The 121896-nt window shown below is 47.1% G+C and overlaps 1 protein-coding gene and 1 long non-coding RNA gene across 2 annotated transcripts; one reads left to right on the forward strand and one right to left on the reverse strand.

The window, feature by feature from the left end:
- Positions 1 to 15624: 15624 nt before the first annotated feature.
- On the reverse strand, positions 15625 to 97068 carry NID1 (nidogen 1). The gene is made up of 20 exons (XM_082720739.1): positions 96713 to 97068; positions 70622 to 70921; positions 69159 to 69385; positions 66396 to 66769; positions 63637 to 63786; positions 58489 to 58740; positions 56107 to 56307; positions 53548 to 53793; positions 52561 to 52704; positions 47432 to 47557; positions 42498 to 42647; positions 41366 to 41488; positions 31773 to 31991; positions 29774 to 29946; positions 25610 to 25736; positions 21866 to 22037; positions 20812 to 20969; positions 19584 to 19707; positions 18795 to 18907; positions 15625 to 17660 (listed from the first exon to the last, which is right to left on the reverse strand). Exons 1-20 carry the CDS (start codon positions 96923 to 96925, stop codon positions 17539 to 17541), a joined length of 3714 nt encoding a protein of 1237 aa, XP_082576865.1. The 5' UTR covers positions 96926 to 97068; the 3' UTR covers positions 15625 to 17538.
- A 31-nt stretch (positions 97069 to 97099) lies between these two features.
- On the forward strand, positions 97100 to 98420 carry LOC309859718. The gene is made up of 2 exons (XR_014308859.1): positions 97100 to 97579; positions 98166 to 98420. It is a non-coding gene; the product is annotated as an uncharacterized lncRNA (long non-coding RNA).
- The last annotated feature ends 23476 nt before the right edge of the window (positions 98421 to 121896 follow it).

Genomic DNA, 121896 nt, shown 5'->3' on the forward strand with positions numbered 1-121896 from the left:
GTGAGGAACAAATGCTCTGAGCCTCAGGACTCTTACCTCTAAAATCAGTAACGTCGGCTACCGCAGTGTTTCTGAGTGTGGTCCCCGAACCAAGAGCATCAGGATCACCTGGGACTTATTAGAAACGCACATTCTCAGGCTCTACCCAGACATACTGAATCAGAACCTCTGTGGGATAGAGCCCAGAAATGTACATGTTAATGTGTCTTTGGGTAGTTCTGATCCAAGTTTGAGAACCACTGGACTGGATGATCTCTAAGATTTCTGCGAGGGAATAAACCTCCCAGACTCATTGTACGCATGTATGATAACTAAGATGGGTGTTATTTATGGAATGCCTCTCATGTGCCCATTCCCTTCCAGACGTTATCTCTACCATCCCCTAAAAGAGGCATCATTAGAAGTGATTCCCAGATGAGTGAAATGAGGCCCAGAGAGGCTAAGTAACTCACGAGGGGACACACAGCTGGAGACGAACAGGAGGAGGACTGACATGGGGCCTCCTCACCATGCGATCCCTGCACCCCCCACGGGTTACCACTGTGACGAATGCCTGACCTCTTCTTGGCACTCAAGGAACGTCATTTTCTGGTGGTCCTGTGACCCTTGGGTCCCTGCTCTTCCCACCTTACCTGGCCTGGCTCGCATCCAGCTCCTCCCACCCCACTAGATCCACCTTCTTCTGATTTCCCCCGGGGCATCCCTGCCACTGCTCTGGTGCCACATGTCTGGAGTCAGTTCCAGACTGTCGAGGCCTGGAAAGAAACGCATCTTCTCTCCTCCCAACCTCTCCTTAAAAGAGAGCAGCCTGCAAGCAGATGTGGAGACTCTCGGAGATCCTCACAGCGTTCAGACCCTGGTGGGAGGAACAACACTTTCCTAAGGTTTCCCTAGATGAAGCCGGAGGCCTGCGGGCACTGAGCGCAAGGTGAGCCCTGCCCAGGATGGGTGTGCGTGGCTGGGTCAGCTGGAGACCCGCTTCGCCTTCTTCTGGTGTTAGCGGCGTGGCCCTGCCTGGTCCTGTCACCTCAAAACCCTGCTCCTCTCAGCAGTGGCTGCCGGGCCGTCCCCCACCAGGCCGTCCCCCACCGGAAAGACAGGGATTTTGTTTTCTCACTGCTCTGGCCCTGGGCCATGCACACGGAAGTTCCTAATCAATGTTTGTTGACTGACTGACTGGATGTTGTCCCATCTACCGGCTTCTGCCTCATGGGGGAATGTCACACACACACACATACACAGATACACACACACACACACGCATGCACGCACGCACGCATGCACGCATACTCTCTGGGGCTGCGGGAGGACAAGGAGGCTTGACAAGGAGGGTGGTGAGGGGCCTGGGCCAAAGCCTGAGGGCATTGGGGGTGAGAACAGGTCTTTCACAATTGAGGTCTGGAAAAAGAAGCTACACTGAGCCTAGAGGAAAAATTCCAGAAATTGAAAATTAGGCCTGAGACCCGAGAATGATGTTTTTCAAATGACGGGTGAGATCTGCTTACAAAAATTAGGATTTGCGTCGAGGGCAGAAAGGTCACTCACAGGGGCGAAGAGGGCCCCAGGCCGGCGCACTTCCCTGGGAGTCTGGGTCACAGCCGCTGTGGGGTGGCCCCGCGGCCAGGGCTGATTTGGTGACATGCAGAGGCACGCCGAGGGGGGTGGCTCGTGGGCTGGACTTTCACCCGCAGGGACGGAGCTTCGGTTCCGTTTTCTGCCCGCAGAGAATTCCCGCCCGCCTGGCCCTTCAGGGAAGCGTCACTTTGCATCAGGGCACTCACGGCCGGCCTTGCCCAAGATCGCATTGCAACAGGGCTGGGCGGAGACTCCAGGCCTTCTGTGACCCGATGAAGACCCAGTCCTCCCAGTCCTCCCAATCCTCCTACCCCAGCTCCTCCTCTCTGCCGGCGCTTGTCCCCTCAGATTCAGTGGGTCATCCAGAAATTCCGGCAATTCCGTGACCCGGGCCGGGGATCCACAGCCTGGGCTGGGCTCACCTTCCCTCGTGATGCTGCCCATGGCCCTGTTCTTGGACCTGCTCAGGCTGGAACTCGTGTGTCGCTGCTGCCCTCTAGATGCAGGTCATGGTCGCTGAGAGAGAGGAGGATTGTGGACAAAACACCAGTGAAGGCCGGTGGCCCAAGACAGCGAAGGCTGGTGGCCCGAGAGAGCGATACATCAGCTGTTTCGCAGAGATAAGCCTGTGCGTGAGGTTAACAAGTTAACATTCACTGGGGGCACACACAGGTCCCGCCCTCCACCGGCTGCCCTCCTGCGGGCATTTCCCTCGTGATAAAGAAGGACACACGGCTGCGGGACAGACTGGCTCCCTGGAGTGCGATCGCAGAGAAGCGGAATTGTCCCCGTGATGGACGTACTCAGTCCCGGCAGAGACCTCACGACCCGTATGGTCCAGCTTTGAGAACAGCCTCCCCAGTCCTGTGATGCTCCCGGCTTAGGGGTGCGCTGGATGTCAGCCGAGGCTCTCCAGCACCAGCACCCCGCACGGAGAGTAAGCACCGGCACGTGCTAGGTTCCTCCAGCCCAGCCCTGCCGGGAGTGTGGATGCCTCCTAACAACAGTTTTGTAGAGCAAACAATACATGTTTTTGGGAATTTAAATAACTGTGAAGGAGGCCAAAAGATGCAACCTTCCACTTACTAAATGAAAAAAATAAATCCCGGGCTTGTCGTGGATACCTTGCTGACTATGTCGTCAACGATACCATATTGCATGTTTGAAAGTTGATAAGAGTTGATGCAAGTTTTCATCACAAGGAAGAGAACATGCAACTCTGTATGGTGATGACTGTTCTCTAGATTTACTGTGGTGATCGCTTTGCCATGTGTGCAGACGTCAAATCCTGATGGGGGACACCTGCAACTAATATCATGTTATCTGTCAATTATAGTTTGAAAAAAAAGGAATTTTTAAAAATAGCCATGAGGTTTTGTAAGCAACACATAAGCACGGCGTGGGTCTTTGAGTAGTGAATGAGTAATACAAAAAGAATATGGCAGAGGAGCTCTAATCGCTAGCTAACCCCACGCTAAAATCCCAATTTTCCTACGTGTTCAAAGTGCTTGTTAATAATGAGCACGTGATACACTGTCCCAGGGAGAGGAGATTTTGTCTTTGCTTCAACTCCAGATGCACAAGAAAATACTATTAAAAAAAAAAATGAAATGGGTGACCATCAAATTCTAGCTTTTCAAAATAGAGGAATGATTCCTCCGTAGTATCACCAGGGTATATCAAAGGCAGGAAGATCGAAGGAAATGAAAATATTAAAGGAGTCACCGAGCTCAGGGCTGGGATGATCATAACATCCCAGTGAAATGAACAGATACAGCTTCTCCACCCGGTGGCCAGTTTCTGGCCTCTGAAGAGAGCAGTTCAGTGAGGTGACCCACCCCCCAGGACCGTAGGACCCGCTGAGGAGGGACTCCCATAGCGGCCAGTTGTTTCCTCCCCAGCTCCTTGGGCACACCCTATTCCGCCTGACACAGTTTGCTTGGCTCAAGGCTGCTTTACTCCCCACTGTCCCCTGTGACCCTGTGACTCAAGCCAGGGTCACAGGAATCTCACATACAAATGGCCACAAAGCCGTTGAGCAAAGCCTGAAGCCTTCCAGAACACAGAACTTCCTAACATACCAAAACCCACTTCCCTGAAGATGTGGGCAGCTGTCTCGATTCTTTTTGGCAAGAGGAGAAGCACAAAATATTCATATTCATTAAATAGAATCATTTGTCTAAAATAACATGTCCGTTTACCTCTGGGCAGAAAGCGTCATCTGCTTATGCTTAGGGCCCCGGTGCCCAGCTTCTGGGGGAAGTCTTCAAAAAGATGTGACCACCAGTTGACCCAAGCCAGGCCCAGGCAATCAAAGCTTCTCGGCGCCTCCCCCATCCTCGGAATGGGGGTCTTGCTTGTCTCTCCTGTTCTTAGAGGCGGCTCCAAGGACGCAGCCTTGAGATAATGACGTGGTGTCGAGAACACCTGCCCCGTCTACTTAACTGGCCCCAGTTAAGGCCTCTCCCTGTAGAAACTGTTAAGATCTGGTGAGCAGCTGTACGGATCCGTTTGCCTTGCTGCTGCCCAAGATGAGACTTGTATGCAAGTTCCCTTTGTACATTAGACCTGACACCAGGGGCGCCTGGCTGGCTCAGTCGACAAAGCATCTGCCTTTGACTCAGGGAATGATCTCAAGATCCTGGGATCAAGTCCTGCATTGGGCTCCTTGCTCATCGAGGAGTCTGCTTCTCTCGCTCCTGCTTGTGCTCTCTCTCTTTCAAATAAATAAATAAAATCTTAAAAAACAAAACAAAAACAAAAACCACCTCTCACCCACCAACCCGGAGTAGCCTGCCTCTTCCTTCGGCCTCCCCCTGACCTCCGTGTATGGGGCAGTTTCAGATTATACTGGGGAGGCTCCCACGAGTGTCAAATCACCCCCTAGGTGAACAGGCGGCGGCTGCGCTGTTCCCTCACTGGGCTCGGTCACCAAAGCCGGGTTCTCGACTCCAGAGGCTCACCCCAGACCGTGTTTCAGGACTCGAGTTGCGCTCAGTCTATGTAGCTCTGCTCTGCGGTGACGCAGGTGTGACTCGGGAGCCGGCCAGCACCACGGCAGACTCCCTGGCCCTGGGCTGCACAGCCTGCATCTGTCCCACATCTGTTTCCCACTTAGTGACCCCCCATAAGTAGTGGCCAGCAGTGCTCACGGCCGACCTGTGCCACCTGGGGCTCTGCAAACCAGCTTTCATAAGGCTGTTCTCTTCTTGGACACCCGGGAGCACCAGTGAGGACAGACACCCAGTGTCTCTGGGGTGTGTTGTGTGTGCAGAGCAAGACACACCTCTCTGGCCCACACTCACGGGGCAGCGGGCTGGTGTGTGCGGGGCCACATCTAGGCAACAAGAGAGAGTTTGAGCTGGAGGCACGTTCATTTTGGTAGGAATATGTCAGCTTCCCCTGCATTAGCCCCTTCTGTGCCTCCGTCCCTCCCTCCAAAACTTAGGGTACGCCTGTTATGTCCCTGCTGTTTGCCTGCAGGATTCCAGGCACCGGGAAAGCAAAGAGGAGCAAGACAGAGTTCTTGCCTTCAGAACACTCGCAGGCCAGTGTGGGATATGGACACTGAAATAGGCCATTTCAGTGCTGTGTGAAAAGTGCCCTGGGGAGGGCAAGTTGTTGGGTGCAGTTGGCTGCGGGCAATGGCACAAGAGAGAGCCAGAGTGAAGACTTTATCCACTCCTGGGTCTCCAGGGACCCCTGAAGCTGCACTGGGGGCATGGCCCATTCTGCTGAGCCTTTTGCAGGAGACCTTCATCCCCAAAGGGCAGGAGCAGGCGGCACTCCCCAGAGCCACTGGCTGATACAGCCACAACTTCCTCTTTGTCACTTCCACATGGTGCCCTCGTCCGTGGACAGGAACTGCTGCAAGCCCTCACGAGCCACGGCTGAGTGGCCCTGGAGATGGGGTCAGCGGTCTGTGCACACCCCAGGGACAGCCCACAGCCTCATCCTGCAGGCAGTGGCTACAGCGACACACCCAGCCTGCCCCCGGGGGGAGCACGGGGCACGACAGGGACAGGTCTGTTCCCACAGGTATATATACCTGCCTCCCCCGCCCCCGCCCCTGCCAGCCGCAGCCCGTACCCGTGACCTTCAGAAGGATGGAGTTACTCCACAGTCACCACAGTGGGGAAGGGGAACCGAGGAGCTTCTCATTTTCAAGATTCTGCAATTGGCAACATGGGGACCTTCTTCCCCATCTCTCACAACTAGAAATTCTTTTAATTGTAAAGGTAACTCATGCTTATAATAAAGCACTCTGAAGACAGCAGAGGATAGTCTACAATGGAAAGTTAAAATCCTTCTCACTAACCCCGCTAACCCCACCAGCACCCAACCATCCCCCCACCTTGAGCCACTGTGAGGAATTTCTCGTGTCCCCTCCAGGCCTTCCCTACGTGCAAACACACGTGCCTGGTTGTTCCAGAATGGGTAGTAGGATACACAGTGTTCTGTGTCTTCCTTATTCACTTAGCTTGGCATTTTGGACATATTTCCATGTTACTCTAGATAACCTGATTTCTCTTTCGTTTTTATCAATCCCTCATCTCTCTTTAAAGGCAATTGATTATACCAATAAAATGCCCTAAACCAGAACTGGCTGGGGGCTGTCTGCCTCCTTACTAGTGAGAAGAGGCAGCAGATTGAAGGAGAAAGAGCACTAGACAGATCAAGCTCGGAATTCTGGCACGTTCGCTGTGTGGTCTTTGGAGGTGTCTTAACCTCTCTGGGCCTGGATGACACATCAGTAAAAATATGATTATATACATGATTTAGGCTAAGGACCAGAGTGTCCTAATAGCTCAGGAATTGTAGTTCTTCTTAAATAAATGGAGAGACTTTCCATATTGGTGGATTGGAAGCCTCAGTGTTATCAAGACGTTGATTCTCACTCTGCCTGGGTGGCTCAGTGCATTGAGCATCTGACTCTTGGTTTTGGCTCAGGTCGTGATCTCGGGTTGGTTCGTGCAAGCCAGCCCCACATGGGCTCCACGCTCAGTGGGGAGTCTGCTGGAGTTTCTCCCTTTCCCCCCCACCAACGCTCTCTTGCAAATAAATCTTTAAAGGAAAAAAAAAGATAATGATTCTTCCCCAATTTATCTATGGATGCAACCAGTTCCCTATCAACATCTCATAAGGTTCTTTTTTCCCCCAGAAACTTTTTCAGTGATTCTCACCTTGCCGCGCACCAGAGTCACTCGTGCAGAGCTCAAAAGAATACTGAGCCTGCTCCCAGCCTCCAAGGCTCTGATTTAAAACGGGGCTGGCCCGGGCAACACAGGGCTGACTAGGGTCACCGGACTGTGGCCATGCGGTTGCTGTTAGCAGCGTGGGCTGGAGTCACCTGGGAGGTCTCCTCACCTGAATGTCTGGTGGTCGATGCCTGCTCTAGGCGGGGCCTCAGCGGGGCCTCCAGGCCAGACACGTCCACGTGGCCTCCCCATGCGGCCTGAGCCCCCTCACATTGTGGAGGCCGGGATGCAAGAGAAAGAATCCATTGCCACCAGGAAACTCTTCTATCTCGCACAGTCTAGCCCAGGCACGACAAGGTAGCCCCTCTCTAGTCATGGGCCCCCTTAGATTCAAAGGAAGGAATGGAAGTATTCTTCTTGATGAGAGGAATGTCAACATCACATCAAGACAAAACTGTAAGAATATGTGGGATGCAGGGCGCATGGGTGGCCCAGTCGGCTAAGCCTCTGTCTTTGGCTCAGGTCACGGTCCCAGGGTCCTGGGATCGAGCCCCATGTTGGACTCTCTGCTCAGCAGGGAGCCTGCTTCTCCCTCTCCCACTACATATAGATTAAAGCCCCCTGTAAGGTAGAGAAATCCCGAACCCCAAAATCCCTGGGATGTATTATTTGCAATATATGAGACAAAGGCTAATTAACTTAAGAATAGGGTGTTTGTAAGTCAATAAGATTGTTCCAATTAAAAAACAAAACAAAACAAAACCCAACAAACTTGTACAGGCAATTGATAGAAGAATGTACAATGACAAATATACATTTAAAAAGTTGAACTCAACTAAGAGAATGTAAGCTTTACTAAACAACCAGCCCTCGATGTTCCTGTGTCTGACTGGCAGAGATGAAAAGAAAAAAGAACTCTTCGAGAATAAAAACGCAGGGAGCAGGTGCTCTCAGACACTCTTGCTGGTGGGAGTATAAGTTGGTACAAACTTCTGGACAGTATATATCAAAAGCTTTACCATTTTGAATAATATTGAGTCTTATTCTAGAGAAGTGAATAAGGACATTTTGATAGAGGTACAATGTTGTTTATTAAGTGTTATTTACCATAGCACAGAGAGAGAGAGAGAGAGTGAGAGAGAGAAAAGAAATATTCTAAATGTTTGTCTATAAGAGAGTTTGTGAGAGTTGATTGTCCATTCATAGAATATAATACCATTACGGGCATTAAAAGTGATGTTCATATGCACATTTATTTAAATGGAAAACAAAATACCTAAAAGTATATTAAGCAGGATCCCATTTTTTGTTATATATGTTTTACAATATACACATAAGATGATTGTGTGTGTCTGTGTGTGTTTACATTTCTGGGATAAGAGATCAATGTATTAATGGGATTATTGCTAAATAGTGAGCTTTCTGGTGATTTCTTTTTCTTGAACTTAACCTTGACTTTCCAGTTTTCTTAATGTAAATGTGTTAAGCACAAAGAAATAAAAGTAAAATTCCATAAAATTTTTAAAAAAATTAAAAAATACAGTAAAAATAAACCTCTAATTTCTACTTAAAATGTTCTCTAAAAAGGGAGGTGGGAAGGATGTGTTGAGTATGGCCCGTAGAGCAAACCAGATCCAGAAGCACCTTCTGCTCTGATAGTTACTGACTGACTGGCCTTTGGGGAGTTACATCACTTTGGGCCTCAACTTCCTGACTCGTGCAATGGGCACAATAAATTCTACTTCACAAGATTATTGTGAGGAAGGCATCCCCTTTCGCATTTACATTCATCAAATGAAAGCTTCTTCCTGGAGGGTCACTACGTAATATTTGAGCCAATCGTTTTGCACCACCAGGCATTAATATCTCCTAAGCAACTAGATACACACTCGCTGGGTCTCCCTGACATAGCGCCCGCATTTTCTGGAATTCCGTGGCAGCCTGCAGTTAGATGCACTGGGAACCTGGTCTCCAGAGGGGTGAGTATACATGTCCGTGTACACGCGAGCACACTTAGGAAGGCTTCCTCCTAAACGGACCATGCTGCTGTGGCAGGGGCGCCATGGACATCTGCAAACGTTGACTGAGGAAGACAGGACGATGGGAGGAAGCGCGCTGGGTTCTGTGGGGGAATCTGCCATTGAGAGGCTTGAAGAGGGCGCCTGGGTGGCTCAGTGGGTTAAGCCGCTGCCTTCGGCTCAGGTCATGATCTCAGGGTCCTGGGATCGAGTCCCGCATCGGGCTCTCTGTTCAGCAGGGAGCCTGCTTTCCTCTCTCTCTCTTTGCCTGCCTCTCTGTCTACTTGTGATTTCTCTGTCAAATAAATAAGATCTTTTAAAAAAAAAACTGATAATAGAAAATTATTATTGATTTTGTTATGTGTGATAGTGGTAGGCTGGTTATATAGAGAAATGCTTATTATTTTAGGACTGCCTACTAAAACATTCAGCGATATAAATCAAGAAGACTGTAATTTTCCTTGGTACACCAGCAAAGGGAAATTAATGAAACAAATATGGAAACTGCAAGCAACCGCTATTAGGTTAATGTGCCTGTGGGTGCCCATGGAATTATTTTCTCCCTTTTATGTGTGTGTTCGAAACATTTATAATTAAAAACTAAATGGAAGAAAAAAATTTACTTGAGGACAAAAGCAGTTATGAAACCTCCTCCCGAGGGGCTAAGAACCAGCTTCCCTCACACGCAATGTGGAGGTGAGCGGGGGTCATGTCATGGGGAGGAGCTGGATGCACGGGTGGGTCCTCTCGTGCACTCGTGAGCCGTGGATGCATGCGTGACCTTCAGAGACCATTGCACAATGCCCCGCAGCACTGCGGCCCCACAGTCTGTACAGAACCGGGGCTCTTAAGATACCGTCAAGTAAACAGATGAATGGAAAGGAAAAGAACAAAGTGTTATCCAATGTGGCACAGTATAAAGACCACAGAACTGGCAGGCAGAGGATCAGAGTTCGAGCTCCAGCCCATACTCGGTAAGTGAATTCCGACAAGTGCCTTAGCTGTGCAGGTCACTTTGCTGCTCCACAATAGGACGCTCATCCCATGACCCACCTGAGCTACCTCGCAGGGCTGCTGGGTGTCTCAGATGGGATAACACGCGAGCAAGACCCCTCGCTCCCACCTTCCAGAGAGGTCTGGAACCTACCACCGCCACCACCTCTCATCTGGAGGTCTCTCTTCCTCCTCCACCCTGTCCCCGCAAATCCTCCGCCTGGGAGACGGCATCAATTTCTAAAACTTTTTATAACCAGACGACTCACACTGGAAAATTGCGACACACAAAGGAGACCAGCAGCCGCACACCGGGACACTCACCCATTAGCTCCTGCGATCAGCAACAGCCTCCCATTCCCGATTCACCCATCCCTCCCACATGTGTGCATGTTTACTTTTTCTTTTTTGAAGTATTCTAGATTTTATTTAAAAACTAAATTTTATTTTATTTATTTAATAAAATCTCGGACATCAAATCACTTCACTTGTCAATCTTTTCCTAGGCATCTCTTCTAGAAAAGCAGTGGGTCTCAAAGATGTCCTTCATGGTTACTTAGTTTCAATCGGGATCCAACAAGGGCCACTTGGTTAACATGTCTCTCATATCTCTTTGAATCTATAAGGGTCCTCCCTCCTTTTTCTCCCATGCCATTTTTTTTGTTGAAGAAAGTGGGATGGGCGCCTGGGTGGCTCAGCGGGTTAAAGCCTCTGTCTTCGGCTTGGGTCATGATCCCAGGTTCTTGGGATCAAGCCCCGCATTGGGCTCTCTGCTCAGCAGGGAGCCTGCTTCCTCCTCTCTCTCGCTCTGCCTGCCTCTATGCCTAATTGTGATCTCTCTCTGTCAAATAAATCTTAAAAAAAAAATTATACCTATCATTTGATAGTTTAAAAAAAAAAAGAGGCTTGAAGAAGCTGAGAAATTGTGACATTTCGACTTCCTTTGGTAGCAGGTGAGGCAACTAACCAGTATTAGGAAAGTTCTAGAGCAGGACGATGGGAAAGCAAAGTCTTTTGGGGAAGTTATCTGGGCCTTCAGGCCTGGAAGCCTCAACCCCCACCCCATAGCCCCATCCTCCCCCCAAGCAGGCATCGGGAGGCTTTCCCTGCCCTCTAGTGGTCTCCTGTGGCATCACCTGTGACAAGACCGGCGGAGGGAAACCTTGGATGTCTCTCAGGCTGTCACCGGGACACATCTAGTCCCAGCTCGCTTCAAACCACCGCGAAGCCAGCCCGGGAGGTGGTTCTTGAAGATCCTGTGGTTCTTCCATCCCTTAACCCTGGCTATTGTTGTTTAACAAAGGCCCCTGCGGTCCTTCCGCACGGTATGGTGCTTGGCCTGCGGCGGGACCTCCTGACCCCGGAGGAGCCACGGCCAGCGCCAGTGCAGACTAGGGGGCCACAGCCGGGGCAGAGACAGCGCTGCGGGGGTCCCGGCGCCTCCTCCTTGCGGACCGGTGGTCCCCGAGCCGCTTGCTCCGGCTCCCACTGAAGGAATTTTTCAAGACCACGTTCCCCCTCAACATAACCATTATCTTTTTTTTTAATTTATTTTTTATTTTCAGCATAACAGTATTCATTATTTTTGCACCACACCCAGTGCTCCATGCAATCCGTACCCTCCATAATACCCACCACCTGGTACCCCGAGCTCCCACCCCCGCCCCATATCCATTATCTTTGCAACATCTTTGTCACAGGTTTTCTTAGTTCTGCAGGGACCAAAGCTCCAGCGTGTGGTCTGTGTTGGCAATTAGGAAATCAAACCCTTAGGGCGCCGCGCAGGTGTGTCCGGCGGGACCCCGACGTGAGTGATTACAGCCCTTCCCGAGAAATCCTAGTGAGTCGGTTTGTGCTTGTCATTCCCATTCCCCCATCAAATGTTGTTGTGATGTGATGTGCTTCTGTCCTTCGAAATCTTTCAGGGGCCACCCTGGAATGCATCACCCAGACTGGAGGGCAAGGAAGGGACTGTGGAGGGAGGCGCCCGGCTGGGAAGGTCAGGGCGGCCGGTCAGGCGGTTTGCACTGGGTGGGGGCACGTGCAGGGCCACCTTCCCTGTGGGAAGTGGCCTGAGCGTTTACTGTTCTGACCTCCCCCGCTCGCTTCAGGAGGCTCTGCTGTGACAGGAAGTGGGGGTCTCAGGGGATGATGGCAGCCGGGCCCGCAGGGCCCGCGTGGACATCAGCATGGGGGTCATGGAGGCCCCCGCGTAGCCGCTGGGACCACAGACCCACGTGATCAGCCGCGGGTGGACAACCGGGCACCGACGTCTGATGCCATCCCTTCCCCAGGCAGAAGTGTCAAGGGGCTTGCTCCAGCCCTTTCCCTGCATCTGCTGAGCTAATGTGAGGGAGTGGCCCCTGCCTGCTTGTCGGGTCTGAAAGGAGCACTGACTGCAGAGTCTGGAGCAGCCCTTCTGCTCTTCCGCCCTTCAGTAGCACCTGCCGCCCGTTACCCATTGGTCCGCAGCACTGATGTGTCCCGACGGTACACACACCCTCTCATCCCTAGGGGGCGGGAAGAGAGACTCCGCTTTGTACCTCTTTCAGTGTCTAACATTCTAAATTTACCGTTTGTTTTTTGAGTCAGGAGAACCAATGCATGGAGGGTTTTGTTTTTGTTTAAGATTTATTTATTTTAGGGGCGCCTGGGTGGCTCAGTGGGTTAAACCTCTGCCTTCGGCTTGGGTCATGATCCCAGGGTCCTGGGATGGAGCCCCACATCCGGCTCTCTGCTAGGCGGGGAGCCTGCTTCCTCCTCTTTCTCTCTGCCTGCCTCTCTGCCTACTTGTGATCTCTGTCTGTCAAATAAATAAATAAAATCTTTTAAAAAAAAGATTTATTTATTTTAGAGTGTGAGGGAGCAGGGGAGGGGCAGAGGGAGAGGAAGAGAATCTCATGCAGGCTCCATGCTGAGCAAGGAGCCCCAATGTAGGGGTTTGGGGAGGACTCAATCCCCACCCCCGACCCTGAGATCAGGACCTGAGCTGAAACCAAGAGTCAGACACTTACCCCACTGAGCCACTCAGGCACCCGTGGTGATGGTTCTTTAAATCCATGAGTGGATGAACAAAACAGAAGCTGTGCTGGGATTACTAGGCAGACACCCCACTCCCCCCCCAAAAAAAAACTTCAGTTCCTCAGTTAAGAAGCCCCAGTTGCCATGAGTACTGACATGAAATGGCCAAGGTCGCAGGTGAGATTCAGTTCGCTTTAGGACTACGGCCGAAACGATGGCATTTACATGGCCTGCCTTTCAAGACCCAGCATCTGTTCCCTCTGAGAAGCCTTTTTAGATCAGTTATGCCCTTATTATTTATTTATTTATTTTCAGGTGGACAACGTAGTGATTCGACGATCATACACATCACACAATACTCATCACAATAGGCGTAGCTGCCATCTGTCACCGTGTGTCAACGCGGCTATCACATGATCACTTTATCGCTTTTCATCTCCGTGATGCTTTTCTTTCTTTCTCGGATTCTTGAATTATGCATGTGTATGTGTTAGGTAAACTGATCATCTGAGGCAACGTCCTCTGAGATGTCCTTTCTCTCTCCATCCCGCCGTGAGAGACTGGCCACGGAGGCTCCGCACATTTCCAGGAGGGATGTCCTTGGGGTGCTGGTGAACAAGGGATAAGCAGGAAGAGAAGTGCAAGGCCACGCCTGTGTGTGGAGGAGCCCATGGGGGGCTCAGAGCCGAGGGAGAGGGTGGGGTGAAAGGAAGAAGGGGGCAGCCCATTGACTGCCCTGTCCCCCTTGGGGCATGGAGGGGCAGCTGCACCTTACCCCTCTGCACTAGTGGCGAGGGAAACACCGTAGCCCCTGTCGGCCAAGGGGCGGGGATAAGGAGGCTGCAGAGTGACCCATGAGGACCACAGGATCAAACACCCCAAGACGCACAGAGAGAGACGCTGTAAAATGAGCCGCCAAACACAGCCACCGCCACTGAGGCTTGAAGTCCAGCCTGAGACTGGGGGTGGGGGGACGTTGGCCTGGGGGCGTCCTAAGCAGCAGGTCCGCAAGCTGTAGACAGTCTAGATAGGGGTCTGGGGAGAACCCTGAGGAAGGAGGGGGTTCAATAGGACTCCTGGATATGACTGAGTTTGAACCCACAGTGACTAAGAAATGACTGCATGGAAGTCGAATCCCCCTAGAGTGAGTTTTCTGCCAACGCAGGGCTCCGAGTCTGCAAGCCAAAATGAGCTGTGGAACAAACAAGGCTTTTTGAGTACATTTTGTGTACACCTATACAAGCCCCACCTACCAGTTATGCTGTAACATTTTATCCTAACTGGATGCAAATATATGTGAGATGATTATGAGGTAGCTTTTTTTTTTTTTAAACAAAACTACAGACAACACACTCAAAAGTAGAGATCGCCAGATCTGCAGGGCCTCGCCCTTTCCTGGAGGCTCTGGGGAAGAACCCGCTCCCAGGCCCATTCAGGTGGTAGCAGGACCTGTTCCTTGTGGTTGTAGGACTGAAGTCTGTTTGCTGACTGTGTGCCAGGACTTGTTCTAGCCGGTAGAGGTAACCTTGCTCCTGGCTCGTAACTGCCTTGCTCCACTCTGAAGACACCCGATGGCCAGTGGCGTCCTTCAGCCTCATCTTGCCTGCTTTGTGTTTTTGCCTTGATTCTTCTACCTTCCTCTTCTGGCTGTCAGGGCCCACCTGCATTGTGCAGGATAAAAATCTCCGTTTTTAGGTCACTAATAACTATAGGTAACTAATAACTATAACTACTTCTATCGGCAAAGTCCTTTCACGGAAGTATCCAGACCAGAATCTTGGAATCTTTTGAATGTAGCCAACTACCACGTGATCAGCACTTGGCCAATTTCGGTCACAAGTTTTTTTTTCTTTCTTTAATTACAGTGATTAAAAAAAAAAAAAACTATACTGAGGTATACCTCACATGCCATACAATTGACTTATTTAAAGTGCACATTTAGGGGTGCCTGGGTGGCTCAGTGGGTTAGGCCTCTGCCTTCAGCTCGGGTCATGACTCAGGATTGTGGGATCGAGTCCCGCATCGGGCTCTCTGCTCAGCAGGGAGCCTGCCTCCACCTCTCTCTCTGCCTGCCTCTCTGACTACTTGTGATCTCTATCAAATAAATAGAATCTTAAAAAAAAAAAGATAAAGTGCACATTTAACAGTTCTTGGTATATTATTTTATATTAAGAATATATATTATATTCTTAATTTTTTAAAGTTGTGGTAGAATATATATATATGGGACATGTGATAAAATTTGCCATTTTAACCATTTTTGAGTGTGCGTTTCAGTGGCATTGAGTATCACAATGCTGTTTATATCCCAAACTCTTCCAATGACCCTAAATAAAAACTCTGAAACCATTAAGTGATTTCTCTCCCTTCTCCTGCCCCCAGCCCCGGTGACATCGAGTCTACCTTTGGTTTCCGTGAACTTGCCTAATCGAGGGACCTCACATACACGAAATCGGGTAATAGTTGCTCCTGGTGATGGCGTATCTCACTCAGCACAGTGACTTTGGATTACATCCATGCTGCAACGTGCTGGGACTTCCTTCCTTTTCATGGCCGAATGTTGCATCACAGGAGTACGACACTTACTTATTCTTTCGTCTATCAGTGGCACCTGGGCTGTTTCTACCTTCGGTTATGAGAAAATGCTGCTGTGAACACTGGTGGACAAGTAGCTGTTTGAGCCCGACTTCAATTCCCTTGGCTGTAGACTTAGAAGTGGAATTGCTGGATACGGTAATTCTATATTCAGATTATTAAACAGCTATCATCTCATCACAAATCACCCAACAGTAAGTCCTTTCATTCAAACAAGATAAAGATTTTTTTAACAAAAAAAAATTGTTTAATTTTCTGTACTGATATTTGTACAACTGTAAACTTAAGGAATCATCCAATACTTGTATAAATCTGGGGGAACAGTTAATAAGCACCTTCAGTGGGTTCCACAGTTTAAGAATTGACCATTTGAAGCTTTTAGAATGAATCTAGTAAAATGAATAAAAGTTATAAACACTATACAAAATCATGACAAACATTTGATATAGAGGGCTTGATATGGAATGATAAATACATAAAAAAAAAAAAGCAAAACTAATTCAGGGAGCTGGGCTGGATAAAAGACCCATGTATTCCCCAAATCATGTGATTCGGGGGGATAGATTTGGCTCTCACAACAAACTCCATTTATTCAGGAAAAGGCTCTTTCCCCGTCCAGGCGCCACTGCATTGCTGAAGCAGATGAGGACAATGTGGGGAGGGGTGGGCGGGGAGGAATGAGCTCTCTGAGCTTTGCAGATAAGGGCAAGGATCTCTGCCCCAAGGGGAAAAACAAGCAAATTCTTCCATGTCCTCAAGTGTTAAGTGTTCTTTGGCAAAAGGTACCATTTTTTCTTTGGGATTATTAAGGAGCTTTTCTCGTTGCTGTTGTTAAATAGCCCTCTCTACTCTTTCCTCTTGACCAATCTCTGTGAGACTTTCCGCTGTGCCTTCGCTACTCCCTTACCCTAACCTTTCCTGACTCTGACATCTGATGTCCAGCTTTCAATTAAAAATTCCTGTTATTTTGCAACTCTGGGATACAGCTGATAAAAGGTAACATTAGCTACTCATCTGGCCTAGAGATGTTTTTAAACACATCAGCATGACAGAGGGCAGCGGTCCCTTTAATGACACCGAGGAGCAATTGAGGGTCTGGGTCAGGGGTATAAATACATGATCTGATCTTCTTCGATGAGAAGACTGCCAGCAAGACCATGAGCAGAGGGAGAGACAGAGGAGAAGTGAGCTCTTGGTGACTGGCGGTCAGCTCTCACCGGCGGGGGAGGGTGGGGAAGGTCTAGAGGGAGGCCATCAACTTGGAGGAGGCCTACCAGCCCCCAGCTATGCCTAAAGTGAGGGAGGGGGGATCGGTGCCAGCCACGGGGCCAGGCCACTCAAGAGACCAGATGCTGGGATCCAAGTGCTTTGCACAAAGAGGAATACGCTTGTCACCATTGGTGTAACTCAAGGAAGCACTTCCAAACAATCCTTACCCTCAAGCACCTGACTCCACACCTTGAAATTCCTACCACCAGATACTCTTGACTGAAGGCTTTGCTTATCAGAGGCTACTGCTGAAATGCCAGTCACTTTTCTGGGAGGGGCTGCTCCTCACGGCCCACAAGTGTCCACGCAGCCCTAAGACAGGGTGGGTTTTGATCGAGGGGCAAGGTTTGCTCACTGTGATGGGGGTCTTGGGCAGGATTCAGGTGGGACATAACTCAGGGAAAAGCCAGGGGTGTGGGGAGGGAAATCAGAGCACCAAGGGCAAAGAGGGGGAGGGGTAACGCCCTCCTTCATTCACAGGCTCGCCTTGGTGGCCCTGGCTGGTGTGTCAGGGAGATAACAGGATGGCAGGTGTGTCAGAGTGAGGCTGAGCTCATAAGGCCACAGAGAGGACAGTTCAGGCCTGGGGAGGCTCCCCTCACCACTGGGGTGCGAAGTTGGGGAAAGGTTCCAGAGCACTGGTACGGGCATATAGTCCTCCCTCAGGAGGGTTTTCTGTGTGCAGGGGAAGAGGCTTTCCCATTCTAGAAGCCCAGGGCATATGTTTCGGGGGACAGTGAGGGGGACACTGTTGGGGCTCAGGCTGGGTAGGACCTGGGCGTGGTGGCCACCAGGTCAGATAGTTTTCAGTCTGGACCCTTTCAAGCAGGGTGTTGAATATGTCCAGAGGGAATAAGGCACTCTCGTCTTCATTTCCGCTCGATACAGTCGACCCCCAGCGTGTTGTCGGGGCAACGGCAGGTCCTGCTTCCAGGGGTGGCCAAGCAAAGGTGGGTGCAGCCACCATTGTTCACTGAGCAGTAGTTGTGACCTGGAAAAGGCAGAAATCAGCTCAACTTCCCCGAGAGAGCAGCCCCCTATGAGCCCCCTTTTTGGTTTCCAGGGGGCCGAGCACATGGCTGCTGCAGGAACAGGGAATCCTCACTAGGATTTGCCAGGTGGGCAAGACTACCATTTAGAGGTTCCTGAGCCGGGGACCGTGCAGATTTACCACCAAAGCTGCTGAACGGGACCTGGGAAGGTTTCTCTGGTTTAGATCGTAACGCGCAACTGGGGGCTGGATTTCCAAGCACAAAGTGTGCAGTGTCTCTCTTGTCCCCTCGGCTTTGCACTGGGCCAGGGGAAGGGGGTGTGGAGGTGGGAGCCGGGGAGGATGAGCTCAGGGAGAGCAGGTTCTGGAGCCGGGCTGCCCAGCTCAGCCCCCACCGTCCCTCTGTGAGCCGCGCACCTCTGGCCCATGGCTTCGGCTTTCCCTATGCATGGAATGGGCACAAGCCTGGTGCCCACCTCGCGGGGCTGCTACAAGGACAAGGGAACGAAGGAGCACCCAGCCTGAGCATGCAGGGCTGCCGTGTGCGAGGCAACCGGCTCTGGCACGAAGCTTCCTGGGTGCGTTTGGGACTGTTAGGAGCAGCGATGAGTACCGTGGCTGGGGGGCCACATGGACGGACTTTTTTTTTTTTTTTTAATTTGACAGACAGAGATCACAAGTAGGCAGAGAGGCAGGCAGGGGCAGGGGGAAGAAGCAGGCTCCCTGCTGAGCAGAGAGCCCTATGCGGGACTCGATCCCAGGACTCTGGGATCATGACCTGAGCTGAAGGCAGAGGCTCTAACCCACTGAGCCACCCAGGCGCCCCACGGACAGACTTTTTAAAGCAGGAGAGATGGTAACACGGATGTTCCTGTTTGGAACCCGAAGACCACTTACTTCTAGACCAGCCCGAGATGTGCGCTTTCCCTACCCCGGTCCACTGTCCCTGCCTCGTCCCCTAGCGTTTTCCACTTGGCTCAGCCACTAAATAATGAAGACCCATGATGGAAGGGACGGGGTCTCTCCTGCCCCGTGGTCAGGGCTGCGAGGGGCCAGACAGGTAGCGGCCGGGGCTGTGGGCTTGCAGGCCAGGGCCCTCCCAGCCCCTGAACAGGAAGAGCCCACGTGGGTTACCTTGAGGACACTGAGACAGGGCCGTGGTGACTCCATAGAGCCGGGTCTGCTTGAGGGGCTGGAAGATATCGGTCTCTTTGGAAATCGCAAGATCTATGGTGACCACGGAATTCCTGCGGAACACCAAAAGGCGGAAGTTAAAGGCACATCAGCTGGCTCGCACCTTCTGTCTTCTGTGGTTTGGGGGTCAAACCGGAGGCCACACAGGGACACACTGGCCTGAGCTCCTCCCAGCCATCCCCCCCTCCTCCTCTTGCGGAGGGACAAGCCTGCGTCTCTCTGACTGCTTAAAATGGGACAAAGGTTAGCAAAGCTCTCCCCTCCGCTCTAAATTCCAAGCTGGGGAAATGGCTTTCTCTCCAGATGGCCCTGGCTGCAGCCGCTGGCGTGGTCTGACCCCTCCTTTGTGCAGGAAAGGGTGGGAGCACGGGCTGTGGGAACACTGCAGCCTTAGAAGCAAAAGGAAGTAGAGGCACAGCAGGGGCATGGAGCCCACCCGCCGGGGGTCCCTGGGCAAGCTCACTAGGACAGAACAGACATGCTCCAGAAGTCTGAGGAGGTGCCCATCCAGGAGCAAACAGACGAATAAACGGTACCTCCTGCCCCCAAGGCGCCCTCAGCCCCCGAACTCCTTCACCCTCCTCTCCTGACAACTGGAAGGGCGAGGCAGAGGGCAGGCATCTCTGGACGCTGGAAGGTCATGCTAAGAGTCCCCCCCCCCCCTCAGGGAGGGCTTGGCCTCGCAGAGACAGGGTGGCAGGGCCACCTCCCCGGCCCCCGCTGACATACGTCTTCCAGTCCGTGTAATAGAGATGCTTCCCGTAGCTGGTGACTGCAAAAGGGTACTGGAGCCCTTCGAGGACCTTGCGTCGGCCCGACTGGCCGGGCTTCAGACACTCCATCCGACTAGTGCCTGCGTGGGGCGAAAACAAGGCGTTCATTGTGAATACGAGACACGGCCCCTTTGTGTCACGATGAGTAAGGAGGGCAAGGGTGAGAGGAGTCAGCACGACGATGACAGATCCTAGAGAACACACGTGACCTGCTCTTCTTGACAGTGGAAAGCTTTCTCTCTGCCTGGTCAATCCCCACCTCTACGGGGGTCGGGGGGGAGCACCCAGATCTGGTCCTGACGTGGGCTGGAGCCGAGGGGCCCTTCCTTGCTCCCACCCACTCCCGGAGTGCCTGGGGACATAGTAGGACTGATGACACTCCCCAGATCTTGCTCAATCCCTGCCCCCCTGAAGCCTCCCAGGCCTTCCCCCCTCGCCCTCAGAGCCCCTGCTCCAGTCACAAGATTGCCCTCCTCGCAGCCCCCCACCCTCCATGGCAGCTGACAGCTGCGAACAGCGCAGGGGCTCCACAGACACGTGGGGGACGGCTGACCTTGCTTCCCTATGCAGCACCCACCCACATCCCTTGCCTGAGGGATACCCCAAGGCCGGAGCGGAAAGCAGGACCGCATGCTTTTCTCTTCCACGGCTCCAAGTCCTGCCTGTGCCCCGAGGGACAGATGCAAGCGAGAGGAATGTAAGTCATGAATTGCGTAACGGATAACATTAGGATGAGGACAGGCTGTAGGGGTCAGCACACTTTTTCTCCAAGGGCCAGATGGTAATTAAGTTAGGTTTTGTGGGCCAAGAGGCAAAACTGAGGACACGGCAGAAGCATTTATGTAACCTCTTAAAATGTAACATTGAAAAATGTAAAATCCATTTATAAGAACCGGGTGGTACCAAAGCAGGTGGCGGGCTGGACCCGGCCTGCAGCCTAGAGGAGCTAACCCCCGACGGAGAAGACTGAGAACTTGCCCTAGACAGTGAGCATCAAGCCTAGAGAAACCATACGTTGCAGAGCAAAGACGGGAAGCAATTCTTGGGGGGGCGGGGAACAAAAGAGCTCTCTCATACTGTCTTCCCCATTACAGACACCAGCCCACCGTGGGTAGGAATAAAAGTTTAAAGAAAAATAAAGCACTGTTCCAACCCCAGGAGTCAGGCCTGGGGCTTTGGGTCACCTGCGTCCACCCAGCAGAGCTGAGACGAGTAGGCATCGAACGTCAGCCCGTTAGGCAAACCCAGGTCCTCCTGCACGAGAACCCTCCGGTTCGTCCCATCCATGTACGAGGTTTCAATTTTGGGGCTATCTCTGTTCCAGTCCGTCCAGTAAAGATTCCTAGAAGAGGAAAAGGAAGGGAAAGAGGCAGGGGAGTAACGACGGTGGGTGAGACGTCTACGGAAGCAGGTTTAAAAGAAACCACAACGAAGACATCAGCAGACGTTCAAACACGGGATGGCGAAAACGGTCTGGAGGCGCTAAGACAGGTCCTTTGCAAGACTTGGAGTTGGCTCTTTGTTTGGATTTGGATACTCTGTTACTGGTGACTTCCCTTCCCTTCAACACAACTGACATGTTCCATCTCATGTTAATCCGCTGAAAGCAGTTCAAAAATAGAGCCCAAGACAGAACACCACAACCGAGACAAACACGTGGGAGGTCCTGTCTGCTGTCCCTATACAGGGTGGCACAGCACCGGCCACGAGGGAGGTGGGCATGGGGCCACAGAACTAGGGATGTGGCCTCGCAGGGAAGGGGTCAAAGTGTGAAGGCACGGAGGGGCCTTGTGTGTAAGATTCAAGATTGCTGTAGGGAGCAAGAGAGAAAGCATCGATGGGATGACAAAACCCGGGAAGGGGTCTTCTGGGGGCCCATGGTGTGTCAGCCTGAGCCCCAGGGAAATCGATGCTGCTTGATACCCTTCCAGGGTTGGTACAACTCAGGTACTCATCCACATTCAACTCAAAGGGAAATAACCAAGAGCTGCCGACTTACAGAGCCCCTTCCTAAAAGTCTTAGAGGGGCAGCAGGGGATCAAGTCCACAGTCGCGGGGAACAGGGATCAACGTCCTGGCGTTTCCCTGTGCATATCTCTAAGCCACCTACTGGGACTTGTTCATCCTACGAGGCCCTCATGTCAGGAGAGTAGTGCCAGAGTTAGAGACTGACGCTTGAGACTATATTAAAGAGCAGCAGCAAACAGACTGGACACGCCCAGATGGACACCAGGTTACCCCTGCACGGAGTCGGTCACGATGCCTCTGGGGTTCACCAGGTCGGTGTCAAACAGCACCCGGCGCTGAGTACCATCCAGCTTTGCAACTTCTATTCTGTCCAAGTGAGAATCCGTCCAGAAAATGTTGCGGCCAAGATGGTCAAGGGCGATGCCTTCTGGACTTCCAAGATCTAGAACCAAACACAGGACATTTCTGGTTTTTTTCAGCAGGTGAGATTCGGTTTTTCTGATTACTCGGTGTTATTTCACACAGTGTTCAATCCTTGGACTTTGGGAAAACAAAAGAGAATGTGGAATGCTCGTTGTGATAAGTTAACCAACATTCAAAGTGATGAATTAAAAAATGTCGTTCATTGACTTGGCAGACACCTACCCTGGGTACCACGTTGGGAACCAAGCCCACTATCACACCTCAGCTGTGGCCCTGGCTTCTGGGAGCTTGTAAGCTCTCGTAATTCAGACGGAGTTCTGATTTTATGGGAACGTGGAGGCAGACACCGGACTCAGCCTGGGGAGACCCAGGAAGGATTTCTAGGGGAGGTGACACGTGAAACTGGCTCCCAAAGGACCAGTAGGAGCTTGCCCAGCAAAGATCCTAGTTGAGGGCTGCCAGACAGAGGGACCAGCACATGAGTATAAAGGAAGACTGGACACGGCTTGAAGTGGACTATATGTACTTGTGGGTGGCTGGAGTCCATGGGGGTAGGAGAACTGCCAGAGATGGAAGAAAACAAATTTGCCTTAGTCATTAGTTATTGGGGGAAAAGGGTCACCTCAGAGAAGTAATAGCAAGAAATCATAGCTGTTATTTCTTTTCTGCAAGTATTAGAAGTACAAAGAAGGGGTGATCACAAGTAACACTCCCAGAGTCCTTACTAGCTTGTCAGTGACTGACTTTGCAGCCAGGGTTGCCACACGGCAAGCCCGCTGCAGTACGAGCCTTCAGTGCCCGTCTAACCTCACCACAAGTTCCAGGCTGCACTGATTCCCTGACGATGTATAAAAGCAAATTAAACATTAGATCCCAATCCAGGGTTTTACTTGTCACTTAGGATTCTGTTCTCTTACTGATTTGAGAGATGAAGGTCACTTAGTACGGCTGGAAGCCAACAGGGGAAGTGGTCCAGGATAGAGCTACCCTAACCCAAGGAATCCGGTTGGAGGAAATCCTCCCTCAGCATCTGAGGAATCATGTGCTCCTTTGTCAATGGGTAAGTGGTTCAGACCCTCAGCTCTCTCACAGCAGCCTTCCCTCAGCGCCTAACATGACCTTGACTGGACGTTGGAAACACCAAAGCCCCACCCCCCGGAAAGGACCCTTGCCAGGGCAAGTTTATTAAGAATGAGGAATAGTCCTTGAACAAGGTTTTTATTATTCAAACCAGAAGTAGAGATCTGTGAGGTATTACAATATTTCCCATATCCCTAGAGGAGAAGGGGCAGCGAGACTGACCTCTGCAGACCTCTTGTGTCTTTCAGACAAAAACCAGAATAAATCATTCTGGGGTATATCTGGGATGAGCACGTCCTCTGCCAGTGACACTGGTGCACTCAGACACACAGAAGAGTCAGGGGGAAAGAAAGGCTGTTCAATGGCACTATTTCACAAGACACCCAGGGGCACCCAGAAACCCTGTGTCATTTTGTCTCCTTATGAACAGCTCTGGTCCCGACTTCGAACCCAAGAGCAATCAAACTTCCTTCTCCAACCAGGAAAATATTTCTTCTTCTTCTTCTTCTTTTTTATATTTTATTTATTTATTTGACAGAAAGATACAGTGAGAGACAGAACACAAGCAGGGGGAGCAGGAGAGAGAGAAGCGGGCTCCCCACTGAGCAGGGAGCCCGACATGGGGCTTGATCCCAGGACCCTGGGACCCAGTCCAGAGCCAAAGGCAGTCATTTAACCAACTGAGCCACCCAGATATACCCAGGAAAATACTTCCTCTTGAACTATCATGCCAAAGAAGGATCTAGAAAACCTCACCCTTTACTGTGCAGTCAGGGCAAGAAGGCAAGACAGCAAGGCAGTATTTTCCGGACTGCTTACATCATGAGGGAACAGATTATGAGACTTATTAAAGATATTTGGTTAGTTTAACTCAAGGAAGGAGAGAGATGCTTAGCATTCGGACAGCATGAAATAAAGAAGAGCTCCTCACTCTACCTTCACTCACTAGCAAGGCACCAACCTGTACTGACGTGGAAATTTCTTTCTCTCTTTTTAAATAAAAGAAAATTTATCCCCAGTGATCTTTCCTCTACAAAGGTCGCATTCTAGTTTCATTCTTTATTTTCCCAGTGGACTTCTGCCTGGAATGTTTCTTACTGAGTTTAAAGCTTTCTTGGATGATTATTAGTTCCAGAAGCAACAGGAAATAGCAGTGATGACCTATTCCCCTCTTCCACTGGGTTCGCAAGTCAAACCAAAGAAAACAGCAACATTTTTAACACACACAGAGAGAGAAGACACAAAAAGTCATTTTCAAAATTCTGCTCATTACGCCAAACCATGAAAACTGGCAGACATTAGTTAAGCAGCACCTTGACTTCTAGAAAAGGATGTGGGATCTATGTCCGAAGCTAGACGTGTTTAACTCAACCTCATATTGATTCCTGCTCCTGCTGCATCAGCTTTTATGAAGGAGCCAAGGAAGGGAAAAAACAAAACAGAACAAAACAAAAGAAACTGCCGCACAGGCTGTTCCACACACATAGGGACCCTTCCAGAATATCAATTTTTACGGAGATATTAAATTGGAAATTGGGAAAGCAACATTCAGCCCTAAGTTGAAAGAAATACCAAATGAGGCTCAAACATTTTGAAGGTGTATCGATTGGAGAGCTCGCAGAGGAAGCAAGATGATGTTATACAAGACCTGTCACTGGCATGACAGACAGCATCTTTTGATTGAAAATACCTGCAAGGCAGCGGATGAGTTACTGACTTAGCAATATGTAACATTTGACCTTTTCAGTAAAGGGGAATCTGTGCAGGTCCTTGGGTCTTTATAATCTTGATAAAACATATCCACATAAAATAGTCATGACTTGTTGAAAGTAGACATTACAACAACGCATAGAGTCCTTGACTTAAATTGATCTCTATAAGTTAAGGAATCGAGGTTAAATGTCAAGGGGTGGACTGTGCCAAAGTGTTATGCGCTGTGTTATCAGTGATGCAACTAAAACTGGAAGGATACCTGTGAAAGCTCAGCCTGCTCTGCTGTACTCGGTCACAGGCGGTCTGAGCAAGTGCCATGCGGGTAAGGGAGAAATGAGCGAGTGCCATGCGGGTAAGGGAGAAAAGGCCCCCCCACCGTGATGTCACAGGTTTAAGTGATAGCTTCTGACTTGAAAACTGTCTTGGGAAGAGACAACCATCAGGGATAATGTTTGCCAATATGCTTGTAATCCTCCTGACTTTATGATGCAGCTGCCTAATGGAGCATATACCATAAGGCAGACATTCTGAGAATCAATTCTAGGCTCAACAGCCAGTTTTAATTTTATTCTTCTTAGGCTAGCAATAAATCCTAGATAAGGTGTTCACGATTTCATGATGAGTCCTTGGAGGACTTTTTAGAGAAGGCTGGAAAGGGTGGTGTTGAGGCCAAGAACCCAGCCCCACTCAAATCCCTATATCCTGTATGCAACCACACACCCCTTCTGCTCTTCCCCAAGAGCCACCTGGGCTGCCAGAAGCCAAACCAAGAAGGAAGAGTGGTGTTTGCTTGCCCACCTTGTCGAATGATGGTGGTTGGCTCTCCACCATGCAGACTGGCTCTCCCAATGGAAGGCTCACTGATGTCGGTCCAGTAAACCATCTTGTCCACACAGTCGAAGGCCAGTCCAATGATGACTTTATCCTGGAAGTACAGACAGCATAAGAATGGCCACTCACTAGCATCTGAGTCACCAACGATGGTGGGAATCTTTCATGTGCTTACAGGCATCTGGACAACTTTTTTTTTTTTTTTTTTTTAAGATTTTATTTATTTGACAGACAGTGAAAGAGAGACAGGGAGGGAGAGAATGAGCACAAGCAGGAGGTGGGGCAGAAGGAGAGGGAGAAGCAGACTCTACACTGAAAAGAGAGCCCAACGTGTAGATTGATCCCAGGACCCTGGGATCATGACCTGAGCTGAAGGCAGGCGCCCAACTGACTGAGCCACCCAGGTGCCCCATGGACACCTTTTTTAATGAAGTGTCTTTAAGTCTTTAGTCTACTTAAAAATGTTTATTATTGAGGTGTAGGAGTTCTTTATGTAGTTCGGATGAAAATCTTTTGCATTATACATATATATGTATGTGTGTGTAGGTGTATATATATTTCCACTCATTATATAGTTTGTTTTCTCACTTTCTTGTTTTTGTTTTGTTTTATTTTCATTTTCTTAATGGCGTTCTTCAAAAAAACAAAAGTTTAAAATATTTATTTAGATTTATTATTGTTTCTCTTATGACTAATGCTTTTTATACATCTAAGAAATTTTTACTTACCTAAAGATCTTTTAAAAAAAAAGACACAAATAGGGCACCTGGGTGGCCCTGTCGGCTAAGTGTTTGCCTTCAGCTCAGATCATGATCTCCAGGTCCTTGAATTGAGCCCTGAGGTAGGTTCCCTGCTCATCGGGGAGTCTGCTTCCCCCTGTGCCCCCCTCCCCTGCTCATGCATTCACTCTTTCTCTCTCTCTCTCTTTTGTGCACATGTGCATACACACTCCCTCTCTCTCTGAATTAAATAAATAAAATCTTTTTTAAAAATACAGAAATATTTGAAAGGAAGAGGTGAAACCACTCTAAGACAATTTGATGGTTTATGTAGAAAATCCTGGGGAATCTATAAAACTATTGTAACTACCAACTGAATTCAGTCCAAGGTTGCAGGGCACAAGGTCAATACATAATGGTATTTCTACATAGTAGCAAAAATTAAGTAACGTTTATAATAGCACCAAAAAAATAGCATGGAAATATTTAAGAACAAATATTTTTAAATATGTAAGATACTATACTCAGTATTATAAAACATCACAGACTGAAAATAAGGAGACTCAAATAAATGAAGAGAAAAATTAGTCTAATGGATTGTAAGGTTTAATATCACTAAGATATCATTTTTTTCCTAAACAGAGTTAGAGATTCAGTGCCATCGAGATCAAAATCCCAGTAGGCTTTTTTCCCCCTTTGGTAGAAACAAGCTTACTCTAAAATATCTATAGAAACGCAAAATGAATATATAAAGAAATCCTACCACTCTGTAACAACAAGCCAGCCAGCTACGAAATGGGCAAAGGATACGAGTAGACATTTTACCAAAGAAGACACACGGATGGCCCATAAGTACATGAGAACATGAGACTATCCCTCATTAGGGAAACGCAAATCAAAACTACAATAAGATCCCGCTTCACTCATATTAGGATGGCTACTATTAAAAACCAGAAGATAGTAAGTGTTGACAAGAAGGTTGAGAAATTGGAATCTTTGTACTCTGCCGGCAGAAATGTAAAATGGTGCAGCTACTAAGGAAAACAGTATGGCAGTTCCTCAAAAAATTTTTTAAAAATCTGCAGAATTACCATATGATTTGGAAATTCCAGGCCTGGTTTATGGTCAAAAAGAGAGACAGCAGGGACTTGAACAGAAATGTGTACACCCATGTTCACACCAGCATTGCTCAAGACAGCCAACGGCTGGAAGTGGCCCAAGTGTCCATCGATGAAAAATGCATGAACCAAGAGTGCTCAGTCTGTGCCACAAATATTATTCAGCTTAAGAAGGAAGGAAATTCGGGGCGCCTGGGTGGCTCTGTGGGTTAAACTTCTGTCTTCAGCTCAGGTCATGATCCCAGGGTCCTGGGATCGAGCTCCTCATCGGGCTCTCTGCTCAGCAGGGAGCCTGCCTCCCCCCCTTTCTGCGTGCCTCTCTGCCTCCTTGTGATCTCTGTCTGTCAAATAAATAAATAAAATGTTTAAAAAAAAAAGGGAAGGAAATTCCAACACCTGCCACACCACGGACGGATAGATAAATACCATAGGGGACGGATAGATAAATACCATAGGATTCCTATGAATATGAATGAGTCAAATCCATAGAGACAACACGTAGACTCATGGTTGCCAAAGGCTGGTGAAAGATGGGGCTATTATTTAATGGGGACAGTGTTTCTGTGGGATGAAGGGTGGATGGGGGTGCCGGTTGCGTCATCGCGTTCAAGTGGTGAAAACGGTAAAACTACACCAAAGACACACACATTAAAAGAACTCAGTGAACGTTGATCCCGCTGTTTCAGGGTCCTCCCCCTCCACTCGTCCTACTTCAGTGTTTTGCTTTTCACAGCCTCACTTGACATTGGGGTTCTGCCTTTGACTTGGGCGATCATGACTGTCACAGGGGGCTCAACTCCCTCCCGCACCCTGAGCGCATGCGCCAGAGGACACGAAGGAAGAATGATGATTGCCCCCGAAGAGATTTATGCTTCCGAGAGGCAGCGGAAGAACACAACGCTCACTTAATTCTGCAAACAGTCTTCGCGTGCCAAGCACTGTTTTGGCTCTAGTACCCAGCACTGGGAAACAGGCATGTCCGTGACAGAGACAGCGGTTGCTGGTCTCAGGAGCTTACTTCCTAGTGGGAACAGATTCATCAGATACAGACATGTATGTTGTTATATAACGTATCCAGCAGTGCTAAGGTAAAGACAAAGCAGGACAGGAAGACAGCAGTGTGGACACGGCCAGAACAGCTTCCCAGAGAGGTGCCGTGCCAACAGAAGTGGGATGAGGTGAGGAACGGCACTGCACAAGTGCTGGGGAGGGTGAGGACTCCAGGCACGGGGACGGTAAGTGCAAAGGCTCAAAGACCGGGATGTGTGTGGCGTGTCTCGGACCAGACAGAAGGCTGGACGGCTGAAGCTGGTGGGGGCCAGGGGTGCACAGTGACAGGGAATGGGGTGCGAGAAGTGGCTGGGGGCCATGGAAAGAACTGGGTTTTATTCTGGGTGAAGGGAGAACCCATCAGGTTTTGTGTAGGGCAGGAATATGATTGGAATAGTCCGATCAAGGCTAATGACAACAGGTTGTGAAAAGCTTCTTCACTCCTTATGGGACTTGAGGGTCTCCCTCAGCCCTGGCAACCCTGAGCGAGTTGTGCTGGAAGCCCCCAGGTCTCAGGCCAGGTTTCTTGCCGAGGGGGTGGTCAGGATGGCAGATGAAACTAAATGGCTTTTCAGAAGCGTCCAACCCTAGAGAGGCTGGGGGTGCTCAGTGGATTGAGCATCTGCCTTTGGCTCATGTCATGATCCCAGGGTCCTGGGATCGAGCCCCACACTGAGCTCCCAGCTCAGCGGCGAGCCTGCTTCTCCCTCTACATACACCACCCCATCTGGTGTGTGCTTGTTCTCTCTCTCTTGCAAAAATAGATAAATAAAATCTTAAAAAAAAAAAAAAAAAGAAGTGTTCAACCTCGAACAGACAAAAGTCCCCCGCTCACAAAATGCATCTTTGATGCTTTGAAAAGCTCAAAGCTGAAGGCTGTTTTTGTCTCAGGGCAGATACGAGGCTCTAGGACCAATGTGCCAAACCTGAGCCACCGCGCTAACTCGGTACGGCAAGGTGGGACCTGGGAGAGGCACCCAGATGAGACACCAACTCTGCGATGCCCCACGCACGGGGTCAGACGCCACGGTGGTCTCCGAAAGGCCTTCCTGCTTCTGCCTCATCCCCTCCTGATGGGAGGGCAGCTCAAGTGGCCCCATTCAGAGATGACAGCTGGGGCCCCATGGAAATCCCGAGGCTTCCGAGTCCAGGGGTCAAGGCCTGGGGCTGGTCTAACGACCCCGGGCTTGATTTTCCAGGTCCCTGAAGCCGACTGTCGCGCAGGGCAGTTAGCCAGCACTCACCGGGGCGTGCAGCAGCGTCCTGGCTTCTGTCTTCTGCAAGCTGCTTCCTTCCAGGGGGAGGCGCTCAATCTTCCCTGTCTGAGCGAAGAGTAAGTGGGTCCCAGGCGGCAGGGGGATCACAGCGGTAGGAACGGAGGGTCTTTGGTGAATCGGGGGAGCCACTGTACTCAAACCTGGGTGTCAGGAGAGGTCAGTGAGCAAGGCCTGCGTGCAGCAGGAACACACACACCAATGCACGCGCGTGGGCGCACACACACACTCGCCCGGGGTCAAGCCACCTTCATGGCACCACAAACAGCACAACCACACAATGCTCACTGTACCTCTAAAAACACAAGGAGCGGAAAGACCACAAAGGGCGTTTGTGAAGGTGATAAGGCAAAGCCTGAGGTTCATATTAAAGGTCACGTGGAAAGCGAAAACAAGGCAAGGGCTTAGCCTTCCCTTAGGAACAGAAATACTGTAACCACTCCTGCCCTGCTTTGGACACATGAACCAAAAGGACAGCAAGAACAGACCCCCACCCCAACCCCTGCACCCAGGGAGCTCACACCCCAGGGGAAGACGCTGGGCTTCCCCAGGCTGGAGGGGCTCTCAGAGCAAGCTGGCCCTGCTTGCCCCCACGGACCCAGCCCCGTGAGCAGACACACAGCCTGCCCCGCCTTTCAGGAACAGAACGCGGGTCAGGGGCCCGTTTTCCCCGAGAGTCAGCCTCGCCTCCTAAGTGCTGCCCCTGAAGCTGGCATGACTCCCGGCTCCCCCCAGGACAAGAGAATGTCCTGAGGAGGGACAGGCTGCCTCGGCTACAGGGGGAGGGGCCTGGATGTGGCCCTTCCACGGCTCGGGCTCTGGCTCCGGTTCTCCGACCAGAGAGAGCCGGACGGTCCTAACTGGGGCCATTTCCCCTTCTCTCCCCTGCCCGCCTATCCTGCCCACTGCAACCAGTCAGTGACATGAACAGGCGGGCTGACCTCTTCTCTCTCTGGAACCCATCCCGCCTCTCCAAACTCCCTGCCGGCCTGCTGGCTGGTCATTCGCTTGCCTGTTAGGCACCTGCCGGGGCGACTCACTCCAGCTCAGCTTCTACCCGTTAGCCACTGTATTTCTAAATCCCAAACCTGGCTGCATCAATGTCATAAGCCTCTGGGTTTCTCGGTGAGCTCCTCTCCCTGCCCTGCCCCTGTTCACCTGTCCTGCCAGGTTCTGGGGGCCGGCGCTGTGACTTACCCCTCTGGACCCCGAGGCACTGATCCCAGCATTGGAAGCTCAGTTAATGCTGGCTGCATGAATTAAGACCACTTCCTACTCACTTGGCCTCTTAGCGGCTTTGCGAAAATAGCTGGTCACTAGCTGAATTGAGAAAATGGAGATTCAAGGACTGATTGTGTTTGATTTTGATTACTTGCAACAATGACCATCTCCTACATCTGAGACAGAAGCAGTATTGTAGAGCTGGGATCCATCCTAGAGAGAGGCTGAGAGGTCCCAAGCAGCACAGACCCACTGACCTCAGTCTCCCCGACCCTGCTTCCGGCCCCACACCTCCCAGGGAAGGCCTTCGGGGGGCCTCTTCCAAGCCTGCCACAAAGCACGCAGCCGGAAGGCCAGGAGGCCACTGCAGGGAGTGTGCCCAGAGGACCCACAGCATACATACCCTGTGCTACCCATGCAGGATGGCTGCAGTGGGTCCCACCAGCATTTGTACACGACAGGTGTGCAGAGAGGAAGAGAACAGGTATGGGGGGTAGAGAATAGGTGGGGATAGAGAGATGGAGGGGGTGGGTGCATGACCAGGGAGACAGAGAAGAGAGGTGCAGAGGGCAGAAAGGGAGGGGGGGAGCGGGGTCTGGGCTGGCGGAGCAGTGCTTGATTTAGGGTAGACAGAACGTGCCACCAGTGCCCTGGGCAAGACCCCCAGGGATGCTCAAAGGCACTGGGACTCTGGTCCCTGAGGCCCTTCTCAGACCCAAGCCCAGTACAGTGTTGCCCTCCGACTTACATGGGGGCCTCATCCCGGGCCTGGTCCTTGTGCCCTCCAGCTCCCGACCATCACGATCCACGCACCAGCACTGGCCCGTGCTGCCGTGGCACTGGGTGGGCATGTAGTACCCATGCTCGTCACACTCAGGGACAAACAAGCCGGGCCGCTCTGGGATCATCACCCCCGCTGTCCCGAGGATGTGTTCTCTCTCCAGTTGGCATCGGGTTTTCTCCATTTCTGCAACAGAGACAAGCACGGGGGAGGCGGTCAGCTGGGTCGCTGGGCAGGAGCCCCATGGCGGACGCAGACCCATGAAAACTGATCGTTGGGTTTTGTGTTGTTCATTTTCTAAAATTTAAAATATCATGTTATTTAATGGATGTCACTGTCAAGAAGATGATATTTACATTTTCTTTTCTCTCCTATGTGATTTGTTTTCAGTTTGTAAACATTGAGGCAAAACGGACAGAACATAACATTCATTGTTTCGAAGTGAGCCCATCAGTGCCATTTAGTACAGTTATGATACAACATCAAACCACTACCTCTATGGGATTCTGATCCACCATCCTTGGCTCCACACCTAGAAGCAGCATGCTCTCCACTCCCACCTCCTCCCCACCCCTGGCAGCCAGCAACCTGCATTCTGTCTCCATGGATTGCTTCTTCTGGACATTTCCTATAAATGTGACACGTACAGTCACGCGTACGGCGCATGACCTGTTGTGCCTGGCCGCTCTCACTCAGCACGTTTTCGAGGTTCATTCACAGTGTAGGATCCAACAGTGTATCATTTCCTTTTATGGCTGAACAGTGTTCCACGGGTTGGCTAGACCACATCTTGTTTATCCATTCATCACTAGGTGGGCATCACAGAAATTTGTTTTAAGAGACTTCATTTCTCTGAAATTCGCCCTTTGTATCATCTCAAGCTTCTTGATTATCCACGCTGAGTCGAGATCAAAGATTTGGAAGACCAAACACCCCAGGGCACATTTTCCAAATCTGTGTTTCCTTTCAAAGATGACCTTGTGTTTGGCATGAGACATGGCCTTTTAACCATGCAACTAGGACCCCCAGGTTAGGAAATCCTTCTCTATCTGTGGGAAATGGCCTGGAATCAACGATCCCCCAGTACGCAGAGCTGTAGCTGGTTCCACACTGGCTGGAGGGCGGCCACACCTCTGCAGCTGTGGCATGGAAGCAACCCAAATTTAATACGTAAATAATGAGAGTTCCAATAAAACTTTATTTATAAAAACAAACAGTGGGCCAGATTTGGCCTGTGGAGATGGTAGCTATCAACCTGTACTCTAGGGTATTACTAGTTATGTTAGGGAGAAATTTTATATAAATATGCTCATTTACATATTAATACATGTTAACTAATATAATGTATCAGTAATAAGATACATTGTAACATAATAATCTATTTCACAGAACTTTGTGTCTGAAAAGTGTTTTCGACTCTCGGTTCCACCATTTTTGGTGTTATCTTGGGCGCATCCACAATGCTGGATGTGTCACACTCCTCACCATAGGACCACGATGGCACCAGTAACTAATCTCATGCATTATTGTGAGGAGTAAGGGAAATATGATGGGACAACATGTACAGACGGAATTTGAAATTCCACACTCAAATGTTCATTTGTCACTGCAACATGGCCTCCATGGTGACATTGTGTGCATGTTGCCAGCAAATATTTAAAGTACCTTCTGTCTATGCTGCCAGTTCTCACGCTAGCCTGCTTCATGGGGTTGCTGCCACGATCAGAAGCAGTAAGTGAGGCCAGGAAAGTGTGTGTTGAACCTGGCAAGGGAAAGAGTGGGCATGCTTTCCTTTTTGTTCTAGGAGCTAATACTAAAAAACAAATAAACAAACAAACAACATATTTGATGTAGGAAGAGCCAAATGAAGATACAAATAAGCCATCTGCTTGAGAATAAGATATTGGGTTTTGTTGGCTCTTGGATGTAGAATTTGTTCCTTCCTCAATATCTTGCACGTACGCAGGGTTTGCAAGTTTCCCGTATCAACTGTCTCCATTCACACGTGTTTCATTTAATTCTCTACCAGAACAGTATGCAACAGGCAACTCCATTTTTATACCACATGAAAGAGCCAAGGCTCAGGCTGGTGAGGGAGTTCCCAGGCCACAGCACTAGGAAAGAGCTCAGTGCAAGCTAGAACCTGGGTCTTTGGATTCTTGGCTCAGCCCCTCTGTATCCACAAGCCCAGAGCCCAGAACAGCTCATGGACACCAGACATGTTATGTCATCGGTGATATATACAAGCAAGCTTAACGCACGCACTGAAATTATCTGTGGCCCACAGACTCAGTTTCCTTTTTTTTTTTTTAATAAAGATTTTATCTATTTATTAGACAGATCACAGATAGGCAGAGAGGCAGGCAGAGAGAGAGAGAGAGAGGAGGAAGCAGGCTCCCCGCTGAGCAGAGAGACAGATGTGGGCTCGATCCTAGACCCTGGGATCATGACCTGAGTGAAAGGCAGAGGCTTTAACCCACTGAGCCACCCAGGTGCCTCCAGACTCAGTTTCCTTCCACCGGCGTCTGTATACCATGCTGCCTTTCCAACTAGAGAACAGGCCTGGTATTGCGTGTGCTGTCAACAACGCCTAGCTTTTAAGGAAGTAGGGGTGACTCCATTTTATGTGGCTGACAGTTTTGTGTTGACGTGTTTGGCCAACATACAGAGTCTCAAGTGATCTACAACTTATAGAGGAATTTTTAAGTTGCTGTATCTTGAACTTACAAAGAGGAGGAGAAAACTACCAATTGGGACTCAGGATATGGAATTTCAAGTGTGTTTACGGAAAGCTGCGATGTCACTGGGTTTCCTGGGATGGCTTCCCAGCCCGGCTAGCAGGAGCAGCCCCAGTGGGAGCCGCCTGCTGAGGGTCTCAGCCCTCCATGGGGAATTTTCCATTGCAGGCAGGGATGGGAGGGGTAATAAAGACACATTTCCTGGCCCTGTTCCTGCCTGATAAAATGAAAACTCAGGCAAGATTCTTTTTACTCATCTGCTCTGAGCAAGCAGTCAAGACCTGATATTTATCCAGGGACGAGCAGGAAGTCTGGGATGAATTTCTCAAGGTTGGGGACAAAGAAAATGAGAGAAAAATGATAAAGAGAAATAAGAAAAAAAAAAGCACCTTTAAAATCTCTTCACTTGTATCTCATTTCCTTGCCTGATTAAATTTCTTTCTCCATGTTAATCCAAAATAAGTAACTAGTGTAGCCTCTGATATTCTCAGGGTGGAGGGACTCGTTTTGGGGGAGCCTTCCTTATGTAGCCTCTTCCTGTCTACTCTGCCCCCTCCAGGGGCCAGCTTCCCCGCACATGGATTTATCTATAATAAAAATAATCCAGCAGCAGAGACCATAGGAATTTTTTTTAAAGGTCTTACTCAATTTTGAGAAAAACTGCCATAGAAAATTCTCTTACATAAGGAGTTCAAGGAACTTTTTGTAAACCAAAAAATTATTCAGACCTCATGTTCTTTGTTTATAAAACAAAGGAGATGAATTATAGAATTTCTAGAGCCCTTCTAGCTCTCACTGGGAAATTCAAGTTTTCTAACACTGGGTTTGTTTGAAGCAAAGTGCACAGGGAAACAGAAACGATATGATACAAACAAAAAGTGTCCATTAAATTGTTTCTCAGTTTTCCTTAAGTTGTATTATCTAAATGTTTTCATCTTTCCTTGAAGCCTGCTCTCTGATCTCCTGAATTCCTTTGTGTCTAAAGATGTATACTGTGTCTGCTTGTGCAACATGCTGGTAAGCGTGACGGGTGCCGAGCATGAAGAGATGCAATCCAACATCGGCAGGTGTGGTATGTGCCCTTAAGGACTGAGCTTTACGACTCTAGCCAGGACTTTGTAGATGCCTCTTTGATCTGCTACTAATCCAGTCTCTTACTTTCCAACACTCTAGACAATTACATTCCCCCAGACAAGGCTAGCAGCCGTGGTGAGCAGCCTCCAAGATGGCCCCAGTCTCCTGCCCCCTGGCATTCTCATATTTAGGCAGTTCCCCTCCACAACGTCCGAGGGTTGCCCTGTGACTAATATTATCACCAGAAGTGACAGCCTGTCACTTCCCAGATGAGGTTACAAAAGACTCTGGCTTCCATCTTGGATGTACTCGTTCTTTCTCTTACCACCTGCTCTGGAGGAAGCCAGCTGCCAGGTCTTGAAGTCACTGAGGCAACCATGTGAGAGATCCAGGCCGTGAGGACCTGCAGTCCTCAGTCCAGCGGCCTGTGAGGCGCAAGGGCTTGCCAGCAACCACATGGATCCCTCAGGCCCTGGTGAACCTCAGAGAAGACCAGAGTCCCAGCGAATGCCTTGACGACAATCCAATGAGAGACCCTAAAGCAAGACCACCCAGCTAAGCTGCCCCTGAGTTCCTGACCCTCAGAGCTGTGAGATAGTATTTATGTCTTCGGCTGCTAAATCTGGGGATCCTTTATTACAATACAATAGATAACTACCATGAACCCTTGAGCAACACAGGTCTGAACTGTGGATTTTTTTTTTTTTAAGATTTATTTATTGAGAGAGAGAGAGAGTAGGGGAGGGACTGGAAGAGAGAGAAAATGCACGAGTGGTGGAGAGGGGCAGAGGGAAAGGGGAAAGCTCAAGCAGACTCAGCTAAGCGTGGAGATCAACTCAGGGATCGACCCTGCGACCTTGAGATCATGACCTGACCTGAAACCAAGAGTCAGACACTTAACCAACTGAGTCATGCTGGCACCCTGAACTGTGGATTTTTTTTTAACTGTATTTTCTCTTTCTTATGATTTTCTTAATAACATTTTCTCTCCTCTAGCTTACTTTATAGTTGGAATATAGTATACAAGACATATATGACATACCAACTATATGTTCATCGACTGTTTATATTATTAGTAAGGCTTCTGGTCAACAGTAGGCTATGAGTAGTGAAGTTTTGGGGCAGTCAAAAGTTATACACAGATTTTCAACTGTCCCTGTCTGCAGGGTGGAGGGGGGGTCAGGGCCCCAACCCCACATTGTTCAAGAATCAATGTAATATGGCAGCCCTCAAACTTTCTGCCCATGACCCACAGAAATACACTTCACTCAGCAACTACACACACACACACACACACACACACACACACACACTCATCCACACATAGAGACAAGCATCATTTCACCCAACGGCACTTTCTCCTACTATGCACACTCCACCTACTCGGTTGTTTTCCTGATTGTTTTCTGTTCTATTCTGTTGAAAAGGAAAGATGATAGCAGTCGGCTGAACTGATTCCACAGTCCACACACGGGTTGTGGGCAAGAGTGCAGAGGCGCAGGGGGCACAAATCCGAGTTTCTTGTCTTGCCTGTCATTAGGTTGACACTGCTATAGCCGGGACCTTAACTGGCTGACTCACCCTCAAAGCCAGTTTAGTTTGAATTTTTTAAAAACTTGTCCCCTACTGTATACAGTAGGACCAAGCTAAGTGCTGACTGATTCCCCGTACCTCACTGTGCTTGGCAATAGCAGTTGGGATGACACACATATTATTTTTCTCCCTGTTAATATTTCACAGAATAATTTAGTCAAAGTTTAGAAAAATATGATGAAAACCTCTGTGTTCATTTTCCAGCTGAAAAAAAAATTGGAAATACAAAGGGTGGCTCAGTGGGTTAAAGCCTCTGCCTTCCGCTCAGGTCATGATCCCAGGGTCCTGGGATCGAGCCCCGAATCGGGCTCTCTGCTCAGCCAGGAGCCTGCTTTCTCCTCTCTCTCTGCTTGCCTCTCTGCCTACTTGTGATCTCTGTCTGTCACATAAATAAAATCTTTAAAAAAAAGAAGAAAGAAAGAAAAAAAAAGAAATCCAAAGGCAGCCCCTGTGTAGCCCTCCTCAATCCCATCTTCCTCTCTCTCACTGCTCAGGTAACCTTGAGCCCCGAATTTTTGTTTTTCATTCCTATCTATGCATTTTGTAGCTTTCTTACCTATGTATACACACGTGGCTTTATTTTCATAGTGTTATATTTTACATAAACGGCCTCATGCTGTATATATCCTTCTGTCACTTTTTTCCTGCTTACCATGTTTTTGAGAATTATCCATTGATTCTGGCTCACACATTTTAACTGCTGTACATGATTTCATTGTAGGAATTGTACCAAAACCCACTGGTGCAGCCCTCCTGTTGACAACCATTTAGTTTGTTGCTATCGTTGTTACCAGCGATACTCAACGAACACTCACGTACACTTCTAGCACACTCCTCTCTTGACGATGTAACTAGATGCTAAATTTCTTAAGAGAATGGGGTTGAGTCCATCAGCAATCCTAGCAGACAGCTCTGATTGGTTTTGTCCTTGTCCCATCTTCCTATTCCAGTCTGCAGGTCTGAATTTGTTTCTGTTTTGTTAACAGAGCCTTAGGGAAGGGGCAAGGAGTAAGGTTAAAAATAAAAAACGGGCGCTTCGGTGGTTCAGTAGGTTAAAGCCTCTGCCTTCGGCTCAGGTCATGATCCCAGGGGTCCTGGGATCGAGCCCCACATCGGGCTCTCTGCTCAGTGGGGAGCCTGCTTCCCCCTCTCTCTCTGCCTGCCTCTCTGCCTACTTGTGATCTCTGTCTGTCAAATAAATAAATAAAACCTTTTAAAAATAAATAAATAACAAAAACCAAAAAATGAAGCAATATGAAGCAAGCCTAAAGAAATAACGAGCGTCAGTCATTTTTAGTAGCTGCTGGAATGTTTGATTGAGATTATCACGAATTCTTCCCTGCTTATCAGAATCTATGGGCAGCGAGATGGTTTTTATCCACAACTTCAAGAATAAAAGATTAGCTCTGCCTCAGTTCATCTTGGCTGGGGGTTGGGAAACATTTCCTGTCAAGGGCCGAGTGGTAGAGATTTCAGGCTTTGTATGCCTCTTAGTCTTGGCCACAACTACTGAACTCAGCCTGTGTCAAATGAAAGAAGCCATTGGCTCTACATAAGCTAACGAGCATGGCTGTTCTCCAATAAAACTTCATTTACAAAAACAAGAGCTGGGCTAATTTTGACGTGCAAATGACAGGACACAGATCCTTGTTCTAACCAGAAGAAAACAATGTAGATGAGAAATATATAGTGTTATATGTTCAAATTTTAACCTTAAATCTATTATTTTTCTTTTTGATGGGTGACTATCCTAAAAACTGGTCACACCTAGCCCTGGTGAGAGGGTGGAAAATAAATACTTTCCTACACTGCTAGTAGGAGAGGAAACTGGTGCAGTCACCTGTTTCTTCAACAACTATAAATTGGGGTCGGGGGGAGCACAATCATGGGCCACGTCCTCCACCGGATATTGGGGACATAGGAATAAAATGCATATGCAGGGCGCCTGGATGGCTCTGTGGGTTAACCCTTTGCCTTTGGCTCCGGTCATGATCTCAGGGTCCTGGGATCGAGCCCCACATCGGGCTCTCAGCTCAGCAGGGAGCCTGCCTCCCCCGACTCTCTCTGCCTGCCTCTCTGCCTACTTGTGATCTCTGTCTGTCAAATAAATAAATAAAATCTTGAAAAAAAAATAAGTAAAACTCATATGCAGCCTACACTCACAGGTTAGTGTAGACAGGCATTGAAATAGTTACTAATTGCTTAACAAGGTGGTGGTAAAATGGATATTTTGTTGAAACATTATGTAATTGTGCATATACAGGACATATTTACAGTGGCATAAATACACCTGGCAGTAACAGTGGCAATAATTAATATGTAAATGTTAATTAATTATATATTGTATATTAATTATATATTTATTAATAATATATAATATATACTATAAATATAATTAATATTTATTAATTAATAAATATCAGTTCATACTAAATAAATAAATAACAAATAAGTAACCACATGACGCCAGACTGAGGCATCTGGCATATTCTTGATCTCATGACAGAACAGCATATGGTTCCGGGGACTGAATCCGGGCTAGAGTCCATCTGACAGAACCGGGTTTGGATCTTGGTTCCAGCACTTACTACCAATGGGTACTTGATTACACCTTTATCTTTTTCAGCATCAGGATCCTCGGTGTAATTGGAGATTGTAATTGTGTTCATTTTAAATTTTTAAAATTAAAAAAAAATTTTTTTTAAGATTTTATTTATTTATCTGACAGAGAGAGATCACAAGCAGGCAGAGAGGCAGGCAGAGAGAGAGGAGGAAGCAGGTTCCCCGCTTAGCTGAGAGCCCAATGCGGGACTCAATCCCAGGACTACTGAGATCATGACCTGAGCTGAAGGCGGTGGCTTAACCCACTGAGCCACCCAGGTGCCTCTTGTGTCCATTTTAAAAAGATGATTATGAGGCACCATCAGTTCAGCATTGGATTCTTGATTTCGGATCCGTCGTGATCTCAGGGTCATGAGCTCGAGCCTCTTGTCAGGCTCCAGCTGGGCATGGAGTCCGCTTGGGATTCTCTCTCTCCTTTGCCCCTTCCCTCGCCTCTCCCCCATTTGCTCTCTCTCTCTCGGAAAAAGAAAAGAAGATTATGAACATCACGTGAAACAGTACAGGTGAAGCACCTACACAAACGGCCACCCATTACGTGTATTCATTCGGCTGCATCTACGGAGTGCCTCCTATGTTCCCAGATCAGCTCCAGATATGGACCTAGGACTATCATTATCTTTATTGTCTAATGAGACACCACGCAAGCCTCGGGTCACCAGGTCACTTCAGAAACCACACAGTCAGGTGTCATAGTTAGCAATGTGGACAGTTCTGTAGGGTCTTTAGCCAGCATCTTCCCCCAGTGGTGGCCCTTCACCCCTGCTCCCCTGCCCCGCCCGAGCTCCATTCCCTACGACTCCCAGGAAGCTGGGATGGCTTAATTTTATGTGTGAACTTGGCTGGACCACAGGGTAAAGATATGCTAGATATCTGGTCAAACACTGTAGGTCTTTCCGTGAAGACGTTTTGGATAAGATCGCCCTTTAACTTCATGGACTGAGTAAAGCAGATGGGCCTCATCTAATCAGTGGAAGGCTAGACTAGAACACAAAGGCTGGCCTTTCCCTGAGTAAGAGAGAATCCATCCTTCCCAACGATCAATGACCTGGGACACCAGCTTTTCTCTGCTTTCACACTCAGATGGAAACATGGGCTGTCTTGGGCCCCCAGTTTGCTAACTGCAGATCTTGGACTCGCAAGCCTTTACAATTGGGAAAACCAATTCCTTATAATCTCTTTATAATACACACACACGTGCATGCACACACACACACACACACATCTATTAGCTCTGTTTCTCTGGAGAACCCTGACTAATACAGAGTATTCTTACCCTGAACTGCTTGCTCAAGTTACAAGGATGCCCAGACTCGAGGTTGCCAATATAGTTATGGTCTGCGTGGTACCCCCTAGCGTTGTGTAGTGCACAACCGGTTGTACACTGCAGCTGTGCTCTCATCTCCCACCTTAACATCCCTTGAGACTCTCCATACAGACTCCAACTTCCCCACCTTAGTGCCTCTCCCAGGGCCATGTGCTCAGCATCAGAAACATGGCAAGGCCTACCAGCTCCAAACGTCTCCGACACCTTACCTCCGGGCACACAATGGAAGCCGTCTCCGTGATAACCAGGTTTGCACTGGCACTTGAAGGAGCCTGGAGTGTTGTAGCAGAAGGCGTCGGGGTGACATCGGGTTGACTGACACTCATCCACATCTGCAAAACAGCCACCAAGCCCAGGGGACAGTGAAATTTCTTCTGGAATTCATAGATGACACAGTAATTTAAACCACTTTCTCAACCCTGGGGGACTCTGTTTCTGATCTGGGAATAGCAATTCAAAATTTACAAAACGTGACTCATCAAAACACGAGCTCTCCAAATTCTATCCAGTGTATTTATAAATGTGTTTCACTCCAAGCATGCAGAAGGAAAAGAGAGAAGATTGGTTTGCATTATAAAATGAGCCTTCTCATCACAAGAGAGGGCTTCAAAAACCTGGGAGAGTTTGGAGACATCATTAAGGGCGGAGAGGAAAACCTCAGAGATAAGAGAAAATTCACGTGTTCAGTAATGAAAGTATCTCAGAATTTATAATCCTAGAAAAGCTTGGACTTTTCAGGAACACTGTTGGCTGTACTTTTAAGCAATTTTTCAAATCAGGGGGTGGGGGTAATTATCTCATAGTTCTCTCTCCTGAAATAATCTTTAAAGAACATCTTGGGAGCCATGAAGGACTGACCACAGGTCTAAAAGAATTCTGGGTAATCATTTATTCTTTGACGGTAGTCATTTATTCAATAAGGGCACTGGGCTTGTTTCGGAGCACAAGGTGAGAGCAGGTCAGATGAATTATATATACACATTTATATATCTCTTACTGAACAAAAACCTAGACCTCAAGCCCCATGTATCCAAGAGTTGTTTGCCTTTTCCCAAAAGAAAATCTCCTCAGTTCCTAGTAGACAACAGGAGTCTAATTGTTGCCTGAGTGAGCAAGTCACAGAGAACAAAGTAGTAGGGGGAGGCTAAGCATTTTCTCCAATGACAACAGCCCCCAAAGGAAAACACAGGGTTCACACTATGCAGAGAGACAAAACGCAGCCCATATGCTCAAAAGAGTTGAAAGAGTAATTCTCTTAATTTCAGGGTGAGTCGGTAATTGGCAGATGGGATTTTTTTTCTTTCAGGTTCCATGGAGAGAAAAATCAGAGCAAGCACGCACCTTGGCAGGCTCGGCCGTCCCCAGAGAAGCCCGGCAGACAGGAACAGGTGTAGGAGGACCCTCCCACGTAGACACACTGAGCCCGCTGGGGTATGTCGCAGTCATGGAGGCCAGTCTCGCAGTAGTTGATAGGGCGCTGGTCCACGACAGCTTCAAACAAAAGGTTGACACACAGTGTTTGGAGAGAGGCCCCAAATGGTCTCGGTAGCCTTCTAAGCAAGTTCCCTCTACATCAATGGTTTAGTCCACTGAGGGGACTGTGCCTAGACCCCGGACCTCCAGACATCCTGTCAGGCTTCCTCCTCTGCCCCCCCAGTGGGTTAGTACCCCTGAATTTTCTGTTTTCTGCCACCTGCCTCCAATCAGTCTTCAGAGACGGACACCATGGCTGTTCAGCCCACCTGGTACTCAACCTTGACAAAACCTCTCTCTATATTGGCTCCCTCAAACCCAACTTTCCGTTCACTGAGACATGGAGGTGGGCATGTGTGGATGTATGTACACACTTGCTGCAGCGACCCTGCTGGGGCACCTGGATGGAGCCAAGGACCTGAGACTTCTGCATGGTGGCTTGACCCCTGGCCCACCAAGCAGGTCAAGCACTGACTACAAACGCTGAAGGCATTTCCCGTGATGGGAGGAGAAGTTAATGTTTCCAGGGTGGTGAGACAGGTGTAGAGATACTGTGGATTCTGGGGTGTAAGCATCCCCGAGTGTCTACCAAGTACACATGTGTCTGCCGCATGGCTTTTATACCTCACTTCTCAGAGTCTCACATTTTTCCTCTGTGGGGAGGCCGGTGGATGAGCTGTCATTCTTTACAGGGTCCCAAAGATAGAACCCACAGAACGAGGGCTTGGGAAGCGGGTAAGTGACTAAGGGGGTGGCCGGTAATAACGTCTTGTGCTCTTGCCTCAAGATGGAAGTCAAGGGCTGAGGTCTCGGGGGTAATTTCAGTGGCAGTGCAGGATCTCTGGGGTTCCCAAGGCACCATTTAGCTTCTGGTTTTAAAGCTCTAAGACCCACGACAGAATTCTGTCCTTCAGAACTGATGTTCCTTTCCTTCCCTTCAAGGAGGCCCTTGGTGGCTGGACTATCCCAAGCAAGGAGGGCTTCTCTTCCTTCTCCTCCTCACTGAGTCTTTCCAAGACTGATTCCAGTTTTTCTTGTCTTTGAGAGAAAGAGAGAGAGAGCTCTAAGCACGGTCAGGGGACACGTCAAGGAGAGGGTATTCCTCAAGGTTCCAAATTTCTGGAAAACAGTCACCCAGATGATACCTAACAAGTGCAAGAACACACTCGGCTTCCTTGGGCCCTTCTTTCTTCTCTCCCGTCCCCTCATCTCTAAGTCTCTTCTCTTCTCTAGGGTCCCCTTGCTCCCCGCCCCCACTCCTTCAGCTTAGCTGCCCGACTTTCAAGAAATTAGGGTCCCTCAAAGGTCGGGAATGTACCCGCAGACAAAACCACCAGGAAACGAGTCTCACTCAGCTTTCTTTTCTCTATCTCTTCCGACACATATTTGTGTCATTTATACCTCATAGGTGGCCATTTTACAAGTGACATCTGCTCACGGCTTCGTTTGCTCCACCCTAATTAACAGAGACCCTCCGTAAGGGACACGCCGGGTAGGTCTCGACATTCCCTCCCAGCCATTGCGGTCGCACGTGCATTTCTATAATCCTCAAATCATTTCTAGAAAAAAGGCAATTTAGAGCTGCGTTTTTTTTTTTATCACTTTTTTTTAATGGAAGATCACTTTTCCATGCCAAAGCCATTTGCTCCTTAAAGAAGTTTTAAAAGCCAGCCCTATCATTCCAAACTGTTTCGTTCGAACGGTTTCATTTTCAAAAATACGTGAGGCATTTTTTAGGGAGGTTTCATGTCAGTTAAGAGGGAAAGTCTCTTCGACATTTCTTGACCATGAGCACACAGCCCACAGCCCTGGCAGTGTGTCTCAGTTCTCACACAACTGGAATTTCTAGATGGCTTTGCTGACAACATTCATTCAGAGGGGTCAGGACGGTCACGGCGGACAGCGGCTGCCCGGAGAACCTAAGCCACTGGAGGGGACACTGGGGCACCACGCAGTGCTCTCCTCAAAGGCTCCTGACCTTGCTGAGCTGGCAAGTTCTCTACAACTCTGATCCCACCCCTTTTACGAATGGGAAACGACATGCTGGGAGGAAGGGGGTGCATTCCGGAAAGGAGAGAAAACCAGGCTCAAATGAGAATTAAAATTTAACTAGAATCCCAAGCAGACTGTAAGCTGGGGTTGTGCTTTCCTAGCGCCACCTTTTCTGAGGAGAAGCATGGAGAAGGACCCTTCCCTGACCTGGAAGGAGTAAAGCGGGCTGCTGGTCCTGAGCCGCTGCCGCCCCCCGGCAGCAGTCCCCCAGAACCACCTGCAGGCTGGTTGGGCTGGAAATGAGACAGGAGAGAAGGGGGAGATGCCAAGAAGGAAAGACAACCGAGGGTAAGAAGTCACCGGTTAGAAGGAAGGAAAGGTATACAGGGTGTAAACAGCTCTAAGGAGGGTGGTTTCCCTCGTTACTTTGAAGTTCTGAAAATAAGGTCACAAAAGTGAATGTTTTACATTAATTTTTCCCAACAATACAATAGGCAGGGAAGGGAGAACACTGGGTGAAGCAAGTCCTCTTCCTGGCCTGTGGGATGGGCAGGTACATGGTTTTGTGCACTGCACGAAGACACCCACGTAAGGGGGTCAATGGAACCTCAAATCTCCCCACATTCCACACACAGAGCAGCGTATCCTAGGGCTATGGCCACGCAGAGGGGGATTGTCTGTGTCTTTACATAAAGGTGATTTATGGGCTGTTTTCGTACTTTGCACATTCTAATTAACTGTAAAAGTTGGCATGCAGTGGCAAAGAGAAAGGTCGCAGGTTTACAGGAAATGCCAAACACAGAAGTCCACGAGGCAGTTCCCCACAGGAAACCGAACCTCACAGAAAGAGGCAATGACCCCAGCCAGCCCACAGCCCCTGCACGAGCCCCAGCCCTTCACCGTCGGCAGCCACTGCACTGGCCTCCGCAACTAGCCCAACTGTCTTCTCTCCCTTCTCTGCTGCGACCTGGGATAAATCTTTCCAACCCGGGCTTTCCGTGCAGCATACAGTTGTGACAGAGAATTTCGGCAGAGGTGACCCGGCGACAAGCCAGAGCGACTGGCTGGAACGCATTTAGGCCGACGTGGTTTTCCCCGTGAGCTGCCTCTCCATGCAGTGGCTCTCGAAGGAGCTGGGCAATGGGGGATGGTGGCCAGGCCTGTGGGCAGGGGGGACTCGGGAGGCCTGGTGGCACAGCTCCGGGTGACTGTCACATGTGTTCCTGAGCAGTGGGATCCCTGGTTCAGACAAAATCTCACCCAGAGTGTGACATGCAGAGAAACGAAAGGCTGGAGGTCATGGTGGGGGACAGACGGGCCCCGGCTCCCACAGCTCCTCCCCGGCAGCTCCCGAGGGGCCTCCAAGGGCTCTGGGCGACCCCGTGAGCCCATGATCCAGCCTGAGGAACCGAGGTCCAGACATGTGAGGTGTCCTCCTCAAAGTCCAATGCCTCGGAGCGGACATCTGTTCCCCCCTGCCCTGCGGTGAGTGCGCTCGGCAGGAGGACGTCGCGCCTCCCGGCCACCCACCCCGGAGCCGCGTCCCCCCACCCGCCAGGGCTGAGTCCAGACGTAATGGAAATGGGGCCGTCATGAAAAATAAACGTTCAAGTCACCTCCATCTCCAAAAAGCAGGGAAGGAGCTTGGGCCAAACACACAGAAATGGTTGTTCTCTACCAAGAGAGAAAAAAGTGACCTTAGCAGGGCCGGGATCTGCACTCTGTGCAAGGGGACCGGCTTCCCAAAACGTGCAGATGTTTGGGTCACGTTCAAAACCCGAGAACGGCCTGTTCCTTTCCGCCCCCGGGCTGCCACCTCACCCTGGGACCTCAGCAGCCCTGCCTGAGCGTCCGGGTGGAGCGAACGGAGCGCGTCCGGCTGCAGGGAGCAGCCAGGCAGCAAAAAGGGGGCGGCTCCGTGATGAGACACAAGAATCTGTTTTAAAACTGGGACCACAAGGCACCTGGGTGACTCTGTCGATTAAACCTCTGCCTTCGGCTTAGGTCATGGTCTCTGGGCCATTGGATGAAGCCCCACATCAGGCTCTCTGCTCAGCGGGATGCCTATTCCCTCACCCCACCGCCTGCCTCTCTGCCTACTTGTCTGTCAAATAAATAAATAAAATCTTTAAAAAATAAATAAATAAAATTAGGAGGACAAGTTGAGCTTGGAGGCCCATTTAGCATGCTGCCCACCAGAACGGACATCTCCAAGAATCTTTGAACTTAAACTTCTTGGCCCCCGTCAGGTCCAAGTGCAGCAGCAGGAAATAAGTGGAAACGTCTGAACAGTCAAGCCCTTGGGGCAGGCCCACGAGCACCAGTCCCCACAGCACCGGCCTGCAGTGCGGTGAGCCCCACGAAGAGCTTCTCACCTCCTCTGACAGGGCCAAGAAGCTCTGCTACAGCTCGTGGCTTATTCTAGCACTGCTTCTGCCTTAGGTGTGGGACCCTCCGGTATGTGGAGGGAAGGGATGAAGTCTGGTTCGTCTTTGTAAACGGCTTCCCCGAACAACAGAAGGCGGCGCCCCCATGTCAGCAAGATGACGACAGGGCGGCGCCTGCACTCAGACTGCAGGCAACACACCCCGCATGCATGAGCGGTGTGACAAGTCACCCGCAGAACTTACTGGATTTGACAAGTCACCTGCAGAACTTACCAGATTTGACAAGTCACCCACAGAACTTACCCGATTTGACAAGTCACCCGCAGAACTTACCGGATTTGACAAGTCACCCGCAGAACTTACCCGATTTGACAAGTCACCCACAGAACTTGCCCGATTTGACAAGTCGCCCGCAGAACTTACCCACACAGGCTCCCGCCTCTGAGAACCGATAGCCGTCCACACACTCGCAGCGGAAGGTTCCAGGCTGATTATTGCAGACGGCGTGGCTCCCACACACCGAGGGCTGTTCTGAACATTCATCGATATCTACAACAAATTTTTTTTAAAATCCACACTTAAAAAAAAAAACCACTTCAAATATGGGTAAATACAATGAAATAGTATTTTGGACCACACAATTGGATCGATTCTAAGACAAACTCTTCTATGGTCCAAAAGTTACATGAATACGATTTTTTTCCTATTTATTTTTTTATTTCATCATCAGCAGGAGAGCAGAGGGAGAGAGAACCTCAAGCAGACACCACGCAGGACGCAAAGCTCAGTCTCACGACGCAAAGCTTAGTCTCACGACCCTCAGATCGTAAGCTGACCTGAAACGAAGGGTCGGACGCTTCATTGACGGAGCCACCCGGACACCCCAGTAAGAGTTTTCTTCCTGCGTGCCACTTTCGAGAGTGACCCCAAGGCCCTCCTACGTAACCGCGTGCTTCCCCTGCCTGTCCTGGAGGCAGCCGCTGAGCCTGGGGCTCGCTAACACCAGACTGGCCCGTGCACGTCAGAAAGCCAGGTGCGCAAGCGTCCAGACTGTAAACACGGCTCCTGAGGCCACGGAGCATATTTAAATGTGCTACTCAAAAATATTACTTAACCCACTTACAGGTACAAAGCAAAGCTGAACAATGTCAGGCCTAATTGTGAATTTTTGAATGTTGTCTAGAGCTTAATGCACTAAAAGGAAGCTTGTCAGTGAACCGGCAGGGTGATGTCCTCTCATGACAATACCAAAGCTATCACAAAAAACCATATGCTTTGGAACTGGACATAGCTAGGCTCCAATCTGCTTCTTTAGTTACCAGCTTGTGTGGTCTTGGGCAAGCTACTAACTACTCAGCCTCAGTTTCCCCGTTGGTAAGTGAAGCACAGTATGACTGACCTTGAGGGATTCTTCTGAGGACTACAGGAGTTGGATGTAAGCCAGAGGAACACCCAGTATGCTCAAGAAACGTAGCTATTATTGTAATTTTTAGGGGTTCATCCTATAGCCGTGGGGATGGATTGGGCTGATCTAGGGCCACGGCCCTCAGATTGCCACCAGGCATCAGGGTCCAATCTGCATGCAGCTAACCCCACAGCAAGGCTGGTTGGCCCAGACGAGAAGCTGAGCTAACTTGTCATCGCCCTGATTACCTGCCCACTAATGGACTGAAATAAACACAACCACATGAGGTTCTTCCTATGCCAGCCTCATCCTCAGAGTATGCTGAGTATGAGTAGTCTAGAAATGCTGGCATTTCTAGAACCTTGAGACATGGGGACGTCATTTCATGAGATCATGAGATCTCATGATCATACAAGTTCCCTCCTCTTCTTACCCTCCTCCAACGCCTTCACGGGAACTTTCACATTTGGAAGACAAAGCCTCATGCGTCTATCTCCAATGGCCAGCCTCGCCCATCTCCTCCCTGGTGAGACATATCCCTGCTGGCCTATCGGACCATGTTGCCAAGAGAGGCACTTCTGCCACATCTGCCCCAGAGCCTGACCTCTACCCGTGCAAACACCCAAACCAAATGGTATTCAGCTTTTTAAATATGTACCGCCAATGTCACGTTCCCGTGCAATGTTTAAGATACAAGATCTCACACTAGAGGACCGCTCCGGGCACAGGTGGGAGGTCACAGCACACAGCCCCTCCCAAAGTAGCCCCTTCCACGAACTGGAGCTGGAGTGCGGCTGCGGGATACTCAGCACGGCCCCATCCGCCAGCTGCTGCTCCGACAACACAGGAAGAAAAAAAAAATCGGTCCGGCTTCCACGGTCTCTGTGCCCTAACTCTCAGAGGACACTCCCTGCACAGATGTCTGCACGCCCTGTTCAGACTGCAGGGCTCCAGAGCTCGGACTCCACTGCCAAAGCCCAAGAGCCCAGAGCAAGAGTTTTCAGTCAAAGGGACAGAGCGAAATCACCCGGGTAAGTGTTCCAAGTTCCAGTCCTCCCCCAGCAGTTTGTGGACAGGGATGCTGTGTGTTTCTAAAAGCTACTTGGGTGATTAAGAGGGTTAGCACTCCCTTAGCCCCCACCTACTGCTGCCCAGTAGGACCTGCGGGCCCGTGGGATGAGGGAGGGTATGGCCCCTTGGCACGCGAAGGTCCCTCTCTCTATACACCCAAGCACGGTGACACCTTTTCTGTAGGGCAAGACTCTAGGAGTTTCGTCCTTATAGTGAAATTCTTCTGAATGTCTAATCTAAAACCTCCCTTCTGTAAACCAAGGGTGGGACTTTAAACCTTCCGTTAGTCGAAACAGTAAGCTGGTGCTAACTGCCCCCTCGTAAAATATCACAAAATCTCCTTCAAGTTTGTTTTTTACTCTCTGGGAAGAGATCTTGCACATAGATCAGTCTCTAGCCCAACAGGAAAGTCCTAGATAATTTGTGTAATCATTGCTTCCTAACTTTTTTCAGAGTGGCTACTTTTCATGTATTTTCAGCCAATCTTAATTTGCCCCTTTTCTGAGGGCCAGGCTCTCTGAGGAAAGCCTCATGACTGATCTGTTACGTGCCTGTGTGTGCCCAACATTACCCGAAGAGAGGTCATCCAAAACGATCTCTACAGACTCCCGGCTGAGCAATGGATGGGAGTCATCCTGGCAGCAGATCTCTGCGATTTGTCTGGAAACCTTCTCCAAGCTATGCTGGAGGGACACCATGCAACATGTCGCCAACACCAGGCTTGCTGGGGATGTCATCTATCATCACATCAGTGTTACACAACAGAGTTGCAAAGGCTCATTCTCATTCTCTTCTAAGTCACTTTCCAGGTCAAAATAACACACGATGTGATTTGCCTAATGCAATTTCCTACCAACAGCCTCACGTCTCGATGCTTTAACACTCCGAGGCATGTTCTAGTGACTCTGAACAAAACAGTAGCCTGACCGGGAATATACTCACATTCCATCGTGCTAATCCCCCAGAACAAGGACTAACCAGAGAACAAAAGCAAGTCCACACACGACCACTTGTCTTCCTGAGCGAGCACAGAGAGGGTTCTCTGTGACAGCAACAGAGTAGGGAAGGTACGGCCGGGTCGTGTGCTGGGAGGTGAAGCAAGCGTTCCCACTACGGTCTGCTCAGGTGCTGGGAGTGGATGAAACAGCCGGAGGTCATGGCTCAGCAGCAGTGGGTTGGGGTGTCTCCAAGCTTTACTCACATGTGTTCGTCTTACGAAGTTGAGGTAGGGCCATGTAAAGACCAAGAAGGTATACGCTTCCAGCAGAGAAGTGAGGGAGCTCCCTCACTGCACGGTGTCCAAAACCATCTTCCTGGCCCTGGGAGGGCTCTGCCCCCCACTCCCCAGCTACCATGCTGCTTCAGACTGGCCTGAGCCAGCTCAGCCATGTAGGATTGCTGGGCCATGTGGGGGAAATTCTGGAACACTCTGATGATTACAGGCACGTAGGAACTCTGTCCCCTTCCCAGTCGTCTGTTACAAGGAAGGAGAGCATTGAACTGGATTCTACCACCTGTACAAAGCCATCAGCAGGCTAAACTGTTACACGGTCTGTTCCTACAAGCACATGTCCCTGCTCCCCATTATTTCAGATGCCCCAGTGAGCACCTTACTCTGAGCCAAATACAGGAACATAGTGACAGTAGGACCTGCCAACCTTTATGTTAAATCAGCACACGAAATCTGCCACTTGTCAGAGGGCTGGATGCCAGACCCCAGGCATCACCCCACGATTTCATGGCTCACCGGGTTGTCAGACCCCAATCCCTCAAGAGGACTGGTCATCTTTCTGGCCAAACATACAGGTGCATGCCACTCTTTCACTGGGGGGACATCCTTCTAGCATCTGCGACACCTGCTAGCGAACCCTCGGCTGCAGACTTAGGCTGCTCTGATTTAAGTGCTTGACACTCCTGCACTGCTTGCTTCTGCTGGATGGACTCGTCACTGAGTTAGGAGTCAGCTAACTGACCCTCGGTAGTGTCCTAAAACTTAGTCACAAACACATGGGTAAGTATGCAAAATTATATTATAATCAGGAGCGCCTAAGGGGCTCAGTCAGTTAAGTGTCTGCCTTCGGCTCAGGTCATGATCCCAGGGTCTTGGAATCGAGTCCCGCACCGGACTCCCTGTTCAGCGAAGATCCTGCTTCTCTCTCTGTCTGCTGCTCCCACTCTCTGACAAATAATAAATAAATAAATAATGAAATCTTTTTAAAAAAATCTTAAAAAAAGAACATATTAGTATGCAGCTGTCACGGGTAAGTATTCAAAGTTAAACTACAATCAAGTAAGTCTGGCGAGAAGGCAGTGAGTGTAACGTTCGTGCGTGAGTCAGACCCCCGGTCAGACGTTCCGGTGTCACCGGCTCGCTCAGATGAGCCACAGCATTTCTCAGCTACAGAAAAAGGAACGAATCTGCCACCGGTGGAACAGCCACGATCAAAGTAAATATGTAAATAAACCGCATTAGCAAGTGTTGGCCGGGATGTGACGGAGGGGGCGGAGGGCAGCCCCCCCCCCCTCCCGTGCGCTGCTGCCGGGAATGTGAAATGGGACCCCCGCTGAGCGGAGAAGTGTGAAGGCGCTGGAAGAGCCAAACCGGTATTTCATACACTCGGGTTCACAGCGGCATCACCCACACCAGCCAAAAAATCGAAGCAACCCAGGAGTCCACAGACAGACGGCAGTGTGTGCAGGCCACGGAATCGATTCCCGCCTTCAGCAGGAAGTGATTCGGGCCCAGGCTACCACGTGCTAAGCCCTGAGGACACTATGCTCAGAGAAGTGAGCCAGTCACGGAAGGACAGGACTGTGTAAGGCCACTCTATGAGATATGTAAAGAGTCATATTCATGGAAAGTAGGGCCGGGGGGACAAGGGAATGGGGAGTTGTTTAATGGGGACAGTGTTTCAGTTCTGCAAGACAACCAGAAGAACCCCAGGTGTGGGGCCTGGCACACGCCCTGGTGCTCCCCTCGCCCCTCCCTCTCTTCACCCAGCTCTGGTCTGCAGACTTCGGACACCTCCTCCTGGCCTCTTCCCCAGCCCCCACAAGTCAGAAGGGATGGTTGTACCAGAGCAGATCCTTCCGTCCCCTCGGAAGCCTATGGAACACTCGCAGGTGAACTGAACCCCAGGGCCAGGGCGACAGGCGGCGTTGGTGTCACACCCGTGAGTGCCGATGTAGCAAGGGTTCTGCAGGGCATCCGGGGAGCCATCTGTGAAGGAGAGACACGGAAGCCGAGTGAGTGATCCAGGGATGCCTGCGGGTTTCCTCCTTCCACAGAGAGCAAGGCCCAGCTGATGACCCAGAAGGTCCTGGCCTAGAAACCACCTGATTCCCATGTCACCCTCGGGCGGGATCGGCAAAGCATGTCCCTCCAGATCCATGCCTGTTTTTGTAAATAAAGTTTTATTGGAAACCAGCCGCATCCATTCACTTGCAAATAGTCTATGGCTGCTTCCGTGCCACAATGGCAGAACTGAGATCTTCAGACACTACAGGGCTGGCAAAGCCTAGAATGTTTAATGCGGAGCCTTTTAAGAAAAAAAAAAAAGTACCACCACCAATGCCCAGGACCCAGCTGTCACAGGAGGGAGAAAGACACCTGTCCTCCTCCTGCTTTATAGAGCTAAGCAAGGATGAACACGGCCGGCTGGGGAGGTGGCCTGGGTATGCAGGGAGCACCAAAAAGAATTAAAAAGAGAAAAGCCTAATGCTGGACCCCAAGCATATAGAGCCCGTAGGGCTGGAAGATTTGGGTGATACGCAGACAGCATGCAAGCTCTCCGAATGCCAGCTTCCCCGCATGCAGCCCAGAGCAACCCCAGACCGGACCTCGGAGCCAGTGACGTGCTGCCCCTGGGCAGGGGTGCGGAGGCTCCATGCCGGACCTGCACTGGCTTTGCCTAGAGCCTCAGACCCTGAGCACACGCTCCTTTCACGGCCAAGCACGAGTACGCTCAAATGCCCTGCCAAAGCCGGCTGTGGCCTTGAACAGTCCGCTCCGCCCCACATGGAAGGATGAGGAGAGAAGTTATGTCCGGGCTGCCACTCCTACCCCTCACAGGACCGATGGAGTTGCTCAGTGCATAGCGCAAGATCTTCTCCTCGCGGTTGTACAGGACAAACACACTGTCCACGGACAGCTGCTGGGTGCTGGGCAGGTCCGGCCGGGAGGGGTCGTGGGCGCACTCCTGGAAGGTGATGGTCTGGCGCCACTGGTAAGCGTGGATGTCAGAGGGGGTGGCGCCGTCCTGCTCCGGGCCCGTCACGGTGTACTCCCGGGACGAGGACGACGTGATCACTGCGATGTGGCGGCCGGAGAAGGGAGACAAGGCAGGGTGACAAATGGGGCAAGAGGTTTAGTCGAGGGCTTTCAAACAGCGAGCAGAAGTCTCTGCCCAGATGAGCTATTGGATGGAATAGTACCTAAGACCATTTACTTCTGTGTTGGGACTCCTTGTGCTACCTCGGTCTCCCATACTGTTATGGTCTTGCTGGCACTGGTAATATTTCCTGCTTTCTCGCCTCAAGGGCTCTCTGTAGCTTCTGAAGCCACCCAGAATCAACCGAGAGATCGAGTCTGGTGGAAAGGGCACACACGGAAAAGCAGGTTCACCTGAACCTACACCGGCGCGCGCAAGCTGTGCAATCATGGGCCACTTACAACCTCTTTAGCTCCCATTTCTTTTACAAGTGGGTAGGGGTGAGAATGAGATAATGTGTGTCAAATTTCTGGACCCACACAGGCTAACGCTACTATGATATACTACCACTGATGTGGCATGGACATCGTGACTAGCAGAGAGCTGGCAGCTTTCTAGAGGTTATCGCATCTGGGATTCAACAAATAGTGGCTGCTATGTATCACTCTAGATGAAGCAGTTCTCTGATACAAAAAATAAAAAGAAGACACTAAGTGGGTTTCATGTAGCCAATTTCTGGAAAATTACTAAAATGCTTTGAGCAAACCTCAAGAGAGAAGAAGAGAGACAGCCTTCGCGCTCAGGAGAGAGCCTGATTTTCAACCATATGATGAAACTCTCAACTTCCTATTTAAAAAAAAAAAAAAGAAAGAATAAAAGGCTCTTTATATTTGTGTGCTCTGCTGTAGTTCATAACAAAAGTCAGAGGATAAATAAAAGATTAGTATAAGCTGTCTCTTATCCAGCTCCCACGTGCTACGCTGCCAGAAACACCATCTGGTCACAGGCTGACTGCAGCCGGGGTCCCACTGCTCATTCCAGCTCCCATTTACCAAGCCACGTGGTCTCCAGGGGAGCCTGATCAGGCCACAAGCCGTGGTAATTAGTACAACCTCGCTGGATGGCAATTTAATGAGAGACTTCAAAAAGTTTCTATTGTTTGGCTCAGCAACTCTACTTCTAGGAATTGAATCTTAGGAAAGAATCGGAAATTTGGTCAAGATTTATGATGAAGATGGTCCTTGGAACTCATTATAGGATGGGAAAATTGGAAATAACGTAAGCTTTAGAGAAGAGAATGGTTTAAATTACTGGCCATATAAAAGAGTAGTGCCGATTCATTAAAAAGGATGTTCAAAGCCTATTGAATGAACTATAAAGTATTCAGGATTTCAAATTAACTGGAAAATGAAGATATAATAATGGGGTACCACTGCAATTCTATTTAAATGAAAAACTATATACCCAACTGTAGAGAACATGATAATACTGCATCAATGTCAAGTTTCCTGACACTGATCATTGTGCTGTGTCCACATAACAGAATATTTTTGTTCTTAAGAAAAACGGGGGACTTATTCAGAGGGTGGACAATCACAAGGACTACAACTTATTTTCCAAAAATGTATTATTTGCAAATATATATATATATATATATATATATATATCTAGGTAAGAGAATGATAAAATAAATATGGCAAAATCTTAACAATTGGTGAAACTGGGTAAATGGCAGGTCGAAATTGTGTTACTTTCAACTCTAATGTAAGTGGGAAATTATGTGAAATACTAAATTAAAATATAGGTATATACATATATACAAATGCACATATATTTACATACAGATACAATAGCCATGCTGTAGGTTATATCCCTAGGACTTACAAGATCTATACTGATATATATTATATATATATATATATATATATATATATATTTATTTATTTGTAATGGGTATTTTTCAAGATTTTTATTTTTAAATAATCTTTAAAAATCCTTCAAATCCTCCAGTCCACCCCCCCACCTACCACCCAGACAGCCAGGAGCCTCTGCTGGGGTATTTTATATGTAAATGGAGAAAAGGCTGAAAGGAAATAATTTAAACCTAATAATAATTATGCCCCAGTTTTACCATTATGCGTAATTTCTTTTTTGGGGCACTATTTTTCTATGTCTGTATTATGTCTGTAATTAGAGGAAAAGGTGATTTTAATAAGCTAGCGCCCATCTGTTTCCTGCCAGGAAGCCCAGGAGACCACCCTGGCGTAGTAGGGCCGCTGGAGCAGTGGGTGGGTCTGGAGTCAGTGGGGAGCTAGGGTTGTCCCCACAACCCTCCCCGCTACCCCCGGCCCCTCCCTCCCATCTCCTTACCTCCCATCCCCCCTGCCCCCCATGCAGCGCTGGCGGCTCACCCCCACGGGAGTAGTGGTAGAGCTCTGTGTAGGGCTCGATGTGCACAGAGGAGCCGAACGGGATGTGGGGCACGTGGCCCTCCAGCTCTGTGTCGATGGTCAAGTGTCCGTGCTCGTCAATGCCGCTGAACTGCTGCTTGATGATCAGCTTGCCCGGGGACCCCACAAAGGTCACCTCAGCCTGGCGGGTGAACTCGCCTCCTGGAAAGCAAGGCCCGTCATTCTACCATCTGGGAAGTCCCCCATTCTACCGTCTGGGAAGTCCCCCTCAGGCCAGCCCCAGGCGTGGGGGTGCTGCCCGAGGAGACTCGCACCTCCTCCATGAGCGCTTTAGTTGGGTCGGGAGACACAGAGCTGGTGACACTGAGGGCAGAGCCGGGACCTCCACGCAGCCCCGCTGAACACACACAGAGGAGAGAAGCTGCTTTCCAGCCCCACACCAGCCTCTGGGACGTGGTGGGCTCAGGGACAGAGCTGGGAGATGCCAAGGACAGGAGTCTGACTCCCAGCTGTGCCAGGTACTGACTGAGCGAACGAGAACAAGTTACCCAACCGCCGAGCCTCCGTGTCTTGATGGATGCCAAGTGGTGGTGACAACTGTTGGAACAGCTCAGTGCACTGCACACCATCACCGGTCCCCAAAACCGCTCAGGGAGCACTCACGACGGGGGTTGGCGCAACAACTCCCCTCAGCCTGTGCAGCCACAGACAGCGGCAGAAACCCTTGCTCTACTACCAGCTTCTTCCCTTTTCCACATGTGCAGACCCCCAGGACGGTGAGGATGCTGGCAAACTACGGCCCCGGGGCGAACTCTGGCCGGTAGCCCTGGGGCCAAGAATGATGTTTATGTTTTTAAATGGTTTATTAAGAAGCCAAAAGAATAACATTTCCTATTATGTATATTATCATACATATTTCACATATATAATATGTGAAAATTATATGAATATTAAGTTTTAGTGCCCACTAGCAAAGTTGCATCAGAACACTGCCACACTGACTCATTTACATACGAGCTACGGTGCTTTTGCTCCCGAGTTGCAAGGGAGACGTATAGACAAAAATATTTAGGCAAAGCAAATATTTACGATCTGCCCCTTGGCAGAGAATGGGACAACCCCTGCTTTATAATAAGGACTCCAGTCCCAGGCAGATATCCAAGTGCTAATCCAGGTCCCAGGGCAGTTAAGAACCACTGTCAAAACGAAACACAGATTTGCTGTGGCAGGGGATTTGTCAAGTCTCCCTCGGCTGGGCTGACGATAGTTGTTACGAAATATGGCCAGTTTAAATGAACCCACAGACAAAGCAACACCACGTTGAAAAGCTGTGCAGGAAGGAGCAGCATCTGTGGTCTGACTGCAAAGCTCCACTGTGTGTGCAAAGGAAGGAGCATGTTTGCATGAGAACATGAACTCAGTAATAATACTCGGGATATATGTGCCTGGGGGAGAGAGGGAAAAAATATTATGCCATGCATTTGATATCTTATGGGTAGGTGCCCCCCTTTCCAAATATATATCCTCTCCTTTCTTAAAATGGTCACATTTACAGAAGCCTCTGTAGCTGTTGGAGGGTTACCCATGCAAAGCCTAGGGACCCTGCCTCACGGTGTCTCTGCGATAAAGTCTGGCTGAGGCTCCAGCCAGGCGAGGCAGTGGGGAGATAACAGACTGAGGGGTTCAGAGGCAGCGATGAGTACTGTGACCCAGAACAGGCTCCAGGTCCTGGGAGTGGCCAGAGAGGAAGGACACAATCTCTCGTATCCAAGCTGTTCCAGGAAAGGGCCTCCAGGACGCACAGGGGAGCTGGCCTCAGCAGGACGTGGGAGGCGTCACGGCCACACTATGAAAATGCTCCCCCCACCTGACCATCTGTCCATGTGTCTACTAAAGATTGAACTGTCCCTGACAGGGCAAAGCCTCTAAAAAGCTCCAAGGAAAGTCAGGTTTTCTAAGACTTGAGAGGATTGTGTCTCTCAGGTTTAATTTTCCAGCTAGAAATGAAAAGTTTCTGTTCTCCAAGCAGATACTGAAGCAAATATCAGGTCAGGTTGGCTGGGAATTTGGAGGCTTGAGAAACAGAATGAGGCATGGGAGGCTCGAGAAACACTTCGGTGTGGGAGGCTGGATGAGGTCACCTCATGGGCCCCAACCTCCACCACGAAATCACTCCCTGATCAAAATGCAATTCTAGATGGCCTTAGTGAGTACATACCAATGACAAAATTAATGATGGTTTTACCCCAACATCTTCTTTCTGGAGCCCCCAAACGCTCATCAGTAAATTGTCTGCAGACCTGGAATTCCCCTTCCATTCACGCCCAGGCTCCCCAGGCACCCCCGGGCGGCCCACTGACTGGAATGTCTGAGACAGTTTACCTGTGATGCTGAACCCATTCTTGAATCCATCCTGTTCCACTGCAAACATCCATCCAATGATGCCTCCGACCGGGGCCAGGGGAAGCAGAGAGTAGCCAACGGTCTCGGGAATGGTGCTGATGGCCGTGTAGGAGCGCCCGTGGTTCATCACCACGTAAGAGTGGAGGTCAGTGTTCTCAAAGACGATGGGGACCGGGCTGTTCCCCACAAAGATCCTTCCTTTCACCTTGCCGTTAACTCGCTGGGGGGAGCCTGAGCAGGAAACAAAAAGGCCAGCCTTTTCAAAAAGAAGAACGTGCCTGGTAGGACCTATACCTATATTTTTAAAAAAAAAAAATTTTTTTAAGATTTTATTTATTAATTTTTTAAAAGATTTTATTTATTTATCTGTCACAGAGAGAGAGTGAAAGAGAGAGAGAGAGCACCAGCAGGTAGAGTGGCAGGTAGAGGAGGAGGAAGCAGCAGGCTCCCCACTGAGCAAGGAGCCCGATGCGGGAGTCAATCCCAGGATCCTGGGATCATGACCCGAGCTGAAGGCAGACGCTTAGCTGACTGAGTCCCCCAGGCATCCTGGACCTGTACCTATAAAGCAAAGAGGCAGAACAGCATTGGGGTAAAGGGCTTTGGGTTAAGTCAAAGTAGTTGTCCTCAAGAGGACAGTACATACAACCATCTGTGAGCCTTAGAAATTCCAGCATCCCGCCTCCCTCCCATGCTGATGGATAACAGCACGGAAGGAGCTCCGACGGGAGTCACATGTGATGGAGGAACTTCAGGGACAAATGAGATAATCTCAGGAGAAGAACAGTGTCACGGGTGATGCAGAACTAGGTGATCCCATCACTGATCACTTTTGAGCATCTAATGGACAGAATGAGTAATCTGGGTGGGAAAGAGGGCCGGAACGGATGGTCCTGGGAGTCTGGGACATTTGGCGGCCTGATCTATCACACATCTTAACACACAGCTTAGGCTCAATTACGGTCCTCTTGCCAAGCGTGAGGACTGTCCGTCAGCCCAAGAGGCAACAGCCACAGGCACCACAGATGTCACGCACCACACAATGTGGCCAATGGCCCCGACCAGCTTGTAGGCTGGGGCGTAGTCACAGCTGACTGTTCCATTCAGACAACTGGGAAAGATACACAGCGTACTATGGAAATTTAAAAGCTTTTGCCATAAATTACCTAATAATATATAAATAATATTTTTGTTTTAAAAAACACATTAATAATAAGTGTCAGCATATAACTGGGGGAAAATACCAAAAGAGATATACACAAAATTGCCAACAGGGATTAACTCAGGGCAATACAGTAAACTTTCATTTGCTGTAACATATGCCTCTAGGAGGTGCATATGTTCCTGTTTAATCAGGAAAATGTCAGATCTAAAGAAATGAAGAAATGAAGTTGTTCTTGCATTCAAATAAGAAAAGTTGGGGTACCTGGGGGCTCAGTGGGTTAAGCCTCTGCCTTCGGCTCAGGTCATGATCTCAGGGTCCTGGGATCAAGCCCCGCATCGGGCTCTCTGCTCAGCAGGGAGCCTGCTTCCTCCTCTCTCTCTGCCTGCCTCTCTGACTACTTGTGATCTCTGTCTGTGTCAAATAAATAAATAAAATCTTCCTAAAAAATCTTTTAAAAATAAGAAAACTGAAGGTTACCATATGATCCAGAAATTCCAACTCCTAAATATATTCCCCAAAGAACAGGAAAGCTAGGTCCACACAAGAACTTGTACACAAATGTTGTTAGTAGCCTTGTTCATCACGGCCAGAATGCCCATCGTTGGTATAACTGTGCAACAGAACACATAGCTAGAAGAAAGGAACCAAATACTGACAGATGCCAACACACGGACGGACCCCAGAAACACCTGCTAAGTGAAAGAAGTCAGACTTGGACGGTTCCATATTGTATGATTCCGTGGAATGAGATGGAAAGATTTCTGAAGAAGACAACCCATCAGGAGAGGGCATGGATTAGTTGCGGACAGGGACAGGGGACCCCGGGGGAAGTGGGGAAGACGGTTAGTAGGTACAGCGTTTCTTTCTGGACTGATAAAAGTGTTCTACAACCAAACAGAGGTGATAGTTGCCCAAATGAGTGAAGAGCCGAAAACCCACCAAACTCTATGCTTTAAACAAGGGTATTAATTATAGCTTTAAGAAAACTGAAGGACCATACAGTTGAGGGTCTATTTCTGGGCTCTCTATTCTGTTCCATTGATTTGTGTCTGTTTTTGTGATGTCCACAGTAGCCAAACTATGGAAAGAACCTAGATGTCCATCAACAGATGAATGGATAAAGAAGATGTGGTATATATACACAATGGAATACTATGAAGCCATTAAAAGAAATGAAATCCTGCCATTTGCAATGACATGGATGGAACTAGAGGGTATTATGCTGAGCAAAGTAAGTTAATCAGAGAAAGACAATTATCATATAATCTCCCTGATATGAGGAATTTGAGAGGCAAAGTTGGGGGTTGAGAGGGTAGGGAAGAGAAAAAATGAAACAAGATGGGATCGGGAGGGAAACAAACCATAAGAGACTCTTAATCTCATCAAACAAACTGGGGGTCACGGGGGGAGGTGCGGCAGGAGAGGGTGGTTGGGTTATGGACATTGGGGAGGGCATGTGCTATAGTGAGTGCTGGGAAGTGTGTAAGCCTGATTCACAGACCTGTACCCTGGGGCTAATAATACATTATATGTTAGTTTAAAAAAAAGGTAATAAAAAAAAAGAAAACTGAAGGAAGAGGTCAACAAGTCACCTTGGGCTGTTCAGGTTTGATGCACAATTAAATTCGATCAGTTATCGATTGCACATACATTGGTTCTCTTCCTAGATTACCAGGGACAGGATGTTCATGCCCAGCTCCTTCCCTTGGGACTCAGCACAGTTTTCGGAATGCAGTAAGTTCCCAGTAAAGTCTGTTGAGTAATCCTGACAGACGGGCTCACCCTTGAGCACGTGCAACAGAACACATAGCTAGAAGAAAGGAACCAAATACTGACAGATGCCAACACACGGACGGACCCTTGTGCAGATCTTTTGCTGTGTTCAGTACACCCAAGCCATTATGCAGGGTCACTGACCAGACAAGGCATGCTCGATAAACACAGTGCTTCTACACACAGATTGTGTCATTACACCAGGGAGTGCTATGCAGTTGGAAGACTAATAGTGAAAAAATGCATCCCCCAAACAATTACAGAAACAAGCAGGAAAGCCAAGCGAAGGAAACCAAACAAATTTTTTCCACCAAACCTTGAGCCAGAAAATAGTTTTATAAGTAGCAGGAATCCAACAAATATTTAAACCACAGAACTATTATGGGGTATGTATATAATGTCAAAATATGCAGCTGGACAGTCTGTTATAGCTGAGCTTGCCTCCAAACAAACTGCTCAGCATTTCCAGCTCTGATACTGGTGTGGGAAGAGCTAAGAGGTTGCTCTTTGAGAATGAGCTCTCCTTGCAGATTCTGGAAGCTTCTCTCAGGGCGAGAGAAGTACAAAAGCCAAGCCAGAAACAAAGAAGCAAAGGCACGTCATACCTGGGGTGGTGGGATTTCAAAGAAAACAGAACATATTTACAGTTCAGAACATCCCCCCGAATTTACATGAGACGTAGACATAATTTTCTTTCATTTATTCAGATGGTATTTAGCAAAACTCACTTTATCTCACTGTGACCCAGAGGAAACTTTTTTTAGCAAATTGAAATAACTGATTTAACTACAGCTATGGCTGGCGATGTGAAAAACAGAAACCAACTGAGTTTAATTCCTCCAACGGAGTTTAATTTAGTCAAAATTTTTAAAAATATTTTATTTATTTATTTGACAGACAGAGATCACAAGTAGTCAGAGAGGCAGGCAGAGAGAGAGGAAGGGAAGCAGGTTCCCTGTCGAGCAGAGAGCCCGATGTGGGACTCGATCCCAGGACCCTGGGATCATGACCCCAGCCGAAGGCAGAGGCTTTAACCCACTGAGCCACCCAGGCGCCTTAATTTAGTCAAATTTTGCAGAACAGTTGAGGTTCCTCATTCAACACGAGGAAAATGACCAGTGAGTGACAGGTGAGGTAACTTGGTGTCTGAGGGGACAAAGGTTCAGTAGGGTCGGGTTTCTGTTGCTCTTGTTTTAATTTTAGTTTATAGCCCCAGGCTCCCAGAGGTCTCACTCTCTGAGTATCATTATCCTGACCATCTAGGCTTTCACCCAGATTCTCCTGCTCACCCGAGAGCATCAACACCGGTTGGTCCTCTTGGGGGCAAAGCAAGGAATGATGCTGACCTACAGCTTAACGGGTTTTGGCGTCAGCCCCACAATGGGTCTTGTGCTCCAGAATTAAGTGGCGTACTTCTCATGTCCCGCCATCATCATGCTGGGACTTCAGGGGCACAACGAGAGGACAGCCTGAGGGGAAGGGTGCTGGAACACACTTTCCCCACTACAAACTTTGGTCCACGCCTGCCCACTGTGGCCCCGCTGGGGTTTCACAAGCTCTCAGGTCTTTGAACAACACCACGGAGGAGGTTGGAAAGGAACAGAGGAAAACGAGAGGCATTCACCATGCCGGGTCCGGGCTGCACTCTTTCAACACTTCAGCCTTTGTCCCACACGAGGGGCAGCTGTGAAGCTGGGCTCCCACGGGCAGTCATTTCCAAGACGGTGAAGGACAGAGCACAGGAAAGAAAGAGACCTCACCACAGTGCTAAAGTGGGCATTCCCTGAGAAACGGGCGTTAGAAATGGATGAGAAAGAATGGTAACGAGATTAAATATCACTTAAAGTCTAGTATCTACAAAAAACACTACTCCCCCTTCGCAGAGCTGGGTAGAGGCCAACATTTCAAAACAAACCTCAAAACAAAAACTCCACTCCCTCCTTCTCCCTGCACAAATGGAACACATAAAAGCCAAATGCCTTCTTTCCTTTCCTGAGAGAGAGAGAGAGCGAGCGAGAGAGCCCGCAAGCAGAGGGAGAAGAAGAGAGGGAATCCAAAGCAGGCTCCACGCCCAGTGTGGAACCCAACCCTGGGCCTAATTTCACAACCTGAGATCATGACCCTGAGTCGAAACCAGGAATGGGACTGTTAATGGACTGAGCCCCCCACGCACCCCCAAAGCCAATTACCTTCCGCAACACACTGCCGGCCGTTGCCAGTGTAGCCGGCCACGCAGCTGCAGCAGAAGCCAGTGGCGAAGTCCCTGCACTCGGCGTGCACAGAGCACTGGTGTCTGTTGTTGGCGCACGTCTGGCGGAAGTCCGTGTTGTAGCTGAACACTGTTCGAAGAAAACACAGCGTGCCGTCAGCACTTTGCACGGTGGGGGGCCAGGCTTCCCTGTCCCGTGCGTGCCCAAGCCTTGCAGGAATTCCCATCTGCGGGGGCATTCTGGGCCGGCGCTCACCGCCGATAGCCACCTAGGTCCTGCGGTGGCTCCTGCAGTCCAACCACCAAGGCAAGTGGATCTAGAAGGAGTCTGAGAAATCACAGAGTTATTATTTAAGAATGCTATAATCCAATGGGTTGGATCACTGAATCCGTATTATCACTGTATCAATACTAGGTCACCGCCACCCAATACCAACCTTAATATGGTACCTGTGTAATGGGGTCAGATTAGCTTCACATTTTGGGACAGAACTCAAATTTTTTTTTTGTACTATCTTTTAATTGTGGTTAAAAATAATTATATATGTATATACATATATCTTAAAATTTGTCATTTTGATGACCTGAAAATATTTTAAAACTTTTTCTTTTTTCTCCCCCAGGGGAAAATTCAGAAGCTCTTATACGCAGAAGCTGATTAGAAATAATTCCCTGGTCACACTTGGTCTAAAGCTCTTTGACCCAAGAACAAAAAGTATTTCTATTTCAAATTCCTACCTCCTGGCTTCATTTTGTGAGAATTATGAATCATCTCATTAAATTTTATAATCCAAAGCAAATTAACTTAGAATGAAGTTCAAAAGCTCAAGGAGCCGGAGGAGGGATGGGCTTTTCGAGGGGATAATGATCCAATTTATAATTGAGTGTTATGAGGGAAGAAGAAAGTAAAGTTTAACCTAGGTAGATGGGATTTGTCTACACAGGCGGGAATTCGTCTACACAAGCGGGAATTTCCAGTGCGTATAAAGGAGGCGTTTGGCGCTGGGAACACTTGGGCCCTAAGCTGAGCACAGGACGTGACTGACGGCTTCGGCTCCAGCTGTGGCCCGGCTCCCAGTGTGTCTCTGACGGCCTGTGAATCTGCAGGCGACGTTTCAAATAACACCAGGAATGTACGGCTGCCTACAGAAAACTGGCCTTTCTCATAAAAACAGTGAAAGAAAGCCATGGGACAGAGGAACAGAAAAACATCTGTTTTAGACACATTGGGGGTTCAAATCTAGGCTTTGATCAGGACCAAGTACTATCTATATACCTCCCTAAGTCAATAGTGCTAGCTCTGATCTCATGTCACAGTGATGGCTTCATAGATAAGAATCCCACAGACACCTAGATAGGGGAAAAGCAGAGTAAGACTCCAGACTCCACACGGGCGAGTCAACATACTCCCCATATCTGGGGGAATTAGTCTGGAACCAGCTATTTAAGGGCAGAGAACTGTGTGCTGAGGGCTGTTAATGTCGCCCCAGGAAATCCAGGATGTGGAGGGGAGCTCTGAGCCATGAACCCACATCCTCCTCATGCCATAATGGGTAACTTCGTCATGTCTGTGCCTTGGAAGCTGAGCAAGCACAGTTCCCAGGGCCACCAGATCCTGTCCGAGCTTTGGGATACTCAAAGAAGAACAGACATTTAGAACGACTGCTGTGAAGCAAATCGGAAGTAAAGAGAAATAAAAATTGAGTGAATCTTGTGGCTGGAGTTGATTTCTCTGGGGGCCTTATAACCTCATACTAGAATCAAAGCATCATGTGGAGGCTTGGACCATCTCACGAATGTGGATGTCAGAGGTTACAGGTCAGCCTGAAGCCGAATCAGTCCTTCAGCTCAGTTGGAACATCTGTTATAAGACAAATCAAAGCACGCTGGCGCGCCAATGGTTTTTCTATCAGAAATGTAACAAAAATCCGAAAGAATATGGTTGACAAGAAAAGATTGTGTTTTAAAACTCTCTTTCAAAAAAAGACATCTCTAAAAGGGTAACTCCAGGGGCGCCTGGGTGGCTCAGTGGGTTAAAGCCTCTGTCTTCAGCTCAGGTCATGATCTCAGGGTCCTGGAATCAAGCCCCGCATCGGGCTCTCTGCTCCGCGGGGAGCCTGCTTCCTCCTCTCTCTCTCTGCCTGCCTCTCTGCCTACTTGTGGTCTCTGTCTGTCAAATAAATAAATAAAATCTTTAAAAAATAAATAAATAAAAGGGTAACTCCATTGGTTTTGTATTTTTACATCTTCACAAACCAACTCTGAAGCTGACAGGACCTGGGAGGAAAAAATAATCAACCACCCTCATTCCAAAACCAAGAGGAAACAAACATCAAAGATAAACGGGGTAAATAGCCAAAGAAATTTCTAAACTGTTTTTTCAGGTGGGTGAATCTATTTCTGATCCCAGAAGTCACAAACAAGAAAATCTGACTTTCAAAATAACTCCAAAGCAATCTTCTCTTTAAAACAGGACCAAAAAGGAGGCAGGAGACACTTGAAAGAGCGCCGACTCAGCAGCCTCATAGCCACAGCCCTGATCCCCAAAGATCCCTCGGGGTCTTTGAAGCCATCAGGCCCGTCCAGCAAAGCCCCACAGCCGCGAGGGCCGCCTCCCTGTCCCCGGCTCTCATCCTCCCCCCAAACCATCACGTAAGGCGACAGACACCCTCCAGCAGAACTCCCATCGGGAGATCCAACTGCCCCTGGACAGACCCGCTGGGTGGCAAATGGCCTCACCCACTCCCGTCTCCTCGACTTCGTCCACGTCTATGACCTGCACAGGCTGCCGGGGAAATGTCTCCGCGGGTGGCTGGAACGACCTGGTCCTCTCCGTGGGAGGCCTGGGGAGTCTCTCGGTGGGCAGGCGGCGGGGGGCGAGGACACGGGGCCCACTGTGCGTGTCTGGGTCTCCCCTCCCCTGGGCCTCGTGGGGGAAAGGTGTCGTGCTCGCGTCTTCCAGGTCCAGCTGTGTCACCGGCTCATAGTCCTCGTCATCGTACTCCGCTCCATCGTCCAGTCCGAGGCTCACGTCGGATGGCACCACGCCGCTGGCTGTGGCGGGGCTCCCGATCTCAAACACCCAGACGCCCTGCTGCCCCGAGTTGCTGCTCCTGGAGAAAGGACAGGTTTCTTAGAAACGGGCCAGCAACCCACAAACCGCCCCCACTATGCAAGTTGGAGGAGTCCCGGGGATCTGGGGGTCAGCCTGAAACCCACTGCCTACTCTGTCTTGGTCTCTGGTTCTGGCAGATAAGTTCCTAAAATCCTCGTAATCTCCGTCCCTCGCATGCTCATGAGAAGACAGGTGACTGGGACCCTAGGGAGCTGCAGGATGGAGACGGGATGGACGCTTCCATCCAGCGGGGCACGATGAGAGGGTTGGAACTTTCAGCCCCAGGACCTGACTTCCAGAGACGGGAGAGGGGTTGGAGACGGAGTTAACGGCCAATGGCCAAGGAGCCCATCAAACATGTTTATGTAATAAAATCCCCTAAACGATGAGGTTAGGAGAGCTCTGGGATTGGTGAGCATAGGAGGATGGTGTGCCCAGAGCCGGCACGGAAGATTGAAGCCCCCTCTCCCTCCAATATCTTGTCATATACATTCTTTCTATTTGCCTGTTCCTGAGTTGCACCCTTTAAAATAAACCGGTGTAGTAAGAAAAGTGCTTTCCTGAGTTCTGTGAGCCATGCCAGCAAAGTTATGGAACCTGGGGTGGGGGGTGTTCCAGAAACCCCGGACTTATAGCTGGCAGACCAGATGTGCAGGGAGTATAGCACCTGGAGCTTAGGGCTGGCTTCCAAAGCGGGGGCAGTCTCTCGGGGTCTGTGCTCAGCCGGGGCTGTCTGCATCAGAACCCAGCTGAACTGTAGGACAGTGAAGAGATGCCCGGAGAGTGAGAGAATCGGTAGGTATTGGGAAAAAAAAAACCCATCCATGTGGTGTCAGAAGTGTTGTGAGTGAACATAGTACAGACTTGGATTATCAGAAATGCCAGCTCTATCAGCTGTGGAATCTCGGACAAGTCTCAGTTTACCTTTTCCTGTCCCATTAGTGAAGTGCAAAGGACATTCAGGTCCGAAAGGCCTTGTGTAATTAAAAACCACAGTAGAATGACCCTAATCTCTCTTCCTTCTCCACCATTTTTACTGTGCGTCTGTGTCTATGACTGGAAGCTCTCCTCCCGCAAACTATGGAAAATGACCAGCTTCTACATGGGAAAAGAGGGGACAGACATTACCCAGTGGAGAACCCAACATCGGGGGTGGGATAGGGGATGAGGAATCGAGAAAGCCTTCAGAAGGAGAGGGGTGTGTGCTCAGTCTGCCTGTCCAAGGACTCCGGGAGAGGCAGTGGTATGCAGGGACCCGCCAGCCAGCTCAAGAGATCCAACGGCTACGTTTTAGTAATTTTGCAAGCCAGTTATTAAACAGAGCCACTGCAAAAAATTAAAATCACAGAAACTTACAATCCCATAAATGATTATAAAAACAAAGGCCATAAACACTTGAAACTCATCACACTGAATTATTTTACTATTATCTGTGTTCCGGAAGTTAGTTAAGTCTACTGCATCTGTGTGGTGTGAAGAACGGTTCTCTTCTCAGCTTCCTGTGGAGCAAGACAACGTGTGAAGCTGGCACCCAGCCAGGCGAGGAGTGATCACACCAGTGAAACACGCAAGCAGCAGAGACGAGGGGTCTCTCCACCACACAGAGCCCCTTGCTAAGCACACCATTAAGCCAAGGGCAGGGGGGTTTTAGACTTAGCTGGACTACATGAAAATGGGAGGGAGGCTGTTCTCTCTTCACTTTTTAAGGCCCAATGGGAGGGGAAAGATTCTAGTTTTAGAAGAAAGCAGTCTGAGCTTTCCCCACTTTTCCCAGATTCTGCAAAATAGCCCCCGAGAACCCTAATTCTTTTTTTTTTTTTTTTTAAGATTTTATTTATTTGACAGAGATCACAAGTAGGCAGAGAGGCAGGCGGGGGTGGGGGGGAGGAAGCAGGCTCCCCGCTGAGCAGAGAGCCTGATGCAGGGCTCGATCCCAGGACCCTGGGATCATGACCTGAGCTGAAGGCAGAGGCTTAACACACTGAGCCACCCAGGCACCCCGAGAACCCTAAATCTGTTGTAAGAATTTCTCCCCTAGTCCATGTGGGGGGAGAAGGTTTTTCTCAGCTTGGGTTCAGGAGACAGGGTTTGAATAGCATTTATTTCTAATTGTAGACTCACAGAGGAGCTGGTAGAAACTTCCAGATGAGCATGGTATCTGAAAAAGGGGATGTCTATTCGTTCTGAGAGTATATTACTTTGAGTTCATCAGGAAAAAAGAACTACATAATATAAAAACTATATACAACATTTAAATCTCTGGGAACAATTTTAGGTAATGTTCTTTAGGGCCCATTATATCATCCTTAATAAAATAATAAAATGATCATCTTAACAATAAAATGATCATTAAGGGGAGAATCTACTGGAGAACAAAGAAAGCATACTTGGCCAAATTTCCAATTGATTCTCTGTCGTTAGCAAATATGTTATAAGCTCCTTCGCTCTTCCAGAATAATCCCTGTGCACCTTGACTGAATGCAACCACAGCGGGAACTTGGCTCTCGTCTTTCTTCGAGAACGTCGTATAGAACTGCAGACCGTCTTCAGGATAGAGGAAGATGGCATAGGAGCTGGAGTCAGAGGAGGCCAGAACAGCCTGGAATGTATTTCTCTGTGAAGATGAGTTGAGATTCAGTTACTCGGGAATATACTGATACATTTAAATCGTTCGATTCACCAGACTATACAGAGAAAGCCCAGAGGTGGCCGTCGTCTTACCTCATTCTAGAAGTATTTTTGTAGCAAGAACCAGGTACTCCAGGACGGCTCCACTTAAATATCTCTAAGGCTTTGTCAACATGAAATTTTCCAGTCATTTAATGAATCACCCTCTGCATGAAGGGTAGTCAAAAATTCTAGAGATGCTACCTCTGGACAGTGACCTAAATCTCATGCCACGTAGCAAATCCTTACCCTTAGAATTTGTTTCCATGGCCATTAAACATATTAACCACACTCACCATTCGTCATACATTTATTGAGCCCAAGCAACATACAGTAAGTGCCCGAAGCTGGGGGGTGGGAGCAGACGCGGCTGTGTGAGCCTAGAGCATCAAGTATGGGTTGGACACCAGTAGTGGGGGGTCAGGGAGGAGACGCAGCAAGCAGAGAGGGCAGCTATGTCAAAGGGTGTGCAGAAAAGGAAGGGGGTAAGGGAAGATGAGGCCCAAGAGGGGGGCAAGGGCTCTGTCCACGGGGCTGGGTCCTCACTACTCAAATAGAAGGGACACACAGTTGGGAAACTGCAGTTTTTAGGCAGTTTTCAAATAGAGCATCAGACAGATAAAAAAGCAAGATGTGTCCTGCAGGCCCATAGCAGGCTTTCCCAAAGGGTGTTCTGCAGGACATAATGTATTTTATTTGGGAGGGAAAAAAGAGTATGGTCAAAAGGTTTGGGGACGGCTAAATTTTTTTTTTCTTTAAAATTAAGCAGGTTTCTTTATTGCAGGGCTTTTCAGAGTGAGTCATCAAGGGGGAGATCAAGTTTTGCATTTCCCGAACTTATCTGAGCATGGGGGGGCTTTTTCCCAAGGACTATCTTGTAGAACTGGTGATCTGTGGTACCCACTTTGGGACATCCCCTGTCCCAAACCTGGAACATCCTCTGTTTAAATGGAGTGCTTTTGGCCCTTTCCAGTTTCTCTCTACTCTGTAATATTATAAAAATTAAATAATGGTGGAGTGAAATTGTTTTTTCTAAGGAAAAAGAGAAGCATGTCCTGGAAAGTTACCTTAGACCTAGAGATGACTTTTTAACCTACTCCAGTGTCTCCCTTCCTTCAAGGTAGACCAAAGTGTGCAAAACCAACCTGTTGACTATTTGCCCTTGTACCTGGGAGGTCCTTACCTTGCCTTCCTGGTCGGGGTCCTTGCTGGGTCCCTGGTAGGGGGCCACAGATTCCCAAGTGACAACCACCACGCTACTGGGCTGGAAAGGGACTTCTGGGAACCCTCTCTGGACACACTCTGCAGCCAGCTGAGTGACGGACGGGGATAAGTCCTCCCGATAATAAACCTTCCCGAGGCCATCTGTCGTGTCCAAGTCCGCCAGGAAGGGTGCGACCGCTCCGAATGTTGGTGGGAAGAAGCCCGGAGAGATCTCTTTGGCTGGGGGTTCACTCATGGCAATGATGCCATTTGTGGTGACCTGTACAAAACAAAGCAGAGTTAAGAGGAAAGTAGGAAAAAACGTCTTTCTTGGGGACTCTGATCTCCCACGCACAGAATGCTGTCTCAGGAGGACATGATCCCGAATTATGAAATGCAGCTCCTCTCTCCTACACAGGATGGGCTGGTGGAGGGGGTGTGGGGCAACAGTCACAGGACCTGACCCTGGCACATACATAGCCATCACTGGACCTTGGATATGTATCTTGAACTTCAAGTCTTGGGTTTCCCATGTGTGCCTGCTTGACATGCAAAGTAGCACTCAAACCTAAGCCATTACTGAAGCCTTCACTAGGAGCACCTGGGTGGCTCAGTTGTTAAGCCTCTGCCTTCGGCTCGGATCATGATCCCAGGTCCTGGGATCAAGCCCTGCGTCGGGTTCCCCACTCAGCTGGAAGCCTGCTTCCTCCCTCTCCCACTCCCTATGCTTGTGTTCCCCCTCTCGCTGTCTCTCTGTCAAATAAATAAATAAAATCTTTTAAAAAATACATAGAGTGTTCACTAATTTACCCAACAAACTGATAACCGTTACAAACCAGAGCTGTGCTAAGTGGTGTGGGTCCCACAATGGACAGTACACGTCTCTCACTTCAAGGAACCCACAATCCGAAAGACTATGGGAAAAAACTGACACACACAGATGATGATATAATGAGTCATGGGGTCAAGAAGTCATTTTGGGGGCACCTGGCTGACTCTGTTGGTATAGCATGAGACTCTTGATCTCAGTCATGAATTCAAACCCCACTTTGGGTGTAGATCTTACTTAAAATAATAACAATAAATAAGTAAATAAATTGAAAGGGCATCTGTTAAAAGGAGGAAGTAAATTTGAATGGGGCCTTAGGGTATCATTTTATTGTGAATAGTTTAATGCGTCAGAATAAGAGCTAACACTGAACGTTTACCAAGATGCAGGCATCTTATTAGCAATTAATTCTCAGAAGAACTCCATAAGACTAGAAAATATTATCCACATTTTCCTGATGGAGAAAATTAAGTAAGTTAAATTTATCCAAAGTTACCAGTAACTGTCGGCACTGGGATTCAAACCCAGGGAGCCGGACTCCACAGCTGGCCTCTTAATCACTGCACACAACCTTCTTGAAATCAGTTCTAACTGCGTATAAAAGAGACTGGTGTTCTTACCCAGCTAACCCCCACACTGCGGAAAAAAAGGAAAAGGGACAAAGACCCCCTTGACTGTTGGAGGGTACTCGGGGTGGGGGTACTTGGGTTCCCTACAAAGCCATGGTAAGAATGAGGCTTTGAGCACCCCCCTTCCTTTTTAGTGCACATCCCGCTGATGACATAGAACACCACTTCAGTGCCCCTTTTACTTCGAGAATCTGTGAATTTAAAAAAAAAAAAAAAGCCCAAATCAAATGGGAGAGACTTTACAAAAGGCCCCTGGTCTGCACTTTTAAGAGGCAGGGGATCAGAAGAACATGAAAGCAGAAAAGGGGCTCATTCCTGTGCAGGGGTTGGTTGCAAGACCTATGGGTTTTCCAAGTTACTTACCTCCCTCCCCGCTCCTCCCACACAGCCTTCTCCCCTCCTTCCTCCAGACCTCATCCTTAGAGGAGGGGGTGGGGTGGACACAAAGAGGAGGAACTTCAAAGCAAACCCTGCAACAGGCCAAGAACTGAGTGACAAGGTTCTGACAAGGTTCGAGGGCGTGGTGTGGATCTGGGCCCAGGGAAGGGAAAGGAAGGAGAGTCCGAGTCCCGGGGGTTGCGGAGGTGGTGTGGGGACTTAGCAGAAGCCCTGCTCCCTTTTCACCCGTCTGCGGCGATTTTCTGGAGTCAGAAGGAGCTCGGCCTGCTCTTCCCCATCCCACCCCTGGTCCCCATCCCGCCAGCCCATCCGCCCTCTCCCTGCTGCGGGGACATCCCAGTGGGGCTGCCATGCGGGGGGCGTGGGAAATAGCTCATTTCCCAAACTGGCAGGAGCTGGCCAACCCGTCGCTGATGGGAAGCGAGCACGCAGAGGCCACAGATGGAAAACTCGGTTTTAAAAAAGCTGTTTTCCAGTGAGATTTAAGTCAGTTCAACAGTTCTGAAAACACGGGTGTCTTTTACTATTTCGAATCTGAGTACAGGACTGTGTCTCTTCTCGCAAGGAATGCTTTGGGAATCGAGTTTTGAGACAAGTATCGAGAAGCAAATGCTTTGGACACAGACCACATAACCCTCATTATTATTAGTGCTGTTAAATTATTTTTCAGCCTTTTTTTATGGCATTTGCAACCCAGCTGTTGGTGATAAAGAAAGACGAGGGCAGAGACCGATGGCAGAGACAGAACACCCGGAAAGTTCATTTGAGTCTGAGCTTTAAACTTTCCCCCGGTCAGTGTTCATTTGTCTGTTTGAGATCGACCAAAGCCCAGCTGACTGGAATAATACTCTTACACTTGGGGGCCAATCCCACCGCACACATCTGTCGAGCGTGTGAGGCTCCTGTCCTCTTGCTCCTTTTCTTCATCTTCTCAAAGTTGAGCAAATCGACAGAAGCACGGGGAGCACGAAGGGAAGGGCCTAGTAAGTACTTAGGAGGCCAGGAGGACGGACTCCCTTTCTCCCCCATGTCCTGTGTGTCCCACCTCTGAGGTCCCTGGCACTTGCTCCATCCCCACGGCCAGCGGCACCTGCTCCCCAGGGCCTCACGAGGCCCTTCTGTCTACCCAGCGTGGCTACTCCTGCTCACCCCGCCTCCCTTCCCTCACTCCTGGAGCCCCCATTTCTGTCTCCACTTCCTCTTTGTTTCCCTCCAGGCGCGGACCACCAAGTGTAATGACCTTATCGACTCCTCTGCTGGCTACTTGCCCCCCCAGGCGGTATGTCTCATCAAAAGCTGGGACCGTGGCCACCTTAGTCACTGCTGGAGCTGCGAAGCCTCTACACCACCCGGTGTGTGTCAGTCCCCTCCCTTCCCAACCTCCTCCAGAAGATGGGGGTGGGGAGGTTCAGACAGAATAAGGCCCAAATACCAAGGCTGTGTGAGAAATAGTGCCTGAAAATGTGTGAGTTCCACTCATGAGCCCATGAAAGATCCCGCATGATGTATCACGGCTCCTTCCCAATGGAGCCCCACGCCGGTCACTACAACAGAGTCTGCACAATGGCCCGATGACTCAAATCCAAGCAAGTCTCCAGATCTAACTCCCAGTTTTCAGGAAATAGAGGGGACAGGAGGACATGTTCAGTGATACTACAGGGACATGACCAGCCAAACCCAGAACACGGGACACGGTGAAGGACAAATACACAGTTTCTTCAATAAATAGATTTCCAGAAAAAAAAAGGTGGTAGGGGGACCTGTAGATTTAGTCCTAAGTCCTAAGAAAACTATCTGCCAGATCTGGGTCCAGGGTCAGACTGGATCCGACTGAGGCTGGACTGGGTCCAGTACGAGGCTTTGAGTGAATAAAATTTCGTTTTAAGGCTGAGCAAACGGGTTAACCCTACCAAAGATAATCTTGAAATAAAGGCCACAGTGGAGACCTTTAAACCTAGATAAGCTTAGCCATTTATGAGATATCCTAGAGAAAAAGGGGCCCCAGCCAAGCACTCACCATAAAAAGTAGAGAGAAAATTCTTTCTCCTGCCCTCCCGCCTCTGGTGACTGGGATATGACCTGCCAGGACACCCTACTCGCTCCAGAGCATGCAGATGGGATCCTGGGAAAACTGGCAAAAGCCGGCAAAGGGTGAGAATTCTTGCCAAAGTCAGCTCTCCCACATCTCTATCTGCACAGCCTGCTTGAGAGAGGAAGGTCAAATTTCATGTTTTCCTTTCCTTTCCAGATTCAGATTGGCAGGCAAAGACATTTGTAACAATTAGGTCTTTGAATGGTGACTTGCAGATTTACTTTTGGGTACCCATTGGTTGTTGATGCTTTGTCTCTCTAAGGAATATCTACTGCCTTCTTATTTATCTGGTTTTGTGTCAGGTGGGGGGGTCCCCCAAAGCTGGCCAGACAGAGATGTGTGTTGCCCTCCATTTGTGGCTAGGGCCCCATCAACTACTGCCAACTCCTCGGGAGAATTGTCTAAGTCTTCCTTTCTTTTGGTTATCTTTGGGAGTGGAGAGGGGAATTACCTTGGGGAGGCAGTATTCTTTGTACCCCCTTTGGGGGATGCCTCTAGCATCCAAGGGGTTGTTCAATTCTGCCGGGAATACTGTTTCTGCCGGCTGAAACCTGATGAGAAGGGATTTTTTTTTAAGTAGCTCTATGGTCAGAAGTTGGCCGAGTGAGAAGCTGATATCCAGAGATGATAGGAATATGTTTTTAGGATTTCTCACCTAAGCTAAAATCAAACTACGGACCCAGGGGAAAAGAAAAATATTCTGAAGTCTTTTGTGGAAGGATTTACTGCAGCTCCAAATCTAGAACACGAGAACCTTTTGATTTTCACCTTGCTAGAAGACCTTCACCCTGATACAAAGAAACAAACTGAAGATAATGTATATCGATGGGAGGTTCAGCCCCTTGATATCTTTAAGGCCAGATCCCAATTGTTTGTGGAATTAAGAGCAACTGTCCTTATCTCACAAATCTTTGCAAAACCAGCAACACAGCTCTAGAAACAATCCAAGTCTACCTATCATTATCAACCCTCAAAATTCCCTATTCATCTCTGAATGCCTACAGATATTGTAAAAGATCAGAACTTTGGAAAAAGAACTAGCCTGCTTTAGAGAAAATGAAGGGAAAATTTAAATAGCAAAGGCCCTACACTTCTGGTAAAAGAAAAATATACCCTAAAACTCCTAGAAGAAAATTTGCATTTCTTCTCTGTGCTCCGAACCTCCTCACCCCACCGAACCTGACTTAGGTTCTGGGACTTCATCACTTAGAAGATGAAAATAATACCTCATCCTTGAAATATAATAAAAACACAGCCCACATTCACCTGAGACTGAAGGAAAAAAAGGTGGGGGGAAGGAGGCTTTTTCAAAATATAAACACTTAAAAAATCTCACTCACCCCAAATCTAGCCCGCAGCCTCCATAAGATTACTTGCCAAGGACAAATACAAGTCTGAAGTCTCTTCCACGAATATTACTAAAAAGCATTAGCCACCTGCCATCTGACCAGATAAACTTTCCATCTGCCAGAAACAAAACGTGGATCCAATTGTCCTTCCATAAACTAGTGACTTTTTGCAGTATCATACCAGTCCCACAGCTAAAGTTTTAAAATAAAAGCTAGGAGATCTCTGTGTGCATTTGTCAGCATGTTTATGTATGCATATTTCAAGTGTATGATTTGTCTTCTACCTCCAGATGGTAATGCCAAAATGAATTTGTAAAGAGCTCTACTTAATTGGTTAAAGACAAACATGCATTATATCAATCAAGTGTACTCTCAGAAATACAGAAACTAACCCAAATGTTTTTAAAGCTTATAAAGATTAAACCAGAAATCAATGAAACAGAAACCAAAAGAACAGTAGAAAAGATCAACAACACTAGGAGTTGGTTCTTTGAAAGAATTAACAATATCAAGAAACTCCTAGCGAGACTTATCAAAAAGAAAAGAGAATGAACCCAAATAAATAAAATCATGAATGAAAGACGAGAGATCACAACCAATACCGAAGAAATACCAACAGTTATTAGAACATATTATGAGCAACTATATGCCAACAAATTAGGCAATCTGGAAGAAATGGATGCATTCCTAGAGATGTATCGACTATCAAAACTGAAACAGGAGGAAACAGAAACCAGCAAGGAAACTGAAGCAGTAATCCAAAATCTTCTAACAAACAAGGGTCCAGGGCTGGCTGGTTTCCCAGGGGAATTCTACCAAACATTTAAGAAAGAATTAATACCTATTCTTCAGAAACTGTTTCAAAAAATAGAAATGGAAAGGAACTTCCAAAGTCATTCTGTGAGGTTGGCATTACCTTGCTCCCCAAACCAGACAAAAACCCCACCAAAAAGGAGAATTACAGACCAATATCCCTGATGAACATGGGTGCCAAAATTCTCATCAAGATACTAGCCAAAGGATACAACAGTACATTGAAAGGATTGTTCACCACAACCAAGTGGGATTTTTTTCCTGAGCTTCAAGGGTGGCTCCACATCCCCAAATCAAAGTGATAGAGTGCATTAATAAAAGAAAGGACAAGAACCATAGATCCTTTCAATAGATGCAGAAGAAGTATTTGACAAAGTACAGCATCCTTTCTTGATTAAAACTCTTCACAGTGTAGGGATAGAGGGAACATACCTCAATATCATAAAAGCTATCTATGAAAAACCCACCGCAAATATCATTCTCAATGGGGGGAAAACTGTGAGCTTTCCCCACTAAGCTCAGGAACATGACACGGGTGTCCACTATCACCACTGTTGTTCAACATAGTACTAGAAATCTTAGCCTCAGCAACCAGACAACAAAAAGAAATAAAAGGCATCTAAATCAGCAAAGGAAAAGTCAAGCTGTCACTCTTTGCAGATGACAGGATACTTGGAGAACCCCAAAGACTCCACCTCAAAATTGTTAGAACTCACACAGGAATTCAGCATCATAGAAGGATAAAAAGCAGTTGCATTTCTATACACTAACAATGAGACAGAAAAAAGAGAAATTAAGGAGTTGATCTCATTTACAATTGCACCCAAAGCTATAAAGGTACCTAGGAATAAACCTAACCAACAAGGCAAAGTATCTGTACTGAGAAAATGATAGAATGCTCATGAAAGAAATCAAAGAAGACATAAAGAAATGAAAAAACATTCCATGCTTACAGACTGGAAGAACAAATATCATTAAAACATCTATTCTCCCTAGAGCGATCTATACATTTAATGCAATCCCTATCAAAATACCACAAACTTTTTTCACAAAGCTGGAACAAACAATCTCAAAATTTGTATGGTACCAGAAAAGACCCCAAATAGCCAAGGAAATTTTGAAAAAGAAAACCGGAACTGGTGGGCTTTAAGCTCTGCTAGACAGTATGGTACTGGCACAAAAACAGACACACAGATCAATGGAACAGAATAGAGAGCCCAGAAATGGACTCCCAACTCTATGGTCAACTAATTTTGGATAGAACAGGAAACAACAGCCAATGGAAAAAAGACCGTCTCTTCAACAAATGGGTAATGGGAACACTGGGCAGCCAAATGCAGAAGAATGAAACTGGACCATTTTCTTACACCATACAAAAAAATAGAGCCAAAATGGATGCAAAACTTAAGTGTAAGAAAGGAATCCATCTAAATCCTAGCGGGGAACACAGGCAGCAACTTTATGATCTCGTCTGCAAGAACTTCTTGCTAGACAGGTCTCCAAAGGCAAGGGAAACAAAGGCAAAAATGAACTCTTGGGACTTCATCAAGATAAAAAAAAACTTCTGCACAGCAAAGGAAACAGTCAACAAAACCAAAAGACAACCAACAAATGGGAGAAGATATTTGCCAATGACATACCAGATAAAGGGCCAGTATCCCAAATCTATAAAAAATTTATCAGACTCAACACCCAAAGAACAAATAATCCAATCGAGAAATGGGCAGAGGACATGAACAGACATTTCTCCAAAGAAAACATTCAAATGGCCAACAGACACATGAAAAGGTGCTCCACATCACTCGGCATCAGGGAAACACAAATCAAAACCACAGTAAGATACCACCTCACACCTGTCAGAATGGCTAAAATCAACAAGTCAGGAAACAATAAATGGGGGCAGGGATGCAGAGAAAGGGGATCCCTCTTACACTGTTGGTGGAAATGCCGATGTGGGACTTGATCCCAGGACCCTGAGATCATGACCTGAGCCGAAGGCAGCGGCTTAACCCATTGAGCCACCCAGGCGCCCCAAAATAATAAGAGTTTTTAAAGCATGCTACAGGGGCGCCTGGGTGGCTCAGTGGGTTGGGCCACTGCCTTCGGCTCAGGTCATGATCTCGGGGTCCTGGGATCGAGTCCCGCATCGGGCTCTCTGCTCCACAGGGAGCCTGCTTCCTCCTCTCTCTCTCTGCCTGCCTCTCTGCCTACTTGTGATCTCTCTCTGTCAAATAAAAAAATAAAATCTTTAAAAAAAAAAAATAAATAAAAATAAAGCATGCTACAATATCAACATATTCTGCTCTTGACAAGAGATTGCAAATGGTTTTTCTTTACCTTTTAAGTAATCTACCTGGAAAGCAAAGATTTTTGTCTTGCTAAAATAACTCACTGTGATTAATGGTATCTTTCTCCTGACTTTGATTACTTAAGAAAATACAGTCTTCTCAATTATAAGAGAGTAAAGTTTTATTCACAACCTTCTATATTTTCCCTTAACATTGTCTTTTGTCACTTTGACTAAATAATGAAGTATTAAATCATAATGATCTGTGATCCTAATTAATCAGATATTCAAGCCTTTTGACATCTTCTAAAAACAAAATTCTTTAAAAAATTTTATTTATTTATTTGACAGAGATCACAAGTAGGCAGAGAGGCAAGCAGAGAGAGAGAGAGAGGAAGCAGGCTCCCTGCCGAGCAGAGAGCCCGATGTGGGGCCTGATCCCAGGACCCTGAGACCATGACCTGAGCTGAAGGCAGAGGCTTAACCCACTGAGCCACCCAGGTGCCCCTAAAAACCAAATTCTTTTGGTTTGGAGGTTTTTTTTGACACAAAGTAATTTTAAGATTTCCCAGAGGGTCCCTTTCAAATCTCAAAAGACTTGTCTCTCCTCTTGTAAAAGAGAGATGTTAAATTGCTTAGGTTTACTTGGTATGTTAAAGTACATGGGGTTCATTGTCAAATAAGTAACAGCCGAACCAGGTGGTTAAGGGCAGTCACTTGCTGGTAGCCCCAGGAAACTCAGGATGTCCTGGGGACCTCATGAAGAGAGAAATTCACCCAAATCCATGGGTATTTTCAGGCTAAGTCTGACAGTGAGTCCCTAGCCTGGCTTCTTAGTCTGGAAAGGCTTTTAAAAGTTCCTAAGATTCCTTATGAAAAGTTCCACCAGAGGTGCAGAGGTGGCTCAGTCAGTTAAGTAAGTGTCTGACTCTTGGTTTAGGCTCAGGTCATGATTTCAGGGTCAGGTCATCATTTCGAGGTCAGGTCATGATTTCAGGGTCGTGAGATCAAGCCCTGCCTTGAGCTCTGTGCTCAGTGTAGACTTTGCTTGAGATTCCCTCTCCCTCTGCCTCTCTGCCTCCGACAACTCCTGGGAGCGAGCTTTCTCTCTCAAATAAATAAATCTTAAAACAACAGCAACAACAAAAAGTTCCAGCAAAGCAGATTTAAAAGGAGCCGATATAGTCAATCACTCTTCTTGCTGCGCTTTACACAAATAATCCGGTCAAATTTAATTTTTCAACTTATTTTGCAAACAGTTTAGTTTGCATGATTACCTTTGATAGAAATATGGTGACTGGTTCAGAGAAACTAGTAACACAACCTTGTGGATGTCACATTCTACTCTTGTTCATTGTGTCTGAGGATTTGTTATATCCCTGTATATTGGACTGAATCCTCCATTCTTTGTGTTTCTTCAAATGTCTGGCTACACTTCCAGACTAATGTTTCCAATCTTCTCTCCCCCTTCTGATTTGGAATCACTACAAACAAAGACTGCCTTTGAATATCCCTGTAAGGGACCATACCAGGTCTTCCATACTGCCAAGAAAGCAGTTAAACTTCAGGGACTTGAACCACGGTTCTCCCAGTTCCTCCAGACCCTTGGAACTGCACCCCAGCTGGAGATATAAAATTAATATCAACAAGGGACACAGATGGCATCTTGAGGTGGACAAACCTCCCAAGGTCATGGATCAAGATCTTCACCTCCTGGGGGCCTTTCTGTCTTAGTCAGTGAAGTGTCTGACTCTTAATTTCAGCTCAGGTCTGAATCTCAGGGTCATGAGGTCAAGCCCTGCACCGGGCTCCACGTTAGATGTGGAGTCTATTTATTAAAAAAAAAAAAAAAAAAAAGACTTTCATCTCCAAAATGAAGTCTTTATTCCTTTTTCCTTTTCATCACTTGTGTTTTCTCTCTGAATGCATGGGAAGGCGATGCTTCCGGGGTGTGGTCCATCTCTGAATGTATTGTTAAAGTAGCGCCGACCCAACAAAACCCTTAGACTCCCTCCCCAAAATTTTTCTTGGTAAGAGGACAGCCCTTGATTATCTTTTAGCCGAGCAAGAAGGTGTCTGTGCCATGGCCAACACCACTTGCAACACTTGGCTTAAGAAAGCGCTCCTTCGGGGCACCTGGGTGGCTCAGTGGGTTAAGCCTCTGCCTTTGGCTCAGGTCATGATCCCAGGGTCCTGGGATCGAGCCCCACATCGGGCTCTCTGCTCAGCAGGGAGCCTGTTTCCTCCTCTCTCTCTGCCTGCCTCTCCGCCTACTTGTGATCTCTATCAAATAAATAAATAAAATCTTTAAAAAAAAAAAAAAAAAAAAAAAAAAGAAAGCGCTCCTTCAAGGGGGTCTCTCTTTGACTTACTTGATGTTGATTGGTTTGCTTCTTAGATGCCATCACTCCTAAGTGCCCTCAAGACACTGGGAATTATCCTGCTTGTAATAATCATGGTGGTCTCCCTGAAACACTGTGGTGTTCTCTCTAAAGCTATAAATGTATGTTGGAGCCACTAACCACCAAGCAAATGATCTTCTTAAGACTGATTCATCAGAGGGTCACTCGGGTGGCTCATTCGTTAGGCATGTGTCTTCGGCTCAGGTCATGATCCCAAGGGTCCTGGGTCCTGGCCCCGCATCTGCATCCGGCTCCCTACTCAGCAGGAAGCCTGCTTCTCCCTCTCCCACTCCCCCTCCTGTGTTCCCTCTTTCTCTGTCAAATAAATAAATAAGATCTTTAAAAAAAAAAAAAGACTAACTCATCAGAAAAGAAACAAAGGGAACAACTGACCTAAAGAATGTAAACCCAAGGTCATGACCTGCAAATACTCTGGAAAGATTCAGGAAAAAGACATAATAACCTGTGAATACCATATAGAGGATGAGAAAAAAAAAAAAAAAAAAAAAAAAAAAAACAAGAACTCCAGAGCTGGGAAAAGAGCTAATGCCTTCAGTTTTGATCACATCTCTTAGGCTGAGAGCCTGATCAAAAGGGGAGAATTGCTGAAAACAAAACAAATCCCCACAAGATAACACGACCAAATGGAGTCGCTTATGCCAGGCTCCACATCACCAAAACCAAGACTTAGCTTTTTTTTTAGCTTCAGAGACAGACGTTAGTGATTCATCAGTCTCGTATCATACCCGGTGCTCAGTATGTCATGTGCCCTCCTTAATGCGCATCACCAGTTACCCCATCCCACCCCCCATCACCCCTCCGGCAACCTTCCATTTGTTTCCTATAGTTAAGAGTCTCTTATCAGGGCACCTGGGCAGCTCAGTGGGTTAAAGCCTCTGCCTTCGGCTCAGGTCAGAATTCCAGGGTCCTGGGATCGAGCCCCGCATCGGCCTATCTGCTTGGTGGGGAGCCTGCTTCCCTGCCTCTCTGCTGCTTGTGATCTCTGTCACTAGCAGATAAATAAATAAAATTTTTTTTTAAAAAGAGTCTCTTATGAACCAAGATTTAACTAAATTACAGTTTTGGCTTTCCCAAAAATGGAATCTGAAACCAATCAGGACTCGCCTGACCAGCACTAGCCAGAAGATCTGCCGGACGGACCCTTCCCATCCTCTTAAGGAAAGGGACCTTGCAACGACCAATCCCCTTTTGTACACAGTGTAACTTCCTTGTTCCTCTCCCTTCTGGCTATGAAAGTCTCCCGTGTCATACAGCTTCTCAGAGCTCATTTCTATCTGCTACTTTGGATACTGCCCAATTAGAACTGATTTTTGTTGGAGTAAACTCTTCAAGTTTTCAATAAGCCTCAGTTCATATTTTAACAACAGTTCACGATTAGCATGTTGGAGCCCGGACTCAGGCGCCCTGACTCCCAAAGGTCCCGCACACTCTCTGCATAGATTACACCATGGAACTGTTACGGATTGAATGTATTCCTGAGAAAGACTTTCTGAAATATTGAGAGGAGAATAATAATAATAATAATAATAATGTTGTATTATTGTCCACACCACTTCTTTATTGAAAACAGCTACTTCCAGTCCACTGACCAATGTAAATATTGCCCTGAGATCCTACTTAGAGTTTACACTGGGGAAAAAGACGCTCCTTTGGCAAAACTAAACTTCAGTTCAGTGTGCTCGCAGCACAGCTTAATGCACCCTTTACAGAGCACATCGAGGAGCCCCTGACTGGCTCATTCGGTGGGGCTGGCGACTCTCGATCTTAGGGTTGTGCGTTCGAGCCCCACGTTGGGTGTAGAGCTTACTTTCAATAAATAAAAGAAAGAAGGCACATACCTATTCTCTCACTGCAAGGAACACACTAGACAAGAGCCCGTGCATTCAGCTGCACAGGGCAGAACACGTCACTCCTATCACAAAACACCCGGGGGGAAATGCCCAGCCCCACACGGCTGACAGCTGGAGCCACTTACTATGATTGTTTGAACTCAGCTGCCACGGTGAGGAGGGAGGACAGAGCAACTAACTCGTGACGGGGAGTGTTTCGTGATCATCCTTAAAGACAGCAGAGGTAACGGGGGAAAGTCATTCAGTAAACTGCACGTTAGACTCTACATTTCACGCGGGCACTGCGGACGTTGAAATGACCCTCTTTTTAGGCTTCAGTGAGTCTAGTAGCAGTGCCCAGGGCAGAAAGCAGCCAGCACGAGTGGGGGATTCTTCAAAACAGATGTGGTTCAGAATACTTGAGGCAGGCACAAATAAGAAACAAATGGGGTCGTTTTTTACAAAAGCAAAGGGCTCTACTGAGAAGACCATGAAATCCCCTGCTGTTGCAAAAGCAAACTCCACGGGTGGGAGGAAGCAGGAATTTAAGGTAAAGTTAGTTGGTGTAAAGAATGGAAAGGCAACATTTACTGAGCAGGCTGCTGAGTCTGAGGTCCTTTACTAAAGCAGTCGGCCTTTTTCAAAATGTAATACAAGCACCCTTCTTTTCACATATATAAGAAAGACAAGAAAATGAGACTCAATTTAGCTTAATATCACATAGCCAGCAAGTCATGCAACCAAGATTTGAACCCACTCCTGCTCTTTCTGTTATATTTGGCTGCTAGTGCAGAAGATTCTTGAGCCAAAGTCATGAAAATTGCAGTTTCGTTGGAAAGCCTGGGTAGCTAGAAACCGTGAAAAAACTAAAAGGGCCTAAGGAAAGAAAAGCTTGAGAAAGAAGCCCAGGAAACAGCCAGGTTCATAATACCATCAAGAAAGAGGTTGACTGGGACGCCTGGGTGGCTCAGTTGGTTAAACAGCTGCCTTCGGCTCAGGTCATGATCCCAGCGTCCTGGGATCGAGTCCCACATCAGGCTCCTTGCTCCGCAGGGAGCCTGCTTCTCCGTCTGACTCTGCCTTCCACTCTGTCTGCCTGTGCTTGCTCTCGCTCGCTCTCTGACAAATAAATAAAATAAAAAAAAAAAAAAAAAAAGAAAGAGGTTGACTGGGGCGCCTGGGTGACTCAGTGGGTTAAGCCTCTGGGTTGGATCAGGTCATGATCTCAGGGTCCTGGGATTGAGCCTGCTTCTCCCTCTCTCTGCCTGCCTCTCTGCCTACTTGTGATCACTCTCTCTGTCAAATAAATAAATAAATAAATAAGATCTTTTTAAAAGAAAGAAAGGAAGAAGTTGACTGATTTTAAGCCTAGGGCAACTAAGGGACCTGGGGCCTGACGCACTTTCACGGTACTTTCCAGTGTATGAAGCACCTTTATTCCAGTTATTGGAGTCAATCTAGTAAAGTAGGCATTAGTATCATCTTCATTCTCCATTTCAGAAAAACTGAGTTTCAGTTTACAGGTCTTGCCTAAGATTATACACTAGAAATGCCAGAACAAAACTCTTGAGTCCAAATTGCAAATTTTTTCCATTAACCCCACAGAGCCAGAGAAATGGCTCTGGCTTGAATTAGAAATAAAAACAAAAGTCTTAGCATTTAAAAACAAGGGACAACTTAGGGGTAATAGTTAAGAGATGTGTCAGTGTTTTTAACTTAATCCAGTTAACATCTAATGAGAGACTTTGGATCGATCACCCATCTCTTCTGTACGAAATTACCTGAGGTACCTTCCAACATTTAAAAATGGTAGAATCTTTAAATGTCCGCTTCTAGTGTGTCTTCAAAAAGAGGAGAGAAATGTCCCTCAGGATTCCAGAACAGAAGCCGGTCAGGGAAAAGGGGGAAGGGCTTGTCTAAACTCTCAATCGCTGGGGAGAAGCAGGCTCCTCTTTGACACTTTGGAGGTAGATATCCGAAGTTGACCAAGTGGAGCCCCAGAAACTCCCCTAATGTGGATTACGGCACTACTTAAATTGAACACCAATCCCTTCGTTTTAACATTAGAAATTACAGAGAAAGAATTAAGTCTCCACCTGCCTATTCCAGAATGAGAATGAGTCAGTATCACCCAAAAGCCCCAGCCAGGAGGGCAAGCTTCCCTTTACAGAAGTACAGCAACTAATAAATGTAGAAAGCATGACAGAAACAAAAAAGCCAACAACAAAACAAACTAAAACACCACTTGGCAGCACTTAATTTAATAACCGATTCAAGCAGAAATCATCAATGGATACTAAGATTAATTAAAAGGTTGGTGGGAAAGGGGCAGCTGCGTAAGGCTTAAGTTTCATCCCACAGCTTGCTCAGTGTTCGCAAGGGGGAAAACATGACAGACATGATCCGGCCGTCATCTCATTAGCAGGAGCAGCTAGTACAGTAATAATCAGACATCACTTGTTTCCTGATGTTATAACATACGTGACTTCACTCATAAAATATCCTAAGTAAAGTTTAAGCTACTCCGTAATAAAAATACTAATATGCCAAATAAAAAATAATCAAAGGACTTGAGTAAATGTTCTCTAAAGATATATAAATGGCCAATAAGCACATGAAAAGATGCTCAACCTCACCAGCCATCAGAGAAATGCAAATCAAAACCATAGTGAGATACCACTTCATACCCATTAAGTTGACTAGGATCAAAAAATCAAGTAGTAAGTTCAACAGAAGATGCAGATACATTGGAACCCTCATACATTGTTGGTGGGAACATAAACTGGTGCAGCCACTTTGGAAAACAGTTTGATAGCCCCCAAAATGTTAAACAGAGTTACCATGTTGATGAAGTTCTAGAACATCGGTGAGGTTCGGTGGGGTGGAGTCTGGAGCCAATGACCAAAAAAGGATTCTTGAGACATCTTTGGTGCAAAATGGTGGTTTATTAAAGCACGGGGACAGGACCCGTGGACAGAAAGAACTGCTGCCCCAGGGTTGTGAAGGGCGGCATTTATGTACCCTGGAGTTGGGAGAGGTAAGGAAAAGGGAGGTTTCAACAGAACTTTCATACAGCTGAAGAAGACCAACAAGACACCAGAGCCCTTGCCATTGCCAAGGTCGTTTTGCCCTTTTTAGCAAGCTATTAACATTAAGGTAGTTGGGAGACTCCTAAAGAATGTCCCATGTATCCCACCCAGGAGTGGGGGTGGAGAAAGGCTGCAGGTGTCAACTTTTGCTTTGTCCTCAGCCAGCCTTCTGTTCCAGCATCAACATGACCTAGTTTGGGGAGGTGAAATTTACCTCTACCCTCAAAATTTCTTCTGACTGGTCTAAGAATAAAATTGACACAAGACACATTAACAGGATAAAATTAATTTCAAATGAATAGGAGCACCATATGTGGGGGTCACGTTCACATGTTCCCAGACAGGAAGGTAAAATGAGGCATATACACCATTCTGCACTAAGGAATGAGATAGGAGAGTAAGGACATTCACAGGACTCTGAGAGCAGATGTTTGATCATTGGACGTTTGTCTTCCATGTAGATGGGTCACTCAGAAAAAAACTTATCTCTGATAAAAACTCTCATTCTGGGAAAGACTGCCAACTTACTTTCTTCTAGGTCGTCAAAGCAGGGATGAACGCTTTTCTCAAGCCCATTTGATCTTGATAGCTTTCTGCTCAAAATAACCCACATGCTAACGCGCACACTTTTAGGGAGACTTGTTTTGAACCCCACAACTTGCAATTCCGCTCCTTAGTACAGACCCAGGAGAACTGTAAGCAGATGTCCACACGAAAACTTGCGCACAGATATTCATGGCGGTATTATTCATGAATCGCCAAAAAAGAGAAACAACCTGGATATCCATTAACTCATGAATGGACAAAACAGCAATATTATTCAGCCATAAGGAATAAAGTACTGATCCACACTACAACATGGAAGAACAGCCTTGAAAATGCTATGCTAAGTGAAAGAAGCCAGTAACGAATGATAACATATTGTATGACTCCATTTATGTGAAATGTCCAGAACAGGCAAATCCATATAGATGGACAGTAGATTAGGGGGATATGGGGTATGACCGCTAAAGGATATGAGGTTTGTTTTGAGGGCAATCAAGATATTCCATAGCTAGACAGTGGTGGTGATTGTACAACTTTCTGAATATATGAAAAATCACTGAATTGTATACTTTAAAGGGGTGAATTTTATTTATGTGAATCATATGTCACTAAAGCTGGTATTTAAAACGTCAAGGAGATATATAAAATCAGCAGGTGGCTATACATGTACCTATGTTTGTACATTTGAGAATCTCTGTGCAAGGAGATGAATAAATAATCATCAACAGTGATTGTCTCTAGGGAGGGAAGTATGGGGCTCAAGGCCAGGGTGGGACAGAAATTTCGTTTTTCCCTGTTTTTACAAGTTATTTTTTTTTAACCATTTGCATCTAGTTCCTAAATTAATTTAAAATTGTGGGGTGCCTGGGTGGCTCAGTGGGTTAAAGCATCTGCCTTCAGCTCAGGTCATGATCTCAGGGTCCTGGGATGGAGCCCTGCATCGGGCTCTCTGCTCAGCGAGGAGCCTGCTTCTTCCTCTCTCTCTCTCTCTTTCTGCCTATTTGTGATCTCTGTCAAGTAAATAAATAAAATCTTTAAAAAAATAAAATAAAATAAAATTGTAAGTGTTTCTAAAGGAAAAAAAGAGTTTAACCTGAATATTTTCAAGATGGCCAGTTTTCAGGAAATACGGAGATGGAATTAACAAGCCAAACCCCGTTCCAGAGAAACAGTGGAATGCAGAAGGTGGGGCATCCTACAGGACAACAGGCAGTGATTCTTAAATAAACCAATGAATCAAATGGGGGAGGTCAATATTAAAACAGACTAAAGAGGGACTCCTAGGTGGCACAGTCAGTTGAGCCTCCTACTTCTGGTTTCCACTCAGGTCATGATCTCAGAGCCTCTGTCGGGCTCCATGCTCAGTTCAGAATCTGCCTCGGATTCTTCCTCCCTCCCCCGCTGCCCTCCCCCTCCCCCTTGTGTGCATGAGCGCCCATGCTCTCTGTCTCTTTTGAATAAATAAAATCTTAAAACAAAACAAAACAAAAACCAGACTAAACAAACATAGTCACATGGAATGCTTGTCTTTCTGTAGACCAGTTTGAGTAAGTCTACCTGTAAAGGACAGCTTTGGGACTACTGGAGAGCTCTGACATGGAATGGACATAAACTAAAAATAGGGGGGCGCCTGGGTGGCTCAGTGGGTTAAGCCGCTGCCTTCGGCTCAGGTCATGATCTCAGGGTCCTGGGATCGAGTCCCGCATCGGGCTCTCTGCTCAGCAGGGAGCCTGCTTCCCTCTCTCTCTCTCTGCCTGCCTTTCCGTCTACTTGTGATTTCTCTGTCAAATAAATAAAATCTTTAAAAAAAAAACTGATAATAGGGAATTATTATTGATTTTGTTATGTGTGATAGTGGTAGGCTGGTTATATAGAGAAATGCTTATTATTTTAGGACCGCCTACTAAAACATTCAGCGACGTAAATCAAGAAGACTGTAATTTACCTTGGTACACCAGCAAAGAGAAATTAATGAAACAAATATGGAAACTGCAAGCAACCTCTATTAGGTTAATGTGCCTGTGGGTGCCCATGGAATTATTTTCTCCCTTTTATGTGTGTGTTCAAAACATTTATAATTAAAAACTAAATGGAAGAAAAAAATTTACTTGAGGACAAAAACAGTTATGAAACCTCCTAAGCTAAGAACCAGCTTCCCTCACACGCAATGTGGAGGTGAGCGGGGGTCATGTCATGGGGAGGAGCTGGATGCACGGGTGGGTCCTCTCGTGCACTCGTGAGCCGTGGATGCATGCGTGACCTTCAGAGACCATTGCACAATGCCCCGCAGCACTGCGGCCCCACAGTCTGTACAGAACCGGGGCTCTTAAGATACCGTCAAGTAAACAGATGAATGGAAAGGAAAAGAACAAAGTGTTATCCAATGTGGCACAGTATAAAGACCACAGAACTGGCAGGCAGAGGATCAGAGTTCGAGCTCCAGCCCATACTTGGTAAGTGAATTCCGACAAGTGCCTTAGCTGTGCAGGTCACTTTGCTGCTCCACAATAGGACGCTCATCCCATGACCCACCTGAGCTACCTCGCAGGGCTGCTGGGTGTCTCAGATGGGATAACACGCGAGCAAGACCCCTCGCTCCCACCTTCCAGAGAGGTCTGGAACCTACCACCGCCACCACCTCTCATCTGGAGGTCTCTCTTCCTCCTCCACCCTGTCCCCGCAAATCCTCCGCCTGGGAGACGGCATCAATTTCTAAAACTTTTTATAACCAGACGACTCACACTGGAAAATTGCGACACACAAAGGAGACCAGCAGCCGCACACCGGGACACTCACCCATTAGCTCCTGCGATCAGCAACAGCCTCCCATTCCCGATTCACCCATCCCTCCCACATGTGTGCATGTTTACTTTTTCTTTTTTGAAGTATTCTAGATTTTATTTAAAAACTAAATTTTATTTTATTTATTTAATAAAATCTCGGACATCAAATCACTTCACTTGTCAATCTTTTCCTAGGCATCTCTTCTAGAAAAGCAGTGGGTCTCAAAGATGTCCTTCATGGTTACTTAGTTTCAATCGGGATCCAACAAGGGCCACTTGGTTAACATGTCTCTCATATCTCTTTGAATCTATAAGGGTCCTCCCTCCTTTTTCTCCCATGCCATTTTTTTTGTTGAAGAAAGTGGGATGGGCGCCTGGGTGGCTCAGCGGGTTAAAGCCTCTGTCTTCGGCTTGGGTCATGATCCCAGGTTCTTGGGATCAAGCCCCGCATTGGGCTCTCTGCTCAGCAGGGAGCATGCTTCCTCCTCTCTCTGCCTGCTTCTCTGCCTACTTGTGATCTCTGTCAAATAAATATATAAAATCTTAAAAAAAAAAAAAAGTGGAATCTTCTCAAAATAAATCATGTCTCTCCTCTACTTAGAAAGTGCTAATGGCAGTCCCCTGCTTAACAGAATAAGATGAAAAATGCCTAGTATTCGTTCACTCATTCATTCAGTAAATCATAACAGAGCGCCCACTGTGTGCCACAGGCTGCTAGCAAACCAGAGAATGGGGGCGAATATGGCAAGCCAAACCCTGCCTTTCTAGGGCTCAGGCTTTAGAGGAAAAGAGAGCCAACAAACAGGTAAGTGAATAAATGATCAGCCTAGTTTTTAGAAAGGGACGCATGCCTTGATGAAGATAAGGCCGATCGGTAAAACAATCCCAAAGGGGGTCCGTGTGTCCCGCCCGCAGGACAGGAAGGTGCGGCCACAGGACATCAGGGCCGTGTGTCCCAGGCAGAGCCAAGTACCAAGACCCAGATGGGACAAGCTGGCTGTGTGGTGGGGGGCAGAGAAGGCAAGTGGGTGCAGCTGGAGCCTGGCTGGCATGGAGAACAGAGAGGGGGTGGGGGCGGGAGACCAGCAGGTGGGGCCACGTGAGGCTTTGGGAGCACGGTGGGAAGTTTGGAAGCCCTGCCCTGCGCAGTTCCCCTGGAGGGGAGGGTTCTGACTGGGGTGACAAAGTCTCATTTAGCTCTGCCGGGTCCTTCTGCAGGCCTGCCCTCTCACATCTGGGTTTCGTGTCATTCCTGTGATGTGACAAGCTCCTTCTCTCGACACTCATGATCTCATACACAGTTAGTTTTCCTCCATTTGAACCACAGTCCTGAGCCTGCCTTCTTCACAGGGCTCAGCTCTACTCATCCTGTAGTTCCAGCTGGGTTGGGAAAGTTCTTCCCTCCAGCTCTCTTCCCTCCAGCTAGCTCAGGTGGCACCACAATATAAGGACAGACTTCTCCCTTGTAGCACACATCACAGGGGCAATTGGCCAGTTATCGATTTAATGTCCGTGTTCCCCAGCAGGCTGAAAACTCCGTGAGAGCAGAAACAAGCTGATGTTTCAGTCTGCATCTCTGAAGCCTAGCACGGTGCCTGGAACAGCAGGCGGCCGATGAAGTGTTTGCTGCATGAACAGGTGGCCTATCCTAACATTGCACTGCATCTTACAAGAAATAATATCCAGTGTCTTGAAATAGTGCCTGTAACTATTCAACACCGGGTCACTCAAAGAATATTAAAAATCCAAACTCTGGGGCGCCTGGGTGCCTCACTCATTAGGCATCTGCCTTCCGCTCAAGTCATGATCCCAGCATCCTGAGATGGAGCCTGGCATTGGGCTCCCTGCTCAGCAGGAAGCCTGCTTCTCCCTCTCCCACTCCCCCGCTTCTTTTTTTTTTTTTTTTAAGATTTTATTTATTTGACAGCAGAGATCACAAGCAGGCAGAGAGGAAGGCAGAGAGAGAGAGAGGAAGCAGGCTCCCCGCTGAACAGAGAGCCCGATGCGGGGCTCGATCCCAGGGGGATCATGACCTGAGGAGAAAGCAGAGGCTTAACCCACTGAGCCATCCAGGCGCCCCCCGCCCCAGCTTCTGCTCCTTCTCTTGCTGTCAAAAAAATAAGTAAAATCTTTTTTAAAAATCCAGAATTAGATGGGGTTCAGAGCTAATCTTGTCAAGCCTCTCCATTTTATAAGTAACAAGACCAGAAACAACAAGAGGGTGAGAAATGAAGGGATTTGGCCTCAGTTATAAGTTGAACTATGGGGTGCCTGGCTGGCTCAGTTGGTAGAGCACATGACTCCTTATCTCGAGGTTGGGGGTTCAAGGTGCCACCAGCACCAGCGTTACCTCCATGGAACAGATTGGCTCCGTTTATGAGGTCGAGAGTAATTTAAAGAGCTAGTGCTTCCGGTCTGTGTTTATATAGGTAAGTTGCACTCCAGTTATACTAGAAACACAGTGTATGGCCTGAAAGCTGAAACACTATTTGTACAGGATGCTTTCTCTTGCCTTGCTGTACGTCCCCATACATTAAGAAATTCCAGGGAGCTGGGGAGCCCGGGGGTTCAGTGGGTTAAGCCTCTGCCTTCGCTCAGGTCATAATCCCAGGGTCCTGGGATGGAGTCCCATGTCTGGCTCCTTGCTCAGTGGGAGGCTGCTTCCCCCTCTTCCTCTGCCCCTCCCCATGTTTGCACTCTCTTTCGTGCACCCACGCTCGAGCTCTCAAATAAATAAATAAATAAAATCTTTAAAAAAAAAATCCAGGGAGTTTTCACCTTGACAGATGTTATGGTTCTGCACATTTGTGTGTAAAAGTACAAGAGGCATGTTTTTGTAGAAGCCTCTGACGAGCCAGCACGAGCCTGTTACATTCGAAATGTCCTTCTCAAAAATTACATCAAAAATATAGCACCGGGGCGCCTGGGTGGCTCAGTGGGTTAAGCCTCTGCCCTCAGCTCAGGTCATGATCTCAGGGTCCTGGGATCGAGCCCCGCGTCGGGCTTTCTGCTCTGCAGGGAGCCTGCTTTCTCCTCTCTCTGCCTGCCTCTCTGCCTACTTGTGATCTCTGTCTGTCAAATAAATAAATAAAATCTTTAAAAAAAAATATATAGCACCAAAGTACTAACAAGAATAAAATAGATAATGAAGGTTTTGACTTTAAACACACACACACGCATGTGCGCACACACGCACACACACACTCTCAGCTATCAATGCAGAAGAAAGCCTGTAGTTTGAGAGCACATTACCACACGATAAGCAGTTTCAATACATTAATTCAGGGATATTCAAAAACTTCACGGGAAAGGCAGTGATGTCTCTGTTTTCCAGATGAACAAACCACGGCTTTCAGAGGCTGGATAACTTCTCCAGGATCCACAAGTCAGTGGCAGAAGGGAGAGTCAAGACCACACATACCGGGCTGCAGAGACCTCCCTTTTTCTACATCACCTACTGATAGTCCAGGTGAACAGTTAAAATGAAAATGAAGACAGACGAACATCTGTCAATAGTTAAGCTCCAAATCAGTCAGCACCGGCGTTCGGAAAGTTTAAGGACTGAGAGATGAATGCAGTCGCTGGCATGAGTCAGGTAGGAAGGAGGAAGGACTTACGTTGACTCTGAGAGAATGGGAAAGAATCTGAGAGGTAAGAGGTAAGTGAAGTGGAATAAAAGAATAAGCAAAGGGCAAAAGTAAGGCATAATTTCCTCTCTGCAAAGGGTTAAGACAAAGCTAGAAATGAAGCCACAATGGTAGACTGAGGCTCTGAACCCAAGCCAAAGAGCCCACGGTCTTCTGAAGTCAAGATTGTGGGGGGGGGGGTGCAGAGAGCACTAAAGAAGCTGAAAAGAAGCTGGCAAGTGTCATTGCCAACACGACATGAAAGATACAGATGGGAAGGCCTGCCATGAACGTGAAGGCATCGTGGGGAACCGAGCACCATGTTATTCAAGCCAACAGGCAACTCGCATTCCCCACCTTTGGGGCCCATTTAACATGACGGTTCACTCTCTCCCTCTTGACACACTTTCCTCACTTGGCTTCCAGGACTCCTCCTCGTTGCATAGCCCTGTCAGCCTCCACTGCCGTCTCCTCTTCTCCCTGATCTGTTGGAGGCCCCCTGGGACCTTATCTATCTACATATTCTCCCATGGTGGGGTTCATTTAGTTCTCTTGTTTTAGATACCATCTATATGCCAAGGACTTCCAAGTTTATAGTCAAAGTCTAGGATTCTCTTCTAAATTCCAGACTCCCACCCAACTGCCCACTCCTTCCCAGACCCCTGACATTTGTGGTATATCACCTACTAAAATACTATAGAATTTACTTTATTATGTTTGCTGTTTATTTTCTTGGTCCCATTCCCTTGCTAGAACATAAACTTCTTGAGGATAGGATTTTTTGTTTTGGTCACTTGTATTTTAAGTGCCTAAAATAGTGCCTGGCTCTTGATAAGTATTTGCAGAATAAATGGATAAAGGGATGGCATAAGGCAGCCTAGAGGCAATGTAAGAACCCTCACAAGGCACCACGAGCAAGGAAAAGCAAGTGGTAGTGACAGTAGCTGGGGGGAGGAGGGACGTGAGTACTTCTCGGTTTACCACGTGGAACCTCAAGGGACCGCACAGGCATTTGGGTGGAAACATCTGGCAGGATTTTGGAATTCTGGGACCAGTGTTCATTATTATTTCTTCATCTGAAAAGAATATTATTATTTCTTCATCTGAAAGGCGGGTTGTTTTGAGGAGTAAATAACCTAAAACTAGCAAGTCCCTGACACAAGGAGATACATTCACCCAATAATTGTTTTCCTTCTCGGGGACCGTTCATTCCCTCAGCCAGGTGCCCAGGATGGTACAGACCACCTAGCTCCTGAGCACATTCCCATCCATTCCCCTGTCCACTCCGGCCATCACACTGGGCCCCCCTGGACTCATGTAGCCCTCCCTTGTCAGTCCTCTTTGAGGACTGCCTCGACCAGCCCACTCTTCCTTCCAGGGCAGCCCTTATCCAAGGACTGACTGATCAACCAACCGATCACTGTGAGGCACCGTGAGTCCTCTCATACCTCAAAGCTTGGGAAAGCCATCTCACTTCAGAGCTCCCAGGGTTGGCTGAACCCTGTGCCTGGACTGCCAGCCACTCAGAGTCAGCCTCAGCTCAGTCCCTCTGCACCTCCCTCCCCTCCAGAGGTGTGGATGTGAGGGGCTCACCCCTCCCAGTGAAATAACCTGCCTGCTGATCTCCATTTCAGACTCAGTTTCCTGGCAACCCAACCCTTGGCAGACAGAACATCCAACAGTGCTCTGGGATTTTCTCATTGAAATGCAGATTAAACCTAGGGGACCTGGAAGGTAGGGTTTGACCGGAAATCCTTTTTTAGCAATAGATTTTTCTAGGTTTTTAGGATGCGATGTGGTTAGTCTGATGCCACAAATAAAGGGGGAGGAGGTCCCAAATTTAACAAAAGAATTCAGTGGGTCTGTTAAGAAGGAAAAAAAAAAATTGTATTTTCAATAACCCCTAACTGGTATTTAGCATTTCCTTCCATTATGAATGCAGGCAACAAAGTATAGCAGTAACTCTTAATGACCTCACCACAAAGAGAAGTCCCAAATATTCGCATGTCACGTTTTAGTCAGGGCAGGTGTCTTCAAATACTGTTTACTGTCCAGACAATGTTGAAAATAAAGTAATTATCTGACCCCCCCCCCACTGGACACATTGTTACACCTATTTAATAACGTTAGAAATAACCACATATGGGGTGCCTGGGTGGCACAGTTGGTTAAGGGTCTGCCTTGGGCCCGGGGCATGATCTGGAAGTCCTGGGACGGAGTCCCGCATCCGGCTCCCCGCTCAGCTCGGAGGCTGGTTCTCCCTCTCCTTCTGCTCCTCCACCGCTCCTGATTGCGTGCTCTCTCTCTCTCTCTCTCTCTCTCTCTCTCGCTCACTTTCTCAAATAAAAACTAATTTTTTTTTTTAGAGTAAGCACATATATTATTACTTCAGGCACTTTTTGTTTTAATATTTTTATCTGGATTTCAACATAATGACTTCCTGGGCAATCCTGCAGATTTTAGTTTATGTAATTAAAAATATAATGGCAGGACAGACTCCAGCCCCTGTCTGCCCCGGCCCCCCCCGCCCCGTCTCTGGAATGCGCACCGCGTTCTATGAAATCCACATGGCGCGCGGCTGGGGAAGGCGGCGGCGCGGAAGACTTCACCGAGGTGACAGTGTCCCCGGGCCCGGCCAGTCCAGAGAGGGCTCCAAAGAGCTAAAGGCCACCCGGGTCCGCTCCCCGGCGGGGCCCCCCATGGTGACAACGCTCTGCTACAGGAGACTGGACCTCCGGGTCGCCCTGCTTTCCCAGACCGAAACTCTGGACTGAAACGAGCTCAGCGGGGAGCGGACTCGCTGCCAGGACAGGTCCGGGGTCCGCGCGCAGACGCCCGCTCCCGCGGTCTTTCCCTGCCCCCGCACCCACGCAAGTCCTAGGGCCCGCGCGCCGTCCGGGACCCCGCTCCGGCCTCTGCCCTGCGAAGGCTCCGCGCCCGCGCCCGCGCCCGCGCTGGGCTCCTCCCGGGCCGCGTTCGGTCCCCGCAGGCCCAGGACAGCGGCGAGACGAGGCCCGACTTCCCGGCGGCGGGGCCGCCCACAGCTGCCGAAGGGCAGACTCGGCCCGGGGTCCCGGGGTCCCGCGATGCCTGCGTTTCCCGGTCGGGCATGGAGCGCGCGAGGCCGCGCAGACGGGGGCTCCCCACACCCGCGTGCTCCTCCGGCGGCAGCGGCCAGGCGGCGCGGAGACGTCGGCCGCCCGGGAGAGGCCGGGAGCCCGCGAGGGCCCGGAGACCCCGCGCCCCCGCCCACTACGCCCACGTCCGTCCGACCCCGCGGGCCTCCGCGTCTGCCCCCGCCACCCTTCCGACGGCGGCTCGGCCCAGTGCCTTCCTCCCCCGCCGCCCCCGCCGCCCGCCCTGGAGGTCGCACTCACGTAGACCGAGTCGATGCCGGATTTGTCGAAGAAGCGGAGCGGCCGCCTCAGCTCCAGGGCTGGGGAGACGCGGTCGTCCCCCGCCTCCAGCTCCTGGTCCCCGTGTCCCGGGCCGAACGGGAAGAGCTCCTGGAGGCTCAGGCAGCCCCCGGGCCCCGCCAGCAGCAGCTGTAGGAGCAGCGCCCGCGTCCACGCAGCCCCGCTCCGGCGCATCGCGGCCCCCGCGTTCCCGAACCGAAGTCCTGCAAACCTGGCGGCTCCGCGGGCCAGTCTGGGGAAGGCGGAGACGTAACCGGACGCCCCTCGGCGGCCCCTACGCGCCTCCCCCCTCCAGACGTCCCCACCCCAGGAACTAGGGGAGGGGAGCGAGGGGAGATGGGCAGCGCCCCGCCCCGTCCACAGGGCGCGCCGCCGAGGCTGCCCAATGGCCGCGAGGGGGAGGGCGAGGGGCGCCGCCGAATCCCCCTGCGGCTCCCGGGGCGTCGCCCTCGACCCTGCGGGGTCACGCGCGCTGGTGGCTGCGATTCCCTAAACCAGCCCAGTTGCCACGGAAGAGCAGGGCGCGGGACTTTGTGCCACAGTCCTCGGGTCAGGGTTAAGGCAGAGGGCGGGCTGCGTGGAAATGCTCCGGTTTCAGGAACATTGTCGCCCCCGGTGCTCCTGGCGGCGTCCGGAGGTCGGACTCGCTGGGTCAGACTCTGTTGGGCTGAGGGAGTAGGTGCCCAGTGAGTAAGAAGGTGCTGGACCAGGAGCGTGTTCCTTTATCCATCCCGTTTCTCAACGTTATTAAGGCCAGATCTCTGCTTGGTGACATGGAAGTTCGGCCAAAACACGCGGTCCCACCCTCCGAGACCAAGTCACGAATGTGTAAGATGATGTGGTGTGAGGGGGGGTGGGGTCCCCAAGTAATAAAGGATTTTAGGGATGGAATAATGGGCCAAGGAGAGCTTCCTGGGGGGTGTGGGGATCAAACCAGGTCTTCTGGAAGGGATGGAATTTCATCAGGAGGCTAGGGAAGGGGCGTTCTGGAAGGTGGAGCTGTGGGTGGGTTGCTTTGAGTCACCATCCCCCAGCTGAGAATTTGGAGAATGGCTGTTGGACGGGAAGCCTTAATACCAAACCTAGCAATCTGAACTCGCTCTAACACTCAGAGAGCCACGATGGAGAATTCCCGACCAAGGAAGATAAGGCACGTCAGTGGTGTCCTAACTAACGGGTTGATCATTAATTTGGCTTTGGGAAGTCATCAGAGGTCTGTTGAAAGGGAAACAGGGGTGGGGGGCCCTGCGAAAGGAAAAAGTGGAAATTGAGGAGTATTGAACCTAAGAGCCATTACAATGAAAGAAAGACTGAGACCTGGTTATGATTTTGATATGGGGGTTAGGGAGAGAAGTTAGAATTGGGTGTAAGGTTTTAACCCTGCAGGACTGCAACACCGGGCTGTCTTTTGAAGTCAGGGTGGACAACCAGGAGCAGTGCAACTTGGATATTCGTTTGCTGCCAGACTTCTTAACCTGGAGAGGTCAACAGGACACTTTTGCTGCCCGTCACCATCTAAAATTAAGGACCTGGGACCCAATTTGAAAGAAGTCTCCCAATAAACAGCAAATGCAATATAATACTTAAGGAGCATAAGTCCCGAACCAGTAAAAAACATAAAAAGCAAATGAAATCCACCCTTGAAACATAAAGTCTTTGATCGACTCTGGATGTCTTTTTCCTTTAAGTCCATTAGCCAGCACGGAAAACATTTATTAAGTTTCTGCATGTGTCAATTTGTTTTGCAACCTTAATAACCCTAGGAGACAGAGACCATCCCCATTTCACTGAGGAGGGGCATAGTGATTCAGAGAGGTCTAAATCATTTTGCTAAGGTCACACAGCTGAAGCCTGCAAGTGACCCACATGGTTCAGCCTCAGGACCACCTTAACCACTACATTCAATGGCTTTTGTATTGCATTTTTCCCTCTCGTTAAAAAGTGACTAATGCTGCCCGCAATCTGTTTCCTTCAACTCCCTCCGGAACTGCAGCGCTGGGACCTCCTGTCCCCCACCCCAGAAGCACTTCCTGACTGGTTGTCTGGAGCTTCAACAGCAGCATTTCTGGGCTTCCAGGTCCCCAGCACTGCTCATTCCAATTGCCAAGGACTCTGTCTGGAGGCTCCTCTCATCCTCTGTGCTCACCTGCACACGGCGCGGGCCCAGAACACCCCGCAAGCCTCTAACGGCCTGGGCCTCAGAATCTCCTTCGTCAAACCCCCACCTTCTGACTCATTTCAGAGCTGCTGAAGCAGAAGCTGTTGCTCGGGCCTGGAATGCTCTCACCCCCCTCACGAATTCTCTCCGTTTTTGGTGCTCAGACAGCTTCCAAAGCTCCTATTGGCTCATGGGATTTTCCTCGGCTCATGCAAGAGTGAGAGAGAGCCGTTCTCCAGTGTCCTGGTTCAAAGCACCAAGCCCCTTAGGACAAAATCCCTTTTGCGAGCAGCTCCCAATCTATTGAAGAAGACAGAGAGACTAACAGTAACACGGTGAGATGTTAACTCATTTGAACAGAATTAATGCCGTATCAGCTGCTGAAGTTAGTAGCCTCAAGCAGATGTGGGGAGATGAGATTTGCAGAGGTTAGAAAATGCGCCCAGTTTTATAGTTCGTGCAAGAGCCCGGATTTGAAAGTTTTCAAATTTCACTGTACCTGAAACCAAAGCTCATAGTCTTTCTGCCACACCCTTCTGACTTTCTAGAAAAGGAGAGGTTTCTCCCTCAGTTGCCATCCAAAGCTGTATTGACTTTGTTGTTTCTACATTATGTTCGTGCTCCGTTTGTGTGTTCATTTATTTCATCAGAATGCTCTTGCTCAACTAAGACTAGTAGATACTGTAAACTGTCCGCCTTTTCCTATTTATAGCCTGCACTCATTGCATGTCACTTGGGACTGGGGAATGTGACATCTACACTGTGCCTCTGACTGGGACAACCTGGGCTGGATGCCAGCCACTCCTTTAGGATTTCTAGTTTTAAATACATTTAAATACAAAATCTTCATCACAGAATATTTAATTTTATGTCATGTCCTGGTCATTTTCTAAGTGTATATAATAATTATGTATTTGTTTCTAGTTGTTTCATGTGACCCCCATATAAGCTCTTTGGGGGAAGGCTCATGTGTTCTGTTCTTTTCCAGAGTTCACAGAACCTCATCTAATGCTGTGTTGACATTGATAAAAGTTAATAGTTTGAAAACTCAGTAGTACTTTAAAAAGACATTTGATATCTGGCGTAGCACGACACCAGGGTTTTTTAAAATTATTTTTTATTAAACCCAGCACTGAGAGACTCGTACTTTTTCACTGAGTGCTATCTTCCGGATGAGACAGGAAGACAAAATTCAGGAAGCAGGTTATATCTATATGTTAAACTTTCTGTGTGGTTTATTCAGACAAAAGTCCAGGCAACTGGGTGGGGAAATAGCTCAACTAGCTATTTCACTGAAAAAGATATCTGTTGTAATTTCATTCTCCTGTGAGCTTTCGCCACTGACCATATATGGTCACGGAGGATTCCTTTATTTACTAGATGTTACGTAGAAATAAATTTGTTAGTGTTCCAATTCAAGGGAAATTCACCTGATTTGTGAGTAAGATGATCACTATTTTAAACAATTTAACCTCAATTCTGATCTCAGATAAAGACAACATAAATGAAATAACCATCCTCTAACAAAGGAAGATGATAATTTGTGAGAGTACTTCTGTAACTATATCATGTTCCAAAACAATGTTCATTGCAAGGCGATATCATAGGAAACTATTAGGAGATTGATCCAAAAAGTTTATATTTATGGCTTCTCGTCTCCTATTCTTAATTATCACTTTCTAACAATGGATTTTCATATGATAATCATTTTTCCCCGTTCTTTATTGAGGTAAAATTGACAAATAAAAATCGTATACATTTAAGGTGTACAATGTAATGATTTGACATCCATATGGGAAATGATTACCCGAACTGAGGTAATTAACACATCTATCATTTCACATAGTTACCCTTTTTTATGTGTGCAATGAGAACACTTAAAATCTACTATCTTAGTGGGTTGTCTGGATGGCAGTTGGTTAAACATCTGACTCTTGGTCTCATGTCTGGTCTTACTTCAGCATCTTGAGTTCATGCCCCCTTCATGCCCAGCATGAAGCCTACTTACACACACACACACACACACGTATACAATACAGCATTATTAACTCCTATCACCTTGCGGTACATTATATCCCCACAATTTATCTTATAAACTGAAATTTTGTGCCTTTTGACCAACACTTTCCCATTTCCTCCACTCTCCATCCCCTGGCAACCACCATTCTACTCTCCCTGTATGAAAGAACAGCAAAGATTTTTGATATTATAACCCATATTCATTTTAGAGGCCTCACGTGAATTTTCATTGAAAAAATACTGATTTAGCCACAGCAATTAGACAAGAAAAACAAATTAGAGGCATCCATATTGGTAGAGAAGTTAAATTGCACTATTTGCAGACAATGTGATGCTATATATAAGACTCCACCAAAAAACTACTAGAACTGATAAATTAATTCAGTAAAGTCACAGGATACAAAATAAATATATGGAAATATGCTGCGTTTTTATACACTAATAATGCAGTAGCAGAAAGAAGAATTTAAAAACAATACCATTTACAATTGCACTAAAAGGAATAAAATACCTAGGAATAAACTTACCCAGAGGTGAAAGACCTATATGCTGAAAATTATGAAACACTGATGAAAGAAATTGAAGATGACACAATCAATGGAGAAATACTCCATACTCATGGATTGGGAGACTCAATAATGTTAAAATGTCCATATTACCCAAAGCGATCTACAGGTTCAATGCAACCCCTATCAAAACACCAACAGCATTTTTCACAGAATTAGAACAACAACAACAAAAAATCCTAAACCTGTATGGAACCACAAAAGACCCTGAGTAGTCAAAAACTCCTCAGAAAGAAAAACAAAACTGGAGGTATCACAATACCAGATTTCAACATACACTACAAAGCTGTCATAATGAAAACAAGATGGTGTGGACACAAATATAGACATATAGATCAATGGGACAGAACAGAAAGCCCAGAAGTAAAGGCTACAACTATGTGATTATTATCACAATTAATCTATGACAAAGGAGTCAAGAATATAGAATGGAGAAAATATAATCTCTTCAATAAATAAGGCTGGAAAAAACTGGATAGCTATGTGTAAAAAAATGAAAAAGAAACACTTTCTAAACACCACACACAAAAATAAACTCAAGATGAATTAAAGATCTAAATGTGAGACCTGAAACTATAAAAACTCTGGAAGAGAACACAAGGAGCAATTTCTGACATCAGTCATGGCAACGTTTTTTTAGATATGTCTTCTAAAGCAAGGGAAACAAAAACAAAATTAAACTGTCAAGAGTACACCAGAATAAAAAGCTTTTGCACAGCAAAAGGAACTATCAACAAAACAAAAAGACAAGCTACTGAATAGGAAAAGATATTTGCAAATGTAATATCGGAAAAGGGGCTAATATCCAAAATACATAAAGAACATACAAATAAATGAAACAAGATGGGATTGGGAGGGAGACAAACCATAAGTGACTCTTAATCTCACAAAACAAACTGAGGGTTGCTGGGGGGAGGGGGTTTAAGAGAAGAGGGTGGGATTATGGACATTGGGGAGGGTATGTGCTTTGGTGAGTGCTGTGAAGTGTGTAAACCTGGTGATTCACAGACCTGTACCCCTGGGGATAAAAATATATGTTTATAAAAAATTAAAAATTAAAAAAAAAGAAAGAAAAAAAAGGACATACAAAACTCAACACACACACAAAAAATCTAATTAAAAAATGGGCAGAAAATCTGAATAGACACTTTTCCAAGGACATACAGATGGTCAAGACATGTGAAAAGATGCTTGATACCACCAGTCATTAGAGAAATGCAAATAAAACTACAATGAGATACCATCTTACACCAGTTAGAAAAGCTAATATCAAGGGGCGCCTGGGTGGCTCAGTGGGTTAAGCCGCTGCCTTCGGCTCAGGTCATGATCTCAGGGTCCTGGGATCGAGTCCCGCATTGGGCTCTCTGCTCGGCGGGGAGCCTGCTTCCCTCTGTCTCTCTGCCTGCCTCTCCGACTACTTGTGGTTTCTCTCTGTCAAATAAATAAATAAAATCTTTAAAAAAAAAAAAAAAGCTAATATCGAAATGACAAGAAATAACAAGTGTTGGTGAGAATATGGAGAAAAAGAAACCCTTGTGCACTGTTAATAGGAATGTAAACTGGTACAGTCACTGTGGAAAACAGTGTGGAGTTTCCTCAAATAATTAAAAATAGAACTATCATATGATCTAGTAACTCCACTACTGGCTATTTATCCAAAGAAAACAAAAACACTAATTTGAAAAGATGTATGTACCCCTATGTTTAATACAGCCTTATTTATAATAGCCAAGATATGGAAGCAACCCAAATGTCCATCAATAGACAAATGGATAAAGAAAGTATAACACCCATGCACATGCTGAAATATTATACAGTTATAAAAAAGGACAAGATCCTGCCATTTGAGCCAACATGGGTGGACTTAGAGGATATTATACTAACTGAAATAAGCCAGACTGAGAAAGACAAGTACCATATGATTCTGCATATAAGTAGAATCTTAAAAAAATTAAACAAATGAATAAACAAACAAAAGCAGAATCAGACCTATAAGTACAGAAAACAAACTGTTGGTTGCCAGAGGGAAGAGGGATGGGGAGTTGGGAAAAATGGATGAAGGGAAGAGGGAGATACCAGCTTCTGTCTATGGAATGAATAACTCATGGAAATAAAAGGCACAATATAAGGAATACAGTCAATGATATGTAATAGTGATTTAACAGGACAGATGGTAACTGCACTTGTGATGAACACAGCATAATGCATAAATTTGTCAAATCACTAAGTTGTACACCTGAAACAAATGCAGTATTGTGTGTTGACTATACTCAATAAATAAATAAATAGAGAATAATAGAGATTTGTGATGGGTCATACACATGGCCTAAGATTGTCAAATAGCATTCAATCTGAGTCAAATGTAAATAAAGGTATTATTTCTTCTTAATTTTCTTTTTAAGTAGGCTCCACATCGAGCATGAAACTCAACACAGGCTTGAACTCAAAACCTTGAGGTGAAAACCTGAGCTGAGATCAAGTGTTGGACACTTCCCCGACTGAGTCACCCAGGCACCATTTTTAATTTTATTTTGTTATTAAATCTTCATCAAGTCTTTTTTTTTTTAATCTTCATCAAGTCTTATTCCCACATGGCAAATTCAGTATAACCAAACTTGAACATGCCAAATTTGCATAAATAAATGAATTCAGCATAAATTGTGGTAACTGGTTGATTATAATGTACATCACTATAACTGAACACACTTAGTCATAGAGCAAGAAGGTTGTTAGACCGTGATGACTCATTACTTTGTCTAAACTAATTAGATCACAAGTATCCTCAAAACTGTATTTGTAAAAATTTCGTTGTTGTTCTGTGATTGAGCAATAGTCATCATTTGGCTTTGGTTCTATTTGATGCTGAGACCCACTAGCCACTTAACAAAGTGGGTAAGGACCAGATCTTCCAAAATTAAGAAAAAAATTGTAACACATTTACTTGTAAGATCTTTCTGAGATCAAGTGTGCTTAGCAGGGTAAAGTAAGTAAGTATGTTGAACTAAAACTTTTTCAGATAATCTAGGCCAGAGGAATGGGCTGCATGTCACCTCTTAGTGCTTATTTGTACCTTCTGGGGCTAGGTTGCATTAGATAGTGACTCTGGATACTTTACCCTTCAGTAAAGTGGATTAGACAACTGCCTTCAGGGGATTATTTTAGAAGATACAAAAGACTTCTTCAACTGATTTACCCACTGGTTTTAATTTTGTCTAACTTAGGTTTTTCTTCCAATTAAAATCAGAGGGCACCTAAGTTTGTAAGTCATGTAAAAGTATGTTTTGCTACAGCAGAGAGAATTTCAGGGGACTAGAAGAAGTAGAAGGATACAAGTGAAGGCTGAAAAATTACAAGAGATTGAGAAAACCAGGATACTTAAGACACAGTTGGTCCACTTCACAACCCCCCTGGGGTCACCCATTCAAGTATCTGGCACCTATCTGGTGCTTGACTTTTTTGGTGGGTTAATTGACCCCTCAATAATTTTATCTAGCATTTATATTCATACCTTCAGAACGCTATACTGATCATGTGTTCATCAATTACTATTTATTGAGTACCTACTATGTACGTGACACTGTTCTAGGCATTGGGACACACCCAAGAACAAAATCTTCTAGTGGGGGGAGATGGACAATAAAGGAATAAATAAGCATTTAGATATTGTGTGAAGGGTGATGGGCAGAAGTGCTATGAATAAAAATAAATGGGGAAAACTGAAGAGTAGAGTGATGTGGGTGGGTGTGAGAATCATTCTGTTTATTATAGAAGATCAGGGAGGTCCTCATCAGTGCCTTTTCTCCTGGAACAGGGGCCTGAAGAAGTGAGGGAGCCTTATGTGGACGGGAAGAAGGAGCATTGTTAGTAGGGATCTGGTCAACCCTGGGGGCTGCATTCAGGGTATGGGGACCACAGATATAAAGTTCCCCAGAAAGAATGGGCTCCCTCTGTTTAAGACCGTCAGGTTCGGGTGGGTAGAGCTGGGTGAGCAGGGGTAGACCTGTTGCCCCTACTGACCAGAGTTAAGAGCTTTTGATGGTTAGCAAGCACCTGAAAGTCATTCAGAAGGCTCATCAAAACTGGAAGGAACAACCAAATCAACAGAATATTTCCATCACTGAATTAGAAGGTTGCTTCTGGTTTTGGAAAACATTGAAAATGGAACGAATCTAGTCAAGAAGGATGATTTATCTAGTCAAGATGAATCTAGTCAAGATGATTCCCGTGTGAGACTAAATGAGATATCATCACTGGAAAGGTATAAGTACAAAGAGTAAAATTCTGTTGTCTTCTCATCGAATTAGGTATGCTCACTTTTTGCTGTAATGCTTGTTTCGAAAACACAGAACGGTCCAACATGAAATATTAGCAAACAATTTCAGCATAACGCGTTTTTGCATTTGCACGTGGAAAACTTTGTCTTTGAGAAACACTAGATGAACCCAGAGCCCCACACCCACTTGAGCTGAGCCATGCAGGATGCGCACAAGCTCAGCCCTCGCCCAGATGGTGGGCCACGCCCTTCCCCATCTGGGGTTTCACATGACTTTCTGTCCAAATTCACATACTTCTTCCGCCCCTTACACTAACCTGCAAACAGCCCCTTCGGCGAGGGCTGACCTAGCCCTCTGGTCCCGGTGACCCTCTCTTTAATTCCCACCTGGCCTCCATTGTATTTTCCCTCTGTTATCTGTTTTGGTTTTTTTCTCCCTTTATCTAGTTTCTTTCATTTTTCTCCTTTTTGTTCTCTGTCTTCTCACACCCTGGCAGTGGGCCTGGGAGCAGGGTACAAGCTCCTACAGACGTTTTAAATGTTTTTCAAGGGCAGGTGCCACAGGTGCTGTGGTATGTATGCTTTCTCAGCTATTTAACATACGTTAAGCGGCTATTATATGCAAATTTCTGTACAGTGTTGCCACTAAAGTACTATACACTGTTTTGTATTCACCTTTTTCCAGTTAACACTATGATATAATGATTTTCCATGTTGTGACATAGCTTTCATAATTATTTCCTACGCACCGCATTTGTTAGAACATAATTAATCTGACCATTTCCTAACTGTTAGCCTTTAGGTTTTCTTTCTTTTTTTTTTTTTTTTTTTGGCTATTTGTTAATCACATCCACAGTAAATATTGCTCTTTCTCTCTGGGGATTATTTCCTGAAATCCTCTTCCCCAGAGTGGGATCACCGGGTCAAAGGATGTGATCTTTTGTTTTAAAAATCAACTTTATTAAAATGTGAATTACATTTATTATTATTACTTTATAAGTAATAAACTGTAATAAGGATGTGAACATTTTCATGGTCCTTGGTATGTCAGTGTTGGGAGTGACGGCAAAGGGAGATGAGAGGTAGGACGTGGACAAAAGTCACCAGCGCTGAAGGAATAAGCTGCATGTCTTTTCACTTTTGTACAGATCCAGCTCCGATGGACTTCCTACAAAAATCTTTCCCAGATCCCCCCAGAAGAACTCATCTCTTTCCTATACCCTACTTGTCAGTGATTTTAACAACACCTTATCTTGGCTGAGAAGTCTGGTTTGCAAAGTGTAGGCACAATCTCATTTATTCTGCGGTATTTTTATCCCCACGTTATAGACAAGGAAACTGAGACTCAGAAAATGCCTTGCCCAAGGACACTGAAGGAGCAGGAGGCAAGACCAGGTATTTAAACACGGGTCCTCTCCATTACAGAGATATAAAAGGACAGCTCCCATCAATGGTGAACTTTTTATTTTGGCTTTTGAAATAATGCTGATTTTCTTCCACAGCCTCCCTAAACAGCCGGCAGCCTCTTCAGCTTTCAGAAACTCCACAGGGACAAGAACAGTGATTCCTGACAAGAGAATAAGAGGTTCGAGGCAGGGAGGAGGGGAGGAGAGTCCGAATCGCCTTCCACAGATTCTGATAAACCCTGGGGGTGGGTGTTTGTAACAGGATCTGGGAAGGGGGTGGGGAGGCAAGTACAGCTTGCAATTTAAAAGATAATCTGGGTCCATAGGCTCTCATGGCTCACCTCCCCTTCCAATTTCCCTGAAAAACAACCTGAGGGTTTTGAAGGGGGGGGAGTTTGGGGGAACCAGGTGGTGGGTATTGGAGAGGGCACGTAATGCATGGAGCACTGGGTGTGGTGCAAAAACAATGAATACTGTTATGCTGAAAAGAAAAAAAAAAAGATAATCTGGTAAACTGCCTAGGTAGAGAATCATTGATCAAAATTTAAGATTTGCAACTGTTCATGCGATCATGTTTGCTCATCTGGTTCCTGGTTCCATTCAGGATAATTCCCATACAGTGGGATTTCCTATCTACAGAACTTCGTGTGTGTGTGTGTGTGTGTGTGTATTTATGTGTTTTATTTTATTTTTTTTTTAAATTTAAATTTAATTAGCATAAAATGTTTTATTTGTTTCAGGGGTACAGGTCTATGATTCATGAGTCTTCTATAATACCCAGTGCTCATTACAACATATGCCCTCCCCAATGTGCATCACCAAGTTACCTCATCACTCAACCCCCCAACTACCCAAACAACCCTCAGTTTGTTCCCTAAGGTTAAGAGTCTCTTGTGGTTTGGATCACTACATTTGTACCTTTGGGGTAAATCTCTAGTAATGCAATTGCTGGGTCATAGGGTAACTCTATTTTCAACTTTTTGAGGAACCTCCACGCTGTTTTCCAGAGTGGCTGCATCAGCTTGCATTCCCACCAACAGTGCAGGAGGGCTCCCCTTTGTCCACATTCTTGTCAACACCTGTCATTTCCTGACTTGTTAATTTTAGCCATTCTGACTGGTGTGAGATAGCATCTCATTGTGGTTTTGAGTGATGTTGAGCATCTTTTCATATGTCTGTTGGCCATCTGGATATCTTCTTTGGAGAAGTGTGTCTGTTCATGTTTTCTACCCATTTTTGATTAGATTATTTGTTCTTTAGGTGTTGAGTTTGGTAAGTTCTTTACAGATTTTGGACTAGCCCTTCATCTGATATGACTACAGACCATTTAATTCTGGTTACAAACTCTTCATTCCCATATGCACACAAAAATTTATAAGAATAAAGAAAATTTGGGGGCGCCTAGGTGGCTCAGTGGGTTAAGCCTCTGCCTTGGGCTCAGGTCATGGTCTCAGGGTCCTGGGATCGAGCCCTGCATCCGGCTCTCTGCTCGGTGGAGAGCCTGCTTCCCCCCTTCTCTCTCTGCCTGCCTCTCTGCCTACTTGTAATCTCTCGCTCTCAAATAAATGAAAATCTTTAAAAAAAAAAAAAAGAATAAAGAAAATTTGAACCCATACAATGGAAGCAGATCAAGGAAGGGGCATTTCAATCCCTCTTTATTATAATCCTGGGAAGCAATGTGTTCTACATGGCTGAATGGCCCAGTGGGAAAAGGACTGGCCTAGAAATCATGCATGCCAATAAATATAAAAATCAATGGGTTCTTAAAAGTATTCTCTATATATACATAGGGAAAGACTCCTGGAAAGTTCCCCTTCCTTCCTTCATCTGCTGCCTGGGATGCAGATGTTAACCAGAGCTCAGCAGTTGACTGAAACCATGAGGCACACGCAGGGAGAGTGTTGTAGCATTCTGCAAGGGCCCCGAGGAGCTCATGGAGCTGCCCCACTGCCCGCACTGGTGACCTCCAGACTTATCTTACGTGAGAGAAGCACCATCGTGAAGGGTCAAGCACAACATAGGGGACCAATCACAGAGAGTCCCTCTACAGAGTATACCCCAAACCCTCCAAGCTGATGGCACAAGCTTCCCCAGCACTGTCCACCCGGATTCCCTGCTTTTCCAATGCTTGCAGGCTGGATCTGGACTTTGCTCTGACGGGAGCCCTTATATGGAATCCGGTCCGGAACGAGGGTATGGGAGAGAGGACTCTACACCTACACCGTCACTAACACACTAGTGCAGGTGCCAGCTGGAGGCGTGCTTCTCAATCTGCCCGTCATGAAGGATGTCGCCCAATTTGTCGTGGACTGATACTTTTATAAAACCCAATTAAAATGAAAAATAAATTAAAATAAAAAATTTCAAACCACTCAATCTCACGTTATTTAATTATTAGATTGAACAGACATAAAATCACTCTATCAGACTGCTATAAAACTTTCTAATCACAGATGCTCTCAGATTCTGTACTTGCCTGGCTGAGTCTGGTATTCACCAACAGATTAGCTCTGGTCTGTAGACCACACTTTGGGTAGCATGGACTTTTAACCTACATCCCAAGGAATTTTATGGGTGTGATATGTGTATTAATTGAAATGTCTAGTCTAGATAGAGGGAATAATTCTACTTTAGATAATTTTTACCCTGAACAATGTTTGTATAAACGTAAGTCATTTGAAAAGGTCACTGCTGGTTAGTTTTCCCCAAGTTGTTGGAGGCAGTGGAGTGGAAAGCAATTTGCTGACGTTCTTAGATGCTCTGCTCCCATCTATATTGTTATCATTCTCCATTTTAAAATGTGTTACAATTTTAATTGTAAAACTCCTCAAATCATATCTGTGAGCCCTCTTTTCATTGTCTGACTACAGACTGAATCAGATTAATATGAAATTCAAGGGAGGTTTGAAAGAAAAAAATAATTCATAAAGACAAGGGAGCCTTAAGGATGTACAGAGGGCAAAGAGATATTTTTTGGTGATGGGAGGGGAAGGAAGAAAGATGTCAGGGGAATAGCAGAAGCAAGTCCTCTACCAAAGAATCAGAAGCCATTTGGTGGGCGAATGGGTTTGTTGTCTATAGCGAAAGCTGCAGGCTTTCTCCACACCACACTAGTGTGCCCAGAAGGTGTTCATACTCCAAGTCAATGCACCAAAGCAGGGTTTGGTTTGGCTGAGGAGAATACATTTCTTTTGTAAAGTGTGAGGGGGGTACTTTTGAAAAGATTGCTAGAAAAGGAAAATAGTGCGTATGGGCTGAATTGTAACTTCCCCGAACATCCTATGTTGAAGTCCTAAGTTCCTGTACATCAGATGTGACTATATTTGGAAACAGGACCTTTAAAGAAATAAGCTGAAGTGTAGCCATTAGGATAGACCATTATAAGAAGAGGAAATCCGGACACACAGGAAATACCAGGGGTGCACACACACTGAAAAAACCACCAAGTTAGAAGGCATCAGGACAGCAGCCATCTTTAAGCCAAGGACAAAGCCTTCGGGGGGAACTAAGCCCCGCTGATGCCGAGAACTTGGGCATCCAGCCTCAGGCGTTGTGAGACATAAACGTCTGCTGTTTAAGCCGCCCAGTGTGTGGTACTTTGTTATGGTAGCCCTAGCAGACCAAGGCACAGTGGGACGCCTCAGATTTCTGAGTTTTCTCAGCCGTATTTTTCTTTTTAAGTCTGTGCATATGTTTATGACTATGTAGTTCCAATTTTAGTATATGTGCTGCCGAAGCGAGCACTGTTTATGACTATGTAGGAACATACACCTGGGCAAAGAAAGACTGGAAGGAAGTCAGCAACATGCTAGTGATACATGCATTAGGATGATTCTATCATAAACGACTTTTGTATCCTCTATTTTAAGAATGTGGCATAGTTCTATTCTTTTCCCCATTTTTTTTTTTTTTAGGATTTTTATTTATTTATTTGACAGACAGAGATCATAAGTAGGCAGAGAGGCAGGCAGAGAGAGAGAAGGGGGGAAGCAGCTCCCTGCTGAGCAGAGAGCCTGATGCGGGGCTCGATCCTAGGACCCTGGGATCATGACCTGAGCCGAAGGCAGAGGCTTAACCCACTGAGTCACCCAGGCGCCCCTCTTGTCCCCATTTTTGAATAACTTTTATTTTGAAATAGGTGAGACTCACAGGAAGTAGGTGGATCATTTAATTAATTTATTTATTTTTAGATGTATTTATTTATTTTGGAGAGAGAGTGAGAGAGATTGAGTGGGAGGAGGGGCAGAGGGAGAAAATCATCCAGCAGACTCCCCATGAAGCGTGAAGCCGGACACAGGGCTCGATCTCACACCCCATGTGATCCATGAGATCACAACCTGAGCTGAAACCAAGAGTTGGGTGCTTAACTGATTGAGCCACCCAGGCCCTCCTAGGTGGATCATTTTGTTTTATTTTATTTTATTTTTAAAGATTTTATTTATTTATCAGAGAGAGAGAGGGGGAGAGAGCGAGCACAGGCAGACAGAATGGCAGGCAGAGGCAGAGGGAGAAGCAGGCTCCCTGCTGAGCAAGGTGCTCGATGTGGGACTCGATCCCAGGACGCTGGGATCATGACCTGAGCTGAAGGCAGCTGCTTAACCAACTGAGCCACCCAGGCATCCCTAGGTGGATCATTTTAAAGAAGAAACGCAACAGGGGCGCCTGGGTCGCTCAGTCATTAAGCGTCTGCCTTCGGCTTGGGTCATGATCCCAGGGTCCTGGGACTCAGCCCCGCATTGGGTAGGTGGGTGGGGTTCCTGCACAGTGGGGAGTCTGCTTCTCCCTTTCCCACTCCCCCTGCTGTGTCCCTCTCTCACTGTATCTCTCTCTCCCTCTCTCTCTGCCAAATAAATAAATAAAATCTTAAAAAGAAAAAAAAAGAAGGAATGCAGTAGACCTTAAGGATCTAGAAATGGATTCCTTTGAAACTAACCAAGTTTGTGTGGCCATTGCAGGGTATAGCCAACACAAACTCCCGTTGGAGCCCCTACCAGTTACATAACTCTCATTTGACTCATTTGTTTGTTATACCCCATTCTGCATCTGTCTGTCACTGCTCCTAACAGAGATAGGAATACAGGCTGACAAGCAGCTCAGGGCCTTGGTTCTCAGGGAGAACTGAAAACTCAGCTAGAACATTCAGGTAACCTCTCAGATTTGAAACAAAGTTAAAAAATAAAGGCTTTCCTATTAGAGTTGAAAGGTTCCGGCTTTGGAAGGACCACAACAGAAAGGGTTGGATGTTTGGGATGGTTGTTTTCAGGATCTCTACTGGAGAAGGGAAAATAAAGCACTTCCTGGGAAAGGAAGGGGAAAAAAGCACTTCCTCCCCACCATCCCTCAATCAGTGCGTATCAAGAGGAAGGGAATGCAGGTGACTCTGTTTTAGGGTACCCTCAGGCATAGCCAGGTCACCTGTGACTTGGGTTGCCAAAATTCAGGCTGAAGAGGGTGCATTCTGTGCTGAAATAGAAATAGAAATTGACTTTGGGAGGCAGGCCTCCTTAACTCTTGTCTTGACCCCCAGTTCTCTCCAGCGGGCCTGCTACCTCCCATCCTCTGAACTACTGCCAGTGTGAACTTCCAGAAAGCACAATCTGATTCCCTCTTGTCCCTCTCTTTTCTTATATTTTTTAAAGATTTTATTTATTTATTTGACAGACAGAGATCACAAGTAGGCAGAGAGACAGGCAGAGAGAGGAAGAAGCAGTCTCCCTGCTGAGCAGAGAGCTCAATGCGGGGCTTGATCCCAGGACCCTGAGATCATGACCTGAGCTGAAGGCAGAGGCTTTAGCCCACTGAGCCACCCAGGCGCCCTAAGGCAATGCTATATTAAGGTGATTCTGGTCCCCCTTTTTGGACAAAATAAAATACAAGTTTATCTTCTCTGTAAAAACAAAAGGAAAAAAACCATAAAGCTTTGATAATAAATGTATATAGTAGCAAATTATGTAGCATCCAGAGTGTCATAAATGTTGGCATTTTAAAATGTCCCATGACTCCTTGAAAAGTAATGAGAGAAATCTAAATTTGATAGTAGTTGAAAGCCATCACATCTATTTTAAATTATATGAATAAACTAATTAAAAGATGGGGAAAAAAGGTAGATTTTATCACTCATGCCCTGGAAGAGTATCACTTTTATATCTTTGTCATTGTGTTGATAAAAAAAGAGTCCTTCTTCCTTACTAGACTCACTATTTCTGGTTTACTTCTAGGTCCTACCACAGAACAAAGCACATAGTAGGTGCTCGTGAAATTCTTACCAAACTAGCCAATGTTGAGCAAAAGCTATCCTGTTTAAATCAAAGTCTCCTTAATGAGAACATGAGCCAACTAGATAACAGAACCTGGGGTATTAGCATCAAATACCACATGGGAGATTCCATCATTATTCTCAGTTTCCAGAAAGGTCTTGGGAGGGAAATGATAGCTATAGATACATGTTTAAAACAAGCACAATTTTTCATTGTTGCCCACAAAATGGAGTCTTCATTTATTCAGAAGACATTATTCCACAGATAATACTAAGAAAAAAAACACAGCTGATTGTCATATTGTTAAAAGGAAAAAAAAGCAAATGAGTAAAATACTGCGGTTATGAAACTGTTAATAACATATTATCTTTAAAAATGGGAAAAAATGGGACATAATGTATTATGGGTAGATTTTTTTAAACCTAATGTGGAAGAAAATACTTTCTGTAAGTGGCCTGAGGTGCAAAATGCACTTTTCACTTAAAATCTGCTGACTTTGGGGCTTACGTGGGGTTCTGTGTAATGCACACACATTTCTTTTAAGCCTGGCATCTCTGCAGATAAGTAAAAGGACAGAAACTCCCGAATCCTTTTAGTCTTGCAAACCCTGTATTGCGTGGACCTGATACCCTTCATTCCAGTTACTAGAGTGGAAACTGAAACAGTCAGCAAGCCACTCATTTCAGTTCAAATATGGTGCGACATTTTGGCTCAACGCACACACCCTACAGGGTAGTTATGCAGCACAGGAAGGTTTACGAAAGTCAAGACTCATTTTCTTCCAGGAACTAGAGGACTAAATATTTACAAATGTAAAGAGAGACAATACGCCTGAGAACCTCTCAAGGGAGGAGTGGTTGACTGAGAGGGTCTTTTTTCCTTTCTAGGTGTACACTGAAGATATATTATGGCAAAACAAATGATGAAAAATGAGAAATGTGTCTCTCTGGTTGTTTGGACGGCAGCATCGGCTGGCTAGTTTGGCCCATCTGTAGAGCATTTTCAGACTTATTCTGCTATCTTTGCCTCAGACCCATCCTTTCCCACTGTCTTGTAATGGTAGGGCACACCACATGGCAGCTTTCCTGCGCTCTCTGAGGCTGAACAATTAAGCCTGAAAAGTGAATTTTTTCCTTTTTTTTTAAAGTTGTGTTTTAAGTTAATGGTACACTCTTTTTTTAAAAAAGATTTTATTTATTTATTTGACAGAGATCACAAGTAGGCAGAGAGGCAGACAGAGAGTGAGAGGGGGAAGCAGGCTCCCTGCTGAGCAGGGAGCCCAATGTGGGGCTCGATCCCAGGACCCTGAAATCATGACCTGAGCCGAAGGCTGAGGCTTAACCCACTGAGCCACCCAGGCGTCCAATGGTACCACTCTTTATTGTGGTAATTTTTCACCAAAATATCTAGATTTAGGAAAAGTCCTTTCTTTTAGTGTATGTGCTGCTGAAGCGAGCACAAGTCCTTTCTTTTATAAATTAGAAAAATAATGCTTGACTGTTATATAAACTTCAAACATTCAGTAATGTGTAATATAAAAAGGAAACTTTCTCCTTCCGCATGTGTATATTCCATATCCAGAGATAATTTGGGATTTACATTAGGATCATGGACTCTGGAGTGCATGTCCCAACTCTGCCATTTTCATTGGAAGACCTTGGACAAGTTCCTTGACCTCCTTGTGTCTTAATAGGGACAATTATGGAACTCACGTTATAGGGTCGTGAGGATTAAATGAGTTAGGGCATGTGAAGTGTCTGGAACAGTGACCGGCACATAATAAGCACTAGATGTGTGATGATTGTGATTATCAGTAGTGCTAAGACTATACGCCCATACTGTGTTCCTTAGGATCTAGAATTAGCTGCTGTAATGGCACAAGCAGCATAGAAGTTTCTTCCTCTTTCTAGAAGCAGTGAGAGGACTGCGCAGGTAACCTTCGTTCCATAAAGTTTCATCTCCTAGAAGGGGTCCTTGTCTGCATTAAAATGTTATCTCTGGGGTCCAGCACAGGAAGGGAATAGGAGACGGGAACGACGGCAAACTTCTTTTTGAAGGATGTGACCATTTCGTTGTATGTGTAGCTTCTGCTCATATCCCATTCGCCAGAATTTGGACCCTCTGCCACACCTGGCTAAAAAGGAGCTTTTGGCTGTCCATATACATGTAGGATTGAGCTACGTTGCCCCTTGCGGTCTTCATACCCACCCAAGCTAATGTAGTCTTTAGGTGCCCACTTAAAATGGACAAGAGAGGCAGGAGGCCAGAATCCTATCACCAAATGAAATAAAGCAGGGATCCTGAAAAACAACTAGCAAGCCCGTCCTCACACTTTCTTTTTTTGATGGTATCATTTCATGCATATTGCTTTACACAGAGATTTTTCTCTTGGCAATATGTGAGGTAGGTCACCCTATGTCAGCATACACACATCTCATTTACATTGCCTGTCAGCACCTCATATGCCAGGGAAAGGGGGTCTCACAACTCACCAAACGAAACCCGAGATTGTTTTTGATTTGGCTCTTACAAAGCTTCCATGTGCATCCTTCTCTGGAGATATGTTTGCAATTTTTTGCCAAGGCTTCTGCAACATAGGTTTATAGAAGTGAGTTGTTAAGGAAAAACATGTGTGTTTAAACTTTGTTACATACTATAAAATTCCACTCTGAAAACATTGTGTCAATTTGGGCTTCCTCAATCATGTATGAGAGTCTTATTCACAGAAGAGAAAACTCTCCTTTATAGGGAAAACAATTTCCGTCTGACAACCTGGGGGAGAAGGGCTGTAGCAAGAACCCCTATCTCACCCATAAATGATAGATTTAATTTATAGCTGGCTCAGTCGGAGAGTATGGAACAGGGACAAAAGAAGGAAAAAAGAAACCCAATATTTATTGCAGATTAGGTATTATCATTCCTACCTTATATGTATGGAAATAGAGGTGTAGAGCTATTCTTACTTTGTTGAGTTCACTTAGCTAGTAAGGCCTTGTTCCCCTCTCTTTGCTACCACTTCTTGGAAGTGTTCCTCATTTTTCCTTCTCTTAATTAACTTTTTTTTTTTTAAGATTCTTATTTATTTATTTGACAGACAGAGATCACAAGTAGTCAGAGAGACAGGCACAGAGAGGTAGGCAAAGAGAGGCACAGAGAGAGAGAGAGGGAAGCAGGCTCCCTGCTGAGCAGAGAGCCTGATGTGGGGCTCGATCCCAGGACCCTGGGATCATGACCTGAGCCGAAGGCAGAGGCTTAACACACTGAGCCACCCAGGCGCCCCTCTTAATTAACTTTATTGCCATATTACATACAGTACAATTCACTGACCCTAAGTATGCGATTTGGCAGATTTTAACAAATGGATATAATCATGTAACCACTATCACAATTATGCTGTGGAACATCTCCAACACTCCAAAAAGATCCTTTGTGGGTTTTTTTTTCCCCCACAGTTAATCCAGTCTTCCACTCAGCTGTTTTGTCTCAGTTTCCTCATTTGTTAAATTGACTAATAACCTTTACCTTCTGCGGTTTTTTTTTTTTTTTAAAGATTTTATTTATTTCTTTGACAGAGAGAAATCACAAGTAGATGGAGAGGCAGGCAGAGAGAGAGAGAGGGAAGCAGGCTCCCTGCTGAGCAGAGAGCCCGACGTGGGACTCGATCCCAGGACACTGAGATCATGACCTGAGCCGAAGGCAGCAGCTTAACCCACTGAGCCACCCAGGCGCCCCTACCTTCTGCGGTTTTTGCAAGGATTGAGTTACTGCATGTAAACTACTTAGAACCATGCCCGGGTTAAGTTTTGGGTTGTGTTTGCTCTCCCTTCACAATCATCTTCATTGCTCATTACTGTTTACCTATAAGTTAACTAAACCGGATTTCATTGGCACTCAGATTTTCTTGCCCAGTACCAAAACCAACTGTCCTGATTATATACAGAGTAGGTAGCCTCAGGAGAACGGGGCAGAAGAGCTATCCTAGGGCAACTACCCCAGCCTTTGATTCTGGGACAAAGTTGTCTAATCCATAGAGGGAGCTGTTGGAGCATTGTTTGCAGATTTGCACTGTTGTGCCCTATCATCACAGCGGGGGAGAATTTGGCAGCGGAGGTACGGCTCTACGCTGAGCTGAGAGTGTGGACAAATACTGTGTTTCCGTCCACTAGTTCCCACTCGGTCTTCCAACATGTGGCTCTCTTTGATCCGTGGAATTTCACAGGTACTGCTTCTTGCGTACCCTGACGTGTACAGCACATTGTTGCAAACCAGACATGCTTTTAAAGTTAACTTGAAATCCACGTATCTTTTGCAAAGCCCAAGATTGTTAAAGTAGCTGCAACCTCCAACACTTCCTTCCTTCCTGGCCAGAGGGTTTGACTCACTTCTTAAAGGACTGGCTGGCCCAAGCGAGGTACCACAGCAGCCTGGGAGGAAGCCCTGCAGCACTGGACGGTGACACAGGACATCTGGTCTGACCTGGCCTGGCCAAAATAATGGTTTCAGCAGGCCTGCTGTCTACACAAGGCTTGAAACCCTGGGATCGCACAGCCTTTACCCTGTAAACAAAGACAAGGGTAGGCAGAGAAATTACAAGTGAAAATTGTTTATTCATAAAGAAGAAGAAAGGAAAGAGGTAACTAAGGCAGAATTGTAGTCCATTGCAGGTCGTGTTTTGAAGCTCCTGGAGCTCTCTCGTAAGTTCCGTGAGAGCCAAGCTGGTGTCTCGCTTACCTTTGTGAGCTCTTCCGCAGAAAGCAGGCACCCGGTGGGTTCTGCGTTGAACACTCCCCTGCTATGGGAGCATTGTTAGTGGACAGCCCTCCTCTTCCATCTGCTAAGGATGGAAGGATCCCAGGATCCTTTTCGGGCCCCTTTCTTAGTATCCCTGCTGCCTGCTGGTATCCTCTGAGTTCTCTCGTCTTCCTACAAATGAGTCTCTCCTCTTCTCTCTTCCTCTTCCTACAAATGATTCCATGTCCTCTACGGGTTTCAGTGTCCTTGTTTGTGCCGTGAATCCCTGAAATCTCCATTTCCAGCCCAGATCTCTCTACTGAATGCCCAATGGACATTTCCACTGCTGTCCCATAGACATCTTTTTTTTTTTTTTTAAGATTTTATTGATCTGAGAGACAGTGAGAGAGAGAGCAGAGCAAGGGTAGCGGCAAAGGGAGACGAAGCAGACCTCCCACTGAGTGGGGAACCGGATGTGAGGCTCAATCTCAGGACCTCGGAATCATGACCCGAGCTGAAGGCAGATGCTAAACCCACCAAGCCACCGAGGCACCCCTCACAGACGTCTTAAATTCAGCATTTCCAAAACTGGAAATTGAAATTCTTTCCTGCAAGTGGCTCTTCCACCTGCTTCCTTATCTATGTCCATGAAACCAACTTTCCCTACCTGCTTTGTTTAGAAACCCAAGTCTTCTTTGATTCCTCTTTTTCCATCTCTCGCCACTCCATGCCTAATCCATAGTAATAATTATAGCTAACATTTGTTTAGAAGGTCCTATGTTCCAGACATTATACTAATCCCTAATATTTTAACTTCATGTACCAACGGTATGAGGTAGGTACTCTTAGCCATGTTTTATAGATGTAGAAACCAAGGCCCATGTTGCTTGTTCGAGATTGTACGTGAATAGATAGCAGAACCGGACCTTGGATCTGTTAAATTCTAAAGCTTGAGTTCTTTGAGTGCCACCTTTGATCATATGTCTTAAACACTCCTCACTTCTGCATCTTTCCAGTCCCCTGTCCTGGACTGGCCTTTTTGGTACTGCGCTATTCCTCACATGGATGAATGCTACCCTTCTGTGACTTCTAGCCTGCATCTTCATGTTGCTAGCACAGTCAGTTTGAAAACTGTTCAATGGTTTGGTATTGTTTGTAGGAGAAAGCCAGACCTCCTAAGCATGGCAGAAGGAAAACAAAACCCTTTGCCCAGATTTTTACTATCACCTCTCTGCTTGCCCACTCGTATCCTGTATCCATTTCTTCCATGATGGGGCGTGATCTTTCATTTCTTAGGGACTTTGTCCATGTTGTTCTTTAATGGGGACTGGCCTTTCCACCTTAGACATTTGTGAATTCTACTTGTCCCTTAAAATTCAGCTCAAATGGCAACTTCCTTATGAAGACGTCTGTGATGCTGTGATTTATAATAAGAAATATAATTTGGTCTTTTCCTGGCACAGCAAAAGTCCAGTTCCTGGCACAGAGCTCCTAAAACCCTGGGAATTTTCTAGGTGATAGAGCCATACAGATCTCTTTTGTTAGTCATAATAAACTCCTCTGAACTCCACTGAGTTTATATTAATAAGGTGACTTTTTGAAAGCACCTAAGATTGGGGGCTGGATGCCAGGGCAAGCAGCTATAACTACAGTTGGAACTTTCACTCCCCACTTCAGACCTCTGGGGATGGGAGTGGGGCTAGAGGTTGAATTAATTACCAGTGGCCAGTGATTTAATCAATCATGTCAACATAATGAAGCCTCCAAAAAAATTCCTAAATTAGTGTTCGTTCATTCATCTGACAAACGTTTATTTAATACTTGTCCTGAACATGCTTTATATTAGGCATTTAGAGAGCTTCTGGGTTGGAGGTGGTGGGAGGGTAGGCTTTTCAGAGAGGGCGTGGAAGCTCCATGTCCCTTCTTCCATACCTTGTACTGAGCATCTCTTTCAACTGGCTGTTCCTGAGTCATATCCTATTAGAATAAACCAGTAATATAATAAGCGGCCTGTTTACCTATTCTTCAAGCTATCCTAGCAAATTATCAAACTTGAGAAGGGGGTGGTGGGAACTTCTGATTTTTTTTTTTTTAAAGATTTTATTTATTTGTCAGAGCGAGTGAGAGCGAGCACAGGCAGACAGAGTGGAAGGCAGAGTCAGACGGAGAAGCAGGCTCCCTGTGGAGCAAGGAGCCCGATGTGGGACTCGATCCCAGGACGCTGGGATCATGACCTGAGCCGAAGGCAGCTGCTTAACCAACTGAGCCACCCAGGCGTCCCGGAACTTCTGATTTTATGGTTGATCAGTAGTACAGCTGATGAGGAGGGCTTACAACTGATGTCTGATGTAAGGGCAGTCCTGTGGGATGGAGCCCTTAACCTGTGGAATCTGATACTATCTCCAGGCAGACAGTGTCAGCATTGAGTTGAATTGTAGGACACCCAGCTGGTGCTGGACAATTGCTTGGTGTGCGAACCACCCCTCTCCTCCCCCCAATGTTTGATGCCAGAAATATTGAGAGTAGAGTGGTAAATAAAGGAGAAACAATGAGTTTTCCCCTTTCAACATCACAGCCCTTCTAGGCAGAATTAAATGTTCTTTCCTCTGTGTCTATGTTACTTTTTTAATTTCTTTAATAAGTGGTAGCAATAATTCCTTTATTTGCATGTTACCATAGAGTCCTTGCTGACAACATACCGTTGCCACCTTTCTTCTAAAGTGGGCACGTTGCCATTGTTGCAAGCAGATGATTAATCATGGACTCTTAGTCATTCAACAAAGACTTACGGAACTCCTTCTCTTAAATCTCAGATACTGTGCTAAGTGCAAGGGATGGAAAATAGTAAGACAGGGAAGCACACATTGAAGAGCTCTGATTTTATTTTTTATTTTTTTATTTTTTATTTTTTTTAAAGATTTTATTTATTTATTTGACAGAGAGAGATCACAGTAGACAGAGAGGCAGGCAGAGAGAGAGAGAGGGAAGCAAGCTCCCTGCTGAGCAGGGAGCCCGATTCGGGACTCGATCCCAGGACCCTGAGATCATGACCTGAGCCGAAGGCAGCGCAGCGGCTTAACCCACTGAGCCACCCAGGTGCCTCAAAGAGCTCTGATTTTAAATGCACTTTTATTATTATGTATCTTATCTCCTAGGGCAGGGACCAGGTTCTAATCGCATATTTATTTCTCATGCCTAATATAAGGTGTGCTCAGTGCAAGTGTAAAATAAATGTTTGTCAAGTGAATGAATGAACTTCAATTCTGCTTCTCATCTAATTTTTGGATTGAAACTAGAAGTGAGGAGTGAGGATAAAATCTCTCTCAAGAGCCTGACCTCTTGCTTTCCAACTAACATCCTCAGAGAATTCCAAAACCCCAAAGCTCACTTTTGGAACCAGCACTCCGCAGGCAGCAGTGGACCTCCCTGATCTATTTAGAGGGTCCTTGCTTAAGGCCCAGATAAAATTATTGTGATCATGATGCCAATTGATAGAACTTTCAAAGACCATGGACGGGTAAGATTTTGCTTTCTCCTATATAGAATATTTATTAACCTCTGTGAAGCCTGGAACATAAAAATGGGAACTGTAGTTTACTTCCAAACCCTTGAAATTACTTCCTTAGTTCTAATGTTCTGAAAACCAAAAGGAATTACTCATTGGTATTTGTGGGAAAGCTCCACGGGGATTGTTAAGCAGTCATTATTGGAGGAGGACAAAGAAGGGCACGTGAG

The sequence above is a fragment of the Mustela nivalis genome (genome assembly GCF_964662115.1).
Source record: "Mustela nivalis genome assembly, chromosome: 2".
Lineage (NCBI taxonomy): Eukaryota > Metazoa > Chordata > Mammalia > Carnivora > Mustelidae > Mustela > Mustela nivalis.

Bases quoted from the DNA above. Each gene is read 5' to 3' on its own strand.
- NID1 (XM_082720739.1), bottom strand. From the start codon at position 96,925: ATGCGCCGGAGCGGGGCTGCGTGGACGCGGGCGCTGCTCCTACAGCTG. The intron at 58,741-63,636 runs GTAATTGGCTTT...TTTCCTGCTCAG, and splicing joins CCGGCAGTGTGTTGCGGAAG to GCTCCCCCCAGCGAGTTAAC. The intron at 29,947-31,772 runs GTAAGTCGGAGG...CCTGACACCCAG, and splicing joins GCCCGGGATGAGGCCCCCAT to GTTTGAGTACAGTGGCTCCC.